The sequence below is a fragment of the Pseudorasbora parva genome, chromosome 22 (genome assembly GCF_024679245.1).
Source record: "Pseudorasbora parva isolate DD20220531a chromosome 22, ASM2467924v1, whole genome shotgun sequence".
NCBI classification, from domain to species: Eukaryota; Metazoa; Chordata; class Actinopteri; order Cypriniformes; family Gobionidae; genus Pseudorasbora; species Pseudorasbora parva.
The window spans coordinates 31,310,373-31,454,551 of NC_090193.1; the positions used below are offsets into that span (position 1 = coordinate 31,310,373).

At 39.4% G+C, this 144,179-nt stretch overlaps 1 long non-coding RNA gene and 1 pseudogene across 1 annotated transcript; both read right to left on the minus strand.

Annotated features, from left to right (window-relative positions):
- Window positions 1-34,509: 34,509 nt before the first annotated feature.
- LOC137058873 (uncharacterized) lies at window positions 34,510-109,201 on the minus strand. Its single transcript, XR_010900873.1, has 3 exons — window positions 109,112-109,201; window positions 108,352-108,563; window positions 34,510-35,207 (listed from the first exon to the last, which is right to left on the minus strand). It is a non-coding gene; the product is annotated as an uncharacterized lncRNA (long non-coding RNA).
- A 1,588-nt stretch (window positions 109,202-110,789) lies between these two features.
- Window positions 110,790-110,906, minus strand: LOC137058936 (5S ribosomal RNA; annotated as a pseudogene).
- Window positions 110,907-144,179: the final 33,273 nt, after the last annotated feature.

Genomic DNA, 144,179 nt, shown 5'->3' on the forward strand with positions numbered 1-144,179 from the left:
CGGATAAAATCACTACTGTTTGCAGGAATACGGTTGAAATCGGCCCTTTCTTCAATATCAGAGCGAATCCTGCTATATTGCCCCAGGCTAGAAAACTCTCCGTGGTGAAATGGGCCGAGCAAACGAACAACTTTGAATTACTTTGTTGCGGTATCTGATTGTTAATAAACATCAACCATGACTGTGGACATTTTATATCTGTGGGAAGGGTACAAAAAGTCCTCACATCCCCTACACAGCCTTGAACATGACATCTGCGATGATCTGCCGTTTTCGCTAACGTCAAGTGACGCTTGTTTATCTGCTGAACTCCCGACGGCTGCGCACTGCGTAGTTCTGCCTGACAATGAACATGGGCTGACATGCAAATGTTGGGGTCGTACATATTAAGGATTGCAGCGATTGCGTCACAGTTGTCGTTATGTTGAAAATAGCCTGTTTTTCCGTGCTGTTTTTCACAAACAAGATTTACATATGAAGGAGGAGGCAATGGTGTTTGAGACTTAGGCAAAAGTTCATTACATTTTTTATTCTAGGGAACCTTTAATAGAGGTATATGGTACTGATAGCAGCAATATCCTACTGGTCTTTATGATATCGACATTGAACTGAAAAGAAAACAAGAGGAAAATATTGTTTTATTTATATGAATATACAACTTTGGTGGGAATGTATTAGTTTATGCAGTGACCTAAATTGTCACAGGCACCGACATTTTACTCTCGCTCGCCATGACACAATATTAATCAAAACAGCAGAAGACGAGACCTTTTCTTTGTTAAAATAAGTTATAACATAATTAGAAAAAGCCAGTTGGGGGCAGGTTGGAGAGAGATTACAGATGATTTTATGGAAACACACAAATACACACCGAGAAATAGAGAGACCTTTAAATACCCTCTTTATCCTCCATCAGTAATTTGGAGGGGAGCTCTCCGTTCCTAATTGAATTGTTCTGTTTCACAGAAAAAAATGGCCACGCCTGGGCAAGCTTACACAGTGCTTCAGATTGTGTTTGTATATGCACGCCTGTGGGACTCAATAGTGGAGCTGACCATCTGGAAAAAGAAAAGCTCTTTCAGTGGCGATATGGCTGGAGTTTATGGACTGGCAGGCTGCAAATGAACATTATCTGTGAGCACGTCCCCGTCCAGAGGAGGACTTCTAATAGACAATGTGTTTACCAACATTGTTCACTTCGAGCACTCATCTGAAACAAGGACACACACACTCACACACTCCCACTGACCTTTTTTGCACCGTTACTCTATGGAGGTTGCTGGGATTTACAGCCGTTCACGCACATTAAGCTGTTGCGCTAAACAAATTAAGATTGAAATTTAAGGTAATATTCAGTCACATGTAAAACACACACTCGCACACTTGCCGACCTTCCCGCGCTTGTGTTTTAATGAGGTGATGTGATTAATGGATCCTGGTATAGACTCTGTAACACGCGCATACACAGCGGGCATCGAAGCATGGCTACCTCTGCATTCTTCCATGAGCTGAATCCCAATCTTCCTTCAAGTCCATTCTGAATAGACCTCTCGTTATTTATTCAAAATAATTATGACTGTGCATTTCAAGAAGCCGTAACCTGGCAACCGTTACTTCAAGAGGAAAAAACACCAGCACTGAGAACAAGAGAGAGAAAAGATGAAGATTATTAGTAAGCATCGCTAACACTTCTGCTCACACTGTAGTTAAGGTTTGGGATTTTAATAAATCTGAGTAATAAACTCATGACTCCACACTGTTTGTATAGCAGACTTGATTAACACTTCAAATTGTGTGACTTGTCGAGGAGAAATGTGCTATTATTTTCAGTGATACTTGTAATTTTCACCTCATAGACACTAAAACGGATGGAAAAGGAAGGGACCACAGATGTACAACGTTCAAAAATATAGTAAAACAGAAATATTTGAATATATTATGATTATTGTGTATAATATTTAAATACATTTTAAAATGTAATTTAATCCTGTGACTGCAAAGTCATTACTTCAGATTTAAGTGTTGCGTGATTGTTCAGTAATAATATGCTGATTTACTGCTCAATAAACATTTACTGTTATCAGTTTTTTATTATTATTAATGTTGAAAACAGTTAAGTAGCTTAATATTTTTGTGGAAGCCATTTTTTGCTTTGATTAATATAAAGGTAAAGAAAAACATTTATTTGAGATAGAAATATTTTATTAACATGAATGTCTTTACTGTTACTTTTGATCAGTTTATGAATGAATAAATTCATGTATAATTTCCTTAAAAAAATAAATAACCACATCATTTTAAATGCTTGTGTATGATATGTAGGAAGCATACTATCATTGAGACTCGGGCCAGTAAGTAGCCACTTACCAACCACCCAGAACACCCTAGCAACCAGGTAAAAACACTCGGAACACCTTAACAATATCATAGGAAAGCCCTGGCATGACCCACAACATCCTAGCATTTCAGAAGGACTACTCATGTTCCTCTCAAAAAAAAAAAAAAAAAAAAAAAAAAAATTAATTTAAATTTAAAAAAAGATAATTTTATCTGAAATTCTCTGTGTGGTTATTTGGACTGTTGTTGTGGTTCAGTAGTTCAGAGGGCAATTAAAGGAGCAGGCAAAGGGACGCGTCAGTCACTGACCTCCCAACAGACGCTTTCGTCCACTCTGACTGGATGGACAGACTAAACCAGGACGACAGAGGCCTCGGGCCTTCTCACTATTTTTCCCTGTCTGTTCCACGACTGTCCTTATAGTCACTGTTTCTCGTCAAACTGTCTGTCTGTACAAGTCTCCAAATATACTCTTTGTCCTTCTTTTGTTGCAATCTCTCTCTCTCTCTCTCTCTCTCTCTCTCTCTCTCTCTCTCTCTCTCTCTCTCTCTCTATATATATATATATATATATATATAGTATTAAAGGCATAATATAATGACCACCTTCCTAATATCGTGTTGGTGTGCTGTGGTATCTGGCACCAAGATGTTAGCAGCAAATTATTTAAGTCCTGTAAGTTGTGAGGTGGGCCTCCATGGATCAGATATGTTTGTTCAGCACATCCCACAGATACTCGATTGGATTGAGATCTGGGGAATTTGGAGGCCAAGTCAAGTTGTGCTTCTCAAAACATGTGGAAGGGCGCATTATTCTGCCGAAAGAGGCCACAGCCACCAGGGAATACCATTTCCATGAAAGGGTGTACATGGTCTGCAACAATGCTTAGGTAAAGTGGTATGTTTCAAATAACACCCAAAAGATGGCAAGACCCAAGGTTTCCTAGCAGAACATTGTGCAAAGCCTCACACTGCCTCCACTGGCATGCTTTCTTCCTATAGTGCATCCTGGTGCCATGTGTCCTCCAGGTAAGCAGCACACATGCACCATCACAATGTACAAGAAAAAGTCTGATTCATTAGACCAGGCCACCTTCTTCCATTGCTCTGTGGTCCAGTTCTGGTGCTCACGTGCCCACTGTTGGCACTTGCGGCGGTAGACAGGGGTCAGCATGGGCACCCTGACTGGTCTGCAGCTCTTTAGCCCCATACGCAACAAACTGCGATGCACTTTGTATTCTTATACCTTTATACCAGAACCAGTATTAACTTTTATACTGAGACCCTGTCACTTGTTTACAACTGATCCTTCATCGGAGCACTTTTGATAGATACTGACCACTGCAGACCAGGAAAACCCCACAAGAGCTGCAGTTTTGGAGATGCTCTGACCCATTCGTCTAGCGTCAAAATTTGGCCCTTGTCAAACTCACTCAAATCTTTACACTTGGCCATTTTTCCTGCTCCTAACACATCAACTTTGAGGAGAAAATGTTCACTTGCTGCCTAATATATCCCACCCGTCATAATGTGTGTCTGATCAGTGTATGGCAATTTCACACGAGTAGCAGTGCGATATGGTTCTACATTGTAGGTAATCACAGCGTGCTGATATACAGCCATATCGCATGGCTACTACGAGTGTGATATTGCATAGTGCATACAACAGTTCACCGGCACAAGTGTGTAAATAAATAAGAAAAAACAACAGTGTCTTTAAAAACCCTCTTTTGTGAGGAACTTCTTCCTTCTGTCACGGATACAAATCTGAAGTTGACAGTTTAACAGTTGAGCCCAAGCCTCCGTTACTAAATCTAAAACGTCACTTTATGAAGGAACATTGAGACGCTTTATAAAAGCTTATTGTAATATGTAAAAGAGTATTATGGTATTATGAAAGAGAGATTGACTTAACGTGTGTATTACCTTCATCTGATACAGCATTCATTCTTTCAGTTCGATGTCCAAATTTTACGCATTTTAAAAATCAGTTTGAATATCCACTGAATATTATGTCTACCAGGGACAAACTATACAAATGTTAGAGCTAAGCTGGGTATTAACATGATGTCAACATTAACGGCACAGACGATGATAACCGAATGGTTTTTTCACAGCATTTTGATATTTGCCCATCACAATTATGGCCATTTAGTGCAAAGGGCCCCAGCATCTGGCTGTATTGTGAAAAGGGCAATGAGCTATTCCTCTACACTCGCTGCTGCATTATTACACATTAAAAACTCATGAAGCCAGGCCAATATGGCCAAGCACATAAACATATATTGCACAGATGAATTGCAAGAATTTATACATGGACACACACACAGCTTTCAATCGCCACCTGACGTAAACGGCTCCAGCCTCAACTGGAAAGCGATGAGAGCGTTTAAAAGAGATTCAAGGGCCCACTTGGGCAGTAATGCCAGTGACATTTCCGAGAAGTCATTTTAAGAGTCCAGCAAGACCACAGGAACACAGTAAAATATGAGCATTAAGCCTACTGGGATCATCTAGAAGTGAAGTACACACATTTCACACATACATATTTTTAAAATGTGTATGTGTGTGTGTGCTTGTGTGTGTATGTGTGAATTGTGCTGGTATAACACAGAGTAATTTGTTGCCAAGTGCTAGCTGTACTCAAGGGAGTGACAAAAGATACATGTACAAGGATAAATTGTAGTAAAAATGTTGATTAAAGCCTTTGGGAAAAAGAGCATTTCACATGCACACACACACACACGCGCACACATGTCGTGTTTTCATGTTTAATGGGGACTTTCCATAGGCGCAATGGATTTCATTCTGGACAAACTGTACATCCTATCCCCCTACACTGCCCCTGCCCCTAAACCTACCCATCACAGGAAACATTCTGCATTTTTACTTTCTCAAAAAAACTCCTTCTGTGTGATTTATAAGATGTTTTCCTCATGGGGACCTAAAAATGTCCCCACAAGGACAAGGATTTCGGATATTACCATCTTTGTGGGGACATTTTGTCCCCATAACGTAGGGATTACCAGGTCGCACACACACACACACACACACACACACACACACACACACACACACACACACACACACACACACACACACACACACACACACACACACACACACGTACGCACACACAGTAATGATAAATACACTATAGACATTCCATTTTCTAAACCTCACCTTCCCACAAACCAATGTTCATTTTTATATTTTCGTTAAGACATAATATAGTTTGTTTATTAACCTGTTTGGGACATTTGGCCCTCACTATATAGGCTTAACCTGCTCACTCTTGCAACAATCAGTGTGAACTTTAATGAAAACATTATTTCTTTGTACACATTCAAATATATTTAACCATTAACATTTTACTCATGACATTTCATAAGAATTAATGTGCTTGACAGTGAGTCATTCACTTAAATTTCTCTCTCTTTATATTTGTGGATGGCCAAATGTGTTTGGGTGAACTTTCAGACGGCCCATTTACAAAGCATGACTCCAATTCAGGGACCTCTTTCCATTTTCACATTATGTTTGTTCATTTTGCATAATCTGTTGTAATCTCAAATATTTAACCTCCTCTTTCCACTCCATCATTCATTTGACAAACAAGACTTTAGGTCACGCTGACTGGTTTGTTCAATGTGTCATAATTATCATGAATTTATTCAAGATTATTTTGAATGCCCTTTCCTAAATTGAACCCATTAGGCTTCAAGGAAACCATAACACAGCAGCACCTTTGACATTAATGATTAATTCATGTTCTATCTATTTATCCATCCATCCATCCATCCATCCATCCATCCATCCATCCATCCATCCATCCATCCATCCATCCATCCATCCATCCACCGAACTGTACTATACCTATACATCAATGATTCATCCACCCGTCCACCCGTCCGTCCATCCATCCGTCCGTCCATCCATCCATCCATCCATCCATCCATCCATCCATCCATCCATCCATCCATCCATCCATCCATCCATCCATCCATCCATCCATCCATCCATCCATCCATCCATCCATCCATCCATCCATCCATCCATCCATCCATCCACCGAACTGTACTATACCTATACATCAATCATCCACTTAGTATGCACTTGTAGTTGTTTTTAAAACACCATGAAATGGCTAATTTTGTAATTTCTCTCATTAAAAATGTAATATGTGTACCATGGACATTGCGATGCATAGTGCATAATAGCAGTACTGTTTTCACTGACCATACCAACATAACAGCTGACAGGAAGGCTGAAACTAAAGTGATAATCAGTGAAGACTACAGCGCTTTGCCCAGGCATCAGCGATAAACTTTACATAAGCTGCTTTCTCTTTTGACTTGGAAGTGATTATAGCGTCGTCGTGCAACTCATGTGGTGTAAACAAAGGCAGGCGATTACAGCGCTAATGCTTTTATGAAGGAGCCAGGCTGGTGTTCTATTGTATGATTTCCCACTCCACTCGGTTTAAATCTATGAAACCTGAAGAGATTAGGGAAGTAAAGACATATTAATACTTTGATCTTCTAAAAGATTTAATCAAAATCATTGCAATGATGGACAGAAATTAGAAATTTTTTGAGGTCTGGATTGCTGAAGACCACAGATGTACAAGTTTAGGTTATGACTTCATTTCTGCTTTCTTAAAGGAACAGTTCACAGCAAAATTAAAAATGTAAAGCATGTTATCCAAATCTTTCATCAACTGTTCCCTTGCCATATTTTAATAACCTTTCAGCATTTGCCTTGGTTTTTACATCCGGCAGTCCCTTTTAGTATGAACGCACTAATAAATATCAATGTTTACATGTGATTGAATGTGTGATCAGGTGTACAGGCATGTTTCTGAGTGTACAAATGCTCTGATATCGAGTGTCTGAATGTGTGCACAGCTGGCTTTAAGCCTGGGTAGGCACTCCTGTTCCGTTTGTCATTTCTCCCTCAGATAAGATACTATTCAGCCCAAAACTCTTCTCCCAATCTGCCAATTGTTGTTATTTATTGACTGCACTCCAAACTTTGTAAATAATTCTTAATAACTTGTCTTAATATCTTCAAATTTAACCAAAACCTACTTCTATCCCTAGACCCCCCCCCCCACCAGCACACACACACACACACACACACACACACACACACACACACACACACACCCACACACACACACACATGTTGTGTTTCCATGTTTTATGGGGACTTTCCATAGGCGTAATGGATTTCATACTGAACAAACTGTATTTTCTATCCCCTTACACTGCCCCTGCCCCTAAACCTACCCATCACAGGAAACATTCTGCATTTTTACTTTCTCCAAAAAACTCCTTTTGTGTGATTTATAAGATGTTTTCCTCATGGGGACCTAAAAATGTCCCCACAAGGACAAGGATTTCGGATATTGCCATCTTTGTGGGGACATTTTGTCCCCATAACGTAGGGATTACCAGGCCACACACCCACACACACACACACACACACACACACACACACACACACACAATCTGCACTGATCCTCCTTATTGCTCACTGATGGTGCCAAAATATTAGAAAGTTGCATTTAAATCCTAAAACGGTTTAAATCCTGAAGCGATTTTCCAAAGATAATCCTGTCAGTTGTTTGAAACAGTTTGAAGCAAGGTTATATTTCATTAGGAATGCTACACCTGTCCAAAACGGCACGAGCACAATCTGCCAGATGGAAAAAAGAAAATCTAAAAAAACAAGTGCGATAAAGTACTAAAAATGCTTGCATTTGTTAATAATTAAATACGCATTTTTTTCAATTACAAATGATATAATCAGCATAACAATTTAAGTGGAAATCTGAATAATATGAACAAGATCTATACAGAGCCCCTAAATGGTGAAGGGGAAAAAAATTAAATGGGAGAAAAAATTATATGCCAATGCCTTTATATTTTTTTGCAAATGTTTTGCGTTCCCCTAAAATACTTTGCGTTTGCGCACAAATGTTTGGTTCCTGTATTTATGTATGTATTTATTTTTTGAATTAGTGAGCTAAAATAGAGCAGAATCTTACATATTTCTAAATTAAGTCATTTAAAATTATTCAAAATAAATACAAAGTTCTGTCATGAAACAGACTGATAGAAGACTCGCGAGATCAAACATGACTTGAGAAGAAAAACTAATGGAGGACGATCTGCGTCGTCAGCTGGTTCTCCTGCCGCGAGTTTTGTTAAACAAAGAAGAAAAAGAGAATATGGGTGATCTTCTTTCTCAACACTTTCATGACATGATGAACCATGCAACATCCAGTTAGTGAAGCTTGCTCTCATTGGCTATCACGGGTATCATGTCAGAGGCAGCCCGATCAAGAGTCGTAAATGTCAACCACGTTGGATATTTATGATTTGGGATCGTGTGGGCTGTGACCCAGCAGTAACCTACCCCAGCTTCTCTTGAAGCCAATATGGAGGTGACTTAAACTGCATTTCGTCAACAGGCCGCTAAAGGCAGGCTCCAAAAGGAAGCAGTCTCATTAAGCTCCATGTTAAAATGTTAAAATTTACAGCAAAAAAAAAAAAAAAAAAAAAAAACATGTTTACAGCATGGTGTAAATTGTAGTTTTGGCCTATAAGGCTAATTTTGCCCTTCATGACAACTGTGAGGAGGGTGAATTTTTTTATAACTCATTCGTTTGAATTATATTGGAGCCTTCAAATTCTGCATAACTAAGGGTATGGCCACTTTGAGTGACAGGTGGATAGCTGTTTGTCTGCTGTCTGTTAGCCATCACGTCGCCTCAGATCCGCCCACATCCCACCTCTTTGCCTATTTCCAGTTGCGCAGTGACGCGCTACCAAGATGGCGATGGCCGACTGTAGGCTTACATGCTCTTCAGAAACCTATGGGTTTCCTAAGTCCATATTTTCTTTTAAAGTCTATAAAGTAAAGTCTATGGCTCTATCGCCCGGGAGCAGTTACATTTTTTTTTAATGACCCCACACAATTGAGGACTATTTGGAAAAAAAAGTAATTTTCAATAAGCCACGAATTGGACCACACCCTCCGATCGCTTCACTCTCAGAAAAAAAAGTACAGTGCTGTCACTGGGCGATATCCTAAGGTATCCTACCTTTTCAAAAGTGAAAAAGTACATCTTTGTACCTTACTAAATGGTACATATTAGTTCCTTAAAAGGTACATATAAGTACTTTAAACGTGTGAATTAGTACTTTAAAGGTACATATTAGTAACTTTTTGGTTTTGTACCTTAGGGTACTGCCCCCAATGATAGCAATGTACCTTTTTTCTGACAGTGTTGGGGATCCAAATTAGGCTCAAAATCAGGATAAAGTCTTTAAGTGTGTGGGCAGCATTAGCAGTACCCTCCACCTTCCACAGCTCCACCTGCTATGGTAATTCGTGTATGCTATATTGTACAGCATCAGCATGCCTTACATGTATTGGCAATAGCAAGTCCCTTACTTGTTCTGCAACAGCAGATCCATTCCACCAAGACCGATCATATCAACATTGTCATTCTCGTTCCAATGCAAGACATGAAAGAGTTGTCATGACAAAAGTAAAGCCATTCCAAGTTATAAATCGGACTTTACATCCTAGAATTAAATATATTGGCATTTCATTTCTTGATGCACACTTGTAGTTATCGATTGAAACTACAATAACACACACTAGAGCATAATAAGATAAGTGTGCACATTTCAAAAGGATTTGAGCTCTGTGTTATGCCTAAAATGTCTAAAAGGCACAGAAAAGAAAGGCTTTGAAATTTTACATGAACCTTGAGATTAGCCTTGAACTTTCTCTTCCACAGTAGCAAACATTTTGATTTTCCAAAAGCACACACACACACGTAAGTCTGTGTTTATGGCTTCGGTTTCTTGAATTCGCTCTCAACGGATCTTCATTAAGAGTCAAACGACTGTGCATGGGGGTCAGCGGATAATCATTTGTACTCATCTGTGAAAACCGTCATCTAAAGGGAAAAAAAAAGAAAGAAAAAAACACCTAACGAGAGGTATTTCTTTTTTTGAAGAGGAAAACGATTTAAATGTGATATAATTTAAGGCACGAGACAAATCCGGCTCTGGAGCACATGCTTCATTTTTCAGGAAACACAAATGGCTTTGTTTCATAGCTCATTTGAAAAAGCAGTGAATGAGGCTCGATTGAAACATATTGCCTCAGGAGCTAATTAAAAGAGACGGGCGATGCTGTGTCTTGGTTATTGATGCCTGTTGACAGATGTGGTGTTTTTCCGTATTGCTCATTGCTCTTTCCATCTCTCTCTCTTACATTCCCAGTGTTATAAAGCACATACAAATAGCACCTAAGGCAGCAGTTTTCACTTTGCTTACCAAACGAATCTCATTTACAATAGGTGGAGTGTTGCCTAACATATCTGGAAGTGCCAGCGAGCTGAAGATGTTATATTAGCATAACAAATAGCCAACATCCCTCCAGATACGACGGCAGCCGATGAGAGCCGAGCGATGTGAACAAGAGCGACGGTTTCGTTCATTAAACACGTTCATTTGGCACCAAGCAATCCCTGAACGCGGGCAAAAGACTGGCGTGTCTGTTTTTAGATCCCTGACCTGCTTCTGAGGAAATAGAGCTGTAATCTGTCAGACAGGAGCTCGGTCTACCCGCAGATTAATTGAATTCTCTTAAATACATGGTAACCCAGTCAGGTCAATTAAATCATTCAGTGTAATCACAAAACTGTTGTTCACTAATAGGAAAAAGTGGGTGTACGCGTGTGCAAGGAAGATATGCTGAGAGCGAGAACGAGAGAGAGAACATCCTTACATGGTTTTTGCTTTCACAAGTTGATCATTTCGGATCTGTGGTCACTATGGCATCCAAAATGAGGCTGAGTCGCTAAGTGCATTTACTTAATGAAGAGGATCTGGAAAGGGACAGATCGGTCCATTAGCATCAGCATATGAATCAGTCCTTCACTAGGCCCTGATGGAGTTTACCTGTAGAAGAAGCATGCAGAGGACGCAAGACACGTGACATTTAATGTCATGGTCCTCCAACATAGGGCAACGGGTTCAGACTACAGAATATTAGCCTGATTTTGGCACAATCGGATCAAACAGTGCCAAATTTCGGTACCTGAGAAAGCATATGGAGATACAGACAAGTGTCTGCGAATATAAATCCGCAAAATAACTATTTAAATACGAATCGATGTCCTGCATGTCCTACATGGCGCAGACGCACGGTTCCATTTACTGCTAACACACACACTTAAGTGCAGGTGATGGAATGGTGTTTCCATCTACCTCCCGTCTCATATGAGGACATATGTGGAAACTTCTCCAGAGCCGCTCTGAGAGTCACCTCATGAGCATTTTACCGTTTCATTTGAGAAAAACCGTCATGTCATAAACACACAGAAACTCAAATGTCTTCACGACAACCTGTTAAAATCAAAGTTTGGTTTAACTTGACATTACTCTTGTATAGTAGAATTTCTCAATGTAATACTAATACTAACACTAATGTAATAATAAATTATCAAAACGTAATTTTTTAAGTAAAAAGCACACATTTTCATTCATGTTTTAATTTGAACACAGTTTAAAGCTCAGTTGTACAGCATGTTGTTTGACAAAAAAGTTAGTTTAATTGAACTGAAAGATCAGTTAAATTAACATTTTGTCTTCATTTTAATATCCTGAAAATACACAACTCATGTAGCCTGACAAGTCATACCCACATCAAGATGTTTGGTCTGGAAACTCACCATTGACTGGGCTCAATCTGAGGGGCGGGATAAACGGTTGTCTTTCAAACTCCCTCTGCACGCGATAGGATAGCGCTACAACCAACCAGAGCAACGAAGGTGAAACAGAGCTTGTTGATAGATTAAACATTCACCGTATCCGGTCGGCGAAACTCCGAACACATCTTCCCTTTTTAAGAATGACTTCGTTCTTTGTTCTTTTCTCAGAGAAATGCTTAACTATAAGTCTTCCAGAATCGCAGTCAAAGCTGATTCGAAAGACCGCCGTTCGCCAGTTTCTGTGTTTACTAGAAGCACGCAAACGCAACTCGGCCGTCGTCATTATGGCCCCGCCCACCGACTCTATACACGATGTGATTGGCCCGTTCAGAGTGAGGGGAATACAGCTCAGAAGGGTATTGAGAGTTCCTAGACGACACTTGCAGGCAGATTAAATTTGCTGCCGCTAGGGTGTGTCTAGATTTCTAGGCTACAACTCATATATTTGAAAATAATCAAAGATATTAGAAAATGAACAAAGACTTTACTGTTTCAACCCCCATCTTTAATACCTCAATGGCCATTTGGAATTCCTCAAGACAGAGTGTTCACAGTCTTCAAGGTCTGTTGGCACAGTTTGGGAAGTTGAACTTAACTGACTGGTGAGTTTGAATGTCTCGCATTTGAGTTTTAGTCACACGGTCAAGGAAGGGATAAAAGAATAATGCCACTGTTGCTCTGTCTTTGTTATGCTCTTTCTTTTCTTGGGGCCTGCTCTTTGGCTCTTCTTTTTTATTCCCTGGCTCTTCTCTCCACTGGGGCTTCTTTTCTGTGGCTCTTTTTCTCTTTTCTTTTCTAAAGTCTCTCTCTCTCTCTCTCTCTCTCTCTCTCTCTCTCTCTCTCTCTCTCTCTCTCTCTCTCTCTCTCTCTCTCTCTCTCTCTCTCTCTCTCTCGTATATGCTGGGTATGATTAATGGTTAAATATTAGAGTATACAAACATCACAGACAATGGAAGACAGCAACCAAAGCAGCTCTGGCATAATGCCAAAAAAACTTCTATAAATGACTTAAAGTTTCTTTACATTCCTAAAATACTGAAAAAAAGGTACCGGTACCGGTTAAAATGTGAACGGTACCCAATCCTGGTGGTGGTTTTTCGTAAATGACAATGGGTGTCGGGATGCAAAAATAGATTGTTTCATCTTGCTAGTGTGCCAGATTTAACCACAAAAGATGCTGTATCTGTTGTGCTTATTAGCATACATATTACTAGGATATTGGCTGTTTATTAGTACTTATAAAGCACATATTAATGCCTTATTCTGCATGACCTTATTTTACATCCCTTAAAGGGATCATATAATGGTACAAGCACTTTTACAAGCTGATTGTGTGTTGACAGTGTCTGTACACAACCATCCTATAATGATAAAAATCCATCCAGTGGTTTTTTTTTTTTTTTTTAAATCTCCTTATACGTTTTCCCCCGTCTTAAATCGAGCCATTCGACCGTGTGACGTCACACGGTCAGACGCCCCTCCCAGGACTGTTGATTGACAGCAGCGTTTCATCCCAGACCCGCCCTGAGCGAGCTCAAGCTGTCGTCGTCATATTTCGCCACGATGGAGCAGAATGGAGTCTAAGCGATTGTGGTTTCTGTTCTTGGGTGTTATAATGAACACAGGAGTCATTCTGATGTTCCTAAATCTGAACTACTGAAGACGCAGTGGTTGAGCTTTGTTTTCGTCAATGCCTTTATGTTTGCGCGAACCGCAAAGTATTTCTCACCAGACTGCTTTATATCCGAGGGTCAGTATATAGATGGTTTTGCTAAGAAGCTGCTCCTGAATAAAAGATTCAGATCTGTTCAGATCGGATCAGATCTGTTTCTTAACATTCCTTAAATGTCGAATTTCTTTGGAGCTGTCATCTTGTCCCGGGCCCGCTCCTGGTTAAAATGAATAAAGTTGCACAGATGTGTCCTCAGAAACTCTTCTCTCCCCTCTACTGTTGTCAAGGGTGAGTAAAGCTCATTATCATTTAAAGTCGTATTCACTGAAATGGCTTGGTGAAAACAGAGCTTTTTTTGACCAGGCAAAATTAGTGTTTTCGTACAATACTAATGAGAATTTTTAATTAAAGTATATTACAAAGTTTTCATTTAGACACTAAAGAATCATATTAACTTGTACAAAAATGGCATTATATGATCCCTTTAATCCTACCCAATACCTAAACTTAAATGCTACAAAAACGACCTTACTTACTATTAATAAGCAGTAAATTAAGTGTTTATTGAGGCAAAAGTCATGGATAATAGTGAATATGTGTTCCCCATACTAAAGTGTTACCGAATGTTGAAATGTCACGACATCTGTGAAGTTGACCAACTGTCACATGCCTGTCCTGTCTTGTGTGCACTTGTGGGTTTTGTTATGTTGAGCATGTGCTCGTGTCCCTGTCAGTTCCCTCCCCCTTGTTATCTGATTATTGGTTAATTTGCCCCACCTGTTCTCCCTCATTATCTGCCTTGTTTGTTCCCTTTATAATCTCCTTGTGTTTGTCAGTCTGTGTTGGATCCTTGTGTATATGTCTCGTCATCGTCTCCCGGTTCCCTGTGTGGTATGTCTTCAGTTCATGGTTTTTGATTATGTATTTTGCCCCCTCGTGGGTTTTGTTTTCTGTTTATGTTTATTTTTGTCATAAATAAATATATCATTTTCTGCACTTGAGTCCTCGCACCCTTTTCCTTTGTCTGTGACGTGACACCAACAGGGGGGGCACAGAAGCCCTTTCCATACACCACTTTCAAACATGGCAAAACAAAAGAGAGATTGAAGGAAATGTTTGTGGAACTATAATACTCCAGGCATTATGATGTTTCCTATAAGGACTACCGAAACAGAGTGAAAAAAGACAGTGGCCGTGCTTCAGAACACAGGTGAGCATTAGCATGGAGCTAACGTGTCTCCTCGGTAGCCTTTTGTTTATGTTCTTGTTTCTGGAAGTCAGACGCTAGTCCCACCTTCCTCTGTGACATCCAAGGGGGTAATCTAGCACTCGGAAAGCGTACCACCCATAGGGGTGGCCTTTGCTAACCAAGCTATCACCTGCTATTAGCATCCCATTTACTCCCATTCATTTTTGAGTCACTTTGACAGTGAATTACTTTACATCTGAGGCGTTTAAAGACTCCATTTGTCCATTGTTTATTTCTAAAGAAACACGACAATGCATAAAAGGCTTCATTGCCTTGTATCACACTATCGCCCCGTAGAAGCTGTTTTTGTAAAAATAGGCTAACAATTGCGTCATAACCAACGCGACTCTGAGAGAAATTACCATATAGACAGGAGGAGACGCTCGCAGGCAATCTTTTACTGTCTATCAGACCAGTCGGGGGGACGTGGAGACAAAGAATGGGGAGAAGCCGATAGTGAGCCAAAAGCAACGGGACAAAACATTTAAACAATGTGATTCTGATTTCACTTTCCACAACTAGTAGAAGACTTACAACTGTCCGACAGGTCGCTCACGTCACATCTACGTCGTCAAGCTCAGTCTGAGCCTGCGCAGTATAGAAGTGAGTGCTTCTAATTGACTTCACAATTCGCCATTGAAGTCTATGGGATCAATGTGTCCATTTATTTTACTGTCTATGGTGACATCACACACTTTGTTAAAGACGCAAACCAATTTGTCGCGAAGCACCGTGTAGTCGAACATGTTTCTTGTCAATGCCCGAAATGACAAGAATTTAGGAGTCAAAATCGCATAAACGGACCCTGTGACTATCAAAACAGATAGTGTAGTCTGAACCTGGCATAAAGGTGATTATTTGATTACAAAACAACGGTGGAGGAGAGGATTGTCCTATTTAGAGCTTGACAGCTGTGGTCAGTATGAACAGATGTTGTACATGATGATCCCTTTGTGTTTGACAGGGGAAAAAATAGCAGCATATGGGTTTTTTAACTGTTGTTTTTGTTAACTAAATCAATTAAAGTTAATTGAAATAAAGCTAAAAAAAATAATAACTTCAACTTAAAATGTTGACTTGGTAACTAACAGACATAAAGTACTAAAATTAGTCAAACTAACACTGTTCAAATAAATTAAAGCTTAATAGAAATGTTAGAAGAAAAAAACCTATAAGACAAAAGCAACACTAAATATATAAACAAAGGCTAATTCAAAATAGCATAATTGAATTATAATACTATATAAATAATACTAAAATAATCTCTTTCTTTCTTTCTCTTTCTTTCTTTCTTTCTTTCTTTCTTTCTTTCTTTCTTTCTTTCTTTCTTTCTTTCTTTCTTTCTTTCTTTCTTTCTTTCTTTCTTTCTTTCTTTCTTTCTTTCTTTCTTTCTTTCTTTCAGAGGGTTGACCAAAAAACGTCCATAATTGAAATGCCGATGTTAAACTGCTTGAATAATGAAATATGTAAAATAAATATTTTACATTTATTAAAAATGATAAAAACAGGACCCTACAATATTAACAGTTTTTTTTAAACTGCTGTGAAAATGAATTTATGCTTTTTAAATGATGATGAATAACGGAAAAACATAACTTTCTGAACTTTCTGACTTTAGGCAATCATTATTCTCCTAATTTCTATATGCTTTCCCTGGTACAAATAAATTAAACTCAGAACAAAACATTATTAATTATACAAAAATAGCCTTTTAATATCCCAAAAGCAATGAATAAGTGATACTGCTTTAAAAGTGCAATATAACATGAAAAGTTTGAAAAACCTGTTATTTTGTTGTAAACATGAGACACAAGGATGAGAAGAAGAAAAAAAATGTTTTTGAGGTTTCGATATGATCTCAAACATTTCTCATAATACTTCCAAAAGTATTCCAACAGTTCATGCAATGTTATTTTATAGCTTGACTACAGACATTTTAAAGGTTAAACAAAGTTTCTTTATTTATGGTTTCATGAAGAACGTTTGACAAGGAACCTCTTTAGGGCACACAATGTTCTTTAAAGTGGAAAAGGGTTCTTCAAATTATTAAAATGTTCTCAACACTAAGAAAATGGTTATTTTCAGAACTGTTCACTGAAATTTTCTTTGGGGAACCCAGAACTTCTTCTGTGGCACCAGTGTGAAAGCCGGCTATTTTTAGAGTGTAAGATGCTTTAAGAGAAACATCTGTGCCAAAATTGATACAGTACATGAAACATATCTAAGAACCTATTCTCCTCAAAACCTCCTGAGATTTGAAAGAAGAGCTAAAATCTTCCTCTGGGAACATCTAACAGTTGTATAAAAGTTGCAGTGAAAAGAACAAACCTGTTTTTTGTTTATGAGACTAGGCTTATATAGTATTCCAGGCATGGGTTGTCCTTTCCCTGTTCATAAATCTCCCTCAAAACTTCTCTTGTTCTCCACCCCCAATTTCCCCCTCTCCCCGTCTCTCCTGTCTGTTGTCCATTCCTGCAACGTTTTAATCCCTATTGCTCGGGCCTGTCGCGCAGACAGTGCAGCATCTTGATATTGAGTGTCCTTCACTGTCACCTATCGTCTCCATACAAGAGGGACTTCTTATATCACCTGGACCCTTCGGCTGCCAGATTTATTGCCTTGGAGTGGGTTTAGGTGCTTGCGCCTTTCACTGATGATGTATTCACACTGATACACTGACAATCCGGGCACCTGAGAGCAGAGATGAGCTCCGGCCATCAATAAAGCCCATGAGGATTGGCAGACGGGGGGGTTTGGAAGCGCTTTTTTGTTGTGAGGAGGAGCCTGGGGGGTAAATTATTATGGTAGGCCAAGCTGGGAAAAATGAGTGTTATTTAAGAGTGACCTTGAGCTTTTTTGGAGACGCTAGGCCATGGAAAGCAAACTAAGGATGTGTGCTATAAATTATGGGGTGCGGCAGGAGGTGGCTGGCAGAATTGCAGTGGGTTTACCGTAACATACAGCCCACACAGGCATGCAAATGAACATATTGTGATGTAAAACCAATAGCGTACAAAATAAATAATGATGATAGGCCTGAATATTTATTGACAAATCGGAGTCAAACAGCAGGCCTTTGAGAGTGAAAGAGTGTGTGAGCATACATGCATGTCAATGGGTATATAAGATGTGGTGTGTGTGTGTGTGTGTGTAATTATGAGCCAGCTGGTTGAGGGTATGGGGTCTGAATGATGACTCTGACTGTCTATGACAGAACCTCCTTGAGGGACTGGGGCAATATATGGGCACTTCCTGCTGAAGTTATTTTACTCATTGTGAGCATAAATATACACAGCTCTATATTAGCTGTACTGTGATCTTCAAGATATTTCCCCAGTTTTACAGACCAGACTTAAAGGGCTAGTTCACCCCCAAAAAGAAATTCTGTCATTAATTACTCACCATCATGTCGTTCGACACCCGAAAGACCTCCGTTCTAGCCTGACGTGGTCATACTCAATTCTAGTCAGAATATGAGTCTGAAACTGCTCCGTTGGGCTGTGATTATGGGCCATGTTTCAACCGAACCAGGAAAGATCTCAATTGGATAGACCTACAACCAATCGGATCAACAAGAGCAACGGAGCGACGCATAACGTAAGATGTCAAATGTCAACAGAACTCAACTGCAAAGTCTGCCGGGTTTTTTTTTCTTCCGCTGGTTGTTTTCCATGTCCGTAGGTTGAAGCGACCTCAATTATGTAATATATAGACCCAGGAATGTGAATTTTAGCAGGTAACCTTGCCAAAATAACAAATTTTACACACCAAACGTCCTTTTTTTTCTAGAGAAATCTGACAATTTCATCAGTCCGAACAGTTTCTGTTCAGGGCATAATTACTCCTCTGTGGATCAAGTCCAGACGGGCGGGGCTGAGTTCGGCTGGCCGTTCACCTTCAGAACACAAATGAAGATATTTTTGTTGAAATCCAATGGCTGAGAAAGGCTTTCATTGACATCAAGGTAATTTCCTCTCTCAAGACCCATTAAAAGGTACTAAAGACGTTAAAAAGTCTATCTCACTACAGTGGTTCTACAATAAAGTTATGAAGCGACGAGAATAGATTTTGTGCGGGGAAAAAAAAAAGCATAACATTTTTTTGTTGCTTAAATGACTAGTTGGCAAATGAATAAAAGTCCTCTAAAACTACCAAAGTAAACTATCCTGATTAGTTTTGTGGACAACAAACCACCTTAGAGGATGTGAGGACTACTCACCACTTATTATTGGCTAGCTCCTGTGTCAGCATCACACGTGTCATGTCGCTCAATACTGATCCGGCAATCTGACACAGAACCTGGAAGCACTGCTCTGTGTTTACAGCATGAACAGCATAGGAGAATGACCTGGAAGATATTGTTGATATTTAGCTTTTTTGCTCACAAAAAGTATTCTTGCTGCTTCATAAAATGAAGGTTCAATAACTGGAGTCACATGGGCTATTTTAACAATGTCTTTACTACCTTTCCGATGAATTGGATTTCATTAAGAATATTTTAATTTGTGTTCTGAAGCTGAATGAAGGACTTATGGGTATGGAATGACAGGAGGGTGAGGAATTAATGACAATTTTCATTTTTGGGCGAACTAATCCTTTCAGGTTTTTTTTTACAACAAGGTAATTTAAGTGACACGGTTGGCGACTTAAACGCATCCCTACTACACAACACAATTAGAGCCACTGACAATCTTAATCTTCCTGTTTATGAAATTACTGCCTCACAGGTTTGATGTGTATATTTTAAGGAGAAGAGAAAACTAGAATCTTCATGGCTGCCAAAACATCGGTTACGCCCAGCCAGCAAGTCAAGCTGGCCAAGCTTGAAGGTAGACCAGATGGTTAACCATCTAAACCAGCTAAAAACCAGCTCAGTCCATTTAGTCCAGGAGACTTCACTTCATTTATCTAAAATATCTTAAAATAAAGTAAATTTACTTGTGGAGTATATTAATAAAAACATATATTGATTTTTTTTGTTGTTGTTTTTTTCAGATTGTTTTTTCTATCAGGCTATTCTCACAAAAATGCGTATAAATAGTAAGAGTGTTCAATGTCGTGGAATGTATATGCCAAAACTCATTTTGGCGTGTCTATGGCACGCTGTTTTTCGCGTGCATATGACACGCATTTTATGGCGTATTATACATACGAACCCCCCACCGTACCACCCTAAACCTACCCAAGAGCGTGTCATATATACGCCCCACCACCCTAAACCTACCCAAGAGCGTGTCATATATACGCCCCACCACCCTAAACCTACCCAAGAGTGTGTCATATATACGCCCCACTACCCTAAACCTACCCAAGAGCGTGTCATATATACGCCCCACTACCCTAAACCTACCCAAGCGCGTGTCATATATACGCCCCACCACCCTAAACCTACCCAAGAGTGTGTCATATATACGCCATAAAGTGCGTATCATAGGCACGCGAAAAACAGCGTATCATATGCACGCCAAAATGAGTTTTGGCGTATACATTCCACAACATTGCACACTCGTACTATTTATATGGATTTATGTGTGATCGGGTTGTTTCTATATACGTGTATTTTAAATGCCGTTGGAAGGCACTTAAAGACGACACAAATATACAACCAAAAAGTATTAATAGCTTATGCAGTCTTGCTTAAGAAGTTGTATCATATTTTTTTTAACAGGAACACAATGTTGTTTTTGCAGTCTAGCTCATTCAGGCTGGTAATTTGTGGTCATTACCATTCAGTTACTGGTCCTAACTGGATTAGCTCGTTAATAGACCAAGTTTTCTTCTATAACTTGGTTAAACTGGTTTTGCCTAACTACCATGGTGCAAAAAATCAGCTTGTCCGCATTATAGCGAGGGAAACCCTGCAGGGCTGCATAAATCATCCGTTATCTATCAAACAAGCTTATTTGTCTGTGTTATGGACGTATAGTTTTGAATTAGGGAAAGGATTGCATATCTTGTGTACATTGCCATATTCTTAGGGTGATGTGCTGTTTACTGCTGAAGACCCTGAGAGACAAACAGCAGTGTATCAGGCTTTGCCAGGCTCTGCGCCTTTGCGATAACATCCCTTTGTCGTTGTGTTTGAGATGTTTGTCTTGGCACGGTTCATCCGTGTGCCCACATACTGTCTTGGTATGCTAAACGCGTGTACATACACATAACGTTGTGTCTAATAAAGATTACGTCTGATAAATACCAAGCATGTCAAAACCGATGAAACGTGATGCATGATAGAGGATGATTTAACAAGTCAGGGAAGTGCTTCATATGTCTACATCTCTGCTCTTCCTTATCTTGCCAAATACAGAAAACAAAAGCGGTTCGGTTTTAAGAATAAGGGGGATTCAAGAATAAATTACAGTTGCTGATAGCGCTTTTATTTGCATGCACTGTCTGTATTGTTTAGCACACAATCCACTCAAGAAATTATGCAAATCGTGTAACGACACAAATGCTTTTCACCATCATTTGATGAATATCAGCTGCCATGATGAATAGAAAATGTACATCGGTGCACACCATCAGTTGTTGTTGTTTTAAAGTCGGCATGAAATGAAAATGCACCCTATTTTCTAAAATATCTTCTTGTGAATGACTCACAAGACTTTTTTTTACCATGTAATGTTTAATCAAAATGTCATAACTCAATCTTCCAGTCAAATCTGCCACCAGTTCCCACCCTACATTTTTATTTATTTAAATCTAATCTGCCGCGGGTATCGTCTATCAACTCTCAATACACGTCTGAGCAGTAAAAACCAAACTCTGGTCAGGCCAATCACATCGTGTATATCAGGGGTCGCCAAGTATATTTGGCCATGGGCCCCAAAAAAAAATGTGCCACTATATGGCAGGCCAGAATATAGTCAAGGGATAATTTAATAAATAAATTAATTAATAAAAATAACTCAAAACATAAAAGAGGATTTGAATAAGCCCATTATTGGCATGTTTGATTGCTTTTAATGAACTATGTTTTATTATTTCCACTTTCCATATTGTGAATTATAAATGTATTTTAATTTGCTTGTTACACATGGAACCTATTGTAATACTTATTTGACGTCATGTAGCATACTTTTACGCTCAGATTTATTCCTTGGCATACTCACATAGTAAACTGCATTGTTTTTTGCAATCATTTGCGTTTTGGAGGTACGCTAAACGATTATTAGTGATGTTAAGATAGAACTATTAAAGAGTCTAAAGAGGAAAGTTAACAGCGAAAACAGAGCATACATGGGAAGACATCTGTGCATGCATCCTACCTGGTTCTGTGAATGCAAAGCTGGTGTGTCTAATCTGCAACGAAGTTGTCACAAAGAATCAGACGGCACCACGAGACGAAGCATGGCAGCTTTTTGCTGGTTCTTGTCAATATTTTTTGATAAAAAGGAAGCTGAATTTTAGTTGTTATTGTTCATATGTTGGTGCTGACGCCCCGCGATATAATCAAATGTTTCAATATTTCACAGTTCGTTTTGTCATCATACCAGACATTTCATGACGGCTCTTTTAGAGGTGTGTCTAGCGATCTATTTCACAGACTCTTGAATGTCTTTCAGAACTTTTCAAATTGAAAGCTCCCAAAATAAGCCCCATTTATCCCAAAATAAAACATTGCTGCTAAAACGTTGCTGTATTTTTTTGAAGGCAAAATCACTAAAGACAAAATTGATTGAACGTTGATATAAATTGGCACTGCCCACTCTGAGCGGGGCTCGAACTCTGTTCTTTTCTGCACGGGAGTCTGACGCTCTAACAATGAGGCTAAATGCTGCGTAATTTTCAACTGGCCACTAGACGAACTGAGCGTCTCTTGAAATAACGGGAGTTTACCTGCACAGTTCTCATTAGCTCGCCCCCGTTACACTGAGAGATATATTTCAGAACCAGCCACTATCAAAACAATCTGCCAGATTCGGCAGATGCGGGCGTGCCGCGGGCCAGATATTATCGCTGGCGGGCCGCCAGTTGCCGACCCCTGGGTTATAGAGTCGGTGGGCGGGGCCTAACATAATGACAACCGAGTTGCGCTTGCGTGCTACTTGTAAACACAGACGCTGGAGAACGGCGGTCTTTCGTATCAGCTTTGACCGTGACTCTGGAAGACTTGGAGTTAAGCTTTTCTCTGAGAAAAGAACAAAGAACGGCACTGAAGTCATTCTTAAAAAGGGAAGATGTGTTCGGAGTTTTGCTGAACACATCTATGGTGAAAGTTTAATCTATCAGCTCCACTTCACCTTCGTTGCTCTGGTTGGTTGTAGCGCTATCCTATTGCAAGCAGAGGGAGTTTGAAAGACAACCGTTTATCCCGCCCCTCAGATTGAGCCCTGTCAACGGTGAGTTTCCAGACCAAACATCTTGATGTGGGTCTGGCTTGTCAGGCTAGAGAGAAACCCCAGTCCAAGTAATCATGGTGCTAGAGAGAACACTCCCAAAGCAGATCTCTACCAATCCGACTGGAGGACCTGAACTAATGTAAAAAGGCTAACTCACACTGCACACTGAGGCCGACCAATGCAGGAGTAACACACTGATCCGACAAAACTCGACAAACTGTCTGTTGCTGTTGGCTGAAATAACACTGAAATAACTGAAGCATGACTGAAATAATGGTTTTAAATACTGTACAATCTCAAATATGTCTGCAATGCCTCTGAGTTTATTTTGACTGAATTTCCCTTAAAAGCAGAAAGCAACACTGAGCAGAATGGGCACAAATTGATCGATCAATGCTGAGAAGAAGGAAACAATAATTGGCCATGACACTTATTATTACAGTGTCTTTGTTGTTTTCCAAACCTCATTTCTCCCCTTTGTCATCTCCGTCTCTGTTTCGGGCTCTACCTACTTCCTCCCTCCTATGTTGTCTTTTCTTGTCCATGTCCTTCCCTTCTCTTGCTCTGGCTGTTGTGATCAATAGAGGTCATTGTGAGCAAGTGTGCAAGTGTGATTGAAATGCCTGCTCATATCAATGTGTGGGTGGAACAGAAGTGTTGACCCACAACCTGCCCTCGCTGCCGTTTTCATAAAACTTTTTGTCAAAATGAGCCAATTTGTTCACAGAGAGTTGTAATGAAAAAGGAATTGGTGCTGCCCCAGGGCCAACCTCTGAATGCCAAACAAAGGCCGCACATTTCAGTCATAAACCATCTGAAGCTTGTGATCATCGCTTCTGGATTATTCATTTAGTTGCCCTCGCTTTTGATTGTAGAAGGACAGAGTTTTTTATTCAGCCTTATTCACCATATGTAATAAAGTAACACAAAACATGTCTAAGTCGTGGAGTGTGTTGGTGGAAGTGTGTGGCAATATCAATATTATCTGTACTGCCCCTTTTATTTTACTTTCACTTTGACACCTCCTTCCCAAACCATACTCTCCACAGGATTGGAGGAGAGGAAAATTAATGAATTGAGTACATGTATATAAGGGCCGGGTTAAACAAGTTGAGAGAAATGTCCGACTGACGAGTAACCTTGTTCTCATTGGAGGCAGTCATTGCGGGTGGAACGTGTGCATTTCCGGGAATCGTGAGGAGGAGGTGGGGCTACCAGGTTAGCCTCACGACAGTTGTCTCTTGGCCTGTGTGTGAAATACTCTGTCAAGTTTTGAATGGGACGGTGGTCTGTACCGTACTCCTAATTCGGTGGCTTGTCGGAGAAGGAATGAAAGTCAAGAGCAAGACGGACTGACGCTGACGATGTCCCAGGGTCACTCTTAACCACCCGTGCTGCCAACCTGGGTCAGTGTTATATTCCCAAGAGACGCATTCAATCATTACATATCCCTGACACACACACACACACACACACTCACACATCACATCCAGCACTCCATACCACAGATTTAACAAGTGTTGATTTGTCTGACTATATTTTTTTTCTTCTTTTCTTTAATTATATTATTAACGTGATTTAAAGAGTACGGATACTTGTTTATTTTGTTAGTGTTTTTTTTTCTCTCTTCTTTTTTTTTATTTATAGAAAATTGTGGTTATCAAAAATACTTTCTTATCTTATTAAAGAAAGTTGTATCCATTATTTATGTGAGTGTAGTTTTTCGGTTTTTGTATGTATGGTTTGTTTTGCTGTCCGCGATGGTAAATCTTTGACAAGTATATACTTGTCTGGCGCCCGAACATTATTGCTTGCTAATATATACATTTTTTTTTGTTGAGGTTTTGGGACTGCGAGTCGACTTAACCCAGTTGTCAGCCGAAAATCATCATCGTTTCAGTGGTCTGGCGGTTAGCGCTCTTACCACCCACGCTGGCGACCCGGGTTCGATTCTCGCCTCTGAAGATTTTTTTTTGTTTTGTTAAAATTGTTATAGTGTTGGGCGACCACCGTTACAGAAGTGGCGCCCGAACAGGGACATGAACTTTATGTGAACTATACACTAAATATGAACACTTGAAATTTGTGACTGTGAAAAACTTTTTTGAAAATGTATGGACTGTGAAACTGCTTGATGTAAATTGATGAATAACTGACCCCTTGGGAAAAAAGACATCCATGTGGTAGCTCTTTTTTTTTCTTTTTCTCTTTATTTTGAGTGAACATTTAAATGCTGTGTTTTTGGAAATTGTGAAGTGTATTTGAGTGATCTTAGTATTTTGGGTCATCTGCTGTTGAATATGTATCTGTTGTTTTTTTTTCTTCTCAGAGATGTTTGGGGAAATTTTCTAAACTGACTTGAGCATGTTGATTTTGTCATTGTACTAAACCTTGTCTCAAATACATTATCTTTATTTATTTATTTTTTCCTTCCCCCACTATTTGCACTACACTCAAACATTACTTAACATGGCCAATACCCCTCCCCCCCATTCCACTTATGTGGACATTGATGCACCAGATGCACCCAACATTGCCACTCCAATCTGGCCACCTCTTGTACAATCTCAGATCCTTCCTGGGCTTCCTCTGCGTGAGCCGACCCTGTATAACATTTCCACTCCACCCAGCTTCACTTATCCTGGAACCCAGGTGCGGATGTTCACCCCTGCTCTAGGAGGTAGCACCCCAGTGCAACCCCTCACTTGGGCCCCAGAATCTGACCACATGCAACTTTGTACATCCCCTGATGTTACCGCTCCTTCCTCAATGGATCAGCATGATCTGCCCGGCATCCTGCCAACCCCTGGTAGGGGAATTCACCATTTCACTGCTCAGGTACAAGGTAACTGGAATGATCTGAGGACGTTCATGGAAAAACAGGAGAAAACTGTAAATGATCTTACCCAGGCACTGAAGGCCTCTTCTTCACACCGCGAGAGCCAGATCAATGATCTTTCAGCCAAGGTGGAGACCAACAAGCAAGAGGTTCTTACTCTACTGACTGCATCTAAACAACAAGAGGCAGCTGAGGCCGACCAATTGGTTAAAGCAATGAAACTGATGTTCTCAGAGGAAATTCAGAAAATGGAATCAACTATCACCTCTGCAGTTCAAGATCAGGTCAAACAGCTACGGTTGGAGGTCAAACGAGACGTCCAAGCCATTCAACACACACTTTTGAGTAGCATGGATCAGGTAACCACAAATGTTCAACAATGTGAAACACAAATTGACAAATGTCTTACCTGTGTAGATGAGCTGCGACAGGATTTCCAAATGTACAATAAGAAAAGTGGTGACTCACCAATGAAAAAAACAATAGCTCCACCCCCTAGTACCACACTTCCAGCAACTCCTCTGGTAAAAAGTGACCATATTAAGTTAACTTTTCCAATGTTTGGTCGGACTATAGATGATACTGATCCCTTGTTGTATCTGACTAAGTGTCATGATTTTCTGGCTCTACATCCTTTAGCAGATGCAGATATCCTGGCTACCTTCCGCACAGTGTTGCATGGCACTGCACGGGACTGGTGGGAAGTAAGTCGTGCCACTATAAACACATGGAAGGAATTTGAGATGGCATTCCTCTCTGCTTTTTTGTCCGAGGACTATGAGGACGAGCTGGCGGAACGCGTTCGTATTAGGGTTCAAGGAGACAGAGAATCGGTGAGAGACTTTGCATTCACTTATAGAGCACTGTGCAAAAGATGGAAATCTTCTCTTACAGAAAATGAGATTGTCAAAATGATCCTAAAAAACATCAAGCCCTACCTTGCAAGCCAGCTGCGGAGTCGGGTAAACACTGTTGAAGATTTGGTCAAACTCGGACACCAACTGGAAAAAGACCATGAAGAACAGCTTCGTTATGAAAGTCGTGGAGGTGTTAAACAACAAGCCAATTCACCAAAAAACGTACCCAATCGATCGGCTGAGAAACCACAGGTTCAGTGTTGGAAATGTAATGGATCACATCACCCAGGAAATTGTCCACAATATGTACACCCACCTTCTCATCAGTCTTCTGGTCAACATTTCAGCCAAGGGAAGTATTCTCATCCCTCTGGAAAATCAGGGGGCCGACCTTCTACTAACACTGTCTCAGCCTCTGCAACATCCCAGTCACCAGCAGAATCCCAGGTTTTAAACACTCCAAGAGCCAACACATTCAAGACTGTACCACAGCAATTAGTAGTCCCAATCAGCATTGGATCCTGGATGGGAAAAGCCATCGTGGACACTGGAGCAAGCTACACGTTAATACATGAGAGTCTTATGAAGCAGCTTGTAACTCCGGACCAGCTCCATCCATGGTCCTGTGGCCCTCTCTATTTGGCTAATGGCAAAGCTGAGAGTCTCTTAGGATGGGTAAACATCCCCATTCATCTGCATTGTAAAACCATTACCTTACCTATTGTTGTCCTCCCTTCTCAAGCCCTTGCCTATGCTATCGTCCTGGGTTTGGACTTTATCTTCTTCAGTGGCCTGCAGATTAATGTCAGTGAACAAAAATATTCCTTCAAGTCTGACCTTGCTGAAGAATACCCATTTCAACCTGGTAATGCTAGTGAACCCCTTGTTAACTCCCCAACCATAAAGGAAGAGAAAAGAACCGGCAAACTAAACTTGACCCTATTGAGTGCTGTTCCTCCTCCCCAATCCTTCTTGACTGTGCTACACACAGACAGCGTGGATGATGCAACACTAATCAGGGATGCTGTAAGTAAAGCTCATCTACCTCTGGATGGTAAGCAGAAGTTACTTCAGATCCTAGAAAGCAACCCACAAGTATGTACTCACCGAACTGGGCGAACAGATGTACTGCAGCATCGTATTTACACCACCTGTCAGGCACCTATCAAGCAACGACCCTATCGGTTGTCCCCTGTAAAACAACAGGCAATGGAGGAGCAGTTGGAGGTAATGTTGAGAGAAGGAATTGTGGAGCCATCACATTCTGGTTGGGCATCACCAGTGGTGCTGGTTCCAAAGAAAAATGGAGAACTTAGGTTCTGTGTAGACTACCGTAAAGTTAATGCAACTACAGAAAATGACGCTTACCCTCTCCCAAACATCACAGAGATACTAGAATCACTCTCCGGGGCATCCATTTTCTCTACCATAGACCTCAACAGCGGGTATTGGCAAGTGGCAATGGACCTTGATAGTAAGGCAAAGACTGCTTTTATCACACCTGCAGGTTTATATCACTTCAATGTTATGCCTTTTGGTTTAAAAAATGCACCGGCTACCTTCCAAAGGCTGATGGAGACAGTGCTGGGGGAGTTGAGAAGGAAGGTATGCTTTGTCTACATCGATGACATCATTATTTATTCCCCCTCAGTGACCCAGCATTTCTGTGACCTTCAAATTGTGCTCCACAAGCTGGAAACCGCTGGTTTGACCATAAACTTGAAAAAGTGCAAGTTTTGTCTTTCAGAAATCTCTTTTCTGGGTCATGTGGTAAGCACCAAAGGCATTACGGCTGATGCAAGTAAAGTTGAGGCCATTCGCGCTTTTCCTGTTCCCAACAACTTAAAGGAAGTTCAGCGGTTTTTGGGATTAGCCGGCTGGTACCACCGTTTTGTGCCAAACTTTTCCAAGATTGCCGAACCCCTAAATTCTCTGAAAAAAAAGGGACAGGTGTTTAAATGGACGATGCTGTGTCAACAAGCGTTTGACCAGTTAAAAGCATGCCTCATCTCGCCACCCATTCTCGGCCACCCCGATCTTCGAGTCCCTTTCATCATATATACAGATGCCAGTGACACTGGACTGGGGGCCATTCTCACGCAGCGGAAGGACCTAGGCAGAGAGGAGGTCATTGCTTATGCGAGCAGAACATTAACTGGAGCAGAAAGCAACTACACAGCAACAGAGAAAGAATGTCTGGCAGTTGTATGGGCTTTAGAAAAGTGGCAACATTATCTTGAACACAAACTCTTTACAGTTGTCACGGATCATTCCGCTCTGCAATGGGTCATGGGATCCACAAAAACCAACAGTCGTCTCATCCGATGGGTCTTGAGACTGCAAAAATTCAACTTTGTCATTGAATACCGTAAAGGGAAATTAAACGTAGCCCCTGATGCTTTGTCCAGGTCGCCCATTACAGAAAGTTTTTCCATCACACCAAGTTGTACACTATACACAAAGCAAAAGATGGACCAACACGCAGAGCTTCCTGTATCAGATGTTATCCTATGGGAGGAACAGCATAAAGATAGTGAAATAACAAAGTTGTTACAGGCAGTAGCGGAAAAGAAACACCCTCAAATGGACCAATACAAAGTGGTAGAGGACAAGCTGTATCACACAACTCAGCTGAAAAATGATCAGATACACTATAGAGTGTATGTTCCCAGCAGTCTCAGACCAACACTCCTTCAGCATTACCATTCACATCCTCTAAGTGGCCATAGGGGAATTTTTAAGACCTATAAGCGGCTCCAGGAAGTAGCATTTTGGCCAGGAATGTGGACTGAGGTAAAACATCATGTCAGGAGTTGTGTGAAATGCCAAACCCTCCGGCATGATAATCAGAAACCTGCAGGAAAACTGCAATCAATTACCACCAACCGTCCAAATGAAATGCTGGGAGTTGATATTATGGGTCCACTACCCCGGAGTACACAGCAAAATGAGTATTTGCTGGTTTTTGTTGATTATTACACCCGATGGGTTGAGTTTTTTCCCATGCGTCATGCTACGGCTCAGAATGTTGCAACAATTTTCAGAAAAGAGATCTTAACCCGTTGGGGAGTCCCAGACTTCATTCTTTCTGACAGAGGCACCCAGTTCGTTTCCTCTGTGTTCAGAGAAGTATGTGAAAATTGGAGTGTTTCCCACAAGTTAACCACTGCGTATCACCCTCAGACCAATATGACGGAACGTGTGAACAGAACTCTTAAAAACATGATTGCGGCATATGTGGATGACAACCACACAAAATGGGATCAGGTTTTACCAGAGTTAAGATTTGCCATGAATTCTGCAATCCAGGAAACCATTGGGGTGACCCCTGCAGAATTACAGCTCGGTAGGAAACTGCAAGGGCCAATGGATAAAATACTTCACGGTCCAAATCTCACTCCTGACGCTTCCTCCTATGATGTGGTTTGTCATGTACAACAACTGCAGTCTCAAGCTAGAGAGAGCAGCAGAAAAGCCCAACATCGACAACTCCGGAACTATAATAAAAAAAGACAAGACATCATTTTCAAAATCAAAGACAGGGTATGGCTTCGAAACTTTCCTCAGTCCAGTGCACAACACAAGTTTAGTGCAAAATTGGCACCTAAATGGAAAGGGCCTTACAGGATTCTGAAACAATTGGGACCTTTGAATTACCGCATAGCGTTGGAGGAAACTGGAGAAGATGTGCGAACTGCACATGTGTGCAATCTCAGGAGGTGTTTTCCAACAGCGGAGGAGTTGGAGGACCAGGCGAAGAGGAGACTTCAGGACCTCTTTCAAGAATCCTCAGATGAGGAGGAGTTCTTGGGTTTTTGATTCTCTTAACAACCATGGGTTGTTTCAGCCAGCGGGGGAGAGTGTGGCAATATCAATATTATCTGTACTGCCCCTTTTATTTTACTTTCACTTTGACACCTCCTTCCCAAACCATACTCTCCACAGGATTGGAGGAGAGGAAAATTAATGAATTGAGTACATGTATATAAGGGCCGGGTTAAACAAGTTGAGAGAAATGTCCGACTGACGAGTAACCTTGTTCTCATTGGAGGCAGTCATTGCGGGTGGAACGTGTGCATTTCCGGGAATCGTGAGGAGGAGGTGGGGCTACCAGGTTAGCCTCACGACAGTTGTCTCTTGGCCTGTGTGTGAAATACTCTGTCAAGTTTTGAATGGGACGGTGGTCTGTACCGTACTCCTAATTCGGTGGCTTGTCGGAGAAGGAATGAAAGTCAAGAGCAAGACGGACTGACGCTGACGATGTCCCAGGGTCACTCTTAACCACCCGTGCTGCCAACCTGGGTCAGTGTTATATTCCCAAGAGACGCATTCAATCATTACATATCCCTGACACACACACACACACACACACTCACACATCACATCCAGCACTCCATACCACAGATTTAACAAGTGTTGATTTGTCTGACTATATTTTTTTTCTTCTTTTCTTTAATTATATTATTAACGTGATTTAAAGAGTACGGATACTTGTTTATTTTGTTAGTGTTTTTTTTTCTCTCTTCTTTTTTTTTATTTATAGAAAATTGTGGTTATCAAAAATACTTTCTTATCTTATTAAAGAAAGTTGTATCCATTATTTATGTGAGTGTAGTTTTTCGGTTTTTGTATGTATGGTTTGTTTTGCTGTCCGCGATGGTAAATCTTTGACAAGTATATACTTGTCTGGCGCCCGAACATTATTGCTTGCTAATATATACATTTTTTTTTGTTGAGGTTTTGGGACTGCGAGTCGACTTAACCCAGTTGTCAGCCGAAAATCATCATCGTTTCAGTGGTCTGGCGGTTAGCGCTCTTACCACCCACGCTGGCGACCCGGGTTCGATTCTCGCCTCTGAAGATTTTTTTTTGTTTTGTTAAAATTGTTATAGTGTTGGGCGACCACCGTTACAAGTGTGACAAGGATTCTGGGGGAACTTTCATTGCTCAGAGGTTGCTCTTTCATAGCTCGAGGGACTTAATGGAGTGCTCAGTCATTGGTAAACTTAGTCGCAGTTGGTTCTCTTTAAATACTTTAGGAGAAATTACACAAAATTACTCAATAGTTGTCTTCAATTAATACACAAAATTACACTGATAAAAAAAGTTCAGCTTGATTTACTTGCAAAATATGATTTATTATGCAGACCAAATAAGACTAGTCTTTGTACAAATGTTACTGTCTGTTGAAAGAAAATTTGCACAAAGTAAACTTAATTTTAGCGTTTCTCTAGTCATTGTGTGGTCCTGGTCAAGGCAATCTCCTTAAAGCGCTGGGTACTGCAGCGCTGGGAAGATGAATCTGTATTTAAACTGGGTCATTAATGTAAGAGAAATGTGAAATTAATTTTGACTTTGGTGCCCTCTAGACTGAGAAAAGATAGAAAATGTAGTTTTGTCTCAAGGGGATGAAAGACAACTATTCCCAGAATGTTTCGCTACCTGTGAGGCCACTCCCAAAGCCACCGCTACTGAATTACTGTGACTGAGTTGGAGATACGACACTACAATTAAAAACTGAACGTGTCTGTTCAATATAATGAGTGAGTCGCCACGCTTGTCACAGCACTAACACTGCAGGAGTCAGATTACATTTTACTGTCATGAATGAGCTCTCGTGATGAGGACTGAGGTAATCGCGACCACGCTCGCAGCATATACATTCACAACATGTGTTCAGTCTGGCGGGTTTTTAGTTCATGCCTTCTGGAAAGCGTAACTTTCATAAAAAAAAATATTTGAGAAGTTAAAACACTTACATTCCTCAGCATAGCTCTCTTTATATGAATGCCTGCAGCTGCGAGCTGAGCTGTGAGAAAGCAAGTTGATTTAAGCAATTTTTAGCGTGGCATGGCTGTTGGTGCCAGACGGGCCGGTCTGAGTACTTCACTTCTGCTCAGTTACTGGGATTTTCATGCACAACCATGTCTAGGGTTTACAAAGAACGGTGTGAAAAGGGAAACACATCCAGTATGCTGCAGTCCTGTGGGCGAAAATGCCTTGTTAATGCTAGAGGTCAGAGGAGAATGGGCCAACTGATTCAAGCTGATAGAAGAGCAACTTTGACTGAAATAACCACTTTACAACTGAGGTATGCAGCAAAGCATTTGTGAAGCCACAACACACACAACGATGAGACGGATGGGCTACAACAGCAACAACACACACAACGATGAGACGTATGGGCTACAACAGCAGAAGACCCCACCGTGGTACCACTCATCTCCACTAAAAATAGGAAAAAGAGGCTACAATTTGCACAAGCTCAGCAAAACTGGACAGTTGAAGACTGGAAAAATTATTCTTAGTCTGATGAGTCTAGATTTCTGTTGAGACATTCAGATGGTAGACTCAGAATTTGGCGTAAACAGAATGAGAACATGGATCCAACATGCCTTGTTACCACTGTGCAGGCTGGTGGTGGTGGTATAATGGTGTGGGGGATGTTTTCTTGGCATGCTGAGTACCACAGCGCCTGAACACAGAGACCTCAATATTTGGCACACAATACACAGTGACAGACAGTAACATTTGATTGATCGGTTTTTAAATACAGCTGGAAAACAGTGACAAATCAACATATTCATGCCCCAGTGCATGATGGGAACACCAGTAAAAAGCTGAGTAGATTTTACTTAATTTTATAATGCTGATATTTAATTTCTATAAACTTGAGTTGAGTACCAATATAGAATGGACTTTGTTTCTGTTTTTTTAATTCTTGCCTGAACTTTTTTCAGGAAGAAATTACATTTGTTTCTTTATATCACATTTTATCAGTGTAGTCAGCTGTTTTATAAAATTATTACCCTAAAGCTTGGCTCGGATCATTTGGTCTTAAAAGAATATATGAGAAAAGTTTGAGTTCATATTGAAAATTCTGACCTTTGGTTCCAGACGCTCTTGCCTTAGCAAGTAACTTAAATCAGGTAATAAATAAAAAAAGTCAAGCTGGAAAGTAATACTTACAAAAAGAAAAATGACAAAAACATAAACTTTATAAAATATTTATAAAATATTATAAAATATATATAATGATTTAAATTGAAAGTCAATTTAAAATATTAATAAATACTATAATAGTATATAAACTGTTTAATTAAATAATACAATAATGATTTGCTCTTAGATTAACAATTGCTGCTTCGCTCATGAATGTGTCTAGGGGAGCTAATGCAGAAGTCAATATTTTCAGTCAATAGCAATTTAATTTTGAACTGTTCCTTAAAAATATATGTATCTAATTTTTCTTCAAAACACTTAGAATAGCCTAAAATGCAAAAGTAATAGATACCACTTTTATTCTAATTATATGGTATTTCTTTATCACTTAAAGCCTTAGTCACTTTCATTACACTGAAATGATGAAGGGCAGGACATTATATTATTTAAAAAAAAAAAAACTTTGTGTTCTACAGAAGAGATAAAGTTAGAAACAACATGAGGGTGAGTAAAAGACTACAATGTAAGTTTAGGGGGTGAACTATCTGTTTAAGCCAAAGGAACAGTTCTCCAAGAATAGAACTCCATTATCTCCCCATTTGATTTTCATTGCAATCAACTAAAATATTAGAGAGACCTTATTGTGATTTGTCTTTCCTGTGGGATATAGTGTCCTCTGTAGATGAACATTTGACTAAAGTCATTTTCACGCTCGCTGTTGATGCAGCTATGTTGTGCCACTCTCCATAATAATTATGACATGATAAGCTTTAAGCAGATTAGCATAAACTCCTTAATGTAATTATCTTTAGTAATGCTATTTACTGAGTTAACACACAGTTTAACGGTGTATTCTAGAAAGGAGCGTATTTTGAGCATATCAAGGCTTCTGTCCACCGTTTGGCCATCTCATATGAGTTCTTGTTTCTCCTCATGAATACTCACAATCGGATTGATGGCCGTTCTGTAGCTCCATTTTGAACAGTCTGTGATATTTGATGGAGTGGATGTGACAGGTGGTAGAGAGCTCTGGATGACAGCTGCCGCTCTGAAGGGAGTCTCTTACACAGATCAGAGAGTGCGTGAGCATGTCCGAGTCGGCGGGACACAATCAAAGGGCCTGGTCACAATCCATGTGTTGTTTAACACACACACTTACACACCTGCTGATCTGCCAAATAAATATAAAATGTTAGTGGTAGTTGCTCAATTGCACTTATGCATACCCACTTTAATCGGTCATTCTGCCACATGGGTTTTCAAAGAACCCAATATGTGTAAGTATGTATTTTAACATAAAATCAAAATATTTATTTATTTATTTATATTTATTTATTTATGATCCCATAATCTTTTTTTTATTATTGTTGTTTAAACATATTCATCAAATGTGCTTTTTCCACCTCTGAAAACCTTTTTAGCTGACATTTACATACGTTAAAGTTAAATAGATAAATAGCCAAACAGCTATTCATGCACTGCGTTAGGCTGCTGTTGTAGGCAATGCCAGGCTTGTGAAATCTTGCAAGTAATTATCACATCAATTTGAATGCTGGCTAATGTTCCTGTAATAAAAATTAAAGCAAAAAGCATTATGCATTAAGGATTTGTTGAGACACTTTCAAGGGTGACCGTTTTCATAAATCATTGGTCACCCTTTTTGTCTGTGGGTTTTGAAAATAGTTAACCAGTCAAAAGTATTAAAAAGAGCTTGTGACTAAACTTTGTATCACAAAGTTTGGACCGTCTCTGCTTGTTTGCAATGCAAGGGTAAGTAAAAATTAGTACAACATTAAGTCTGTAAGTTGTGAGGTTGGGCCTCCTTGGTTTGTACTTGTTTGTTCAGCACGTCCCACTAGGGGTTGCACCGACTAGTTGACTTTAATGCTCTGCCATGATGCTTTAAGCCTGACACCGACTAGTCGCTGGCCTATAGAGGGCGCAACAGGATAAAAAATGTCCATGCAGGGTCTGTTTCCATCAGTTCAAAATGACAAATAAACACGTACTTTAAGATCTCTCCACAAGACATGTTTGATTTTACCATCTGAATGCTCAAAATTGATCGGGAGAATGCCCGCTTATTGTACACATAAGTTAAAGCTACACTGTGTAACTTTTTTAGTTTATTCTTAGCTAAAAACACTTAAAAATATGTGCTCATTAATGCATATTTACTTCTTTCAAGTAATAAAGTATTCTCGTAAGTTTATAATATGCCATTGAAAATACATACGGGTGAGGAGTTTGAATGCGGGTCGTCATGTTACCCCTCCATCTTGAAAGTACATTAGCCAAAGAGGGACATACCTGTTAAATCAAGCTTCGCCCTTCGTGTTTTAACACTCGATGGCACATGGTTGAATGTGAAGAGGGGGGTTGCCATGTTAATCTTGGACTAAATCGGCCACTGTAGGAGTTAAAACGAAATCAGAATTGAGAGGAACAGAAAATATTATTCACCGGATGGTCATATACCTTTTCACCACTAGATGGGGGAAAATATCACACAGTATAGCTTTAATCACCGTTCTAAACTAATGCACCGCTGCATTGTAACGCACACACACACAACGCACACAAAAGCAGTCAGTAGCGCAGAAATGCATGGTCAACACTGTTCTGTGATTTATCAATTAAAAAGCTTAGTTAAACTCACATAACTAAACTCACAGCTTCACTGTTATTAGAGAGACGCTAGCAGATATAATTAATTCACACGCAATCGCTCTATCGCTAATGCATTCATATACATCTAATCTTTATTGTGCTACGTTATCTGTATCTGATACAGAATGAACAGAAATCTGTGAGAAATATAACAACCCAAAAACAAAAGAACTGATACAAAAGTTGTAGGAGCAATGTCCTTATGGGCAGCGCCGTGTCAAATGCCAACGCTGTCCTGTGCACCAAGAAAACCTGTGTTCGCGTCTCAGCTCAAGGTCCAAGAATATTTGTTTATTATTGACATCATCAGCGACTAGTCGACGTCGACTCGACTTTCATCACAAAAATGTTGCCTTTAAAAAAATCGGAAGTCGTTCAAGCCCTACATCACACAGGTGCTCTATTGGATTAAGATCTGGGGAATTTGAAAGCCAAGTCAACACCTCAAACTCATTGTTGGACTCCTTAAACCATTCCTGAAACATTTTAGATTTGTGGCAGGGCGTGTTATCCTGCTGAAAGAGGCCACAGCCAGGAAATACAGTTTCCATGAAAGGGTGTACATGGTCTGCAACAATGCTTAGGTAGGTGGTATGTGACAAAGTAGCATTCACATGGATGGCAGGACCCAAGATTTCCCAACAGAACAATGCCCAAAGCATCACACTGTCTCCATCAGTTTGCCTTCTTCCTATAGTGCATCCTGGTGCCATGTGTTCCCCAGGTAAGTGACGCACGCGGCCATCCGCATGACGTAAAAGAAAATGTGATTCATCAGACCAGCCCACCTTCTTCCATTGCTCCACCGTCCAGTTCTGATGCTCACATGCTCACGTTGGTGCTTATGCCGGTAGACAGGGGTCAGCATGACTGGTCGATGGCTATGTAGCTCCATCTGCAACAAACTGCGATGCACAGTGAATTCTGACACCTTTCTACCAGAACCAGCATTAACATTTTGAGCAATTTGAGGAGGTATCTGATATGTTTGATTGGACCACATGAGCCAGCATTTACTCCCCACGTGCACCAATGAGCCATCACAATTTGGCCCTGGTCAGAATCACTCGAATCCTAATGCTAGCCCACAAAATGTTCACTTGCTGAACAATATTTACCTTTCAGCTGCCATGATAGACTGGGGTGGCAGTGGCTCAGTGGTTCATGTAGGTTGTCTACAAACCAGAAGGTTGGTGGTTCAATCCCCGTTTCCACCTGACCAAGTGTCGAGGTGTCCATGAGCAAGACACCTAACCCCCAGCTGCTCCCGACGAGCTGGATGGCGCCCTACATGGCTGACATCGCCGTCGGTGTATGAATGGGTGAATGTGAGGCAAAATGTAAAGCGCTTTGGATGGCCATAGGGTCTGTTAAAAGCGCTATATAAATGCAGTCCATTTACCATAGAGATCATCAGGGTTATTCACTTCACCTGTCATAATGTTATGCCTGATCACTGTACATAGAAACAGTCCAAACTGTGTGATACAAGATTTAGTCACAAGCTTTTTTTTACACCAATAGAGTAATGTTTTTTATGTATTCGAGTAACAGAGAAGAGGTTTTGTCACTGAGTCAACATATTCTCCGATATTCTCAAAGATTCTGTTAAAAAACAACAACAACAACAAAAAAAAAACACATGAGCTTGATGTTGGTGAAATGTTAACAATATAATGACACATGTAAGTGCCGCAAATATTAACTTTAAAACCATGGTGTTTTTTACATTTCTTGAAAAGTACTATTTGTGGAGATACAAGGATTTTGCCCGACAGTAACCTTTAACTTCAGATTTATAAAACCCAATAAAACCCTGGTGTGACTTTGCATATTTATTTTCTTTTCATTCACTCTGACTCTTTCATTGATTCACTGACACATTCTGAGAGCTTGGCTAAAGTTGTTTGCCTACCAGACTCTCCTCTCCTCCAATCGGCTCTTAGATCCTGCGGTTCTAATTGAAAATAAATTGATCTCCAGGGAGCGACGTGCAAATTTGATGGGCTGGAAAGTCCAGCTACCAACATCACGGATGTTTAATCTTGTCAAGTCCTGGATCGGCAACAAGATTAATTAACCTAATTATAGTTGAATAAAAGCATACGGGAGCACCCACTGCTCATCGCTCTGTCCTGAATATCAAACATGATTGTTCCCACTGATTTTAGATATAATGGTTTGGGAGATTGTTCCAGGATTTTTTCCACCCACTCTTTGTTGCCATGCCCATGAAAACTCTGACAAGTGTTGGACTAGTGTAAATAGCACAAGTTAAGGTGTTAGATGTAGTTGTGGAGCACATGCCCATATCATTGATTAATAAAACAACATATGGGATAGATACACTATATTGCCAAAAGTTTTGGGACGCTTGCACCAAAACCTGGCTAAATTCAAAATCCAAGCTGACTAAACGTTGTACTTTTTAAACTGAAACAAAAGATTACAAAGGCAATATTTATTTGGAATAACAGCAGGAGGTCAAAAATACCAAGAAAAAACAAGAAGAACCACCTCAGGAAGTATGTGATTTAAAATCTACCATTTTTCCTCATGGGCAGCCAGATCTTTTTAAGCCAATCAACCAAGATGTAATTTTGATTTCATGAAAAACATCTTTTGTCAAAGCATTTCTATTTACTCTTGTTTTTGGAGGAAGACTTCAGTTCAAGTGCTTGTTTGCCAGAAGATGTGTCTGTAATTGAGGTGAGGATCCTTTCATTTGCACCTGTTGATTAGATCTACACTGTTCGCAGAATAAAGAACAAATGAATGAGGAATTACACAGACAAAGAACAAGAAATAGAAAGATCATCCTATGCCTTAGCCTGCAAGCTCAGTGCCCTGCGCTGTAACATAACTTTAATTTTCTGCAGTCAAAGCTTCCAGAGATTTTCTAACAGTGAGTAATCTGCGGCCAAAACATCTTTTATCCTCTCACTGCCACATTACAATGGTAAATTATTCAACAGCTTGTTTAGCTCCCACATAATGTATGACCCCTCTCTGTCTTTTTCCCTTTCCAAAAAGACACCTATATCCATTCACTCAAAACAATGCTGGGTTAAAAACAACCCAAGTTGTGTTGGAAATCAACAACACAATTTCTGGGTTTGTCCATTTTCAACCCAAATTGAGTTGTTTTTAACCCAGCATTTTTTTAAAGTGTAGATGTTGACTCTCTTTATGTCTCCCAGTTCTGATGTTTCTTCATAGCACTAGTGATAGAATAATGTTATCATTGTCAATCAGCATTAGAATACACAAGAGCTCCATCTGCTTAACCTACACTACACAGGCCTTTCTGCTTCAATGACAGTCCATTAAATGAGTTTTGCATTATGAGAGTGGATTCCACAGCGATATTGCACATATAGCTATTAAACAGCTAAATGGTGCAGAGTACAAAAGAGCATCAAGGTTGTCTGACAGCGCACACCACTTATGTTTTGCAGTGATCAGAATTTATACGTACAAGAAGATACTATGAAGCATCAATTTTAGTATTTCTCAGAGATTTGACATGACAGTTTGGTCCTGGGTGACAGAGACCCATATACAACAATCCTGGGCCCTGTAAAATTTAGTTCACTTCCAAATGATAACTTCCAATTTCCTGATAATTTACTCACCCATCTCATCCAAGATGTTCATGTCTTTCTTTCTTCAGTCGAAAATGAATTTAAAAAAGATTGTTCCAAGTTTTTTCTTTATAAAATGGACTTCAAAGGCAACCAACCATATATATATATAGTTTTTTAAGGGCACCTATTATGCCAAGATGTCACAAGATGTCTATTTTTACAAGATGTAATACAAGTCTCAGGTGTCCCAGAGTGTGTCTGTGAAGTTTCACATCACAGTGAGTTTCAAATCAAAATTCCAAACAGATAATTCAACATATTATTTTGAAAATGCCAATTTATTTAGAGAAAGATGAGCTGTTTTGTGTGTCTCCTTTAAATGCAAATGAGCAGCTGCTCCCCACCCCGGAGGGCGGAGCCTTCACAACTCATGAACACTGAAACATGATACATCTGTTTGGGTTTGATTAGCATCGTTATGGCGGACACGCTCCCGTGACATTGCAGTTCTTCATCATCATGAAATATTATCATCTGAATGCGTTTGAAAGCCATATCATGCTGAACCTTACAGTCTCTGCTCTCAACTTGAGCACACACAATCGACGCATGCACACAGAGAGCTGGATGTGGGTGCATCTGTGTGTAGGCTATTACACTAGACTAGTTATCTTTCATGCGCTATTGCGATTAAACTGTCAAATACACAGAAGGTTATGTCAGAAACACAAAGAGACATACAAACAATTGGTTATGTCTGTGCACTTTTGCAGCAAGAGCAGAAATCCCATGTGTAAATTAGATCTGTGTAGCATTACTAAAGTGAGAGCAGTGTAATATACAGTACTGGTATATCTGCTGTTAATATGAATCAAACAACAAAAGATGAACAGAAAATCACTCACTGCTCTAGACTGAATTAACTTTTGTAGCTTTATTAAAGCTACACTGTGTAACTTTTTTAGTTTATTCTTAGCTAAAAACACTTAGTTATTTCAAAAAATATATGTGCTCATTAATGTATATTTACTTCTTTCAAGTAATAAAGTATTCTCGTAAGTTTATAATATGCCATTGAAAATACATATGGGTGAGGGGTTCGAATGCCGGTCGCCATGTTGCCCCTCCATCTTGAAAGTACATTAGCCAAAGAGGGACGTACCCATAAATTCAAGCTTCACCTTTCGCGTTTTAACACTCGATGGCACCGTGTCAAATGTGAAGAGGGGGGTTGCCATGTTAATCTTGGACTAAATCGGCCACCGTAGGAGTTAAAACGAAATGAGAATTGAGAGGAATAGAAACTATTATTCACTGGATGGTCATATACCTTTTCACCACTAGATGGGGGAAAATATCACACAGTGTAGCTTTAAGAAGAGATTTTTTACTTAAATGCTCTGGCAAGGAGATAAACACGGCGGAATGTGTACAGCTCTCTGAGGGCGGGGTCTATGCTAATACATCAGTGTCCATCAACACTTGTGGGCGGGGCCTGTGAAATGTGATGTCATTTTAGGAATCCGCAAACGCTTGTTCTGGGACACTGCTTATGATGTATGGGGATAAAAAGAAAATGAGTGGTTGAATTTTTACCATTTATATGGTGGTTTTGTACATACAGTCCTAACACACATTTATGTCCTAACACATATTAAAGTGAATTTTGTATAATATGTCCTTTAACCTCAAATGCTCGTCTTTTCACAACGTATGACGTCATCACGGCGGAAAGGTCACGTCCGTGACGAAGGTGGAAGTACCGACCCAAAGCTGAAAAATCTCATCTTCTCCTCCAGCTTTAAAATAGTCAGACATAGTTGTTTTACCTTTATTTAAAGTGAGGTGCGCAAAAGAGAGGTGCAAAACCCAGAGCCAAACTGGTTATCATCACTTACTTCATCTTCTCGTACTCCTACATGATCGCCATTGTGGATCCAATAGCCGTACCACAGTCACATGAATGTGCTTTGACAAGGGCGGGCGGGTTTTTTTTGTTGAAAATGACAGATCGTTTAAGCCTCTGTTTCGCACAGAGCCTCTGAAGCCATTCAAAGCCCTTTGAACCTGCATTGATTTGGACCTTGAACCCATTGCAATTGAAGTCCATTATGTGGAGCAAATTCCTGGAATGTTTTCCTCAAAAAAAAACATTATTTCTTTTCATTTGGAAGTGAACTAATCCTTTAAGTAAAATGGACTAGACTTGGAGTTGGATTTTTATTATTATTAGTATTTTGACAACTGCAAAGATAAGTACTGAAAACCAGCCAAAACACTCTTAGAATCAAGTTTTTCACATAATCAAATGTCACTCAAATTTTCTTCAAGTATTGTTGGACAGGCTGTTTTTCTTAGAGCTCATTTTCTCAATCTGCACTGCCATTCAATATGGTGATTTTTACCATATGGTTGCCAGCCGTCAACACACAAAACCTCCAATTACAGTCAGTACATCTTGTCCTGCTAGTCTTTAAGTCATTAGTGAGTCCCAGTTTCATGACAATGCAGTTCAGTTACAGTTATCCTCGTGTAGTTTGAGAAAGTCAGATGAAAGCCTTTTATCTGAGCATGCACACAATGAGGTGATTGTTCTCTCGATGTGAGCATTTACCTATGCTTTGTGTAGAGGTTTTTGTTGTTATTGAAAGGTTTTTTTTTTTTTCTTCTTCTTCTTCCAAAACTCGGTTTCATCTGAAATTATGAATATAATGGATGAGGCCACTGTTGCATCATTGCGGACATCACACATAAACTGACTGGAATGAATAATTCAGTATTTGTCTTGAGGTTCATCACACTTTTCCAATTCAAGATGAATAAATGTATGTTTGTGGTGTTAAGTTACAAAACCAATTATGCACACATATGTAAATAAATACACATTCTATGCTTTAACGCAGCTCATATGTTGCAGTATACTGAAATAATTACAACATACAGTGCCGCTTGAACGTTTGTGAACCCCTTGCAGAATCGGAGAAAATGGAAATAATTTTAACAAAAAAATAGGGATTTCCTATTCCCCCCCCCCCCCGCTGAACTTATAAAAATGTACCCTGTTCAAAAGTTTATGAACCATTGACTTGTAATACTGTGTCTTTCCCTGCTGTTTTTTGTTGTTGTTTTTGTTTGTATGTTTGTTTAGTGATGGTTGTTCTTGCATCAATATCTCTTGTTAATTCCTTCTGGAGCTTAATTGAATGTTTGAACCTTTTTTAATAGTTGTGTTTGAATCCCTCAGTTGTCCTCAGCATGAAAAGATGGCTCTCAAAATCATACAGTCACTGCTGGAAAGGGTTCAACTATGCAAAAGATGCTGGAAAACTGAAAACTTTTCAGTACCTGGAGAATTTTTCTGAAGAACGTTGGGCAGTTTAACTGCTCAGGACAAACGAAGTACACAAGAACAACCATCTCTGTCTGTCTGTCTGTCTGTCTGTCTGACTGTCTATCTGTCTATCTGTCTATATATATATATATATATATATATATATATATATATATATATATATATATATATATATATATATACACATATATACATACATACATACATACATATACACTCACCTAAAGGATTATTAGGAACACCATACTAATACTGTGTTTGACCCCCTTTCGCCTTCAGAACTGCCTTAATTCTATGTGGCATTGATTCAACAAGGTGTTGAAAGCATTCTTTAGTAATGCTTTCTTTAGAAGTTGGCCCATATTGATAGGATAGCATCTTGCAGTTGATGGAGATTTGTGGGATGCTTCCACTTCCAGGGCACGAAGCTCCCATTTCACCACATCCCAAAGATGCTCTATTGCGTTGAGTTTTGGTGACTGTGGGGGCCATTTTAGTACAGTGAACTCATTGTCATGTTCAAGAAACCAATTTAAAATGATTCAAGCTTTGTGATATGGTGCATTATCCTGCTGGAAAAGCCATCAGAGGATGGGTACATGGTGGTCATAAAGGGATGGACATGGTCAGAAACAATGCTCAGGTAGACTGTGGCATTTAAACGATGCCCAATTGGCACTAAGGGGCCTAAAGTGTGCCAAGAAAACATCCCCCACACCATTACACCACCACCAGCAGCAGCCTGTACAGTGGTAACAAGGCATGATGGATCAATGTTCTCATTCTGTTTATGCCAAATTCTACCATCTACCATCTGACTGTCTCAACAGAAATCGAGACTCTTCAGACCAGGCAACATTTTTCCAGTCTTCAACTGTCCAATTTTGGTGAACTTGTGCCAATTGTAGCCTTTTTTCCTATTTCTAGTGGAGATGAGTGGTACCCGGTAGGATCTTCTGCTGTTGGTCTGGGGTCTTCACAAATGCTTTGCTGCATACCTCAGTTGTAACGAGTGGTTATTTCAGTCAAAGTTGCTCTTCTATCAGCTTGAATCAGTTGGCCCATTCTCCTCTGACCTCTATTATCAACGAGGCATTTTTGCACACAGGACTGCCGCATACTGGATGTTTTTCCCTTTTCACACCATTCTTTGTAAACCCTAGAAATGGTTGTGCATGAAAATCCCAGTAACTGAGCAGATTGTGAAGTACTCAGACCAGCCAGTCTGGCACCAACAACCATGCCACGCTCAAAATTGCTTAAATCACCTTTCTTTCCCATTCTGACATTCAGTTTGGAGTTCAGGAGATTGTCTTGACCAGGACCACACCCCTAAATGCATTGAAGCAACTGCCATGTGATTGGTTGATTAGATAATCGCATTAATGAGAAATTGAACAGGTGTTCCTAATAATCCTGTAGGTAATATATCAGCCGTTGAACATCCAGGTAATGACAGTATTAAATGGGATAATTTTTTATAAATTCTGCAATTTTCTTTTGTCTTGTGGACTATATGTAAACATATTTTAAGTAAAACTCCTTATTCAGGACAGTAGCCTTTTAAATAAATAAAAAAAGTAATTTTTTTGTTAAAATGATTCACATTTTCACATATTTTGCGAGAGGTTCACAAACTTTCAAGCAGCAATGTGTAAAGATTGCGAAGGTCTTAAAGTGAGGTGCGCAAAACACTATATATCACCTGACTAAAACCCAGAGCCAAACTGGTTATCATCACTTACTTCATCTTCTCGTACTCCTACATGATCGCCATTGTGGCTCCAATAGCCGTACCACAGTCACATGAATGTGCTTTGACAAACTGAGCAACTGGGGTGTAGATAGGTTAAATGACTTGCCATGGGGGTTGAGGAGGAAACCATCACTTCACTGCGGTAATGAAGGTAAAAGATGGTTTGTCCTGCCACCTTAAGGGCCAAGACATTAGTTCCCACTCGCTCCAGATTTACAGACACACACTAAGTAATTGATAGCCCCGAGAACCTTGGCCGCATTACCATAAAGGTTTCATAAAAAGGCAGAATATTAGTGTTTGGTTATGAAATTCAAATGAGCCAATGCAATATAGATGGCAGATATTGATAATATGAGATAATTGACCAGCGCTGGATATCAGAGGAATAAGATGAGATTCATATTGAAGTTCAGTAAATTATGCATCCGTGCTCAAAATGAGAGGACATGACGGATGAGTCTGGAGAAGAAGGCCTGTGCTGGAGTTCAGCTAAAGGTGCACTGCATAATTTTTCCCTTGTTATACATAAACTAAAAGTTTTATACATAAATTAATAAACAGTACTTTTGTAAAATATGTTTGAAAATAGTGTACACTCACATGAGATGAAGTCTCCAGTCTATATGCAGACGGGAAAAAAAAGTTTTATTTTAGTCCATGAGGAGGATTATATCCCTCTTACTGGATACTTATTCGCAGTTAACCTGTGATTCATATATTTTATGAGCATATTACACTTTTAAAATATGCTAAAAACAGCATATGTTTGTTAGGTAAACAAACTCGATTCCAAAAAAGATGGGACACTGTAAAAAATGTGAATAAAAACAGAGTGCAATGATGTGGAAGTTCCATGCAATGATATGGAAACATGAGTTAATTTTATTTTTAAAAAGATAGGACAAGGCCATGTTTACCACTGTGTGGCATCCCCTCTTCTTTTTATAACAGTCTGCAAATATCTGGAAACTGAGGAGACACGTTGCTCAAGTTTAGGAATAGTTTGTTGTTGTTGTTGTTGTTGTTGTTGTTGTTGTTGTTGTTGTTGTTGTTTCTCCAAAGGGTATTAGAGGAACACTGTCATATCCTATCTTTAATCATTGATTTCAAGACTGCTATTATTTAGAATTTTTTTCAAACCGAAATGAAAGCCTTCAACTTTAAACATTACAGACATATTCCTTAAAAAAAAAAGCATTTGAAAGTTCAGTTAGCTTGCTTATCATCTTAGACTAATTTGATAGATTTTATGGAAATAACTATGAGTTGAGGCATAGTTCAAAAATGGATTTTGAAAACTAACTTGCATCTCCATGTTGTTGTTGTTTTTTCCACACAGTTGGAATCATAAGAAAACAATACAGACATGTAACAAATAATGCATAGCCCTATATAATGCAAAGTATTGTAATCAGTATTGTAACTGATTATGTTAAAGCCTTTTACTGGCTATTTTACAGTTTTTTTTACCATATAAAACAGCATTGTTTGTACACTGTTCCTCATCTCTTCATCACAACAGTCCAGGTACCTAAGTCAGCTCTTTTAAATGCCAAAACTTCACTCTGCCATCTCTTTTAAACAAAACAATCTATTTACCACCTGATTTCTGTAGGAGGTAATAGACCTACTTAAATTGTGAATCTACAATGAGCATAATTTACATAAAACGTCTGCAAAAAAACATTACATTGCCTCAATCCAATCACAGTTCTGTGCATTTAGTGCCAGTTTAAACTGGATTGTTGGAGATTAGCATTAGAATAAGACGCAGGTTTTTGCACTGAAATTAAAAGTGTTTTGTAAATTTGCCTCTCAAGGTTCATAAATCAATTGTGTTTCATTCTGAATGTTCTATGCAACCTTGTGCTATAATCGCCAAAGCTAATAATGAATTGATCCAGAAAGGGAGACTTAGCATAATGGCTAAATTAATAATTCATATGCACAGACTGTTGGAATTAGAGATCAGGGCCTGCTGAGAGAGTTTGTCCAGATTCAAAGCTTTAGCAAAACTCCACTCAAATAGATTTTAGCAGGCTCATTGATTTAATATCAGTTCTGCCACCAGGGAATTTACATTCGTCCAGCAAAAAATATAGGTTCCATATTTAAGTCTTGGTGTGAATAAAAACAAATTAAATTCACTGCTGGAGTCTGGAAGTTATGCACTGTAGTGCCAAGCCAGTTTGGTGTTATCTCTTTGCTGATTGGCTAACGGGTGTTGAGCAAACATTTCATTATAGGAGCTGCTTTCATTCACACATCTGATAACACAAAGGAAGAAAAGAAAAAAAAAAATCACAAATTAGACAAATCGTTCCACCTAGATAGCAATGAGATCAAATAGAAAGTAAATTGAGACTTTTCCTCAAGTCTCCAATTATTTCTCCTGACAGAAAATAATATATGTGAATCACATTTAGAGATTCAGAAGAGATCAAGAAGTTTGAGATTCCAAAATTAATTCCAGCGTTAATCATTAAAATCATAAAAAACACCAACTGATCTGAGCTGCTATATACATGATGTATACATTTATATTCAATGTATATCTGTTTGACAACAATATATCTATTTTTATCATAAGAAATTTGGGGAGAAACATTTGAGACAAAGTTGTTTCGTCATTGAAACTTAACTGAGAACTTCTATTTTCTAAAATTCCCTATTTGTCTATTCAATGAAAGTCAATAGGTCCCAATGTTTTAAACATCTCAAAATATCTACTAGCCTTATTCCATAGATACAAGTCAAACAGGTTTAGATGATATTAGGGTCCGAACTTAAATTTTTGGATGGACTATCAATGTAAGTGCCATTAAGATCCCTGAGCTCTGAAAGAGAAATATGTGATCCTCTGGTAATGATGTCTGGTGGCTGTTAGTCTTCACAGACTCTATCACTCCCCAGTTGTGTGAATCCTGGGTGTCAAACTTTAAATGCATTTCTCTTTTTCTGAACTCAAAAAGCTCACACAATCCTACATGGCCTTCGGGGCAAGCTGAACGAGGGGAGAAGAAGAAGACCGTAAGAGGAAAGAACATAAATGAGAAAGAGAGAGATGAATAGAAGTCCATACAATGGGCCGCCCTGCAGTGTTCCTCTCTCACATCCATCCAGAAGGGGCATTTTAATATAAAACAGGTCGATATTATACGGTGGCCCAGTAGTGCACAACACAACGCAATTTAAAAAGCAAACATAAGTTCACAACACAACAAAATTAACCCACAACGCAACAAAAAAACAAAAACACAACGGAATCAAGCTACAACACAAGATAAATGCTCCTGATCAGGAGACGGTCAGAACGCGGATTCACCAGTCTTACAAAGATATCAATACTACGATCAGTTTTAATGTATGTAACCATATATTGACATGAAATTTGAATTAAAAATCACCTGCTATATAGCTGCATATTTACACTCGGGAATGCTTTGACCAGCTTCCACAGTACATAATGCCTAAGGGAACGTCTGCCAATTCCTCCATGTGACTGAAATGTATAATTTGTATTAATTAAAATGACTTTTTACATTTAAAAATTTTAAAAAGTTGTGTTGTGCACTAGCGAGTCAGTCAAAACAATCAAGCTTTGTAATTTGAACATGTCTGTATTTAAATGTAAAAAATTAGTTAAACAATATTTTAATTAATAAAAATTATAAAGTATAACTTTACCGCGCTCCGAGAGCCACCTAGAGGTCGGGAGCATTTCCATTGTGTTGTAGCTTTTTTGTTGTGTTGTGGCTTTTCCGCTGTGTTTTGACTTGATTTCCTTGTGTTGTGGTTTGTCTGTTGCATTGTGTCAAGGTAAGGCAAGGCAAGTTATTTATATAGCACATTTTATACACAAAGACAATTCAAAGTGCTTTTGTGGCTTGATTTCCTTGTGTTGTGGGTTAACTTTGTTGTGTGGTCTTGTGGTTAGATTTCCATGTGTTGTGGCTTTTCTGTTGTGTTGAGACTTGATTTGGTTGTGTTTTGGCTTGATTTGGTTGCGGTGTGGCTTAATTTCATTGTGTTGTGGCTTTGCAGTTGTGTTGCAGCTTTTTTGTTTTGCTGTGGCTTGATTTCATTGTGTTGTGGCTTGATTTTGTTGTGTTGTGGCTTTTCTGTTTTGTTGTGGCTTAATTTCATTGTATTGTGGCTTGATTTCTTTGTGTTGTGACTTTAATTACATTATGTTGTGGCTTGATATTATTGTGTTTTGGCTTCATTTCGTTGTGATGTGGCTTGTCTGTTGTGTTGTGGCTTTTCTGTTGTGTTGTGGTTGATTTTGTTGTCTATTGGCTTCATTTCGTTGTGATGTGGATTTTCTGTTGTGTTGTGGCTTTTTTGTGTCGTGGATTGATGTAATTATTTTATGGCTTTGCAGTTGTGTTGTGGCTTGATTTAGTTGTGATGTGGCTTTTCTGTTGTGTTGTGGCCCGATTTCGTTGTGTTGTGGCTTTGCAATTGTGTTGCAGCTTTTTTGTTTTGCTGTGGCTTGATTTTATTGTGTTGTAAAATTATGTTTGCTTTTTAAATTCCGTTGTGTTGTTCACTGTACTGGGCCAATATACTATTAAGATAAATAACGGAATCCAATCATTTACACAGGAAAACTGTCTGAAAGCCATTCAAACATGGAGAGCCGTCCCATGAAAATCTTCAGTCGTCTTCAGTGACAATTTTCTAAGCAGCAGATATTGAAGGTGACTCACTCAATTGATTCTTAAGTAAGATCTTTTGTGGTAATAAACACAAAGAAGTATTAGGTGTCCTTTCTCATTTGAACATTTTCCCTCGCCATCTTTGTCAAAGAGAGCGTCTGCTGCTTTCTTAATGGGCAGTGATTTTGTTCTTTTATAACTTTAATAACAAGCCAGAATGCCAATTAACTGGTTTGCAGTTTCAGTACTAAAGGGCTTATATTAAACTTCAATACGGACAGTGTAGGAGAATCAGGCAGCCTTGAGGCTGGGCCTTGAATTTAATTGCTCATGTATGTGTGATCAGGTTACCTTCGGGGAAGATACAGATGCGGATCTACCTGGAAGATTCTGCAGTGCAGGAAAAGCTGCCCATGAACACTGACACAGAGATATTCTACAGCAAAATCTCTTTATCCCTTTTGATCAAAGGAGACGCACAGATTCAGCTTTGAAGGATTTCTGTAGGTATGTGGAAAAAATACTTATGCAAATTTACTTTAAAACTTAACTTTTGTTTGCTGTCGTTCACCTATATATGTGATTTAGAATTAATTATGTATGATTTATTTTTCCCTTGATATTTTCACCTTATGACACAAATATGAAGCATTCTTCAAACTATTTGAAACTAAATATACTGTTAAAGGGATAGTTGTGCTGAACACAAGTAAACAAGTGATGGGCCCCATTGAATTCCATAGTATGGCGAGAAGTGGGTGGGATATATTATGCAGCAAATAAACATTTTGTCTTAAATCCTTATGCTTGAGTAGCTCTTGCATGATATTAACATTAATGTAATAAAGATTATGAAATTAGCAAATATTGTTTTGAAAAAGAAAAAGAGTAGGCCTACATCATAACTACACGTTAAAACCTAACAGTTATTATATATAAATATATATATATATATATATATATATATATATATATATATATATATATATATATATATATATATATATATATATATATATATATATATATATATATACTCAATAAAAAACTACTATGGACACAATGCCTGAAATTCAAACTGAGTGAGTTATAAAAAAATATATTCCCACACTGTAAAAAATTATTGTTGTTTTTTGTTGGTTTAACTTAAAAAAGTAAGTAACCTGGTTGCCTTAAAATTTTGAGTTTATTGAAACAAAAAATGTGAGTTGATACAATGAAGGAAATTTGTTTAATAAATAGAAACTCAAAATATTTTTGTATCTGAACCACATAAAAAATTTGATAAATCATGAAAATAGCACTATTTGCATGTTTCACTGCGTCATCAGAAATAAAACACACAATTATCCAATATGCTTACAAAATCTTTTAATAATATTTTAATAAAGGTTGTCGAATCTCAAAAAATATTCATTGTATTAACTCAAAATTTTAATTTCAATGAACTCAAAATTTTAAGGCAACCAGGTAACTTTTTTTCTAAATAATTTTTTACAGTGCAGCATTATAACTGGAAAAAAATGTATTGATAAATTATTAAATATGTGAGAATTGAGCATTAGTGATGAACACCTGATGATAATGAGCAGAATAACAAGAACTAGGGGAGACCAGGTATGGCTGTAACACTTTTTTCTTCAGCATCTAAAACTACCTTTTTTTCTTTTCTTTTCTTTTCTTTTTTAGCTACATATCTGCAACATTTAGGCAAAGTACACACTTTTGTCTACTATAAACAGAAAAAAAAGCCTCAAGAAAGGGGGCCAGTGTTTCAGGAGTAGTCCCCCACTGCAATCTTAAATTTAGGTTTGGCTTCATTCCATTTTTCATGATCCAATCAAAGCCCTATCCTATATTTTATCTTGTTGAACATCCTGTTGCACTCATAAATATATGTTAAGAAAGTAAAATGTGTTGTGGACACCATTTTAGGATGATTTAAATCAAAAGCTCTCGTGTCACGCCAAAATCCACAGCTGTAGCATCATCATTTCAATTAAATTAGATACTCCCCTAGTTGATTCTCATCATTTTACCCCCAGATGATAGTAGATGCATATTTTGCACAGCTTGATGGCTCCTACTAGACCATCCAATACATATAACACTCCTTAATAGTATTATAGCTTTTTACAGCTTAATTAAGGTTGCAATAAAATATTAATTTTCTTTTTTCTGTATTTTAATAGCGTCATAATTGCCAAGCCACTTTTTCACTTTAAAGAGATGCTACAACAGTACATACACTCCACAAGACAGAGGGATTTTTTTCTCTTTTATGCCAGATAATATATCTGAATGTGTTGTGTGCTGTGTGTGTGTGTGAGTGTGTGTGTGTGTGTGTGTGTGTGTGTGAGAGAGAGAGAGAGAGAGAGAGAGAGAGAGAGAGAGAGAGAGAGAGAGAGGTTTGCTATAGGTGTGCAGTTTGTAGTCATGTCAGTACATAATGATGACCTGTGTAAAAGAGAAAATATACTATGTACCGGTCAAAAAGAGCCCACTGGAAATGGTATAATCACGGGTATCACGAGGTGACTAGATGTCCCATGTTTTTCTAGTGACATAACCGCACTGTATTTGACACCCTTTTCAAATGCCCTGACTTCCCCTTTTTCTAGTGCTTTAGAACATTACAAAATATCCAGAAAAGTCTGAAAATCTTTTGATTTTAAACTAAACATGAGGGAAAACCAAGGTTTTGGCATATATTACATTACTGTAACATTAAAAGCATTCATTAAGCAAATCACTGACATAAAAGAAAGGGATAAAGCTATGCCATAAAATTAAATATTCAACATAGCAAAGATGTACAGCTATAGCACACTTTATTTTACTATTGCATGATCACACACAAATCTCTCTCTCTCTCTCTCTCTCTCTCTCTCTCTCTCTCTCTCTCTCTCTCTCTCTCTCTCTCTCTCTCTCTCTCTCTCTCTCTCTCTCTCTCTCTCTCTCTCTCTCTCTCTCTCTCTCTCTCTCTCTCTCTCTCTCTCTCTCTCATATGTACATAGTGTCACAAATTCAAATATATCCCTGCATATTTGCTTACACGTGAAATAGCACATCAGATAATCGCTTAATCAAATTTATTCATTAAAAGGGAAATTTATCATTTTCTACCTCATTTTTTTCCAGTGATCTATTGGAACAAACCCAGAGTAATTATGTGATGGTGCAGTTGGGTCTTTTGTGAAGATGCATTACAGATGCATAGAATATCAACTGCGCCATTGAAACTCACTAAACATTGATTATAGCTTTAATTCGCATGCCTCTCCAATGATTCATGAAATTGTCATGCCCAAAGTGGAATTGATTACCAACAGTGCACTGCAGCTAGGAAAAATACCCTTGACCATAGCTGACCGACAACAGGCTCTCATTGAAAATGATGTACCTGTAATGTATCTCAATGAGCATGTGAATCATTGAATCAGAAAGGTAAATTATTACCCAGGCATCAGATAATGGCCCAAACACAGTTGGCCCCAGGGGCCTCATGCCGGTCCAATTCAGTATTCAGTGCATTATATCATATTAATACATGCTTCGTTGTTCAGTGCTTAGGCCTCCCAGGTGAGAAGCGCTCGTAGTAAACAAATGAACAGGATTTTGTGAAAAAGCAATAGCATTTGAATTAAAGTAATAATGTTTATGGGCATGGGCTGGATGTCTGTAAAAAGGTTTTACCATGGAACGTTTATTCGTTTAAGTTCAAGTGGACCACAGAGTTTCTAAAAAAACAAAACAAAACAACCTACACACACTTTATAAAATCTCTCCAGCGTCAAACAAATGAATCTATGACATCAGCTCAGAATATCATATTGACTGGCGATTAAGTGGCACACTTTGAGATGAAGTACAGCAGTCAATCTAGTCTGTGCAGCAGTCAATCCATAATGTTTTATCTTGTGTGGTACATCTTCACTGATTGAATTAGTTGGGGATTCTGTGACCTTGAGTCTTCGAGAAAAGCTTAATGTTGAGAATGTGTCCTTACAAAAATATAATGTTCCAGAAAACGCCAGTGGAAAACTTCTGGTGAACATTTCTCCTAATTGTTACAAATGAAACATGTGGAAGGAAGTGTAAAAGAAGACGCAGAAGGAAGGGGTGACGGTAGGAAATTCAGAAGTGTAGAAGGGAGGAAGGGCAAAAAAAGAGAAGGAAATCTATGAGTAATTATGAAAGGCAGAAGGCATTGCAGAAGTAAAAGCAGAATGATTTAGGAAGTGCAGGACTGATGGAAGGAAATGCAGAAGGAAGGACTGATGGAAGGAAGAAAGAGCAGGAGGAAGGGAAAAAGGAAGAGTAGACAGACAAAAAAGACAAGGAAGTTTAGTAAGAAGTGTGAAATTGTGGAAGGAAGAAAGAGCAGGAGGCAATATGAAATGATGTATGGATGAAAAAAGAAAATGCGTAACGAAGTATGTTTTTTTTTTTTTTTTTAAATGTATGATGGAAAAAGAGCAGAAAGAAATTGGACAACAGAAGGCAGACCAGAAGGAAATGGGGATGGAAGAGCAGAAGGAGCGAAAGGTGGAAGGAAATGTAAAAGGAGACGCAGAAGAAAGGGATGATGGAAGAAAATTCAGAAATGTAGAAGGAGGGGAGAAAGTGAATGTAATAGGAAGAATGGATGGCGGAAGACAGTGCAGAAATAAGTGCATAAGGAATTGTGAAAGAATGTAAGGGCAAAAAAGTGCAGAAAGAAATTTTAAAAGAAGTATGGATGTAACGGAATGCAGAGCAGAAGTAAGTGTCAATGGAAGAGCAAAAGGAGGGTAAGGTGGAAGGAAGTGTAGAAGGAAGAAAATAGGAAAATGAAGTATGGGTGACGTAAGGGGGAATGCAGAAAGAAGGAAGTGCTTAAAGAGGTGTGAAAGGAAGGAAGGACAGAAAAAGAGCAGAAGTTATGAATGACAGAAGGCACTGCAGAAAGAAGGAAGTGAAAAAGGAAGTGCATAAGGAAGTGTGAAAGAAAGGAATGACAAAAAATGCAGAAAGAAATGTGAAATGAAGTATGGACAAATGAATGCAGAGCAGAAGGAAGTGTCAATGGAAGAGCAGAAGAAGGGTACGGTGGAAGGAAGTGTAGAAAAAAGAAAATAGGAAAAGGAAGTATGAAAGATGTAAGGCAGTGCAAAAAGTAGGAAGTGCATAAGGAAAGGTGAAAGGAAGGAACAGAAAAAGAGCAGAAGGAAATGCCAAAGTATTGATGACGGAAGGCACTGCAGAACGTACAAAGTGTATGAGGAAGTGTGAAAGAAATAGCATGAGGGGAAAACAGAGAGAAATGAGGAAGGAATGTTTGAAGGAAATGGAAAGGAATTGCAGAAAGAGGGAAGGCAGATTGAAGTGTAGAATGAAGAAATGATGACAGGAAATACAGAAGTATTGAGGAAGTAAAGAAGGAAGGGCAAAAGAAAGAGCAGAAGGATGTAAATGATGAGAGAAAGTGTAGAAGGGAGTAAATACATAAGAATGTGTGAGAAGAAAGAAGATAAGAAGGAAGTATAGAAGACAGATGAATCCAGCTGGTGGTGTTAGCTCACCAAACAAACATCTTCAAATTCTCCAAGGATGTATGGAGCAGTGTGCGGTGACCTAAAAACTATAACCTGTCATGAGTAAATATGCACTTTGCAAATGCTAAAGGTGGTGGTTCAGTCCCAGGAGACACTGAGCCAACAACACTAGAGGTACATAAAGGAATTATGATGTACTATCCAGTGTCAATAATCTGTTTGTACTGCAAAAAACTGTGTTGATGTGCCAACAACTGAATGAGCTGACTTGCAGAGATCTGAGCACTGGAGGTTCTAGAAAAGAAGGAACAACAACAACTGTGTGATGACCTTAAAATAACCCAAATAAACGATACGAGTAAACGATATGAGTATTAAATCACATAAGGCCAGATTGAATATTCTTATGCCATGGAAATACAATTATACATACTAAATTACTAAATGAATGCTACAGATTCAATGTATACAGCTGACTGGAATACCCACTACTGTTAAAATGTTTGAGGACAGTAAGATTCCTATAAATATTTATTTTATATATATATATATATATATATATATATATATATATATATATATATATTTAACAAGGATGCATTAAATTGATCAAATGTGGCCGTAAAGATATTCATCATATTATAAAATATTTCTATTTGAAATAAATGCTGTTCTTTTGAACTTTCTATTCAAAGAAAGATATAAAGAAATAGAAATATATCACAGATTCCACAAAAATATTAAGCAGCACAACTTTCGTTAATACTGATAACAATAAGAGTTTTACGAGCAGTATGTATCAAATTGATGTGAAAGGATAAGGAAGGAAGGAAGGAAGTGCTGAAGGAAGGAAGGAAGTGCTGAAGTAAGGAAGGAAGGAAGTGCTGAAGGAAGGAAGTGCTGAAGGAAGGAAGTGCTGAAGGAAGGAAGGAAGTGCTGAAGGAAGTGCTGAAGGAAGGAAGTGCTGAAGGAAGGAAGGAAGGAAGGAAGGAAGGAAGGAAGGAAGGAAGGAAGGAAGGAAGGAAGGAAATGCTGAAGGAAGGAAGGAAGTGCTGAAGGAAGTGCTGAAGGAAGTGCTGAAGGAAGGAAGTGCTGAAGGAAGTGCTGAAGGAAGTGCTGAAGGAAGTGCTGAAGGAAGTGCTGAAGGAAGTGCTGAAGGAAGGAAGTGCTGAAGGAAGTGCTGAAGTGCTGAAGGAAGTGCTGAAGGAAGTGCTGAAGGAAGGAAGGAAGGAAGGAAGGAAGGAAGGAAGGAAGGAAGGAAGGAAGGAAGGAAGGAAGGAAGAGGAAGTGCTGAAGGAAGGAAGAGGAAGTGCTGAAGGAATGAAGAGGAAGTGCTGAAAGAAGGAAGAGGAAGTGCTGAAGTAAGAGTGAAAGGAATAAAAGACAATAAAAGAGAAGGAAGTATGGGAGTAAGAATGAACGGCAGTACAGAAGCTAAATTTTCAAAGCAAAATTTGATCAAATAATTGCAGCCTTGTTGAGAAGAGACTTTATTAATTATAAAAGCAACCTTAAAATGCAACAATTCTGCTCTTAAATGTGAAGCGTGGAGGTTAAAATATGGTCTCCGATTCCAGTTTAATATTTGATACTCACATTCTGACTTTTCTTCCGATTTAAAGGTGCTGTATGTAAGTTTTTGACTGTACTAAATAGGGGTGTAACGGTACACAAAACTGACTGTTCAGTATGTACCTCGGTTTTGAAGTGAAGCAGGGGAGAGAAAACTAAATATAAAATTAATAAATTAAAATATCAAATACAATTTCAAACGGTTGTGAATCAGCGTACTGATTCATGATTTGGATCGCGTGTCAAACTGCTGAAATCACATGACATTGGTGATCCAAATCATGAATCAATACGCTGATTAATGACTGTAATAATCTTTATTTGAGGTTTGAAAACAAATGCGGAAGAGAAGACAATGCTGAATAAAGTCGTAGTTTTTTTCATTTTTGGACCAAAATGTATTTCCGATGATGTCACATATGATGTCACGTATGGACTACTCTGATGATGTTTTTATTCCCTTTCTGGACATGGACAGTATAGTGTGCATTCACTTAGATATTCTGTCAGACTAAATATAAAATATCTTAAACTGTGTCTGAAGATGAATGGAGGTCTTACGGGTGTGGAACGACATTAGGGTGAGTCATTAATGACATCATTTTCATTTTTGGGTGAACTAACCATTTAAGGCAGTTTTGTATTAGTATGGTGTTTCTTATAATCCTTTAGGTGAGTGTATATATATACACTGGTGTCACGGTTCGGTATGTTTTAGATATACAGCAAAAAGAAAAAAATTGGCAGATAAATTACCTTTTTATTATTTTTTTTATTAAAACTAACAAAGTATGATTTTTTTTTTTTTACATTGAACAATGATGGAGCTATACTTTACCCATCTTCTATGTAGTTACAGGAATAAGACATTAGCTCTTTACATTAGCGTGTGCGGTGTGTGTTGCGTTGCGTGTGCGTTGCAGGAGCCCCACACCCTGTAGTGTTTTCACATATGCTGCGTTTGCAGTCCGCAACTGATCCGCTGTTGCACACCACAAACACAGCATTGATTCATTATTTTTTATTTAAAATCTAAAAGTTTTTACTGAACATGCCTCGTCAGAATTGCAATCCTCTTTGTTTACTCTTTAATAGAAGTCAGGTTACGTATATAGCCTTCTTTTCACCTCCAAGAAAGTACGAGTGCGCATTATGGCACATTTTTTTTAACCTTAATGCCAGGTAATGTGTCGTTTTGTTGCTTTACTTGAGAAAAAAAGCCATGTGTTGACTTTGAAACAAGAGTATATTTTAAATGATATGCATCTGTGGTGAAATGACTAGATTTTCGCGTCAGTACATGTTTATTTTAATGCGAAAAATCTTCTGTCGCTTTAATGCAGCAACGCAGCGCAGCAAAAAAATAGACTCGTACGAAAACGATCCGTGCACTGCTGCAGACGCAACGCTCCTGGAACGAACAGACGGACAGCATCCGCGTGCAGTGTGAAAGCTGTCATCCGTTAACATGGGTACGGAAAAAAATACGCACCGCACACGCACTGCAGACGGAGTATGTGTGAAACGGGCGTTAGGTCTCATATCCGCGGCTATAAATGGACCACTCGCTGCAGTGATGTCTTTTGCCATTTGAATAAGTTGGAAATGTCTGTCTAAATGCTGCGGGGATAGTTTGTGGCTGTTTCTCCTTTTTATCGTCTTGTTGTCGGCGTAAATGAGTTGATTGACATGACATGAAATATTCCCGCAGCTGTACCATCAGCAAATGCGACATACCATTGTTTTTTAATCCATCACTCTTGCCAACACCATCATAGCTTACAAAGAATCCAAAGTTCACCCAAACACCAGACCCGTTGGTTATTGGAGGATCTTCTGTTTCTGGTTTGTTAAACGCAATAGCCATTTTGCCACGAGCATTCAGCGCGTAGCCTACTGAGTAAGCGAGCACCTGACTGAGCAGCCTAAAACATAGTGTTTTTTTTTTTTCTTTCACTTCGGCGGAGTCAGGGGCATTGGCTGTTGTGTCGTTTTGGTTATTGGGCTACCTTGTTGAACGCATATTATTATATTTCAGACACTTTTTTATTTTCCAAATCTAATTAATTAGTCCAAGAACCGTTCGGTACATAATGCGTACCGCGTACCGAACCGAAAGCCTCGTACCGAACGGTTCAATACGAATACGCGTATCGTTACACCCCTAATATATATAATAATGTCTGTTTTGATTGACAGGTGGATATTCGATTGTCTGCTGTCTGTTATTCTTCACATCACCTCAGGTCCGCCCACATCCCGCCTCTTTGCTCTTTGTCCATTTTCTATTATCCGGGAGTAACTCGCTACCAAGATGGTAACGGCCAACTCGGCCCTCCTTTACGCTTTAAAACTGCTTTCAGAAATCTTCTATGGGTGACGTTACGGACACTACATTCATATTTTGGGTTAGAACAATTATTGAAGTTAAAATAACTGATTGTAAAACAATTTCTATGCATTTTAAAAGCTACACTTTGGTTTAGTAATGATTTAGTTTGCCATTGCATCAGATAAAGTGCATACCTTCAGCTGTGAGACTTATTTGATTCAGTTGCTTATCGATATAGCTCATCTTGTCATTCAGACATACTGTCAAATTTATGACAGATCCAGTTAGCATTAAGCTGAGATAACATTAAATCAAATTTTCTTAGGCCCATAGGTTTATGTAGGGTGTTCCTCATAGTGAGGGTGTCATTGTGATTGACACCTTACTCTTCAAATTATAAACTTTCTACTGATAAAGATAATCACATAACGTTCCACCAGCTAATGTGCTGAAAGCGGTTTTCTTCCCATCACTTCAAAAAGATGTGTACCCATCTTTTTACAGATTTCAGGCTGTTTGCTCACATTATTCATAATTTGTTATGGAAGCCACATTTTAATTATCCTCAGTATGTTGTTTGAAATCCCGCACACTGTAAACAATTGCTCTCATGAGTCCACAATATTAAATTCAGGCAATGGCAAAGTTTTATATATATATATCTGTGTGTGTGTGTGTGTGTGTGTGTGTGTGTGTGTGTGTGTGTGTGTGTGTGTGTGTGTGTGTGTGTGTGTGTGTGTGTGTGTGTGTGTGTGTGTGTGTGTGTGTGTGTGTGTGTGTGTGTGTGTGTGTGTGTGTTTATAGTGTTGGTAAGCTTGTAGTCGATAAGATTTCCACCATGGCTAAATTTCTGTGATAAAAATAGAAAACAATATTACTGTTTTTTTTTTACTGTAGTTTTAATATATTTTAAAATATCAAAATGTATATTATTTCAGTCTCCAGGGTGTCACACGAGGCAACGGAAATAATTATAATATGCTAATTTGCTGATCAAAAACATTTCGCATTATTATCAATATTGATAACATCTTTTATGTTTAATGTATTTGTGGAAATTGTAATACTTTTAAGTTCATAACCATATAAACAGTTTTACTTTTTGATCAATTCAATGCATCTTTGCTGTATTAATAATTACCATATTGTACTTTAAAATTTACAAATAATTACTTAGCTTTCATTTGTGTTACTTAATGTGGGAACGTTTATTGTCTTAAAGCTACACTGTGATATTTTCCCCCATCTAGCAGTGAAAAGGTATATGACCATCCAATGAATATTAGTTTCTGATTTCGTTTTAACTCGGTGGCAGATTTAGTCCAAGATTAACATGGCAATCCTCCACACATTCGAGATGGTGCCATCGAGTGTTAAAACACGAAGGGCAAAGCTTGATTTGACAGGTATGTCCCTCTTTGGCTAATGTACTTTCAAGATGGAGGGGCAACATGGTGACCGGCATTCGAACCCCTCACCCGTATGTATTTTCAATGGCATATTATAAACTTACGAGAATACTTTATTACTTGAGTAAATATACATTAATGAGCACATATATTTTTGAAAGAACTAAGTGTTTTTCGATAGGAAGAAACTAAAAAAGTTACACATTGTAGCTTTAATGAATAATATAAATTACTTTTTAGGCACTTATATTTTAGTGAGTTAATTAACATCTTATCAGATATTCACAATATACATACATACATACATACATACATATATATATATATATATATATATATATATATATATATATATATATATATATATATATATATATATATATATATATATATATATATATATATATATATATATATATATATACAGTCTTGTTCAAAATAATAGCAGTACAATGTGACTAACCAGAATAATCAAGGTTTTTAGTATATTTTTTATTGCTACGTGGCAAACAAGTTACCAGTAGGTTCAGTAGATTGTCAGAAAACAAATGAGACCCAGCATTCATGATATGCACGCTCTTAAGGCTGTGCAATTGGGCAATTAGTTGAAAGGGGTGTGTTCAAAAAAATAGCAGTCTACCTTTGACTGTACAAACTCAAAACTATTTTGTACAAACATTTTTTTTTTCTGGGATTTAGCAATCCTGTGAATCACTAAACTAATATTTAGTTGCATGACCACAGTTTTTTAAAACTGCTTGACATCTGTGTGGCATGGAGTCAACCAACTTGTGGCACCTCTCAGCTGTTATTCCACTCCATGATTCTTTAACGACATTCCACAATTCATTCACATTTCTTGGTTTTGCTTCAGAAACAGCATTTTTGATATCACCCCACAAGTTCTCAATTGGATTAAGGTCTGGAGATTGGGCTGGCCACTCCATAACATTAATTTTGTTGGTTTGGAACCAAGACTTTGCCCGTTTACTAGTGTGTTTTGGGTCATTGTCTTGTTGAAACAACCGTTTCAAGGGCATGTCCTCTTCAGCATAGGGCAACATTACCTCTTCAAGTATTTTAACATATGCAAACTGATCCATGATCCCTGGTATGCGATAAATAGGCCCAACACCATAGTAGGAGAAACATGCCCATATCATGATGCTTGCACCTCCATGCTTCACTGTCTTCACTGTGTACTGTGGCTTGAATTCAGAGTTTGGGGGTCGTCTCACAAACTGCCTGTGGCCCTTGGACCCAAAAAGAACAATTTTACTCTCATCAGTCCACAAAATGTTCCTCCATTTCTCTTTAGGCCAGTTGATGTGTTCTTTGGCAAATTGTAACCTCTTCTGCACATGCCTTTTTTTTAACAGAGGGACTTTGCGGGGGATTCTTGAAAATAGATTAGCTTCACACAGACGTCTTCTAACTGTCACAGTACTTACAGGTAACTCCAGACTGTCTTTGATCATCCTGGAGGTGATCATTGGCTGAGCCTTTGCCATTCTGGTTATTCTTCTATCCATTTTGATGGTTGTCTTCCGTTTTCTTCCACGTCTCTCTGGTTTTGCTCTCCATTTTAAGGCATTGGAGATCATTTTAGCTGAACAGCCTATCATTTTTTGCACCTCTTTATAGGTTTTCCCCTCTCTAATCAACTTTTTAATTAAAGTACGCTGTTCTTCTGAACAATGTCTTGAACGACCCATTTTCCTCAGCTTTCAAATGCATGTTCAACAAGTGTTGGCTTCATCCTTAAATAGGGGTCACCTGATTCACACCTGTTTCTTCACAAAATTGATGACCTCAGTGATTGAATGCCACACTGCTATTGTTTTGAACACACCCCTTTCAACTAATTCAACTAATTGCCCAATTGCACAGCCTTAAGAGCGTGCATATCATGAATGCTGGGTCTCATTTATTTTCTGACAATCTACTGAACCTACTGGTAACTTGTTTGCCACGTAGCAATAAAAAAATATACGAAAAACCTTGATTATTCTGGTTAGTCACATTGTACTGCTATTATTTTGAACAAGACTGTATATATATATATATATATATATATATATATATATATATATATATATATATATATATATATATATAGATATATAAGGGTTAGTTCACCCAAAAATAAAAATTCTGTCATCATTTACTCTCCCTCAAGTTGTTCCAAACCTGCAAGAATTTCTTTCTTCTTTCTTCTGCTGAACACAAAGGAAGATATTTGGAATAATGTTTGTATATAAGGAGATTTTGAGCCCCATTGACCATTCCCCCATTCCCCCATAGCAGGAAAAAAATAATACTATGGTAGTCAACGGGGCTCAAAATCGGCTTATATACAAACATTATTCCACATATCTTCCTTTGTGTTCAGCAGAAGAAAGAAATTCTTGCAGGTTTGGAAGAACTTGAGGGAGAGTAAATGATGACAGAATTTTCATTTTTGGGTGAACTACACCATTAAAGTACCATGCCGTTATTTTCTGATTCCATCGCTGTATTGCTACTGGGAGAATAAAGAAAACAAGATTCTAATAGAAGAAAGAGAAATGGAATGAGAGAGAGAGAGAGAGAGAGAGAGAGAGAGAGAGAGAGAGAGAGAGAGAGAGAGAGAGAGAGAGAGAGAGAGAGAGAGAGAGAGAGAGAGAGAGAGAGAGAGAGAGAGAGAGAGAGAGAGAGAGAGAGCAATGGACACAATGTAGTCTGTAATATCATTAGGGTTCAATATTTTCTCCCACTTTTGCTTGTCCACAAAGCAACCCAAGAGAAGGACAGAAATGAAAGTCAATAATGAACAGAGGAAACACAGGAGTGAAGGCTGGAGAGGTATCAGGACAGCTGTGGCACGAAATCAGGCAGGGGTTCGCCGCCGCTGAACAACGGACAAAAGCATTGTGCTTTGAAGTCGGGCCAGTCACGCTTTGAAGTTGTCTGAGCACCACTGATTCATCATAGAAAAAAAACAAACGTAAATACTGAGGGAATAACACAGCAGATCCAGAATCTTCTAAAGGACAAAACAAAACCAAACAATGCACTAAACCTTTTGTTTTTACACTCTTCGTAATAATATTTCTTCCATTTAAAGCATTTCAATACTCTAATACATGTTCTTGAAATTTACTTGTGGGGATGTAACTACGCACAAGGCAAAGACCTTGAATTAGAGAATGTAAGACCTTCTCTCTCTTCCTTTCCTTTTGCTTTCTATTCCTCTCTCTCTTACACACACACACACACACACACACACACACACACACACACACACACACACACACACACACACACACACACACACACACATTCAAACAGATGGATGGGCAGTGATCAATCTGCCGTGCACAGCAGTCAGCTGTCCACCTGCATTGTGCAGACAGTGGAGAGCAGACCGGCTTTAGATTTGCAAATGGCACAGGAACAATAATGGATCAGCTGGAAGCGAATCCGAAGGAGAAAAGAACACCTTTACTCTTTATTAAATTGTGCACTGGAAATATGTACTGTGTATTTGTGGCGCTAGTAACAACCACAAACAGCATTTGTTCTCCAGTCGTTTATGAAAAATAAATCAAACTTCAAGAACTATGTACATATAACAAGACAAGCTTTAAAATAAATATGATTGCACCGGTTCTAATAAAACATACCACTACTAATAGTAGAGGAAAATATATTTTGGATTCAGGCGTGCAAAAGCATGAAAACCCAGCAAGCTGCATTGCTGCCTACATTGCTTTTAGTTTTCATGCAAATTTTTAGTAATTTCTAAAAATTTAGAAACAAATTTTAGTAATGTGTTTTGTAATGTATTACTTAATTTCAATTATTCTCATTTTAATTTTTTTCCCCAGTTAATAATTTTAAACTAATTGCCAAGATTTTTGTTTATATTAATATTAATATTTTATTTTATTTTATTTCAGACAAACCATGGGTCTCAGGCGTGGAAGGTAGGTGCACTAACAAGGACGCTAAAAAACACAGCTGCTAAACTGTAAAAAAATTATTTAGAAAAAAAGTTACCTGGTTGCCTTAAAATTTTTAGTTCATTGAAATTAAAATTGAGTTAATACAATGAACATTTGTTGAGATTTGACAACCTTTATTAAAATATTATCAAAATATTATGTAAGCATATTGAGTAATTGTGCACTGTAAAAAAAAGGTTGTTTTTTGTTGGTTTAACTTAAAAAAGTAAGTAACCTGGTTGCCTTAAAATTTTAAGTTTATTGAAATTAAAAGTTGATACAATGAAGGAAATTTGTTTAATACATAGAAACTCAAACTATTTTTGTATCTGAACCACATAAAAAATTTGATAAATCATGAAAATAGCACTATTTGGCATTTTTCACTGCATCATCAGAAATAAAACACACACAATTACCCAATATGCTTAAAAATCTTTTAATAATATTTTAATAAAGGTTGTCGAATCTCAAAAAAAATGTTCATTGTATTAACTCAAAATTTCAATTTCAATTAACTCAAAATTAAGGCAACCAGGTAACTTTTTTTCTAAATAATTTTTTACAGTGTGTGTGTTTTATTTCTGATGACGCAGTTAAACATGCCAAATAGTGCTATTTCATGATTTATCAATTTTTTTAAGTGGTTCAGATTACAATAATATTTTGAGTTTCTATTTATTAAACAAATGCCCTTCATTGTATCAACTCAAATTTCAAATTTCAATGAACTCAAAATTTTAAGGCAAACATTTTACTTATTTTTTAAGTTAAATCAACAAAAAACAACATATTTTTTTATTTATTTTATTTTATTTTTTTATACAGTGTAGCGTTCCCCTTGAGGTTTACACACCTTTTATTGGCCTAAGTCCATTACACTCAACCTCACCTAAATCTCACTCATTTCTGGGTAATGGTATGTAACCGGTCCTACACGACACACTCTGAGCGGGATTTGAACCTGGGTCTCAGGTGTGTGAGGTGTGCATAACCGCAGCCTCTAGGATAAGTCACTAGCGTGCCTCTTGAGGCCAGGTGAGTAAGATTTAAATGCACAACTCTTTCTAGCCTATGTCCATTACACTCACTCCCCCTAAACCTCACTCCATCCGGATCACGGCACCAAATGTAACCAATGCTTGTTACACTCAGAGCGGGTTTCGAACTGGGATCTCCAGCATGGGAGGCACGTAGACTAACAAGGACAGTAAAGATTGAAGCCACCTGCATTGGTCTCTGGACCGCCTCTTGCAGCCATAAAAGTGAGGTTTAGATACATAGCCTTACTCCCATCCAAGTCACGCCAACAAATGTAACCGGTCTTATGAGTGGTACTTATTTCAGTTTTGATTGTTGAAAGTTGTGAATAGTACAAAAATACCAAACCATAGCATTTTAGAATGTTATTTGTTTGATCATCAGTTGCACATGCTACCAAAAAATGACAACACAAGAGGTGCCATAATTGAAGAGAATGGTCTAGCTGCGGTTTGGGCGTCCCCGTCATGAAACAAGAACGCCTATTGCGCGATGAGTTTCTCAAGGCACACTGGGTATGATGTAATTTCCCCTTCCATAGGCGTGATTTTTTTTTTTTTTCTCACACCAGTTCAGCGGAAATGCCCTGCAACTGATTCTAAACATTTCATTGGCCATGTCAATCACAATAACGATTGCCTACACCCAACCCTGATCCTTAAACCTACCCTACACAAGTAATTTTGTACTTTTATAAATCCATTTACATTGTGGACACACACACACACATATAATGGTTTATTTTTTGCCGTAGACATACACGCGGAATTACATGCAGAGATGAAGGTTAGTCTACGCGGAGATTCACGCAGGATCACACGCCGTAGACATACACACGGATAGCTCAAAATTCATACAGATAACACACCACTTGGCCATAGAAAGTGGCGTGTATGTTTACGCAAACTCATGATGTCATGTTGCAAGATGCTGGATCTTTGAAGTTTCTGTTTGAGAAAAGCTAACTAGTGAATTTTGAACATATTAATCCGGATATTGACAGCTAGCAGTTCAGAAGAAGAGGAGAAGAAAAAGAAGAGAGCGTTCCAGTCTGCAAAAAAAGTAACCCCCCACCAGCACGATAAAGCCCATTTGTGGAGGCAGTTGGATGATATTGTAATTGAAACACAATACAGTTTTTGTCTTGTGACAAACAACCACATGCCAAGAAGCAAGAAAAAGATCTGCTGTATGTTGTCCATTGTTTTTTACTGTCGCTTTGTACGAGAATGATGTTGATCGCTACTTTCTAGCATATACCAAGCCTATCATAAAAGGGTACTTTGTCCGGATCAGGGTCTACCATCCCGAATGGACAATGTACTATACCACTTGATGGAAAAGAGCCATTACTGGACCATCTGAAACTAGGATTCGAAGTGTGGGAAGCGGGCGCATTAATAAGACTGCTAATAAGACCGCAGCCTCTATTGTCAGTCGACAGCACACCACTTGGGACCAGGGCAGCAACACACCACTGGCCTACATCCATTACACTCAAACCCCTCAACTTCATTCCCATCCGGGTCACGGCACCAAATGGAACAGGTCTTACTCTAGCCTCTCTGAGCAGGATTCAAACCAGCGTCTCCAGTGTGGGAGGCATGCACGCTAACAAGGATGCTAAAGACAGCAGTCTCTAGAATCAGTTGTTAGCACACCTGTTTACACCCACAGCTCTTACTGGCCTATGTCCGATACACATGTATTGTTGAATTTAGCCAAAATGAAATGATGCATTGTTATAAGTTCCCTACTTTCCATCTTGAACAGAGACTATCTTTGATGCCTGTAAATACAGCCTCCTTCAGGCATCTCACTAAGTTTTGGAACAGAGCAATTATGAACTTATTATGCCTCTAACAATGTTATTTCCTTATTGGAACGCTCTCTTTGTACAAAACATTTACCTGGAGATTGCATTCTGCTGTAACCGGTCGCATGAACACAGCCAGTGGGAGATGGGATTTAATTAATAGCATTTATTCCACTGATTTATATGCAGATAAGAACAAAATAACAGTACATTAACGTTGTGAGCACAGTAGTTATGTTATGTTACACTTCTAATCTATCTTGCATGGCCTGTACCACAGCTTTTACTATCAAGTAAACTAATATACCTGAAAGAAAGATATAGAGTTGCATTGGTGGGAAACCCCAGTCTGTCCCAGCAGTGAGCATGATGATTTACTCATCTAAGGCTTGTTTACCGCTGCAGCTGATGGAAGCTAAAATAAAACAAATAAATTACAGGCCTACACTCCACACATGGGATAGAGAAACAGAAAGAGAGAAAGATCATGCAAGAGAGTCGCTGGGAATTCATTCTGTTTACCTGCTCAAGCCATTTTAAATCAAACCCCTCAAAATCACTGTCAAGCCATCTCTACGGAAACACTGCTGCAAAAAATGACCTAAAACCAAATATTAAATTGAAAACTAGGATATGATTTCAAAAGAAATACAACGCGCATCATATATGCATGGATGTTTCTTAGTAGCCCACTGACAAAATCCAGTTCTTACGGACTGGTGATTTATTTTATCGGTTTCAACCCAGGAATGCAATTTTGGCCCAGGGACAGTAAAGTAATAACTGTTCAAATGATGCTGTTGAATGTCTATGTTGCAGACAGCGAATTACATCAGTGGCTTTAAGTGATAGCCAGAAGTAAGCAGGCGTGCAATAAGATGAAAGATAATTCAAAAGTGAGTCAACATGTTTATTTTTTGATAGACAGGATGGGTAATTTACTTGGTTGGATTTTGAAACGCTACAAACACAAACAATGATTACATGTAAAAAATGTCAATTTGAAAACTGACATGATGTTATAGGCTACTGGGTGGAATGAATGATACAGAAGGTGTAGCCCATTCAACTGATAAAAACAACTATTAGTGGTATTTATACATTCATGACTGACTTCAAGATGGACTGAACACTGATGCAGAAAAACAGAAAAGGGAAATTTAGAGGTTTAAATGTTCACCACCATGAACTCAAAATTGTCAATTCTGAGTTTTTATGGAATATTGCAGTTATTATAAATTATTTATCTGTGCATCACCAACTTTTAAAAAAGGTATACAAATGCAAGTTTTTGAAAACAATATTTACCCTCTCCATGTAAAATATAAAAATGTGAATTTGTGAATACTGTCATCATGCGCATGCGTATTATGTGTTCGTGTAGTGTTTCTTTACAAAGTGACATCGCCATCTACTGGCCCGGCATGCATAATACAGCAATTTTGGTCATTTTTGCAGATCTGTGTGGATGGGGAACTTTTTGACAATGTTGTCATCAGTATGCATTTATATTTTATAAATGCAAAGGTAAAACATTTCTATGCGTTTATCTAACGTTTCAGAAGGAAAGCGGAACTTCAATTTCATGCTGATATTAATTAAATTGTGAATTATTGTATACAATTAATATTCTCAAAATAAAATATATACCACTTTTATAAAAAAAAAAAAATGATATAAAAAAATAGGAAATGTCCAATACTATCTCACGACCAATTTGTACATATCTGTGGCTAATTCGTATGACCTCACTCATATGAATTCGTACGACATCATACCAATTAAGCTACTCGTCAAATGTGTACAATTTAGCAAAAATCGCACCAATCCTTATGAGTAAGCTCATACAAATTTGTTTGAATTAGCCACCTCATAAAATACATATACGAATTGCCGTGAAGCCAGATTCGAAATTGCAGAGACCAAATGAGCAAATGTATTTGTTGACCAATAAACAATACTCAATTAATGTCTTATGAAAAAGCAACGCATTTACTTCAGTAATGAGATGTATAATGTATTAATATTAATTAATGTACCATGAAGTACCATGAGGTGAAACAGCATTTGTTTTATACATTTTGTGTGTGGTTTTGTATCTCTTAATTTATTGTGAAAAATATATATAATTAATATAATATAATATATATATATATTTTTGCTATGTTAGTTTAGAAGTTTCTGTTATGTTGTTTTTTCATGCAGTTGTATTATTATTATTATTTTTTTTTTAAATGGGGGGGGGGGGCACTGGAGCACAAGCTTAGTTTGAGAACAGATATATGTTAAATGTATTATAGTGCTGTCCTCATTCATTCAGCGAGTGCTGTGCTAATGATGATATCAAAGCATTGTGCTACCAATTAGCAAGGTGGCATTTATTGAATTAGCTACTTAAAGCTAGCCAAGTTTCCGCTACTAAAAATGTTGATCATTTTAATTTAAATGTTTGAATTAGCTTAAATATTTCATGTTAAGAGTAGTTCAAATGAGTACAAAATAAAAAATCTGGAAGTTCTGCTTACTTAAACTTAAACTTAAAATGTTATGTTATGTTATGTTATGTTATGTTATGTTATGTTATGTTATGTTATGTTATGTTATGTTATGTTATGTTATGTTATGTTATGTTATGTTATGTTATGTTATGTTATGTTATGTTGTTATGTTATATTAGTTTGAATTACTATATACACAATATTACCAGTAACATTAAACAAAATTTCATGTTTTCAACTAAAAAAAACCTTTAAAAACCATTTATTCCTCACTTTGCTCCTCTTTATGGGTCGAATCAATTCATTGATTTCTTAGCATCACGTTCATTAAAGTCCTGAAGAATTCAGAAACATTCATGATTCAATGCATTTCCAAAAGCAGCTAAGAAGCCATGGGAAATTGTTTCAGAGCGATAAGCATTTCGAGATGCATTTTGGGATATGCAAAAGGGTAAATATCGATAGTGTGATGGCAACAAAGCACAGATGACTTGACATTTAGACATGTATACAGTATCGATTCAGAGTTCAATATTACAGCTCAGGACCACTCTCCAATGCAACAGCCCACCTGTCAGATCGATACTTATTTCAGAGGAAGAATCAACTGTGAACAAAAAGAGATTTATCACACTTTCGAGACGGAACGCACAAACAGTAAATTTTTAATATCCCGAAATATGCTGAAAGCAAACTAGTGGTGTGAGCTGCAGTAAATTGCTCTCAAACACTGTCTTAAGAATCGCTAGTGAAATACTAAAATGGTAAATAAAGACAGGCTGTCACGGTGTCTGTAATTCTAGCAAAGTACAAACGTCAATATTTTATATCAATGGATACCTTTTTGTATAGGAATTGACTAAGGCAGTCAGGCAGAATGAAATGTGAAGAATCAAATAAACAACTCTGTAATGGGGAAAGTGTCAAAAAATAAACTGCCACAACCACCAGTGGACCCACATTACGCACATTTAAAATATTAACAGCTTGTTTCTTATTAAAGGGGTGGTTCTGTGTTTTTTTTTCTTGGCTTGGTTGTGTTTATGGGGCGCAGTATAACATACATATATATATATATATATATATATATATATATATATATATATATATATATATATATATATATATATATAGTGGTGTTTTTGTTGTTCTTTGATCCTGATTTGTTAAATACAAAAAAATAAATAAAAAATAAATAAAAGCAGCACCAGTAATCATAATAAATGTTTCTTGAACATCAGCATATTACAATGATTTCTGAAGTATCATGTGACCCTTAAGATTGGAGTAATTATGGTAAAAAATTAAGCTGTCATCAAAAAGAAAAAAGACATAAAAAAAAGAAAAGAATATATATATATATATATATATATATATATATATATATATATATATATATATATATATATATATATATATATATATATATATATATATATATATATATATATATATATATATATATATATATATATATATATAATCATTTTAAGGGGGAAAAAAAGTTGATTTTAAACTTCATGGCATCAACAAATCTCACAAAAGTTGAGACAAGGCCATGTTTACCACTGTGTGGCATCCCCTCTTCTTTTTATAACAGTCTGCAAACGTCTGGGGACTGAGGAGATAAATTGCTCATGTTTAGGAATAGGAATGTTTTCCCATTCTTGTCTAATACAGGCTTCTAGTTGCTTAACTGTCTTAGGTGTTCTTTGTCACATCTTCTTCTTTATGATGCGCCAAATGTTTTCTATGGGTGAAAGCTCTGGACTGCAGGCTGGCCATTTCAGTACCCGGATCCTTCTTCTACGCAGCCATGATGTTGTAATCAGGGTATTCTCACAAAAATGCGAATAAATAGTACAAGTGTGCAATGTCGTGGAATGTATACGCCAAAACTCATTTTGGCGTGTCTATGGCACGCTGTTTTTCGCATGCATATGAGACGCATTTTATGGCGTATTATACATACGAACCCCCCACCCCACCACCCTAAACCTACCCAAGCGCGTGTCATATATACGCCCCACTACCCTAAACCTACCCAAGAGCGTGTCATATATACGCCCCACTACCCTAAACCTACCCAAGCGCGTGTCATATATACGCCCCACTACCCTAAACCTACCCAAGAGCGTGTCATATATACGCCCCACTACCCTAAACCTACCCAAGAGCGTGTCATATATACGCCCCACTACCCTAAACCTACCCAAGCGCGTGTCATATATACGCCCCACCACCCTAAACCTACCCAAGCGCGTGTCATATATATGCCATAAAGTGCGTATCATATGCACGCGAAAAACAGCGTATCATATGCACGCCAAAATGAGTTTTGGCGTATACATTCCACGACATTGCACACTCGTACTATTTATACGCATTTATGTGTGATCGGGTTGGTTGTAATTGATGCAGTATGTGATCTCTTTCCAGATGTGTAAGCTGCCCATGCCACACACACTCATGCAACCCCATACCATCAGAGATGCAGGCTCAGAATTCTGAATTGAATGCTGATAACAACTTGGGTTGTGCTTGTCCTCTTTAGTCCAGATGACATTGCATACCAGTTTTCTAAAAAAAACTTCAAATTTTGATTCGTCTGACCACAGAACAGTTTTCCACTTGCCACAGTCCATTTTAAATTAGCCTTGGCCCAGAGAATAAACGCTTCTGCATGTTTAGATATGGCTTCTTCATGCTTTCATTGTATTAAACACTCTTCAAAATATATTTTTATGCCCCACTGAAAAAACGAACTCATGCAGGTTTGGAACAACAGTGTGCAAATTATGACAATATGTTCATTTTTGAGTGAACTCTCTATTTAACCACTATAGCTGCCATTAACACATTTGGTATTTGTTTGGTTCTACATATTTTTTTACACATTATGGTGCTGACTGGCAGGTTGTTTGCATGCTGTTTGGATGATCAGTCTTTGTTTTATTAAAAATGAGCGTTCCTCACCCACACCATCCATTGCCCGCTCCCCAACCCTATTGGAGTTAGATGCTTATGTTGTCATTAAGCGTGGGCTGTGTGAGAGTCATTTCCGGAGATGCTCTCCACCATGTGTTGATAGCTTGGCTGGTAATTCTCACATGTTAATATGTGTTTTCACGTACTGCACAATGCCAGCTTATCAAGACATTGTGTTTGAAGAAGGAGTGAAATTTCTCACAGGCTCTTTGCCAGGTACACTTCCTGCTAAGCGTTTGAATAAAACCACTTTAGGCACCAAACCAGCTGGAGAGTATTCTTATCAGAGAGAGGAAGACTGAAAATCTCCAGCAGATGAAGTTTCACAATCTAATTCATATTCCATGGCCTGCAGTCATAATAAAACGCCTCAGATGTGAAGCTGGAAAGTGGCGATGAGAACTTAGAGGAACTTTGTGTGTGATCGATCAAGGCTAATCTTGTTGTACAAAAACTGCAATATATTTCTTATTATTCCATGTGCTGAACAGATTGAACGTTATTAGAAAAACACTTTAGTTTTGATTCAGTAAAGCCGTTTTAAAGTAGGCGTGTGAATTTAGATGGAGCTCTGCTTCAGATGTTCAGAAATCTGTAGCTACTATCAAGAAAATGGAGCAACTGATGGCCGAGTCATTATGCTACGAAAGGAGAACATTTTTAAAAAAGTATCAGTTTTGTTCATGCAGTTACAATCAATGGTGACTGAAGCTCTCAAACCTCCAAAAGGAACACTTTTAAAGCATCGTGCAAGAAGTCCAGTCGTCTTATACAATATATTTCAAGGTTTTAAGTCAAGGTTTTGACATCAACCACTTCTCTCAATGAACGCTCAAAAATACAACAAAAAAATGGTAATATTGTGAAATTTTATTTCAATTTAAAATAACTATTCAATGTCAATGCGCTTTAAAATGTAATGTATTCCTGTGACGGCCAAGCTGAATTTTCAGCATTATTACTCTTCAGTATATGATCCTTCAAAAATCATTCTAATACGAAGCTCATATGGTGATTTTTCCCCCTCAAGATTCTTTGACAAGTAGCAAGTTCAGAAGAACTGTATTTATTTGAAACACATATTTGCAGCAATGTAAAAGTAAACTCACTTTTAAAGTCACTTTTAATCAATTCAATGCAAATCCATGTTTAAATGGTAAATGGTGACTTGTATGATACTTTGTGATGCATTTTCTTATTGTTGAAGCCTTAAATCTCCTCTTGTCATTCATTGTAATAGCATGGGGGACAAAAGCATTAATACATAATATAAAACTTTCTCATTTTGTGCTCCACAGAAGAAAGTATATCAGATGTAAAGTGTATATTCCCTTTCATGCGGTGTGTAATAGAGCTGTTTGTGAATGTAAACACATACTGCAAAGGTCTAAAGTTTAAAATTCATGATAAATACAGTTATAGTCTCCCAAAAGGAAGAATCGGCTCTATGAGATATTTGTGTTTCGAATCTCACTCCGTGAGACGGTTCTACGGCACTAGAAAAGACATTTGCATAATGTCCGCCAATGTTGTACATCATCCGCCTATGAACAACTTGGCCAGCCACAAACGTTTTACGCTGGATTCGCAAGGCGCTTGCTCTTAAATGATGGGTCAGTACCCAATTTTTTGGGACCGGCTTGCTCCTCAGAATCATTACCTGTAAGTATGAATAATTAACTTAAATGATCCTTACTAAAATACTACTGCAAATCAGCTGTGTGCCACTATTACCTAAAACTGTGTATTATGACTCTTGCATGTTCTTAATACTCTAAATAAAGATAAAGGGTGGCGTGAGATTTGTTTTGCAAACTTTAATGTTACATCAGTCATTCACGTTAGTGCTTGGATAGCATAATGTGCCGTTACTGATACAGTTTCTGCATATGCATCACAATAAATGAAAAAATATACATGATGGACATACACTTGTTAATGCTGATGGTGAGGAATTACAGTTGCATAAACTCATAATTTACCTTAGAATAAGTTGTGTATCACTGAGAAACATCCTGCTCAAGGAGGATGGAGGTTTGGGTTGAATAACTACAAACCCGAATCCAAAAAAGTTGGGACAATGTACAAATTGTAAATAAAACAGGAATGCAATAATTTACAAATCTCATAAGCTTATATTTTATTCACAATAGAATATAGACAATATCAATTATTAAAAGTGAGACATTTTGAATTGTCGTGCCAAATATTGGCTCATTTTGGATTTCATGAGAGCTACACATTCCAAAAAAGTTGAGACAGGTAGCAATAAGAGGCCGGAAATGTTAAATGCACATATAAGGAACAGCTGGAGGACCAATTTGCAATTTATTAGGTCAATTAGCAATATAATTGGGTATAAAAAGAGCCTCTCAGAGTGGCAGTGTCTCTCAGAAGTCATGATGGATCACCAATTCCCCCGATGATGCGGCAAAAATAGTGGAGCAATATCAGAAAGGAGTTTCTCAGAGAAAAATTGCAAAGCGTTTGAAGTTATCATCATCTACAGTGCATCATATCATCCAAAGATTCAGAGAATCTGGAACAATCTCTGCGTAAGGGCACTGGCATTGTCATGCACAACATACTGCATCAATTATTAACATACCACATACTGCATACTGCATCAATTACAACATCATGGCTACGTAGAAGAAGGATCTAAGAAGATCTAAGACAGTTGAGCAACTAGAAGGCTGTATTAGACAAGAATGGGACAACATTCCTATTCCTAAACTTGTCTCCTCAGTCCCCAGACGTTTGCAGACTGTTATAAAAAGAAGAGGGGATGCCACACAGTGGTAAACATGGCCTTGTCCCAACATTTTTGATATTTGTTGATGCCATGAGATTTAAAATCAATTTATTTTCCCCCTTAAAATGATACATTTTCTCAGTTTAAACATTTGATATGTAATCTATGTTGTATTCTGAATTAAATATTGAAATTTGAAACTTCCACATCATTGCATTTTGTTTTTATTCACAATTTGTACAGTGTCCCAACTTTGATTCATCATCGGGACCCATGCACGGATTGATATGGTAAAATCAACATCATCTGTACTGTCGTTACGGTGTGTACAATTGCTGAGCTTTAGGAAGCCTCCAGACGGAGCTGGTCAGTTATTGTTATGGCCGTTTAGCTTTCGAAGCGCTATACGTGGTAGACCAATCACAGCAAACTGGGCCATCTAGCCAATCAGACCAATCAGTAGACTCACCAAAAAGGGAGATTTAAAGAGACAGATCCATCCTGCATGTAAACCTGTAGTAGGAGACCTCCAAAACAAGGAGGAGCTTTTAAAATAGCATAACAGTGGCACTTTTTGGCAACTTGTGGAGGCAAAGTAGCCGGGCAAAGTTGCCAGGAGATGTTGCTTGGTCACTTTTCCCATTGAGAATGGGCAACACATTTTTATCTGGATACTTTAGATCAGTCATGGGCACTGCGTCTCATCTGGTTGCCCATTGACGGCAACATTGCCTAGCTAAATTGCTCAAAAAGTTGCCCCATGAGTAAATGAGAATTTAAAAATATTTGGAACAAACTTTTCCTCTACGTTAAACAACTGCAAGGCAAACCATTTCAAAACTCAAGTCTCATCCACTTCAGTTCACATGGACTAAGACTTTTAACCGAGAGGCTCTATGCATTGCAAATTGTGATGGCTTACTGTATAATGTATTTGCTAAAACTATTGAGGAGAGGGTTGTTAATACCTCTTGATGTCGTTCTCGGGCCGACCTGTTCAAAACCTCCTTCTGCGGGCCCACATCTCCCTCATTTTTTACGTTTCAGAGAGTGTATTTATTTTAGCTGAGATTCCTCATAAGCTGAGGTTTGCTCAGGGAACAGGGACGGGGAGAGAGGTAGAGTGAGCTCATAACTCATTTTAATGGCTGTCTTCACAAGCCTCCAGCATCTTCCAAAGAACTGATAAAACCAGAAGTGGGAGGAGGAGGAGAGGGAAAGAGAAAGAGGTTTTAAGTGCGAGAGAATGAAAGAGATAAAAGGAGCGAGACACTTCCTGTCAGGTACGACAAAAAGTTAGCAGCAGGCAGCGTAGAATATGCCAACAGTGGTTGAGAAAACAGTAATACATGCAGCGAAGCCTCTTCAGATGTTGTGAAGGTGAGGTCTCTGTATGCCAATCGCAGTAGCTCGGGGTTGTGCACAGGTGAGTGTTTAGCGCCAAGGACAGCAGCCAAAAGCAAACACTTCGTTCGGAGGCGGAGACCAGGAACTAAACACTTACGGCTGCAAATCACATGACATGACTGCAAACGCTTAGAGCTCTTCAGGCAGGGCAATCCCTTGTTCAGAATAGAAAATTCTCTCATAACTTACTACTGTGCAGGGATGTATAAACTATGTGCAGTTATACACATTTAAAAAATGTAAATATCTTCTAACACACAATGCAGTATCGTCAAATAAAAGCATCTGCTAAATGCATAAATGTAATTACATTTTTAAAATTTCTGGAATATAATTAGCCTGACAAGCCAGACCCACATCAAGATGTTTGGTCTGGAAACTCACCATTGAAGGCTCAATCTGATGAGGATAAACGGTTGTCTTTCAAACTCCCTCTGCATGCGATAGGATAGCGCTACCACCAACCAGAGCAACGAAGGTGAAACAGAGTTTGCTGATAGATTAAACATTCACCGTATCCGGTCGGCTAAACTCCGAACACATCTTCCCTTTTTAAGAATGACTTCAGTGCCGTTCTTTGAGTTTTTCTCAGAGAAAAGCTTAACTCCAAGTCTTCCAAGATCGCGGTCAAAGCTGATTCGAAAGACCGCCGCCGTTCGCCAGTTTCTGTGTTTACTAGAAGCACGCAAACGCAACTCGGCCGTCGTCATTATGGCCCCGCCCACTAACTCTATACACGATGTGATTGGCCCGTCCAGATTCTGAGGAATACAGCTCAGACGTGTATTGAGAGTTCCTAGACGACACTTGCGGGTAAATTAAATTTGCTGCCGCTAGGGTGCGTCTAGATTTCTAGGCTAGCATATAATGGCTTTTGGTTTCCAATTTTGACCAGCATCAGCATTCCAAAATGCACACGATGTAATAATACCACACATTTAGCAAAATTATAGTTTGGTTGAAAGAGCCCGATCTCACGAAAATGCGTATAAATAGTGTGAGTGTGCAGTCTCGTGGAATGTATACACCAAAATGAGTTTTCATGCAGTTTTTGGCGTGCATATGATACGGACTTTATGGCGTATTATTCGCACAAACCACACACCCCACCACCCCAATCCTACCCTAGTGTGAATCATATGCACTCCAAAAACTTTGTAAAAACTCATTTTGGCGTATACAATCCATGAGATTGCACACTCGTACTATTGATACGCATTCACATGTGATCGTGTTGGGTGGCGGTAAAAGTTTGTTCTTTTCCTTCTCATATTATATATATATATATATATATATATATATATATATATATATATATATATATATATATATATATATATATATATATATATATATATATATATATATGTTATTACATATATAACAATTATTTTATTATATCAATTTTTATTTTATATATATATATATATATATATATATATATATATATATATATATATATATATATATATATATATATATATATATATATATATCAAGTTTTGGTGTGCACATGCTACAAAGTTTTTATATATATACTTTTCATTTTCTTGTTAAAATTTTGTAATTTTACATAGTAAACTTTTTTAAAATATTTTTTGATAAATATATTTTTTATATGTCTACATAGTGTTTTCCCCCCATTCAGACCCAGATTTAAAGTATGGGAAAAGGCTAAAATATTATAATTTATAAAAAAATATAATAAACAAAAAAATCTTGAGATAGACGATAGATAGATGGACGGACGGACGGACGGACGGACGGAACTAACTGATTCTGATTCTATCATTACACAAAAATGTATAATTTAATATTATTTATTTTGTTGTGATGAGCAATATTTTTTGTTGAAGCCATAACATCCATAATAATATAAACAAATAAATAAATGCCTGAACTAAATACCCACAATAAAACCCAATGATAAAACACCTACAAACTACTATATGCTGCAGAAATAGTACTACTACCAAAGTTAGTTTATTTTTAAAAGCAACAATTCACTGAGGATGCATGGAAAGGTGAGTTGGCACTACTCTGAAACACAGACATTATTTCCTGTTCTGACCCTAACCGCTCACATGAAATACACTACTCCACCCACTGCACACCTCCCACAATGCACCACACTAGCAGACTACAGTGCAAGCTATTGACGGCACCCACACGCTCTTCTATTTTGCCCTGATCTTTTGTCTAACCCTTAGGTTTTTTTTTTTTTTTTTTTTTTTTCAATTCAATATATCCCTTTTAGGAGAACTGAGCTTCCTGTGCTAGCCTCTATTCTGTTGTGGAAAAGGCAAATGAAAAAAGAAAAGAAAACAATTCCTTTGTAAAACAGTACCTTTGGATTTTTTTTAATGCCTACTACATCTACCCAGTGTTCTTTTTGAATTATGTGTATATTATTTTAGTTTTTATACTATTAATTTTTTCCCCTCTTTTCTTTAAAGGTCCCGTTCTTCGCGTGTTTTCGAAGCTTTGATTATGTTTACAGTGTGCAATATAACATGAGCTCATGTTTCGCGTGTAAAAAAACACGGTATGTTTCACACAATTTACTTATCTGTACAGCGCTGTTTCCTCTGTCCTTAAAAACGGCCTGATGATTTCCTTGTTCTATGAAGTCCCTCCTTCAGAAATACATAACGAGTTCTGATTGGGCCAGCGCTTCTCGTGTTGAGATTGGACAGCAGCTTAGCGCACTTTGCCCGGAAAGGTCCCGCCTCTTACCATAACGGGGAGAGGCAAGCGCTGAATGCGCGCTCTTCTCCACGTGGGAGAGCAACAAGACCACGCCCCCCTATTTTGCGTGTTCTTGTGGGCGGAGGGTTAGTCAACAAACGGTTCTAGTGACGTCATTACATCCCTGCACTTCCTGCTGTAGTCCAAACCGGCCGTTCGCTGTAGGCTTTGAAAGGGAACTTCTGTTAAATAAAATATCTCGCTTGGCATTGAACTTTGAGCTTTATAATTTTACAGGTATTATTTATGCTCTAACAGCAACATTACACAATAACTAAAGTTTGAAAGATGGAATCGCGAAGAACGGGACCTTTAAAAAAAAAAAAGTTTAATTTGTAGTCATTTTGTTATATGCTTTTTATTATTAATTTTTAATTATTTTTAATTAGCAATATTTAGGTTTCATTTATTTGATTTATATATATATATATATATATATATATATATATATATATATATATATATATATATATATATATACACACACACACATTGGTCATTCATAAAGAGTACTTTCATAGCCTGATGTTTTTATGTTTTTGTCAGTTGATCTTACATATTTTTTGTGTCCTTCTAAATACATGGTAATTAAATGAGGATGAAGCCCTTGAATGAGGAATGATAGAAAGAAAGAGGAAGAAAAACTCTTTACCAAAAGCATCTGCTTTAAACAATGTTTGAAAAGATCCGTTTAGTAAAATGAACACCAAAACGGCTCTTTCCAGGATGATTGCCTACTTCCCTTTCATCTTGCCTTTTATGTGTTGTTTTTCTCTCTCACCTTGACAGCCAGTGTTTTCTCTCCACTAAACCTCCTGACACTTTAAAGAATTTGACTGTGTAAACCGGGATGAAAACCGTGTTACCAATTGTGCTTGTGAACGTAACATTTCGCATTATCCTCCTGCTCTCATTTCCCATCGTTAGCATTCGGCTTGAGCATAAGTCATGATCATTATGCAGATGTGTGAAGAACATCAAAGTTAACCAAGTAAACAAAAGTGCTGGCCACGTTTCCCATTAACATCTGTTTAAAATGGATATGTGGCGTTGGCGCCGAGGAAAGGGCGAAGACTCCTCAAGTATTCTGCATATGCTGGAAGGCAAATTACCATACAGAGCTTCAGAAACCGCCATGATGGATTGAAGCGTACAAGCCGTAGAATCGCTCCCACTCAAAGTCTCTGAGAGCTGGCTACTGAGACTCACAAGCAGAAAATGCAAGAATGAAAACATCTCATTTGTCTCCTGCCAAACATGTACAGTTGTGGTGTGTTTGTTCTCCATAAATGCCCACTGAGCTCCAAAAATCTGACACAAATCTGCAGGGCCTCCTGCAAACCATAACACAGGCTCCGCCCATGAGCAGTGACGTCACGCATGCTCATCATGAAGCTAGATTAGCATATCGAACCAGAACTGCCTCGGAAATTTATTTGATCCAAAATACAGTTAAAACAATATTATTGTGAAATATTATTACAATTTAAAGGTTTATATTATATATTTTTAAAATGGCAATAATTATTAGTGAATTATTTGTATTATCAATGTTGAAAACAGTTGTGAAGATTATTATATTTGTGGATACATTATTTATTAATTTATTTTAATATATTGCCTGAATAATTTGTAACATTATACATGTCTTTAAAGTCACTTAAGATCAATTTAATGCATTTTTTTTAATATGTTAATATAATATATATGTGAAAAGCTGTATTTTCATTAGCCATTACTCCAGTCTTAAAAAATAATCTTAAACATCTTATTTATTTTTTTATTTTTTGAATAACAATACCTGCCTCTTAGAAGCTAGAAATGGCATTAAAGAAAAAAAGAAAAAAACACATTAAATTGTAATTAGTTATTATCTAATGATATATATATATATATATATATATATATATATATATATATATATATATATATATATATATATATATATATATATATATATATATATATATATATATATATATATATTGTACAACTATGTGACATTTTTATAAAATAAAAATATACGCAGTGAGACAATCCGTTGCAGGATATTTCCCACATGCCCTCTTGCGAACATTCTGTTATATCGATGAGCAACCTGCTCGCTCACAAGTCACACGTGGAGGAGGATTCAGAAAGCCACGGGCGCAATGCATTTTTCCTCATGGAAATACAGACAACATTTTACTTACAAATTCATCAAAGGTCGCAACATATCAGTACAATGCGAGATGTGTTTGCCAGCAACCAAACTTCAAAACATTCAACCTCTAACCTGAAGAAGCATCTTGAGGTAAGCCTCTCTCCATATCTGAAGGGATAGTTCACCCAAAAATCAAAACCCTGTCATCGTTCACTCACCCTCATGTTGTTCCAATCCAAACTCATCCGGCTTTTTCTTCCAAACGATAATTTTGTGCGAAGAACACCAAAATAGAAGTCATTATTAAAAGGCACTTGGTAGCAAGTGAACCACATAGTCCACGTTCTTCTATATCTGTAAAATAATCGATACTTGTTACTTTTGGACAGTTTTCTTTTTTTTCTTTTTACAACTGATAAAGGACAACATTTGTTTTTTCTACAACTATACCAACCATTTCAGCTAAAAGTGATCCACAAACCAAACCACACTTGGTGTCTTGATATGTCATTCAAATCTTTCTTTTCTATGGCAGTCATTCATGGCAAGAATAAGATTGTACAACAGACTTTGTGCCCCATGTCAAAAGTCAGGCTACAAGCTCCAAAAACAGTGCAAAAAGTTGAATTCCTCCCTTGAAATTCCCCCCGTCAACCCATCATCCATCCCTCTTCAAATCTCACCTGAATTATCAGATTCCTACAGCTAATTCTGCTAATCACAAAGCTTTGGCAACGAGATGAAAAACCTGTTAGACATAAAATGGCTAGATTCCTTTATGTGCGAGTGTGATTTTGGGCCAGATTTTGCACTAGGCCTTACTTTCGCTGCTGGAGATAGGAAGGCAAGCAGCTCGTATCCAAGAGCGGCTCCTGCCAAGCTGCCGTCAGAGAGGCCAGAACAGCCCGAGGAGAAAGTCCGCCATGCATGATCAAATGCGTCACTAATACCTCTGACCGGGTCCAGGGCTTCTCTCTCTCTGATGCGCGCCCATGTTTTCTCAGGCCATTCTGACTTGTACAAACACTAGATGAAGCGAACTAAAGACGAAAAATGTAAATGACAGCAGGGAAAAATATTTTATGACAATAATAGCTAAAAAAAACAAACAATGCAAGCCATCTATAAGAATGTGCATATATAATAAATATAATAATATGACATTTAAGGCTTTCCTGTAGCTCAACCAGTAGAGCATGGCGCTAGCAACCCCAAGGTCATGGGTTCGATACCCAGGGAAAGCAAGAATTGACAATAATGTAAAACGTGTACCTTGAATGCAATGTAAGTCGCTTTGGATAAAAGCGTCTGTCAAATGCATAAATGTAAATGTCAGACAACATATTCAATTCACAATTTTTAAAAAGAAAGAAGTAATAGTTAGAAATGTTCGAAATTGTGGGTGAATCTGGTCTTTGGGTATACTGATTTTATTATGAAGTTATTAACTTTTGTGTCCTCAATATAATTTTCAATCCTAAAACTAAATTACTGTATTTTACTACAGTGGGGATAAAAAGTATTTAATCAGCCACCAATTGTGCAAGTTCTCCCACTTAAAAGATGAGAGAGGCCTGTAATTTTCATCATAGGTACACTTCAGCTATGAGAGACAGAATGAGAAACAAAATCCAGAAAAATCACATCTGTTTGATTTTTAAAGATTTCTTTTTAGAGATCTATTTATTTATTATATTTTTGTGCAAATTAATGTGGAAAATAAGTATTTGGAAAATAACAAAAATTCATCTCAATGCTATCCTTTGTTGGCAATGACAGAGGTCAAATGTTTTCTGTAAGTCGCCACAAGGTTATTAGACACGGTCGCTGGTAGTTTGGCCTATTCCTCCATGCAGATCTCCTCTAAAGCAGTGATGTTTTGGGGCTGTCGCTGGGCAACATGGATTTTCAAGGATTTTCTATGGGCTTGAGATATGGAGACTGGCTAGGCCACTCCAGGACCTTAAAATGCTTCTTACGAAGCCACTCCTTCATCGCCCAGACGGTGTGTTTGGGATCATTTTCATGCTGAAAGACCCAGCCACATTTCATCTTCAATGCCCTTGCTAATGGAAGGAGGTTTTTACTCAGAATCTCATGATACATGGCCCCATTCATTCTTTCCTTTTCACGGATCAGTCGTCCTGGTCCCTTTGTAGAAAAACAGCCCCAAAGCATGTTTCCACCCCCATGCTTCACAGCAGGAATGGTGGTCTTTCGATGCAACTCAGCATTTTTTCTCCTCCAAATACGACAAGTTGACTTTTTACCAAACATTTCTATTTTGGTTTCATCTTTCCATATGACATTGTACCAATCCTCCTCTGGATCACCCAAATGCTCTCTAGCACACTTCAGATGAGCACAGACATGTACTGGCTTAAGCAGGGGGACACTTCTGGCACTGCAGGATTTGCTAAGTGTATTACTGATGGTAGCCTTTGTTACTTTGGTCCCAGCTCTCTGCAGGTCATGTCCTCCTGCGTTGTTCTGGGATTTATGCTCTCTGTTCTTGTGATCATTTATATCATTTGGGTGAGATGTTGCGTGGAGCCCCAGATTGAGGGAGATTATCAGTGCCCTTGTATGTCTTCCCTTTTCTAATAATTGCTCCTACAGTTGATTTCTTCACACCAAACTTCTTACCAGTCTTCCCAGCCTGGTGCAGGTCTACAATTTTGTTTCTGGTGTCCTTTGACAGCTCTTTGGTCTTGGCCATAGTGGAGTTTGGAGTCTGACTGTTTGAAGTTGTTGACAGGTACCTTTTATAATGATAACGAGTTCAAGCAGGTGCCATTAATACAGATAATGAGAGGAGGACAGAGGAGCTTCTTAAAGTTGCAAGTCTGTGCCAGACATTGTGCTTTTTTGTAGGTGACCAAATAGTTATTTTCCACCATCATTTGAAAAGTTAATTCTTTAAAAATCAGACAATGTGATTTTCTGGATTTCTTTCATAGTTGAAGTGTAACCTATGATTAAAATTACAGGCCCCTCTCATCTTTTTAAGTGGGAGAACTTGCACAATTGGTGGCTAACTAAATACTTTTTTTGTCCCACTGTATATAAACTGAGGGGTTTTGATGACAAAGAGCCTCCTTTTATAAAACTATACAAAAGTTTGAGGTCTGTATAGTAAGAACTGTATTAATGTTATGTTTTGATAGAAGTCTCTTATGCACATTGAGGCTGTATTTATTTGATTAAAGATACAGTCATTTTGTAATAAATATTATTACAACTTAAGTTTTCTTTTGTTCTTGAAAATATTTTTTATAAATACATAAAAATCACATTTTTTTGGTCATTACCGGGCAGAATAAAACATTAAAATGGTACAAAATATATGAAAATCTAAAGTTTTAAGTAAAGCTGGCATTCTCTGAATCCCGTTCTGAAAATATATTGGTTATGTTCTAAGAGGTTCCCTTTAAGTCGTATGTCAAACATGACCGAATGAAAGGGAACCACTTTTTTATCCAACAAAAGCCAGGTCTATATTAGTCACAGCCTCAGCCTCAGGCGTCACACCCACAGACTGTTGGCTGAACATCTGATGTACATGGCACACAAAATTGGACACTTTGGGAGTTTTGAGGTCGTCATCTGAGGACATCTGTTTGAATTCTCCTGGATTTCTGGTGAGAATTGCTTTCTTTAATGGTCCAACTGGAAACAAAGCTGTTGTGATGCCAAACCAGCCACTGTGTTTACAACTGTGACAATGAGTGTTAATTTGGAGCAACTTAAACTTTGGATTTTTAGTTCATAACACCATTTTTGCAGTAAACTTGGACAACATTCTTGAACAAATAATGGTCTGTTATTGTGAGGACATTGACATTTTAACTCCTCTTAGGTACTTTGCCAGTAAAAGCTGCTATATCCAGACCTTCTGCATTTCATGTCTGACCATAGATATATAAAACGTATATATTCCTCATTTCTTTATTGGCGAAAATACGCAAGCCATCCACCATAATGGAATGGTCAAATCTCCCTGAAAAATTAAAGGTTGCCTAATCCTAACTCCACTCCTAACACATACAACAATGTAACACATTGTACCAATTATTCTAGTTAATGCATATAAAAACACAAACCAACACATTTTCGCATTCTAAGAGGTATCCCTTTTCTTCAGGAATTTAAATCTCGGTAGTTTCATGACCAGAAGCTGTGCAATATTGTGGCATCATTGATTCTTAAAAATTATTTCTTTTTTTTTGGAGCACTGGACATCATCCTCCATCTTCATATATAATGAGGAATTAACAGCACATATTATCTTATATTAATTCTGTGATGTTTAGAGTCACCTGATTTGTCTCACAGTAAAACATTCCATGCTGTTTCCACTACAGAAATCAATGAAAATTTAAAAGATGATTAAATAGTTGACACCCTTGTGTAAGCTATTGGTTAATGGCTAACTTTAGCCTTTTGTTTTCCTTCCTGTTCTTTTTTCCCCCCTGTTATGTCCTGTAAGTAATCAAGTCAGTAATCAATACACTGCCTCAGACTGACCGCAGCATATTTCTCACAGCCTGTCATACACTTTTATAGAAATATTTCTCTTTACAACAGCACAAGCATGTAAAGTACCACATAACAAAAACAAGCCACATTATATCTTATTTTAAAAGCAGATATTGAAAGACCTTGCAGCCAAAATGCACAGTTTTGGCTGATTTGCTGTCTTAAAAGATACATGTCTCCTTCTTTAGGCAGCTGACATGAACTTAAGAGGATGAGAGATAAGAGGAGACATCAAAGAAACAGAAGGAGGCGGTAAATGGCGCATTTCCTCAAGACCGTTGCTCTCTCTCTCTGCACAGGTCATTGTTTCGGCTTCTGCAGTAATTATGTTGACATTTACATCAAGGCCCAGACAGACCCGGCCAAGCGCTCATGGTAGCGGATACACTTCACAAAAATGCCTATTCAAACTGTGCTGTTCTTGTCTATGGAAGTTTTGCTTTATGGACTGAGTCATTATTTACCCCCATCTAACGCTTGCCTGCTTGCTCTCACACACAACCACTATAACTAAAACACAAACTCATCATTATAGGGATAGTTCATCCACAATTAAAATGATGTCTTTATTTACCCTCACTCACATCACCCCAAACCTATTCATTGTGTTTTCCGAGAAGCAACGGATCAATCATAGCAGCAAAAATCAAACCACCATAAAGGTTGTGCACTGTATTTCAAAAGACATACAATAGCTTTGTGTGAGGAACAGCCTAAAATGTAGTAGTTAAGAGTACTTTTTGATAATATTTCTTCACATTTCACTCTGTTCCATCTACAATGCTATCACATGGCTTTAGAAGAACTGGGATATGGTGCACAGACATACACCAATCAGGCACAATATTATGACCACTGACAGGTGAAGTAAATAACACTGATTATCTGTACACGACAACTGTTAGTAGGTGGGATATGTTAGGCAGCGAGTGAACATTTCGTCCTCAAAGTTGATGGGTTAGAAACAGGGAAAAAGGGCAAAAATGTGATTTGAGTGAGTTTGACAAAGGCTAAATTGTGATGGCTTGAAAACTGGGTCAGAGCATCTCCAAAACTGCAGTTCTTGTGGGGTGTTCCCGTTCTGCAGTGGTCAGTATCTATCAAAAGTGCTCCAATAATAGAACAGTGGTGAACCGGCGGCAGGGTCATGGGTGGCCAAGGCTCAATGATGCACGTGGGGAGCAAAGGCTGGCCCGTGTGGTCCGATCAAATAGACAACACAGTGTAGCTCAGTATGTTCAAGAAGTTATTGCTGGTTCTGATAGAAATGTGTCAGAATAAACATGTTCTGCAACAAACCCATTAGCAACAAATTGCATTGCGGTTTGTTGCTAATGGGGCTGCATAGCTGCAGACCAGTCAGGGAGCCAATGCTGACCCCAGTTCACTGTCAAAAGCTCCAACAGTGGCATGTGAGCATCAGACCTGGACCACAAAGCAACGTAAGAAGGTGGCCTAGTCGGATGAATCACATTTTATTTTACATCACGTGGATGGCTGGGTGTGTGTGCAATGCTTACCTTGGGAACACATGGCACCAGGATGCACTATGGGAAAAAGGCAAGCTGGTGGAGGCAGTGTGATACTTTGGCCAATGTTCTGCTTGTTCTGCTAATGTTCTGGGTCCTGTCATCCATGTGGATGTTACTTTGACGTTGACCACCTAAGCATTGTTGCAGACAATGTTAACATGGAGGCTCCACCTTGCAACTTGCAGAATTAAAGGATATGATGCTAACTGTAACAAAGTCCACTGTCAGGGGAAGAAGGAGGTGGAACTTGTGAACATTCAACAACTTTAAGAAATAAAAAAAATAAAAAACACAAACTGAAAGCTTTTTTTGGCAGCAAAATGGGGACCAACACAATATTGGGATGTTATGTCTGATCTGTGTTTTTTTTTATTACTTTTGTTGTATGGTATGGGGGGAAAGTGTTAATAATGACTGAAATGTTCATTTAAATATGACATGAACACATGAGCAATCATAAAAGCTAGAAGAGAAGAACAATGACAACAATGGAAGTTAATGATCCCAACCTGCATGCGTGTGAGGTTCTGAAACCAATTTTCAGATAAAGTGTTCTTGAGCTAAAGTGAGAGTCTAAAGACTCAGTCAGTGTCACACTAGCCTTGAGTGAGCTGAAAGAGACAGGACTTAATAAATTCTGACGTGGATTAACCACACTCGCACTGCCGTTATTTCCCGGCTCCTCCTAAATAATGGAGACGAACAAGCGTAGGAAAGGAAATATAAACAGACAAATTGACTTTTAAATTATATTTCTGCCCCACTGCCTTGAGAAACTCTCTGCTTTGGTGTTACCAGTTTTCACTGCTTGAGAACAAATTTCATAACCATGACTAACGCCGTACAGCAGTCGTCTCGTTCGCCCGCCCGATCGGAGTCTCTGTGTGAGGTGCCATGAAGGATTTATGAAACGATTAAGAAAAGATTGTGTTTCTGAGGAAAACTGCTTAACAATTCTGGTGAATATGTTTTAGAGAGGCAGGTATACTGGGAAAAGCAGACAGCAGAATTATTTATGCATGTAATGGCTCTGTTGCATGCGGTGCATGCAAACAGAATTACCCTTACGTATCGCTTCATCTTTCCCGAACATGTGACATGAAATTTAGCAGCTGTGAAACTAATACTTCTTAAAACGCAATGATGACTGCAATGACAAAGGAGAATATGCAAATTAGTACATATTGATTTTTTTATATATATTTTTTTTTAAACATATGGGGTGTTTCTTAATCTACTGTCACTTTTTATACTTGAGTCACATTATTACGATTTTGAAAACTATTTTTGACTATTTTTAATTTGAAACTTTTCCCAGAAATATAAAAATATTTTCAATATTATATTCAAACAAATAGTGAAATACATACAGGTGCTTGTCATATAATTAGGATATCATCAAAAAGTTGATTTATTTCACTAATTCCATTCAAAAAGTGAAACTTGTATATTATAGTCATTCATTATACACAGACTGATATATTTCAAATGTTTATTTCTTTTCATTTCGATGACTATAACTGACAACTAAGGAAAATCCCAAAATCAGTATCTCAGAATATTAGAATATTGTGAAAAGGTTCAAGACACCTGGTGCCACACTCAAATCAGCTAATTAACTCAAAACACCTACAAAGGCCTGTAAAGGGTCTCTCAGTCTAGTTCTGTAGGCTACACAATCATGGGGAAGACTGCTGACTTGACAGTTGTCCAAAAGACCACCATTGACACCTTGCACAATGAGGGCAAGACACAAAACGTCATTGCAAAAGAAACTGGATGTTCACAGAGCTCTGTGTCCAAGCACATTAATAGAGAGGCGAAGGGAAGGAAAAGACGTGGTAGAAAAAAGTGTACAAGCAATAGGGATAACTGCATCATGGAGAGGATAGTGAAACAAAATCCATTCAAAAATGTGGGGGAGATTTACAAAGAGTGGACTGCAGCTGGAGTCAGTGCTTCAATAACCACTATGCACAGACGCATGCAAGACACAGGTTTTAGCTGTCGCATTCCTTGTGTCAAGCCACTCTTTAACAACAGACAGCATCAAAAGCATCTCGCCTGGGCTAAAGACAAAAAGGACTGCTGAGTGGTCCAAAGTTATGGTCTCTGAATGTAAATTTTGCATTTCCTTTGTAAATTAGGGTCCCAGAGTCTGGAGGAAGAGAGGAGGTCCAAGGTGTTTTCTGAGGTCCAAGGTCAACGCAGCCGTGTACCAGGAAGTTTCAGAGCACTTCATGCGTCCTGCTGCTGACCAACTTAATGGAGATGCAGATTTTATTTTCTAACAGAACTTGGTGCCAAAGCAACCAGTACCTGGTTTAAGGACCATGGTATCCCTGTTCTTAATTAGCCAGCAAACTCGCCTGACCTTAACCCCATAGAAAATCTATGGGGTTTGTGAAAAAATCCTCTCTTTGCATAGGTCTTAAGTAATATTCTAATTTTCTAAGATACTGAATTTGGGATTTTCCTTAGTTGTCAGTTATAATCATCAAAATTAAAATAAATAACATTGGCAATATATCAGTCTGTGTGTAATGAATGAGTTTAATTACAATTAAAATTTCCCCCCTAAAAGTTTACGATATTTAGTATTATAATAGTAGTAAAGAGCTCGTTTGACATGAAAAATGAAACATGACAATTCAAATAAATAATTTAATATTTTACTATTAGATTTAAGCCATTCATTTTGTTCATATTGGTATGTTACTATCATAGCAAGATAAATACATAAAGACATTTATTCCAAAAAATATGACGCATCACGTAATTTCTGAAATGTGATAATAAACTGACATGAGAGTGAGAATAATGAAAGAATGTTCCTTTTTTTAAGTGAACATCCCTTGGAATGTCCCTTTAAGTCTACCGGTCCATAGTTGTAGAAATGTTCGATAGGAGCAAAAATAATGAAATAAAAGTTATTTAAACTTTGAGGCACTGTGTGTATGCTTATGATTACCTCATCATTCTTTTGTTGTTGTTCTTTCCATTTTCACATTCTTCTTTTGTCACATTTAATGTTTAGCTCAGCGCTCAGGCTAACATTCATTAGCTGCAGTGTTAAAAATGACTTTTAAAGCGAGTAATGTGCAGTCTATATTAGTTAATGCCACGGGGACAGATGCTTCATAGCAATAATTCAGGCATTCTTTCAAACAGTCCCATTGGTATTGTGTTGCTTAATATGAACTGAAAGGTGCAGAATGAAGATTAATGACGTCCTTCTCCCGCAGGTCTCACCGAACTACTGCGCTACACGAACAAGAGCTAAAGGCAACTGACCGCGATGTCATGCTTTGCGTGTTTGCTATGAGGTGGAAGTTGTAGATGTCAGAATAACGTGACCTCCCTGACCTCGGCGAGTCCGGCTTCGGCATGTGAGCCGAGCCGCCCAGATGTGTCTTTGATCCAGGACTACAGGGACTGATTACCGAAATGGTGTAGTTCTTGCTTCAGAAGTGTTTTGTCTAAGCCCTCTCATTTCTTTGTTTAAGGAAACATAAGAAATTCATAAAAAGGGAAAAACCATGAGAGTCTAACGAAGGGCATGCCTCCATGCAGTCATCTCCGTGTGTGAGAGCCGAGCTAGAATGTATGCTTGACTTTGCAGCAGTTAAGTAAAAAACACAACAGTCAAGCACTGGCACGCACATCTCTCCAAACTAGCTTTAGGGTTTGATGGAGTAAAGCCACTCAAACGTCGCCCCGCAGGGAAAGGCCGACGAGGTTCGGGGAAAAATTAAGAAATGTCACTTCAAATCTGTGCTTGGTGTAAAAAGATTCTCTGTATAATAATTGAGTCCTTTACTAATGCAGGCACCTAATATATGCAGGGTAGTCAATCACAGTGCTAAGGTGCTAACGGCTCTATTAGCCCTATAAGAGGCGATCGGTTTCGCATAAGCGAACTAAGCAAGAGACTATGTGAGACAGCTGCTAATTCCATTACCCATCAAAGTGACGTTAATAGTCTGTTTTTCACAATGCACTGCTTTGTGGATAATTCTGGCACAAGACACTAAGTGATCACATCGTAAAAGTGTGAACAAACAATCTGCTCACTTTGCCACCATCTCAATGTTAACATATCGACAGGCTAACATTTTAGGAAAAAGTCATTCTACGGTATCTCTGTTGGAGGGGAGCACATTTTTAAAGTGCCCCTTTTTTGCTATTTTAAAGGTTCCTAAATTTGTTTTGGAGGTCTACAGTAGGTTCACATGCAGATTGGTCAGACAAACATTGGTCTGTTTTGATTGATCTACTCCTTACAGCATGTGTTGGAAAATGAAATACCGATTACCATCTGAATTTCAGCTCCTGAGGTTGATACACAGCGATATCTGTTTGAGTGTGCCTGTGAGTCTACGCACTGATATGCACTAAAGTTAAGGGGTGTTTAGCCGCGCTTTAAAGCCTTGTCGGTAAAAAAAATTAATTTGCGTTTTACATGCACTGAGCACGCATGCCTGTCAAACACACTTGATTACTGGACTACGTCTTACTACGCTAATACTGTCAAATACACACAAGGTTAACATATATAAACACAGTCGGTTATGTCTAAAGTGACAGTAAAATTGCGTGTGTCTTTATATGAGATGCAAACAGGTCTTAGCAGCGCAGCCTAGTGATTGTGAACACTTGTCCTTAAAGGGACAGTTCACGTCTAAAATTATGTTAATAAAATCAATCACAGCTCTTGAATAAAGTAATAATACAGTAGCTTTTAAACAATGTATATTGTATATTGAATACTATGTTATTTTAATTTTAGCCTACATTTATTCATTCAATTGCATACTTACTGGACATCTCTGACCATCATCTCTGATATATATATATAAAGTAAAGTTAATATATAGTGTATATAATTGCATCAATTAAATCAATTCACAGAAATTAAATTTGGCCAACTGAAAAATTTAGATCAGTCACTAGAAAACTTTACAATTGGGGACTCATCCTAATTCTCTGGACAAACTAAGACGTAAATTAAACATTTCTATATTTGAAATGGAATATGTAGATGGTACTGAATGTCAGCTTGCTTATTTTGCTCAAGATAAGGTTTTATTAAGTCCACATGACATGCCACCAAGAAACTATGGTTCCAACCAAAGGTCGAGAGCTATCGTTCCAACCATAAAACTTAGCAATGCTGTTTGTGAATGCTCATTGGAACTATGGTTTCAAGAAACTTTTTCAACTATGCTTATAACGACAGAACTTGCGACCATAGTTGGTTAATGATGCTTTCGGGGAAAAGAATTTCATTATTACACATTTTAGTTGTTGCTTTCCCAAGTTATGATGTAACAGCAGAGCCAGACTAACACAGAAGGTGACATAGGCAAAGCCCAGGGTGCCAAATGAGGCAGGACTGGCACTGCGTGATTGCTATAAAAAGCATAAAAGCTAGCCTTATATGTTGTGTGAAGCATATTAATCTACACTGAATTGAGAATGAGGCTTTCAAGCATCAAAAAGGACACAAAAGCACCATGAAAGTAGACCATCTGAATCATGCGTTATATTCCAAGTCTTCTGAAGCCATATGATAGCTTTGTGTGCAGGAACAAATGAAAGTTAAGCATTTATTTACTGATAATTCACCACTTCAGTAGGCTGTTAAACAGCTGTGACTATATATATATATATATATATATATATATATATATATATATATATATACTTTAGTGCACATGATTGAATATTTGCTCATATTAGATGTGAAATAAACTGAGAGAAATATAAATAATCAATGAAATGCCAAACCGAAAAAAAAAATGCAATTCACAAGAGCGTTGAACCGTGAATGCCGTACTGACTGGTTCAATATTATATTGAGAATTTATTATATATATTTATATATTTTATATATAAAATCTCAGGGTCACCTTTAAGATGACCCTGATAAATATATATATTTCCAACATTTATCAGGGTCATCTTAAAGGGTTAGTTCACCCCAAAATGAAATTGATGTCATTAATGACTCACCCTAATGTTGTTCCACACCCGTAAGACCTCCGTTCATCTTCAGAACACAGATTAAGATATTTTTATATTTTAGTCCCAGAGCATAATGCAGTCTATGCACACTATACTGTCCATGTACAGAAAGCTAATAAAAACATCATCAGAGTAGTCCATATGTGACATCAGTTGGTTGATTAGAATCTCTTGAAGCATCGAAAATACATTTTGGTCCAAAAATATGAAAAACTACGACTTTATTCAGCATTGTCTTCTCTTCCGTGTTCCTCAAATAAAGATTCCAGCTTCCAACGGTCATGTATCAATGAATCGATCAATGATTCGGGTCACCAGTGTCACGTGATTTCAGCAGTTTAACAGTTTGACACGCGATCCAATTACACAGGACATCAGTTCTGACGGGATCTCTTCCCTAATCAGCCATCCCTAATATTTTAGTCCCGTTTTTATTCGTTGACCAAAATAACAGTAATTTTTTGTCAGTTTGTCAGTCATTCCAAACTGTTTTTTACCGTCTTATTTTGTTTTCATCAAGGAACATCATCATCAAAATGAACACTGTCTTTAGGTAATTTATTTCCTTGTGGATTATGGCTTTATTAGAGAACCAATGTACTTCATTGAACCATGACTCAACGAAACAGGAATCTCTGGTTATGTAGCATCCTCAGATCTCTGCATCTTGCTCTCTTACCTTTCTATACCTCAATGTCCACCCTTTTTTGTCCTACACTTTCCTTTCCGTTGTTCTGCCATGTCATGGCTGACTCATCTCATTATCCATCTCAGCAAGTCCCCTTCGCCACCTCGAATCAGGTGCTGGCGCATTGGGCACGTCGGTAACCGTGGCAATATGACACCCAGTGAGAGGCTGGGATATATATAGCAGGCCTCTAGTGAGAGTCACATGGGCCTCCCCAGTGTCAGTCCGGCCCACTCCGCCCCCGAGATCTGTTCTATTGATCTACGTAAATGAGGCATCTGTCTAACGCTCAAAATAGCCTTTAGAAATTACACCGTTTCCAACTAGCCTCTCCGTCAATGTCAGGTCACATCGGTGTTTGTCGGCAAACTGTCAAAGAGATATGCTTAGTTTAAGCGAAGTGAGCGCAAGAAGCAAAGATGTCATTTTCTCGAGCCGAGGACATATCAATATCAATATCAAAATCAGATTGACTCTGCACTTTCCTTTCAGCTTAACCGTCAGCTTCCTTCACTATGTGCTCCGGTGTTCATCACGAATCTTCATACGGTACCTTCAAACGTAAAGTCTGTACTCTTGTGTCAGGCCTTATGCTGTTCAGCAGAATATGTAGACACAGATATATGACTGGAATCCATCACAAGCACTTACTGAGTGCAGCAGAGGTCACGTCATATAGAGGTCAGTAAACGGAACAGAGTCAGTTTACGCTGCGTCTGATATTACATTATTATTCTGAAAAGCAGCGTATCCATGTCATAAATATATATCAAAACATGGAAACGACAGCAGCATATAGAAAAGCAGAACACCCGAGAGAGATAGACAGGAAAAAAAATGATGGGCAGACGGATAGATATACATCAAAGCTTGATACAGAGTCAGAGTTTACAGTACAAGATTGTGAAGCGTTGTGTAAGTCCCACCAGTTTCAGAAGGGTCCCGGGGACATCATTAGCCTCAATGATGATCTCACACACACACACACACACACAGAGCTCCTGTAGTGCAGCTATCATCGACCCACACAGGCTGGGGAATAGCGACAGGTCAATGTATTGGTCTTGTTGTTATTATTCTAATGTTTGCATTTATTATTATTATTACTATAGTCCTGAGTGTACTCATTGAATTCTTTGTCTTTCTCTCACTCTGTGACAACTTAATTAGGTTTTAGGTAAATAACACGTGCGCGAGAGAGAGAGAGAGAGAGAGAGAGAGAGAGAGAGAGAGAGAGAGAGAGAGAGAGAGAGAGAGAGAGAGAGAGAGAGAGAGAGAGAGAGAGAGAGAGAGAGAGAGAGAGAGAGAGAGAGAGAGAGAGAGAGAGAGAGAGAGAGAGAGATCTGAAAGCAGCTTGACTGCCTTTCCAAATGGCGGCCTGTAAGAAAGTTCTGACCAGCAGTATGTCCACTATAAATGTGCTCCATGAATGGTTCCGTTTAAGCGTCTGGGCCAAGTGCTCATGTTTGGCAGGCGAACGCTTCAGTGTTGTGGATTGCCAGTGACTGTGGGCCTATAGCAACCAACATTGTAGTGAAATACATGACACCATGTTGAGGTTCATTAATCAAAAATAGACATCCGTTATGGTGTCATTCACAGCAAGTCATCAGCCATATGCGTTATTATTTGCCGGCATGAGTTAGAGCCATGGGATATTCTGTAAAAATAAATGGAAGTACATGAGGGAATTGAGATAAACAAAGCTAACAGACATCACTCATTTACATCCAAACTAGGACCAATGATTTTGTCTATTTAGTGAAATTAATTTATTAATCATGTCCCTAAACTGTATGCAAATACCATAAGGATTTTCCCAATATGTGAGCAATTTTATTCCCACTATAAGCAATGTGAATGTGATGTGAATGTAAAGTACCGGTAAATGTAAACTGAATGTAATGTGAATGTGAAGTGAATGTGAAGGAAAAATGAACTGAATGTGAAGTGAAGTTGAAGTGAAATTAAACAGAATGTGAATTGAACTGAATGTGAATTGAATGAAGTAAATTTAATGTGAATTAAATATAAATTGAACTGTTTGAATTAAATGTGAATTGAATTGAACTGAATTTGAAGTGATTGAAGTGAACTGAATGTGAATTGAATGTGAAATGAATGAAGTGAACAATGTGAATACATGTGAATTGAACTGAATGTGATTGAAGAAGTAATTGATGTGATGTATAACTATAGTACAAAATTATGTCATATCATGAAATTAACTTGATAAAAATGTCAAATAAATTGCCAGCCCTATTCCATACACACACATAGAAAATTATAAAATATAATATAATAATTATTTGGAATATGATGTAATTAACTTGATTGAAATTAAATGTGCAGTCCTAATCCAAACACACTGAAAGCAAACATGACTGACACCAAGCCATTTATAACAAACACCGTGTTAGAAATGATAACAGCCTGAACTGAATAGGAAGCAGTTTGCTCTAGTCAGTCCAGAGTTCAGCCTAACAGCATATAGCACAAGAAGGGGAGAAGGACAGTAGCTGTCATTTAACACAACTTGCCCTCCAAGCCTGTAGTCAAACACTTCATAACACAAGCTCTCTCTCTCTCTCCCTCTCCCTATCGTCAGCTTAAGTGACAAGTGACCTAAAATCTCACCTTGCATGAACCCACCCCAGTTCTTCCTGTTGAGACGACTGTCAAGTGGGGTGCCCTACAACCATGCACCAAAGCGAATACAAAACAATGTTGACAAACAACAGAGAGAAAAACAACCCCCCCCCCCCCCCCCCCCCCCCCACACACACACACATCTATATGGAAAATAAAGTTTTTCATGACAGACCTACAGGACAGAGGTCCAGAGATGGAGATTTACAAGAGAAGGTCTGGAGAACTGCTCTTGTTAACAGAATTTCCATGCCAGTTGGAGGGACAAGGTGACAAGGTTACCTATTAAAGGCCCTTCTGTAAATCACATGCTCATCAGCACTTCATTTGATATGCTGATATTAAACAATCAGCAACAACTTTCTCTCTTACCTGAATATAGAGGTCAAACCAGCAGCTATTCACATTCTGGCATAGCAAAGTCTTCATTATAGCTCTTTATCATCAATCAATTAAGCTGCACTATCTGAATCCAAAATTAACTTTTTAACAACACCTGCCAAAATTGGCATTACTTCAGTAAAATAATGAGTTAAAACTTATTAACTCCAAATACACATGCGCGCACGCACGCACGCACGCACGCACGCACGCACGCACGCACGCACGCACGCACACACACACACAGGATATACACTACATTGCAAAAAGTATTGGGACACCCCTCCATATAATTGAATTCAGGCGTTTCAATCACTTCCATGTCCAAAGGTGTATAAAATCAAGCACTGGGCATGCAGACTCTTCTACAAACATTTGTGAAAGAATGGATCGCTCTCAGGAGCTCAGTGAATTGAAGCGTGGTACCGTGATAGGTTGGCACCTGTGCAATAAGCCCATTCGTGAAAATTCCTCATTACTAAATATTCAACGGTCAACTGTTAGTGGTATTATAACAAAGTGGAAGAAGCAATTGGGATTAACAGAAACTCAGCCACGAATTGGTAGGGCACATAAAATCAGTCAGCGCATGCTGAGGCGCATTGTGCGCAGAAGTCGCAGCTTTCTGCAGAGCAAATAGCTACAAACCTCCAAACTGTGTGGCCTTCAGATTAGCTCAAGAACAGTGCAGAGAGCTTCATAGAATGGGTTTCCATGGCTGAGCAGCCTCATCCAAGCCTTAAATCACAAACTGCAATGCAAAGCATCGGATGCAGTGGTGTAGAGCATGCCGCTACTCCACTCTAGATCAGTGGATATGTGTTCTCTGGAGTGGCAGTTGCCTGGATAATGGCACTTCCCTAACTGAATTGTGTCACATGTTAAGTTTGGTGGAGGGGGGATTATGGTGTTGGGTTGTTTTTCTTGGGTTGGTCTTGGCCCCTTGGTTCCAGTGAAGGGAACTCTTAATGCTTCAGCATACTTAGACATTTTGGACTATTTCATGCTCCCAACTGTCTGGGAACAGTTTGGGGATGACCCCATTCTGTTCCAACATGACCATAAAAACATGTATGAGCGAGTTTGGTTTGGAGAAACTTGACTGACCTGCACAGAGTCCTGACCTGAACCTGATAGAACACCTTTGGGATGAATAAAGGCAGAGACTGCAAGCCAGGCCTTTTTATCCAGCACCAGTCCCTGACCTCACAAATGTGCTTTTAGAAGAATGGTCAAAAATTCCCATAAACACACACTATTGTGGAAAGCCTTCCCAGAAGAGCTGAAGCTGTTATAGTGGCAAAGGGTGGGCCAACTCCATATTAAACCCTACCGATTAAGAATGGGATGTCATTAAAGTTCATGTGCATGTAAATGCAGTCGTCCCAAAACTTTTGGCAATATAGTGTATATTCACAGTCGCTTATTCAGTTGATTTTAATCAAGCAAGAAAAACTAAAACTAAGGGTTATGGTCAGGTTTGGTCACAGCATCTGGGTCCAAAAAGCCTTAATCTCCATCGACAGCCATTAAAAAGTATTTTGCAGCTAACATATAAAAACCACAAATCATTAAAAACAAATGCCAGCCAAACAACTGCCATTAAGATGAATGGGAAGGAATGCTACAATTTTAAACTCTCCGGGTATTAAGACCCCCTTGATTTAGACCATGAACTACGCTGCAGCTCCAGCCACATTTTATTTACTCTCCTTTTTTACCTGCAGCTGGCTCTCTGCAAGTGTTATTTTTGGACCCTGTGACCCTAAAAGCTTTGAAGTTTTTATTACAATAAGAAGTCACCCAAACTACCCATGCGTGAGTGTATCTGGCGCTGGAACTAAAGGCGAGTTTTTCTTTCCTGTTCAAACTTTAAGGAGGCTGAATGGAAGAGCAGATATCATCGTATATGATAAGGACGTCGTCTTTATTTTTTATGTGCGTGACATTGAAAGAGACACAGGCCTGGCGCCACATAAATCAAGTTGACAGTGCAATGGATTTGTAATGGATTAAAAAAAGACAAAAAAGCTTGGGAATAGTACTCTCTTCTCCTCCTCCCAGCAAATATCCCAAGAGGCTCAGCTCCATTTAAGACGTATGTAATTACTTAATTTCATCCATCAATGATGGGCGCGGTGAACGCAATTTGTCAATCATCTACGGCTATATTGAAGTGACATTCAGTAATGAACATGCGTGAATATTTGTGCATGTGGAGTCATTCGTTTGGAAAATGGCAAACGTTGTCTAAACATTCAACACTTGCCATCTTCACTGATGATGAATTAATCTTTAATGCGTCACTTTAATGCAGGATTTCTCAAATCTGGCCCTTTTTAATGCTATTTGAGCATAATAAACAACATTTAGTGTAGACTTTTGTTGCTGATTTAAAATATGTTCAGCAAATAATGTTTGAGATTTCAATGGGGATGGGGAGTCCCCCATTTAGTCTTGGATGCCCGGAAATGCTGCCTGGAGGTGTTGCAAATATGGCCGCCAAGTGAACAGACTTTTCATGAAAGGGACTTTTGGCTAATTATGAGTATCTTAGCTAGGCTACTAGCTGAGCAACTCACAAAAAAATGAAGTACACTACATGCCACAATGTGGCAAACTCAATTTTTGATTCAGCACTTTGCAGTTTTCACTGCATTTCTCTTGGATTTTCACTAAGAATGAATCCTGAATACTGATAACATTGTTCATTTGCACATGCAGCATTTTTCAATACGAGCAATAGCTCAAATATACGAAAAACCAGCGCAGATTCTGTAGTTTTTGGTTAAACTGGACTTTTGGTGGCTAATGACCTTACATAATGAACCGTTGTTCCCTTTCGGGGAACTCGAGCTGCGTCGAAACGCTGTGAGAACGCCTCTGTTTAAATGCGTCGTGAAGCGCCTGTAGAACCATTCCATCGGAAAAAAGATCGATCGTCGGCGTGATGACGTCATCGACCGGAAGCTATAAAACGTCCGTGAAAACAAACAGGAACTAGCTTCTGAGCCTTCAGCAAGCGATCTGTGTGAACCTGTCTGTCTATTTGGTGTTTTTGTCTGTCTATTATACAAGAAAGCAGAGATTTTCCACCCTTTTTGTTAAATATTCCATATATTAACAGAAAAAAAGAGAAAATAAAATAGATAGAATGGCGAGTGAAAGCAGCAATTTCAGAAAGTGTGTTCCTCCCTGCCCACGCTACATCACGGGCGGGGACACACATCTTCTCTGTGTTGCATGCTTGGGAGCGCAGCATGCCCAGGCAGCCCTCGAGGGGGCTGCTTGCGAGCACTGTGAGCGTATGCCACTGAGAACGCTGCGCTCCCGCCGGGCACTCTTCGAGGAGGGTGCCTCGGCTCGTGTTCCCCGCGGCTCTGGTCCCGCTGCCGCCGAGGCGGAGCGGAGGCTGCAGTCGTGGGGATCACAATTGGATGTTGCAGAGGGGTTAGAGACGGGCGCTGCCTTATCTCTGCCCTCACCTGCTCCATCCAGCGGTTCTTCTCGGGGCATGGAAGCACGCATGGCGGTTTCTTCCCCCCCGAGAGAGCCGCCGGTACTTCATCTGTCCAGCTCTGAGGAGTTGGACGTTGAAAGTATCGATACTGAAGATTCGCCACTTCAGTCCCCTGCTAGTGAGGAGCTAGTTGAGGTTTTGACGCGAGCAGTGGCCAGATTAAACATCGACTGGCCCACTGAAAGATCTGAGGCAGGAAGAAAACGTCATAGTAAGCTAGACGAACGCTTCCTGCCGTCTCGCGCTTCAGAACCTCAGCGACGGGGCCTGCCGTTCTTCCACGATTTGCACACCGAGGTGGCAAGATCGTGGAAGAGACCGGCTTCATATCGTGTCTTCAGCCCGCAGACTTCGGTCTACAGCAACATTTGCGGGCTGAGACAGTATGGTTATGGGGCGATGCCAAAGGTTGAAGAGACGCTTGCGAGCCATCTCTCGCCTTCCTCGGCATCGTCCCTGAAGGCCCCGACTTTACCCACCAGACCTCTAAAAACAACGTCGGCGATGGTGGGTAAAGCGTACTCGGCGGCGGGTCAAGCGGCTGCATGCCTGCACACGATGGCTATCGTGCAGGCATACCAGGCTGACCTGCTGAGGGATTTGGACGGTAGTGATGCTGTGGGGGGTGATATTATCGCTGAATTAAGATCATCAGCCGATCTAGCTCTCCGGGCCACCAAGGAGACGGCCAGATGTGTTGGCCGCTCCATGGCAGCATTGGTGGCTACGGAGAGGCATTTATGGTTAAACCCCACAGACATCAAGGAGAGGGAGAAAGCCTTTCTGCTCGATGCGCCGCTTTCTCCTGGAGGCCTCTTCGGTGACGCAGTTCACACTGTCACCGAGAGGTTCCAGGAGTCGAAAAAGCAAGCTGCGGCGCTCAAGCAGTTCCTCCCTCTCCGGGTCCAGGTCCCTGGGGCTGCTGCTGATACCACCAAGCAGCCCAGGCCGAGTACGAGCTCCTCCTACAGGGCTCAGCAGAAACAGAGCGTCGCTGCCCGAGCTCCCCCTCAGCGTGGGGACGAGGGGCGGCGCTCTCAGACGAGGCCTTCGAGGGGCAGGGCTGATCTGCGGACAGTCCTGATCGCCAAGAAGGCCTCGTCGAAGCGTTCCTGACGCCAGAAGCGTCAGGACGCTGAGGGTGGTTCCCCCCGTAGGGAAACGGTGCTTACCCCTGCCTACGGTACCCGTTTCCCTACGGCACCCTCGGGGGGCCGCGCTGCCAACCCTGCCGCAATGCCGGGGCGCAGTCGGTCTCCGCGGGCCACCCGAGGGTGGTCCGCACCCCCTTCGGGGGGTCCCCGAGCAGTCAAGTCAGTTGTTCCCTGCCGGTCCGCCGCTTCAGGGCACTGTGCTTGTTGCTCAAAATACACCAGAGGCCAGCCTCGAGAGGCTGGTTCCCTTAGTAGATTTTCTAGACGAGTGGAAACGTCTACCAAATATATCTCGTTGGGTCCTGCAGATAATAGAAAGGGGGTACGCCATTCAATTCGGAAGTCGGCCACCTCCTTTCTGCGGTGTCCTGCCTACAGAGGTGGGCCCGGAGCAGGCTCTGGTAATGGCACAGGAAGTAGAGACACTCCTGCAAAAAGGGGCTATAGAGAGGGTTCCCCCTCCCAGCAGGGAGTCTGGCTTTTACAGCCGTTACTTCATCGTGCCGAAGAAGGATGGGGGCTTACGCCCGATATTAGATCTGCGGCTATTGAATCGCTCGGTGGCCAAGCTCAAATTCAAGATGCTTACACTCAGACAGATTGTAGCGCAGGTCAAATCGGAGGATTGGTTTGTCACCATAGACCTCAAAGATGCGTATTTTCATGTCTCCATCCTTCCACATCACAGGAAGTTCCTGAGGTTTGCCTTCGGGGGAGAGGCATACCAATATCGTGTACTTCCCTTCGGTCTAGCACTGTCACCCCGCACGTTCACCAAGTGTGTGGATGCAGCTCTGGCGCCGCTGCGTCTACAGGGCATCCGCATATTGAACTATATCGACGACTGGCTGATTCTAGCGAATACAGAGCAGATGGCGGTTCAGCATCGAGATGCTGTTCTCGCCCATATGTCGAAGCTGGGGTTGAGGCTGAACGCCAAGAAGAGTGTGCTTTCTCCGGCTCAGAGAACCACTTTTCTGGGTGTGAACTGGGACTCGGTAATTATGCGGGCGCAATTATCGCCAACACGCATAGCATCGATCCTGGCAGCCGCCAAAGAACAGAAGCTAGGCCGAGCCGTCACTGTGAAACAGTTCCAGAAACTGTTAGGTCTCATGGCAGCAGCGTCCAACGTGATACCTTTTGGCCTACTGTACATGAGGCCACTGCAGTGGTGGCTCAAGACAAAAGGGTTCTCCCCGAGGGGAAATCCGCTCCGCACGATCAAAGTCACGCGGCGATGCCTACGTGCTCTGGTCATGTGGAAAAACCCGGGGTTTTTATCTCAGGGTCCCGTGTTGGGGGCTCTTGTTCGTCGCGTAACGCTAACGACAGACGCCTCTCTCACGGGCTGGGGGGCGACCATGAGTGGTCGCTCGTCCCAGGGTCTATGGCAGGAGCATCAGCGGCACTGGCACATAAATCGGCTAGAGATGCTCGCAGTGTTTCTTGCATTGAAACAGTTCCTGCCCGACCTCAGGGGCCACCATGTACTAGTCAGAACAGACAACACGTCCGTGGTGGCCTACATAAACCACCAGGGGGGTCTGAAGTCTCGTCCGTTGGACAAATTGGCACATCGGATCCTCCTGTGGGCCCAAGGGAAGTTGCTGTCAGTCAGGGCAGTATATATCCCGGGGGCCCTGAATCAGGAAGCAGACAGCCTGTCGAGACAGGGGCCGAGGCCCGGGGAATGGAGACTCCATCCAGAGGTGGTGGAGCTCCTTTGGAAGGTTTATGGGAAGGCAGAGATAGACCTGTTCGCTTCGGCGGAGAATTCTCACTGCCCGCAGTGGTTTTCTCTGACCCATCCGGCCCCGCTGGGGCTGGATGCCATGGTACAGGAGTGGCCGAGGCTGCCTCTGTACGCCTTCCCCCCGATTGTCCTGCTTCCAGGAGTTCTGGAGAGGGTACGCCGGGACGGGGCCCAGGTACTTCTAGTGGCTCCGAACTGGCCGACCCGAGTATGGTTTGCGGACCTGATATCTCTCCTGGAAGGCTCTCCGATGGAGATTCCGACCAGGAGGGATCTACTCTCTCAGGCGGGCGGGAGATTCCTGCACCCACGCCCAGAGATGTGGAAACTGTGGGCCTGGCCTCTGAGGGGGCTAGGCTCATAGAGGAGGGTCTCTCGGCCGAGGTCGTAGAGACCATCCTACACTCCAGAGCTCCGTCCACAAGGAAGCTGTACGCTTTGAAATGGAGACTTTTCTCAGCATGGTGCAGAGAACGCCAGTGGGATCCAGTTAACTGCCCGGTTGGTACAGTGCTGGAGTTCCTGCAGGAGAGGTTCTCTGCAGGGTTGACCCCCTCCACACTTAAGGTGTACGTGGCGGCCTTGGGTGCTGTCCACGTCCCTTGCAGTGGAGTGTCTTTGGGAAGACACCCTCTAATTACACGCTTCCTTCGTGGCACATTAAGGTTGAGGCCAGTTATGCACTCGAGGGTCCCGGCATGGGACTTGGCCATTGTTTTGAGGGGCTTGTCCGGACCTCCGTTCGAACCTCTGGAGGAGGTTTCGGATAAGTTCCTCACTCTAAAAACCATCTTCCTTTTGGCCATATCATCTCTTAAAAGGATAGGAGATATTCAGTCTCTGTCGGTAGAGCCCTCATGTCTAGAGTTTGCGCCAGGGATGGTGAAAGCATTTCTGCATCCCAGGCCGGGTTATGTCCCCAAGGTTCCTACGAGCCCACGGGGCCCCATCACTCTACAAGCCTTCTGTCCTCCTCCATTTATGACGTCAGACCAGGAAAGATTAAATCTGCTGTGTCCTGTGAGGGCACTGGATACTTATGTCCACAGAGCTGCCCTGTGGAGAAAAACTGAACAATTGTTTGTTTGCTTTGGACCCCCTAAGAAGGGGGCCCCAGTATCCAAGCAGAGGATGAGCAAGTGGGTGGTCGAGGCCATCTCACTTGCTTATGAAGCTACCGGGCAGCCGTCTCCACTGGCTGTCCGGGCGCACTCAACCAGGGGTATGGCTGCTTCTAAAGCACTTTTGTCGGGGGCTTCCCTCCATGATATCTGTAACGCGGCCGGTTGGTCGTCTCCTTCTACCTTTGTCAGGTTCTACGAACTAGACCTGGCATCTACTGTAGGGGCACAGGTACTCTCGTAACCGTGTGCGCTTCGGCTTCACACATACGAGACACTTGGTCCTATGGCGATGTGGGTATAAGCGTTCTCACAGCGTTTCGACGCAGCTCGAGTTCCCCGAAAGGGAACGTCTCGGTTACGTATGTAACCCTAGTTCCCTGAGGGAACGAGACGCTGCGTCGCTTTGCCATACTCCCGGCGTGTCCGTGATCACTTACTTCAGGCTTTATCAGAAGTTAGTTCCTGTTTGTTTTCACGGACGTTTTATAGCTTCCGGTCGATGACGTCATCACGCCGACGATCGATCTTTTTTCCGATGGAATGGTTCTACAGGCGCTTCACGACGCATTTAAACAGAGGCGTTCTCACAGCGTTTCGACGCAGCGTCTCGTTCCCTCAGGGAACTAGGGTTACATACGTAACCGAGACGTTTTAATTACCTTAGGATGAGCCCATTTTTTTATCTACATACACCACGGGTGAAGTCACCATTATGTACCGTCATGTTTCTACAGTAGCCCTAAATGGACAAACTGCTCTAATTTTCAGCTGCAATCAGACAGTTGATGGCACACATTGGCCCTGTCTCAAATGGCACACTTCATGTGCACTTTCGGTCTTGTGGACTTACAATGGCCACTGTGTGCGTGTTTCCATTAAGTCCATGGGACCGCAGGGTGTCCCATTTGTCATTTTAGGTGATGCGCCCTCAATGGGCACTTCTGCCAAGCCCGCACTAGTGTGGGTTACGCAGCAGACTTCTTCCCGGCAGTCAAAGCAGCATTATGTTGTGAAAATGCGGACTCAGAAGAAGATCGTGAGGGTTTAGAGTGCCATTTGGGATAGGACCGTTGACTTCCATAGTAGGAAAAAAAATACAATGGAAGTCAACGGCTACGGTGTGCTACGGTGTGATTATCAATATTCTTTAAAATATCTTTGTTTATGTTCAACAGAAAAAAAGAAACTCCTACAGGTTAGAAACAACTTCATTTTTCTGATGAAGTATTTTTTCTCAGAGTAAAAAAAAAAAAAAAAAACTCAGCGGCTATTTGCAATAAGTGTAAACAGAATCTAGATGCTATTTACATTAAGTGCAAATAGCAATAGATGCTAATAGCAACTAGATTATATTTACACTAAGTGCAAATAGCTGTAGATTCTATTTACTAATATATTCTTTTAACACCATATAAAGTTGCAGTTATTTGTAATATAAATGGTAATTACATGTAATTTATACTTTATTTTGACAGATACATACTATTTGCACCTCAGTTGTACATTAACAGGATGGAATAATAACAGAGTGTATGGATGCAGCCTTTAAAGGGAAGTTCACACAAAACTACACAACCCCCCCCCAGGAGATTTCAAAACAAAGATTCGAACGGTTATGAATCAATTGATTCAGGATTTGCCAGAATTTTCATTTTATTTCATTTTTCGGTGAAATAACCCTTTAAAGGAACACTAAAAGCCCTCCCTACACCTCTCCCTAACCCTACCCAATAGATGCTTTTATTATAATTAAACATTTTTCTAGGCACTTTATTTTCACATTTCACATTAGTTTTTATTTAAAAAAAAAAAAAAATGCCTTTCCGATGTGATTTGTGATGAGGAAAGAAAGAAGAGCAAGCTTTGCAAAAAGCGGATTCGAACCCGTGTTGATCATGACAAAATGGATCGTAATAATCCATTAGCCATACGCTTTACTGATTGCACCACTGAGGATGTTAAATTATGGGTGTTTTTTTTAATTTTTTTTATCTTGTTTGGCACAGCCAGGCATTGTCAGGCCAAGCTAGTGTGAATAGCACTTGCCAACAAGGCACGCTATTTGCACTTAGTGTGAAAAGATACTCTGAAAAAAACCAAAAAAAAAAACCTGTGAAAGCGATTGTAAACAGACACTATGGCCTGTTTTTGCAGACAGGGCTTATATTAAGCCAGGATTAGGCATTAGCTTAATTGGGACATTTAAGTAGCTTTTATAAACATATTAAAGCTTTTATAGAAAAAAAAAAAAAAAAACCTAACCCTAACACATTACTGATGTGCATCCAAGACAAAACTTAAAGATATGCCAGTGCAAGTTACTTTCAGTTAAAACAGCTAAAACATGCAGACTAGTGAACTAGTCTTAAGCCTTGTATGTGACACTGTGGGAATATGAGCCAAGTGAGTAAGAAATGCAGAAAGAGCGGGAGAGATAGATAGAGATAATATTACTCAAGTTCAGGCTTTACATTTCCTCACTGTGAATGGGACACATTAATTTTAATTTCTTTCGGATTTTACAGCCCTCTAGAAAAGCAAGGAAGGGAGTGAAAGACAGGAGTTCAACCTGTACCTGGAAAGAAAAGGATCACTATGGCTTAAGACACAGTAAATGTCTGTTGTGCTCAGAGGCAAGCAGTAAATCGCTTCTTTTAAGGCCGTGGAGGCCAATGGGAACGTACCAGTCGTTATGATGTCATGTCTGGCCAATGCAAATATGAGCTCTGTCCCCCAGATGCCTCCATAAGTCCAGCGGTCCTCCTCTGAGTCCCCATTTTGGTGATGTAATGTCGCATAGACAGTCGGGCAGCCATCTGCTGTGTCCAAATCAGTACATGCTCATCAAAAGGCCACATCCAAAGTACATATCAGACATAAGAGGCACTTATGAAACCTAAAATGATAAACAGGACACCTTGTGGCCTACTGGACTTCAAAGACACATGCAAACATCATATAACAAAACCACAAAAATGCTCAAATGCACAAATTTGGGAGGTAGGAAGAAACACATTCAAAAGGAAAACATGTTGAATAAATATGAAATGTATAAACTGTAGTTTTCTCTGAATTATCAGGTGGACATAAATAACCCCAAAATGTTCAATTCTCACAATAATGTTATGATTAAAATAATTCTTATATCATGTACAATAGACATGACAGGTTCCTAACAAGTTGCTAAATAAAGATCCTTGAGGTATGACTATGTAAATTATAATGTACAACCAAATCCATATTGACCTCAAAGATTATTTATCACTACATACTACACCAATCTTTTTTTTGTTTGTTTTAAATGAAAATGAAAATTCCCAAGGAAACCCATGGATGGTGAATTAACTTTCAAGGTATGACTACAAATTGACATCCTGACTGAACAACAAATAGCAAAATCATATATTTACTAACAAGTGCACAGAAATCAATCGGAAAACTCACCTCACTGGCTGCTACCAAAATGAAATGAAACAACTGATTTATTTTATATGGAGTAAAATAGAATGCTATTTAGTACTTTATTGAGAAAAAAGAAAAGAAAAACACTACTTCTTCTTCTGGTATTTAATGCTGATGGCAAACCTACTTTTTGCCACCTGCTGGACTGGAGTGTGAAACACAGATGGATTCTCAGAGGATTGTTTCCTAACACAAATTCAAAAAAACTCACACACGCACTTTCTTTGAAAACACTTCACTTCATGGATACACTATGCACAGTAAAACTACATTAAACAAATTATTGAGGAAAATATTTAAACAAACATAAATCGAAAGTGACTGATATTTTGTTCTTCTGTTATAATTTACTCTCCATATGGTCCCAAACTCATATAAAAATTTTTATTGAATGCTTTTTATTACTTTAAGCATAAATATTCACTAACTTGTTGTCAGCTGAAACTATTTAACCTAAAATATTTACTCAGTGAGATTTGCATGATTTAATGTGCTAGTTTATATTTCAGTTATTCACCAACATATTCATGTTCACAGTTCTCTGATGCCTTTTAATTGTCACATTACATGAAATTAAACAAATATAATATTTAATCTTTTTCGCACAAAAACTATAGCTGTGTCTCATTTCGTTAAATTTCGAAGGCTGCGTCCTACGGAGGACACGTCCTGTGTAGGATGCAGTATACGAAGTGTCCTCAATCAGAATTAAACCAGACGTCCTTTGTAGGACGGGCAGGAAGTATCACGTTGCTATGCCAACAAGTTCAGCCTCGTTGCGCTCTCATGCCAGTTTATATGAATGAAAATTATTTATAACTTGAAAATTACTATGAAATGTTTCTTGTCTTGACAGCAATGTACTGTTCTAAACGTTTAAAAAGCACTAAAGCGTTGTAATCCTGTTAACCACAACTATCTGTTTGAGGTAAAAGAGCTTAAAAAAGAGAGTAAAAAAAACAAAACAAGCTTGAACTTACATTTTAAACACCACACCTACGCTCGCATGTATATCTGGCAGTGGTGCCGTTTTTTCATATAATATAAAAAATATATATATGACGGTTGTTAATGGCGATGCAAAGAGTTATGGGTTATCTCCAGCCGTGAAGGCTACACCTCATGCAGACTCCGAAATCCTGTGAAAGAAGGACGCATTCGAAGGTCGCATTCGAAGTGTCCTACTCACTTTTTTGAAATGAGACGGCCTTATGATGATGCGTTCGATTTATATAGCGCTTTTCTAGGCACTCAAAGCGCTTTACATAGAAGGGGGGAATCTCCTCAACCACCACCAATGTGCAGCACCCACCTGGATGATGCGACGGCAGCCATATTGCGCCAGAACGCTCACCACACACCAGCTGATTGGTGGAGAGGAGACCGAGTGATGAAGCCAATCAGGATAGGGGGATTATTAGGAGGCCATGGACAGGTGCCAATGGGCAAATTTGACCAGGATGCCGGGGTTACACCCCTACTCTTTTTCCGAAAGACATCGTGGGATTTTTAATGACCACAGAGAGTCAGGACCTCGGTTTAACGTATCATCTGAAAGACGGTGCTCTTTGTCAGTATAGTGCCCCCATCACTATACTGGGGTGTTAGGACCCACACAGACCCCAGGGTGAGCACCCCCTGCTGGCCTCACTAACACCTCTACCAGCAGCTACCTGGTTTTCCCAGTTGGTCTCCCATCCAGGTACTGGCCAGGCTCAGCCCTGCTTAGCTTCAGTGGGAAACCAGTCTTGGGCTACAGGGTGATATGGCTGCTGGCTTATGACGTATGCACCCTTCAAATGCGACCTCCGGAGGACGCAGCCTTCTGAAAGGAGACACATCTTATTCTTGTTGCTTCATAAAATGATTGTAGAACTGCTGTAGTGAGATGGGCTTTGTATAGACTTATTTATGGGTCTTGAAAGAAGAAATGGCATTGCTGCCAATGGAGGCCTTTCTGAGTCAACGGATTTCAACAAAAATATCTTTATTTGTGTTCCAAAGATGAACAGAGGTCTTACGGGTGTCAAACGATATGACTGGGAGTAATTAAGGACAGAATTTTCATTTGGGGGTGAATTAACCCTTTAAATATCTAGAGACAAACCAATATTTATTCAGACACCTTCAACATTGTCTCACATTATCACGGTAATTAAATATGACAAGAACTCAGAGTTAAACGGTGTCAGAACAAATTCAGCTTGAGATAACTTTGATAGAAAGGTATGTAATGGATTACAATCAACCAATCAGTTGTCAGCTGTTAAATTTAAGTACACAATTAGATAATACTAGCCTGACGTGGTTACTCAATTCTAGTCAGAATATGAGTCTGAAACCGCTTCATTGGGCTGCGATGATGAGGCGTGTTTCAACCGAACCAGGAAACACGCCTCATCATCGCAGCCCAATGGAGCAAACCAAACAGAGCAACGAAGCGACGCATTGTCAAATGTCAACAGACAGAGCTCAACTACACTGTGTTGCCAAGTCCACGTTTTTTCCGGGTTTGTTTTCCATGTCCAAGGGTTGAAGCGACTATTATGTGATATATAGACCCATACGTGCGAATTTTAGCAGGCAACCTTGCCAAAATAACACACATTTTACCCTCCAAACACCATTTTTTCCCCCGAGAAGCTATTGTTTAGGGCTAGTAGTTGGCGGATTTTGTTGTAAAAACTTGGCAACCCTGTCTGCACACGCGCTGGAATAAACGATCTTTGCCGGTGTTGTAAAAAAATAAAATAATTTATTGATACACAGAGTACTTACCCAACATGATCATCATCTTTGAGAGAAATTATGAAGGTGAATGCATATACAAACAAGCTCTCCATTTAGGATTCGAGTAAATATAATCCAAGCCCCTTTGATGACGTGCCTGATTACGTTACTGTTGATCCTCTGTCCGTCATCTGCTAAAGCCAGCCCTGATGATTTCATTGGTCCAAACAGTTTCTGTTCGGAGATATTTACTCCTCTATGGAGCAATGCCAGACCGACTTGCCCGACCTAAAAATGTTGTGGGCGGGGCTAAATTCGGCTGGCATCCAGGCTAAGATAATACCAGTTTAGGTCAACAAATTACCAATCGATGCTTAATTTTGTTCAGTCTGGGGTGTAAAAGGACACATGAGCAATTAAAGAAAAACACTTAAGCCAAACATGGACAGGTTAAAGTTTCTGAATAATTTCGGTCCCAAAATTGTATCACTGTATGTATAAATAATGTTTGGGGTTTACTTTATTTTACTATAGTGTTCTGCACCCACTTGTAAAACATTATGTCTGGTGTCTGAATACTGTTTTTTAATTAATTTATTTTTATTATTAGCTTTTCATCTACTCACAAACCCCCTGCAGTTCCATCATGATCCTCTGTACAATTGTTTAGGCTTTCATCAAAATCAATTATATTGGACATCACATAAACTCTGTTTAATGTATTAGACATGCTGTCCAACTGTGTGTTATTGGATATCAGTCACGGTTGCCTCCAAAAGGTTGATTTTCTTTAGAAAATGCACTCACGCTGTACATCTCACCCAAAATGGATGTGTTTTCATTCATGTCTTGTTGATAAATAGGTTCAGAAGTCAGAAAAAGATGATTGTATTTTGTCCGGATGTGGATAATTTGGAGCACTTTCATACAAGCTTTTACCACAAACAAGGGGAGTCAGTGAACGGCATATTTCACAGTCCCCAGCACCACCTCTGCTCAGACACTATGATCGATCGGCCATTTTACGGGCTCTTTCCTCTGATCCGCTATTCTAAACTGTATTTTCTGTCCACTTTAACTTGAAACATCCCTTTTTACCTGACATACTTATTTATCAGAAAAGGAGGGATGAGCTGTTTTCCCGTGTCTTCCAGCGCTGAGAGGGACACGACTCAAAGGCCCCGTCTCACTTGCTTTTTTCATTCCCTCCCTCCATCTTTTCTCCCTCGAGGAGGCAGGTTGATTGTTTGACTTTTCAGGTCTGCCATGGTGAAAACACAACAGATACATCTTCCTGGTTCAATTAGGGTAGTTGGGGCCACATCAACTCCCGCTCATAAAGCAGTCCATCTTGCCGACAGTCCGGTGGAGTGGAGGGGGGCAGAGGGTGGACACTAATGAGGGAGCCAGAGGGGATTGTGGGATTGGCAGAATTTTCCAGGGTCACAACACAGTTCAGTAAGGACGCTAAAAATGGGAGTGAGCATTCTTGGGGCACTTTATTTGTGGAGGAGTAGGAGAAGGTTTATCTTTGTCTGGGTGAAAATTACACGCGGCCATTTTCATTTCTATGATTACCTGTCGTTCAACATCCTATGCTCAAGCAAACACTAAAAATTTATATAAACTGGTGTGCATACCACAGCAGATTTAGTATTCAGAAAGAGGATGCGTCTCAACTGGAGGGTTTAAATTTGAATGGTACATTACATTATTCTTCATTTTGCAGACATGTTCTTATCTAAAGTGACTTACAGTACTTTTTTAATGCAATCCCCCATAAGAGAAACCTTGAATTAAAGTCAATGTGAATCAAAATGGACCATATTTACTTTCGTAATGCTCATTCCTGGATTTGTTATGCATTATTCATTGGTGCACGTTGTTTCAAAGAAGAAGAAAAAAAAATCTTTCATTAAAATGTAATAACTTGCTCCACCTCTAAAATGACTTTGCCAATTTTTTTTAAAAACAAAAGCTAATTAAAAGCAACAAGAAATGCAGCCTTTCTAAAAAATCGTCCCAATAATTAATGCTTAATTTTAATAATCTGTGCGCACAGGAGTATCTGTGGTGGAAACTACTGTGCAACAAAAGTAGCCCAAAAATAACCCAATGCGAAGCTTTCCATCGGGTGGGCAAATTTTCCACTGAAATACTTTGTCTGGTTTGTGTGTGTGTGTGTGTGTGTGTGTGTGGGGGTGGGGGGGGCTCTTATATTGTATAATAGCAAACAATATATTTGTAAAAGATCATTGGAATACATTGAGACGCTCTTAAAGTGTCAGTTCACCCAAAAAAAATCCCATAATTGACTCACCCTAAAAATTTTAATTTATTTAAAAAATATTCTTCCGCCATAAACTAAACTTGTGTACAGCCATTACTGTGAGCCAATGATTATAGTTTATGAAGTTATAAATATGTATATTCTTATGAAAAGCCATCGCTTCACTTCAGAAGGCTTTTATTAACCCCTGGAGCCATATGGATTACTTTTATGAAGGATGGATGCACTTTCAGAAGCTTCAAAAACTTCATAAATCATATATGCCTAGGGTGGCTTGAGGCTGAGTAAATTACAGGATCATTTTCATTTTTGCGAGAACTAACCCTCTAATGGTGAACTTGACCTTTAACCTCCATACACTTATCAAAAAGTCAACCACAATTCACTGAAAACTCACATTCAGGTCCGTTCTGATATAAAACACCCACTTAGTAGTCACACCCCACACATTTTCCCATTACATGTCCTGTTTTATGTGGAATTGTGTGTAAATGTTATTTAATGCCACAATTTTAAGTGTCTCGCTAATTAATTATTTCCTCTAGGGTTCAAACTTTCAACATTGGTGTTACCAGCTTAGATCTTTAGCTATGCCACCCCTCTAGACACTTTTACAGTCTTGTTTCACACATCAGATGCTCTTATATACATTTGTAGTTTTTGCTTCGCTATATAAAGTCAGCACTAGTGCAAAGGTTGAGTACTTTCTCATCTCCTCCTGTGATTAGAGCCTTCATCCATCACAGACTTTCATGAACAAACAAACAAAACAGAGAAAAAAAAACAACAAAGAGAAGCAAGTTTGCTGTGAGCTATTCTTAGTAATGACTTGGATAGACTAATGCTAATTTAGTGACGACCTTTAAATGAATCACTGCCACATAAAACTCATTTGATGAACACCAGGGCGTGCTCGCTCAAGCTAGCTGACATTAATTACCGTGGAAACGGGGGTGAGACAGAAAAAAAAAATGACACAAAAGATCTATTTCTGCAATGATCATTACTGCGAGTATATCTGAAACAAGACGTTTATGAACTATCTGACACATTTGATTATGATCAAAGTGAGAAGAAGGTAAAGGTGAGGAATGCATTGTGTGTGAGGAGGGGAAAAATGTTGGCGAAATGATCTTTATGATGATGCCATTACAAACAGGCATTAACGAGTCACATAATTAACAACCGCTAGTTGGTTTCCACTGTTATCATGCACTGCATGAACTGTAATTGAGCAAAACACACACACACACACACACAAACCGTCTCTGTCTCCCTCAAACTTGCCTATTGCAGAGTCGACTGGTGTCTGGCCCAGGAGCAAGGTCATATCACAGTCACCCAGTGTGACACATTGGTCACAGGGCTTCACACATCTGCTCTTGTCCTTTCCTCTGGTTGCCTGTTCTGGCTTCTGGGCCAACTTGCCCCGTGGACCCAATTGTGACATCAGCAGCTGGGGCTGAATTGCCCCCTGCAGACCCCAGTGAAGACCTTCTGGGAGCTCCATGGTTTAAACAGAGGTCATAGTCATGATCCCCCAAGGCAAAGATTTGCAACACAAAACACACACCAAAAAAAAAAAAAAAAAAGCACAAGCACAGTGTACTATCAATGACCATGTATATAAAATTAAATATTAAAAAAACCACACATATTATATATGTTGAACTTACATATAATAAACTACTGCAATGACTGCATATACCTGCTACACTACAGGGATGACATATCCATTCATAATCAAGCACATCTACAGTGTAGAGATGTTTTAGCATGTGCAGAATAAGGCCTGGCATTGTCTTGCTTCCCAGGAAAGATGTCATCTTGATGGCAGTATATGTCTCTGTATGGCCGCAATATACGCATCCATGTCAATGGTGCCTTAACATATACGCAAGTTAACCATGCCGATTGCACTGAAGCTCCCTATACCATGACAGATGTTTGCTTTTGCACCTGTTGCTGAGGAAAGTCTGGATGGTTCTTTTCGTCTCTGGGACTAAGAACTCACTGTCGGAGTTTCCTAAAAACACGCTGAAATGCGGACTCATCTGAGTCATTGTTTTGGATCATCTCAGATGAGCTCGGGCCCCGAGAATCTCGCCGGCATCTCTGCACTGAACAGATAGCTTTCTCCTAGCATAACAAAGATTCAAGTTGCATTTCTTGATACAGTGTTAAGTGACAACGGTTTCCCAAGGTACTCCTGAGCACATATAGCTGTATTTAATAGAGTAGTGTGATGGTTCCTCATGACATGTCATCGGAAGGCTCAAAGGTCATGCACATTCAACAAAGGATTCCTGCATTTTCACAGTGGTAGTACTTTGCAATCTTGTGTAACCCCTCCTGTTCGAACCGCCCGCTCCAAGCAGGACTTGAACCTTGGTCTGCCGGCATGAGAGTCAGACACTCTAACAAGGAGGCTAAAGGCTGCAACCTCTAGCATCGGTCACTAGAGCGTCTCTTGATGTCAAAAGAGTGAGGTTTACTCTCACAGTGACTACTAGCTTCTGTTACACATGCATTAATACATGTGATTTTTGAACTGGTTGACAATTCTCACATAAAATTCGGCACAAAGTGGTGGTCATGACCCATCTTTGTGTGCACATAAAACATGAAACGTGTGTGAGTGAGAGATGGGGGGGGAGGGGGAAATAAGTTATGGACTTATTTTGTTTTATTTGTTTTTATGTTAAGACCAAATGCTGCCAATAAATAAATCAAAACTTCTAAATAAATATTCCCCAGTATGCTAACCCAAATGTTGTTAATTAATTGCCAAATATGTTTCTGAAATAACTGCCCATTCTTTCTCAGCGCTTTTTTTAAAAATAATAAAGCTTTTTTGTTTGTGCTAAATATGCAAAGGACAGCATGAGTTCATAGTTGGTACAGCTAACTGTGAAGTCTATTACTTTTAAGAAGACATTATGTAATGTCCTTATTTCCATGAATTATTATTATTATTATTATTACTTTATTTATTTATATATATTTTTCTATTTTTTAACCAAATGTGAATTTCTTTTCATGTAAAAATCTACAATTACAGAGTATTCATAGAATCTCCCTTATGGGGTGACGGCCATTGTGGGGCCACACACGGACGTCTGAAAGAGCTCTAAGCCTCTTTCACCAGACAGCTCTCAGAGCGGAGACCATCCCTGGAGGTGCCCAGAAAGTAATATAGCAGATAAGTATGCTGGAGAGATCTCCCGCAGGCTTCACGCTACCTGGATCATTCCGCGACTGCAGCAAAGGTCACTTTACCTGTCAGACAAACAGAGGAGCAGCCTTGGCCAGGTGAGTGACATATTCAATTTTCAATTCGGTCCAATTTTTTTTTTTTTTTTCGTGTGCAGTGTGGTCTGAAGAGCCCTTCACAAATGCCTTTAACAGAATTTGTCAGTTCGAACCTTTTAAAAAGCATGAATAGTGACAACAGACGGAACAAACGCACTATGGCAACAATGAGGACGAGCCGTGGCACTGTCCACAAAAACGATCTCCGTGTCCCTTCAGCCGTTGATTCGGAATGACTGGATAGGTCAAAGCAATATGGCTTGATATCCGACAGGCATCTGATAGAAAGCAAGGGGTTTGTCTTTTAAGGACAGGAACGCTTGTTATTGGATTAATATGTTGCAACAATAGGGTTTTTTTTCACACAAAGGAAGTTCAAGGGACAGTTTGGGGGAATCAAAATTTCTTCTACACTCTTAAAAACAAAGCTACCAAATGTGGATATTTGCAATGATGCCAAAAGAACCATTTTTGGTTTCCAACAGAAACTTTCAATGAACAGTTCTTAAATGATGTTCTGTTAACAAGGTTTGGAAGAATGCACGTTCAGATAATCGACACAAGTGGAGAGCACTCAGCTAATAAAAAAATAAGAGGTATACATATATATACTCACATAAAGATTATTAGGAACACCTGTTCAATTTCACATTAATGCAATTATCTAATTAAGCAATCACATGGCAGTTGCTTCAATGCATTTAGGGGTGTAGTCCTGGTCAAGACAATCTCCTGAACTCCAAACTGAATATCAGAATGGGAAAGAAATGCGATTTAAGCTATTTTGAGTGTGGCATGGTTGTTGGTGCCAGACAGGCAGCAAAGCATTTGTGAAGACACAACATGCACAACCTTGAGGCAGATGGGCTACAACAGCAGAAGACCCAACCGGGAACCACTCATCTCCACTAAAATTGGAAAAAAAGGCTACAATTTGCACAAGCTCACCAAAATTGGACAGTTGAAGACTGGAAAAATGTTGCCTGGTCTGATGAGTCTTGATTTCTGCTGAGACAGTCAGATGGTCAGAGTCAGAATTTGGCATAAACAGAATGAGAACATGGATCCATCATGCCTTGTTACAACTGTGCAGGCTGGTGGTGGTGGTGTAATGGTGTGGGGGATGTTTTCTTGGCACACTTTAGGCCCCTTAGTGCCAATTGGGCATCGTTTAAATGCCACGGTCTACCTGAGCATTCTTTCTGATCATGTCCATCCCTTTATGACCAGCATGTACCCTTCCTCTGATGGCTACTTACAGCAGAAAAATGCACCATGTCACAAAGCTTAAATCATTTCAAATTGGTTTCTTGAACATGACAATGAGTTTACTGTACTAAAATGGCCCCCACAGTCACCAGATCTCAACCCAATAGAGCATCTTTGGATGTGGTGGAACGGGAGCTTCTTGCCCTGGAAGTGCATCCCACAAATCTCTGAATGTGAATCCCACAAATCTCTGAATGTGAATCCCACAAATCTCTGGATGTGCATCCCACAAATCTCTCACAGCTGAATCTCATCATCACAAATCAACTGCAAGATGCTATCCTATCAATGTGGGCCAACATTTCTTCACCCACCCCCAAGGGGGAGTCCCTCAACCACCCTTTTCCTCACTTTTAGTTCTAACCACTCAAATACACGGTGGGTACTATGGGTTCGGTCCATATTCCGAGCTCAAAGCCCTCCCCCTGAACGACACGCCAAATGATATGTAAGTGCAAACTTGTGAAAGGAACCTTTTGTGTGGGTGAAGAACATACAAAGAACCCCTTTTCCACGTTTAAGAACCTGTTGTGCAATGTAAAGGTTTCAAGGATGTTGAAATACTTGTGGAACCATCAATGCCAATAAAGAACCTACATTTTTAAAAGTGTAATGCATTCTAGTAAAAAAACCCTTTTCGACTCCCTTTATATTTTAGGATTGTAATAAGACCTATTCATCCCAAAAATGCAACTTTATAGAGATACAATAAATCCAATGAAAGAAATGCTCTCTAGGTATACAGTGCTTTCAGTCTAAATCCAGCTGGAACCGGTTATGGTTTGGGTAAATCATAATGGGCCAGTGAAGTATTTATGCAACGCAGTGCAGGTCAGTCAAAATCTCGCTCAACTGACCCGACGTCATCACGGTTCAGGCTATATCTCAGTCATGGCGGCTCGGCCTTATGCATAGAGATTTGATTATGTCCATCTCATTTTACACTCATAAATCATCAGAGTCTGGGAATGAGGATTTGATTTAATTTCACTTCATGGGAACATCAGTGTGCAGAGGATTGAAACGGACAGTCGAGTGGACAGCACTTAATGCCTATGAAAGACTTAATGAAAAGAGAACCTAAAGGCCGCAGCAGAACATGTGTCTCTGTGGTACGGGGCTATAATGATGGATGGTGTGTGTGGGTGAACCATTTCAGCTGAACCCGCCTGTACTGAAGTACATTTCCTCAATGTTTTTACTCCAAACATCCATTTTGAGAAGCTGACACCGTTATTTATCACACAGCGGCTGGGCGGAGGGAATGCTTTGTATTTCTGAGGATTTCAGCGAGGTCATTATTTTGCAGTCCTGGTTTCTACCTCACACCAGTTTGGAGAAAATATTGTTTGCTTCCCCCCCTTTCATCCACTGACTAGAATTCATACCTCTCAGTGTGATAAAGCACAAAAACATTAAATAAAAAAAGAAGAAAAAAACAAACATACCAACCACCAGGTTTACCCTCAAGCAATCACCATTGGAACGCCACATGTCTGACAATCCCTAAAGAAAATGAAAGTTGGATTTGAAAAGGCTGATGAACTTTATTAGCAGCATTTATCTAATGTCTGTCATGTATGTATGAAACGACCACAATTTTATGTTCTCAAAGAAAATGTTTCTATATAGAGTGCAACAGTGCCTCAGCTGCCTTCAGCTGCACTGGTTCCAGAAGTATTTTTTTTTCAATTCATTTTACCCATAGGGATTTATAAAAAAGCATTTTTAAACACTAGAACTGCCAGGGGTCACTGTATACCTAAAACCGCCTATGGGTAAAATTTACCCATGCAGATGATTACTGTTTTAATATGGCTAAAAACGTAATGTGTCATTGTATTAAATGCAAAATCAGTCTGCAATGACAAAGAAAATTAGAAGTAAACAAATACATATTTGGGTGATAATATTATAATAAAATGTACTTGATCACATGTAACCCATGTTATTTAATTTGCTAAAATACCCTAAATATACAATAAAGAGCAATAATAATCCACCGCATAGGATGAAAGAAGGATTACATACGATGGATGACGTGCAACAACAAATGCAAGCACATTAATTAATTAAGTAACCCCTAATTAATTTATGGAATAATGGAATAAATAAATAAATAATTACATCCAAAAATTGGAAATATTATTTTTGCAGGAAATATGCAGACTTGAATAAATAGCAGCACAGTAGCACACAATACACAATAAAAATTGCAAAACAAAAACTTATAAGTAATCCAAAGTTTGAACATTTAGGATTAAACATCTTCATTTGATCATTCGAAAATAAAGGAATGATATAGGGCTAAATATGACCTGCTGGCAGTTTTAGGTATAAATGCCCCATTATTTTTTTTATTTTTTTTTAAATTCTGGTTTTATGTACAATGTTTTACAACATAGGATTGTAAATAACACAATTTTAGTAAAAGTCAATGACTGGGAGCCTTGGATATTTTGTTTAAAATCTGTCATGCACATTTGAAAAACAGCCATGGGTAAATTTTACCCTGTGGCGATTCAAGTGTTAAAGGCCATGAACCAAGCCATGAACCAAGCCAATCATGTAGGAGCAAAAAGCATAATTTAATTACATGATGGAGAAATATATAACCACTCATTTATTGACTTGGTGCTTCATGAGAGTGGGAGGATCTAAAAAGCAATTTTCTCTCTGATTGGTGTAATTTTTTGTACATCATCATACAGTTTTTCACCAAGAATTCCGCTGTCAAACACACACACACACACACACACACACACACACACACACACACACACACACACACACACACACACACACACACACACACATATATATATATATATATATATATATATATTTATTTATTATTATTATTATTATTATTATTTTATTTTTTTAAATAAGCAAATTCTTTAAATAACAACATTGTAGCTCACACACTCAAAATAAATAACTCATTGGACAAACTCAATTTAATTCAGGGCAGGTTTTCCATCTAATACATTTGTGTAGTCCCAACTCATAAAAAGCTAATTCATGCAATGAAATTTATTTGAGTTGGACAAACTCAATTTCATTAAATACAGTTGAAATTATATTTCTATACTTATAACATGACTTTTTATACTTGTCAAACTTAAATTAAAATATTTAATTGGAAAATCAATTATAAGTAGTTTCATTCATCATCACACACAATATATATATAAGATAAGACTGGTGTCACTTCAGCATAGATAACTGAATGTCAATAGCCCATAATCACAGGTGCCACTTGTCAGCCTAATGGTAACCACACAATTTGAAAACATTACAGAAACTCAAAACACTAACATTAACTAACAACAACTCTCCTTTACAGAAAAACACATAAAATAACAATTCTATCCCTACATTTTCTATTCTAATACAGTCCCTTGCAGAGCAAGCTGGGAACAACAGATCCACTCCCCAGTTAGTTATGCCAACAAAAAATATTAATGTAGTTTTAACATACGTTAATTAAGTAAACTTCAGTTTTAAATATATTATTTAGCTTGAACACAATTAAAGGTCTTGTGGTGAGGTTGTGAATTGCACCGCCCACTGCTCACCCCTCCCTTTTGAAGCACCTAGAGAAGCTACAGTGGCCAAAACAGGACAAAGATGTTATTGTCTGAGACAGAGGGGAGTATAGCACTCTGTAGAGAAGTTTGTCTGTTTAGGCCTATTGTTCTTTTATTATTATTATTGTTTTTTAAAATTATTTTTATTTATTTTTTTGCCATGGGAATGGTACACATGTCGTGCAGTATGTTTGTCTTTAAAGGTTTATAAGTTGTCGTTCAAAATCAATTTCACTATGGAGAAAATTAGTTTTTTTCTTCCAGATTCCAAAATGTACTTTCATTTTATTTTATTTCACTTTTAGATTTCGGAAATTTAGTACTTAAACTTATTTTAACTTTTATTTAACTTAAGTGTTATTTTATTTGTATTCATTTTTTTTAGGTTAGGGTGAATTCAGGCACATTTCACCATAGAGATTACTGTACCAATATGTCCTCTAATATTTTTATTTTATTTTAAGATTTTAATTACTGAAAACTATTTTTAATAGTTTAGTTTTAGTTAACAATAACAACACTGAAGGTCATAATATGTGCATAATAACTATGTTATGGGGCAATCTTTTATAGATTTTCCAATAGATATGAATTTTTTTATGACTAAATGCCTTAACTGGAGAAGATATCAGTTTCTAAAAGACAATAGCTTTATCTACCCTGGAGGTCCGCCCTTCATGATCTCCAGCTCTTGGTCTCAGTGGAGGGTTTATGAATGCCAGAATACTTTTGCGTTACTCCAGCAGGCCTCTTCTGAATAACCGGAGTGATATCAATGACGAAGTTTCCTTGGTAGCTGTGCTGATATGAATAAGGACATTAGGTGGTGGAATAATTTGCCGATAGCTCGCTTGAGGGAAAGAAAGGAATGGTGTCACTCAACGGGAACAAAAGAAAATTAATTAAATTTGTCACAGCAACAATTCGGTGACTTTGATTAGGCGACTCCTTGGCAACAAAACAGAGGCTCATTTGAATTCTTTGAGTGTAAACCTTGAACAAAGATAAAGCTTGTCAACACTTGGAGCAAATATTATTGGTGCGTTTAGCGTGGAAGGATAAGGAGAGGACATTTGAAAAACTCTCATAAGCGCGCACACACACACGCACACGCACACACACACACACACACACACACACACACACACACACACACACACACACACACACACACACACACACACACACACACACACACACACACACACACAGCTGAATAAGTGCTCCTCACGTCATCCTTTGGTCAACTTTCAGACGACCTTCATTCACATGCTGTATATATTTTGACTACAGCTGCCAATTTTTTGCATTTGGGTACAATAATGCTTAAATAATACACATACTAATATTATCCCCTACTTGACTGCAAAATGAGTCACTGTGGACTGCAGACCATTGAAATGCTTATATTAAAACAAATATAACGTATATACTGTAATGTGTATGTGTGACACTGACACAATAATGTATTGTATTTTATTGTATTTATTGGGACTTGTAATAATTGATAATATAAATTGGTAATAACAATTAGAATAATTGATGATGGGCTGTCGAAATATTCGAAAATGCTCACCCAATGAGTTAATGCGTCTGCTATCTGATCAACGATACAATTATGTTTGCACAAGCAACGCAACACAGCACTTCAGTTGTGTTTATTCAGCACTTTATATAACATATTGCTTTAAAAGAGAGATTTACAGTATTAAACATGAAAAAAAACGGTTTACAGTAAGCGTTGCTTTCAATAACAATTACAACTTTAATTTCTTCTATAAAAGCGGCTCTCCGGTGGGTTCATGTTTCTACTTGCATCTGACCTCAGTGGACTGAACAGAAGAAATTAAGATTTTTACATTTAAGAAGGCATAGCTTCAGGCCCTGTTTATACCTGGTATTAAGAAGCATTTCCATCAATCCGATCACAATTGGAAGACGCAATAAACGGGGTCTAAAATGTTTTGAACTCGTCCACTTTTGACCACTTCCAGAGGGAAAACACCTTTGAACAAATTGTTTTCATTGTGTGGAGACACTCATGCGTTTAAATGTGTCAGAACAGTCACAAAAAACCGCCTACTCTCCGCCTACTGACCAAATGTGTAAACGTTATGGGAAGCACGCTAGACAGACAGGATTTAAACTTTGTCAGGCTAAGACCTATGCATGATTTAAAGACACAATGTATGACACAATGTCCTCTGTTTTCTAACCATTTCTTAGGAACTTTATTTCCAGTTTTAGAACATGTCCTTAATTTTTATTGGAAGTAAATGTCTTTCCTATGTGATATGCAATGGGGAAAGGGGGAAGAGAGAGCTCTGCAAAAAGTGGATCGCACTTAGTGTAAATAGACATAAACATCTATCGAGATGGTATTCTCTATAGAAACAGAGTAGAGGACTTGGACCCGAAAACTATTATCAGAAGGTCAATATGTCAAAGCAGTCGTGGCAAATTAGGAAAAAATACAGCCTAGTTAGGATGCAGTGTAGTATTTAAACGTTACACTAGTACACTTGCTCTATGTATGTTGTACTGAAGGATGTTTTGGTATTTTTTGCACTGCTGTGGTTTAGTTCAAGAAACTGTCAATAGTTGGACTGTGATATTACTCTCCCCAGTTCCCAATGCTCGTCCTGCAAGCCCTTCTAAAACAATGACTCACAATCATTTAAAGTAATATCTCCTCTGAGATCAGCTGGATATGATGATGCAGTGCTTTCTAAAAGAAGCAGAGATAAAATAAAAGCACATATAGTAAAGTGCAAAAACAAAAACGGGTCCCTGGACGCGGGCAGATCCGCCATGCATCACGGTATGGTGCCTGGCTGAAAGCGCTGACGTCGGCTCTCGCCGACTCATTCGTACCCTCTGATGGTACTTCATAAAATACACAGCGCTGTAAATCTGTGGGACGTAGCCATAAACAACAGCCAAGTGGGGAATGTTTAGAGAGTCCTACATTGGCCAATAATAGCTTAGTTAGACCTGCTTTTGATGAATCTCTTTGCTTTGTCACAGCATGGGGAATACACACTTGCACACACAGATATCGTACACTGCCAATATTAGATTTCACACTGGATGAGTGGTGATGACATCCCTAGTGTGTCATAACAGACAATAACAAATTCTTACAGCTTCTTGTTTGGTGCTATTTTTGATTGTACCATGGCTAGCAGGTATTTTCTCTGAAGAGGGAACAGATGAAGTGACACCTCAAAAAGTTTGGATTAGAAAATAACTGACAGTACAACAATAAAATGAACTGAATGAACGCTAATGTTTAAATCTTAATTTTTTTGTCTACTTCATCATTACAACTTTGCCAACTTCTGCCTTTACATGCACATGAATTTGAATAACATCCCATTCTTAATTCACAAAGTTTAGGAGTGTGTTTATGGCAATGTTTGACAATTCTTATAGAAGCGCATTTGTGAGGTCAGGCACTGATGTTGGACGAGAGCGTCTGGCTCACAGTATCTGCTCAAATTAAGACCAAAGGTGTTGTATAAGTTGAGGTCAGGACTCTGTGCAGGTCAGTGAAGTTGTTCTACACCAAACTCACTCATCCATGTCCTTATGGACCTTTATATTTGCATATGTGCATTGGTGCAAAGTAATGTTGGAACAGGAAGGTGCCATACCAAAACTGTTCCCACAAAGTTGGGAGCATGAAATTGTCCAAAATGTCTTGGTATGCTGAAGTATTAAGAGGTCATTTCACTGTAACTAAGGGGCCAAGCCCATCACCTAAAAAACAACACCACAACATAATCCCCCCACCACCAAATTTTACACATGGAACAATGCAGACAGACAAGTACCGTTCACCTACCACGTTTGAATTCACTAAGCTCCAGGAAGTGACCCATTTTTTCACAAATGTTGGTAAAAGCGTCTGCATGCCTAGATGCTTTTTTTTTTTTTTTTTTTTACACCTGTGGTGTATAAAAAACATAAACCTATGGTGGTAGCTCATTCTAAGGGGCTTTTTAAGTAACTCATGATTTGATACCTGTCCATAAGGACAATTTTTTAAGACAGAACAGATCAATTCTGCTTTAGAGTCTGATGGCCAAAGCCTGCTTCCCAACCAAAGCTAAGCAGGTTATAGCCAGGATGTGACATGAATGGCCGAACATTTTTTTGAAAAACTTGATTGTTTTGATAGGATGCTTTAGGGAGGCCTGTGGTGGGTGTTTACTCCCAGGCCTGTATGGCTCCTGAAAAGTCAGAGTGCATCAATGAGGGAACTAGACTCTAATAAGAACCATCCTTTAAACAAGATCCTTACTTGTTGCAGTCAATAATTGCCACAGCAGTGCAGTTAGACTAGCAGAAATTATGAGAGAGAGTTGCTATAGTGTAATGCAATACAGCTGGTAGCTCATTCTAAGGAACATTTTGAGCCCCTCAGGATTGGCTGCCTCTCCATAAGAACCATTTTATCAAGGCAGAAAAGACCTGTACTACTGTAACATCCCATGTCCAAAGCCTGGCTCCATACTGAAGCTAAGTGGGTTCTAGTAAGAATGTCGTCTGAATGGGAGACCTTTTTTTTTTTTTTTTAAACTTGATTGTTATTAGAGGATACTATAGGGAGAACAGTAGCCAGTAAATCTCCAGGGGCACTAGACTCTAATTAAAACCATCCTTTCAACCAAGATCCTGACTTTTAGCAGTCATCAATTGCCACAGCAGTGCAGTTAGAATAGCAGAAATTATGGGAGAGAGTTGCTTAGTGTAATGCAATACAGGTGGTAGCTCATTCTGAGGGGCATTTTGAGCCCCTCAGGATTTGCTGCCTCTCCATAAGGACCATTTTATCAAGAAATATTTGATCTATTCTACTGTAGCATCCGATGTTCAAAGCCTGGCTCCATACTGAAGCTAAGCGGGTTCTAGTAAAGACGTGGCCTGGATGGGAGACCTTTTTTTTTTTTTTTAACTTGATTGTTATTAGAGGATGCTACAGGGAGACCAGTAGTGGGTGTTTACTCCCAGGCCTGTAAATCTCCAGGGGCACTAGACTCTAATTAAAACCATACTTTCAACCAAGATCCTGACTTTCAGCAGTAATCAATAGCCACAGCAGTGCAGTTAGAATAACAGAAATTATGGGAGAGAGTTGCTATAGTGTAATGCAATACAGGTGGTAGCTCATTCTGAGGGGCATTTTGAGCCCCTCAGGATTTGCTGCCTCTCCATAAGAACCATTTTATCAAGAAACATTCGATCTATTCTACTGTAGCATCCGATGTTCAAAGCCTGGCTCCATACTGAAGCTAAGCGGGTTCTAGCAATGATGTGGCCTGAATGGGAGACCAATTATTCTTATTATTTTTTTAAACTTGATTGTTATTAGAGAATGCTATAGGGAGACCAGTAGTGGGTGTTTACTCCCAGGCCTGTAAATCTCCAGGGGCACTAGACTCTAATTAAAACCATCATTTCAACCAAGATCCTGACTTGTTGCAGTCATCAATTGCCACAGCAGTGCAGTTAGAATAGCAGAGATTATGGGAGAGAGTTGCTATAGTGTAATGCAATACAGGTGGTAGCTCATTCTGAGGGGCATTTTGAGCCCCTCAGGATTTGCTGCCTCTCCATAAGAACCATTTTATCAAGAAACATTTGATATGTTCTACTGTAGCATCCGATGTTCAAAGCCTGGCTCCATACTGAAGCTAAGCGGGTTCTAGCAATGATGTGGCCTGGATGGGAGAACTTTTTCTTTTTTTTAAAACTTGATTGTTATTAGAGGATGCTATAGGGAGACCAGTAGTGGGTGTTTACTCCCAGGACTGTAAATCTCCAGGGGCACTAGACTCTAATTAAAACCATCCTTTCAACCAAGATCCTGACATTCAGCAGTCATCAATTGCCACAGCAGTGCAGTTAGAATAGCAGAAATTATGGGAGAGAGTTCCTATAGTGTAATGCAATACTGATGGAAGCTCATTCTGAGGGGCATTTTGAGCCCCTCAGGATTTGCTGCCTCTCCATAAGAACCATTTTATCAAGACATATTTAATCTATTCTACTGTAGCATCCCATGTCCAAAGCCTGGCTCCATACTGAAGCTAAGCGGGTTCTAGTAAGGACGTGGCCTGGATGGGAGACCATTTTTTTTTAAAACTTGATTGTTATTAGAGGATGCTTTAGGGAGACCAGTAGTGGGTGTTTACTCCCAGGCCTGTAAATCTCCAGGGGCACTAGACTCTAATTAAAACCATAATTTCAACCAAGATCCTGACTTGTTGCAGTCATCAATTGCCACAGCAGTGCAGTTAGAATAGCAGAGATTATGGGAGAGAGTTGCTATAGTGTAATGCAATACAGGTGGTAGCTCATTCTGAGGGGCATTTTGAGCCCCTCAGGATTTGCTGCCTCTCCATAAGAACCATTTTATCAAGACATATTCGATCTATTCTACTGTAGCATCCCATGTCCAAAGCCTGGCTCCATACTGAAGCTAAGCGGGTTCTAGTAAGGACTTGGCCTGGATGGGAGACCATTTTTTTTTTTTAAACTTGATTGTTATTAGAGGATGCTATAGGGAGACCAGTAGTGGGTGTTTACTCCCAGGCCTGTACATCTCCAGGGGCACTAGACTCTAATTAAAACCATCATTTCAACCAAGATCCTGACTTGTTGCAGTCATCAAATGCCACAGCAGTGCAGTTAGAATAGCAGAGATTATGGGAGAGAGTTGCTATAGTGTAATGCAATACAGGTGGTAGCTCCTTCTGAGGGGCATTTTGAGCCCCTCAGGATTTGCTGCCTCTCCATAAGAACCATTTTATCAAGAAATATTTGATCTATTCTACTGTAGCATCCCATGTCCAAAGCCTGGCTCCATACTGAAGCTAAGCGGGTTCTAGTAAGGATGTGGCCTGGATGGGAGACCATTTTTTTTTTTAAAACTTGATTGTTATTAGAGGATGCTATTGGGAGACCAGTAGTGGGTGTTTACTCCCAGGCCTGTAAATCTCCAGGGGCACTAGACTCTAATTAAAACCATCATTTCAACCAAGATCCTGACTTGTTGCAGTCATCAATTGCCACAGCAGTGCAGTTAGAATAGCAGAGATTATGGGAGAGAGTTGCTATAGTGTAATGCAATACAGGTGGTAGCTCATTCTGAGGGGCATTATGAGCCCCTCAGGATTTGCTGCCTCTCCATAAGAACCATTTTATCAAGACATATTTGATCTATTCTACTGTAGCATCCCATGTCCAAAGCCTGGCTCCATACTGAAGTTAAGCGGGTTCTAGTAAGGATGTGGCCTGGATGGGAGACCTTTTTTTTTTTTTAAACTTGATTGTTATTAGAGGATGCTATAGGGAGACCAATAGTGGGTGTTTACTCCCAGGCCTGTAAATCTCCAGGGGCACTAGACTCTAATTAAAACCATCCTTTCAACCAAGATCCTGACTTTTAGCAGTCATCAATTGCCACAGCAGTGCAGTTAGAATAGCGGAAATTATGGGAGAGAGTTGCTATAGTGTAATGCAATACAGATGGTAGCTCATTCTGAGGGGCATTTTGAGCCCCTCAGGATTTGCTGCCTCTCCATAAGAACCATTTTATCAAGACATATTCGATCTATTCTACTGTAGCATCCCATGTCCAAACCCTGGCTCCATACTGAAGCTAAGCGGGTTCTAGTAAGGATGTGGCCTGGATGGGAGACCTTTTTTTTTTTTTTTTTAAACTTAATTGTTATTAGAGGATGCTACAGGGAGACCAGTAGTGGGTGTTTACTCCCAGGCCTGTAAATCTCCAGGGGCACTAGACTCTAATTAAAACCATACTTTCAACCAAGATCCTGACTTTTAGCAGTCATCAATTGCCACAGCAGTGCAGTTAGAATAGCAGAAATTATGGGAGAGAGTTGCTATAGTGTAATGCAATACAGATGGTAGCTCATTCTGAGGGGCATTTTGAGCCCCTCGGGATTTGCTGCCTCTCCATAAGAACCATTTTATCAAGACATATTTGATCTATTCTACTCTAGCATCCCATGTCCAAACCCTGGCTCCATACTGAAGCTAAGTGGGTTCTAGTAAGGATGTGGCCTGGATGGGAGACCTTTTTTTTTTTTTTTAAACTTGATTGTTATTAGAGGATGGTACAGGGAGACCAGTAGTGGGTGTTTACTCCCAGGCCTGTAAATCTCCAGGGGCACTAGACTCTAATTAAAACCATACTTTCAACCAAGATCCTGACTTTTAGCAGTCATCAATTGCCACAGCAGTGCAGTTAGAATAGCAGAAATTATGGGAGAGAGTTGCTATAGTGTAATGCAATACAGGTGGTAGCTCATTCTGAGGGGCATTTTGAGCCCCTCAGGATTTGCTGCCTCTCCATAAAAACCATTTTATCGAGAAATATTTGATCTATTCTACTGTAGCATCCGATGTTCAAAGCCTGGCTCCATACTGAAGCTAAGCGGGTTCTAGTAAAGACGTGGCCTGGATGGGAGACCTTTTTTTATTTTTTTAACTTGATTGTTATTAGAGGATGCTACAGGGAGACCAGTAGTGGGTGTTTACTCCCAGGCCTGTAAATCTCCAGGGGCACTAGACTCTAATTAAAACCATTCTTTCGACCAAGATCCTGACTTTCAGCAGTCATCAACAGCCACAGCAGTGCAGTTAGAATAGCAGAAATTATGGGAGAGAGTTTCTATAGTGTAATGCAATACAGGTGGTAGCTCATTCTGAGGGGCATTTTGAGCCCCTCAGGATTTGCTGCCTCTCCATAAGAACCATTTTATCAAGAATTATTCGATCTATTCTACTGTAGCATCCGATGTTCAAAGCCTGGCTCCATACTGAAGCTAAGCGGGTTCTAGCAATGATGTGGCCTGGATGGGAGACCAATTATTATTATTATTTTTTTAAACTTGATTGTTATTAGAGAATGCTATAGGGAGACCAGTAGTGGGTGTTTACTCCCAGGCCTGTAAATCTCCAGGGGCACTAGACTCTAATTAAAACCATCATTTCAACCAAGATCCTGACTTGTTGCAGTCATCAATTGCCACAGCAGTGCAGTTAGAATAGCAGAGATTATGGGAGAGAGTTGCTATAGTGTAATGCAATACAGGTGGTAGCTCATTCTGAGGGGCATTTTGAGCCCCTCAGGATTTGCTGCCTCTCCATAAGAACCATTTTATCAAGAAACATTTGATCTGTTCTACTGTAGCATCCGATGTTCAAAGCCTGGCTCCATACTGAAGCTAAGCGGGTTCTAGCACTGATGTGGCCTGGATGGGAGAACTTTTTCTTTTTTTTAAACTTGATTGTTATTAGAGGATGCTATAGGGAGACCAGTAGTGGGTGTTTACTCCCAGGACTGTAAATCTCCAGGGGTACTAGACTCTAATTAAAACCATCCTTTTAACCAAGATCTTGACTTTTAGCAGTCATCAATTGCCACATCAGTGCAGTTAGAATAGCAGAATTTATGGGAGAGAGTTGCTATAGTGTAATGCAATACAGGTGGTAGCTCATTCTGAGGGGCATTTTGAGCCCCTCAGGATTTGCTGCCTCTCCATAAGAACCATTTTATCAAGACATATTTGATCTATTCTACTGTAGCATCCCATGTCCAAAGCCTGGCTCCATACTGAAACTAAGCGGGTTCTAGTAAAGACGTGGCCTGGAAGGGAGACCTTTTTTTTATTTTTTTAACTTGATTGTTATTAGAGGATGCTACAGGGAGACCAGTAGTGGGTGTTTACTCCCAGGCCTGTAAATCTCCAGGGGCACTAGACTCTAATTAAAACCATTCTTTCAACCAAGATCCTGACTTTCAGCAGTCATCAATAGCCACAGCAGTGCAGTTAGAATAGCAGAAATTATGGGAGAGAGTTGCTATAGTGTAATGCAATACAGGTGGTAGCTCATTCTGAGGGGCATTTTGAGCCATTCAGGATTTGCTGCCTCTCCATAAGAACCATTTTATCAAGAAACATTCGATCTATTCTACTGTAGCATCCGATGTTCAAAGCCTGGCTCCATACTGAAGCTAAGTGGGTTCTAGCAAAAATGTGGCCTTGATGGGAGACCAATTATTATTATTTTTTTTTTTAAACTTGATTGTTATTAGAGAATGCTATAGGGAGACCAGTAGTGGGTGTTTACTCCCAGGCCTGTAAATCTCCAGGGGCACTAGACTCTAATTAAAACCATCATTTCAACCAAGATCCTGACTTGTTGCAGTCATCAATTGCCACAGCTGTGCAGTTAGAATAGCAGAGATTATGGGAGAGAGTTGCTATAGTGTAATGCAATACAGGTGGTAGCTCATTCTGAGGGGCATTTTGAGCCCCTTAGGATTTGCTGCCTCTCCATAAGAACCATTTTATCAAGAAACATTTGATCTGTTCTACTGTAGAATCCGATGTTCAAAGCCTGGCTCCATACTGAAGCTAAGCGGGTTCTAGCAATGATGTGGCCTGGATGGGAGAACTTTTTCTTTTTTTTAAACTTGATTGTTATTAGAGGATGCTATAGGGAGACCAGTAGTGGGTGTTTACTCCCAGGACTGTAAATCTCCAGGGGTACTAGACTCTAATTAAAACCATCCTTTTAACCAAGATCTTGACTTTTAGCAGTCATCAATTGCCACATCAGTGCAGTTAGAATAGCAGAATTTATGGGAGAGAGTTGCTATAGTGTAATGCAATACAGGTGGTAGCTCATTCTGAGGGGCATTTTGAGCCCCACAGGATTTGCTGCCTCTCCATAAGAACCCTTTTTTTAAGATATATTTGATCTATTCTACTGTAGCATCCCATGTCCAAAGCCTGGCTCCATACTGAAGCTAAGCGGGATCTAGTAAGGACGTGGCCTGGATGGGAGACCTTTTTTTTATTTTTTTAAAAACTTGATTGTTATTAGAGGAGGCTATAGGGAGACCAGTAGTGGGTGTTTACTCCCAGGCCTGTAAATCTCCAGGGGCACTAGACTCTAATTAAAACCATCATTTCAACCAAGATCCTGACTTGTTGCAGTCATCAATTGCCACAGCAGTGCAGTTAGAATAGCAGAGATTATGGGAGAGAGTTGCTATAGTGTAATGCAATACAGGTGGTAGCTCATTCTGAGGGGCATTTTGAGCCCCTCAGGATTTGCTGCCTCTCCATAAGAACCATTTTATCAAGACATATTTGACCTATTCTACTGTAGCATCCCATGTCCAAAGCCTGGCTCCATACTGAAGCTAAGCGGGTTCTAGTAAGGACGTGGCCTGGATGGGAGACCATTTTTTTTTTTTTAAACTTGATTGTTATTAGAGGATGCTATAGGGAGACCAGTAGTGGGTGTTTACTCCTAGGCCTGTAAATCTCCAGGGGCACTAGACTCTAATTAAAACCATCATTTCAACCAAGATCCTGACTTGTTGCAGTCATCAATTGCCACAGCAGTGCAGTTAGAATAGCAGAGATTATGGGAGAGAGTTGCTATAGTGTAATGCAATACAGGTGGTAGCTCATTCTGAGGGGCATTTTGAGCCCCTCAGGATTTGCTGCCTCTCCATAAGAACCATTTTATCAAGACATATTTGATCTATTCTACTGTAGCATCCCATGTCCAAAGCATGGCTCCATACTGAAGCTAAGCGGGTTCTAGTAAGGACGTGGCCTGGATGGGAGACCATTTTTTTTTTTAAACTTGATTGTTATTAGAGGATGCTATAAGGAGACCAATAGTGGGTGTTTACTCCCAGGCCTGTAAATCTCCAGGGGTACTAGACTCTAATTAAAACCATCTTTTCAACCAAGATCCTGACTTGTTGCAGTCATCAATTGCCACATCAGTGCAGTTAGAATAGCAGAGATTATGGGAGAGAGTTGCTATAGTGTAATGCAATACAGATGGTAGCTCATTCTGAGGGGCATTTTGAGCCCCTCAGGATTTGCTGCCTCTCCATAAGAACCATTTTATCAAGACATATTCGATCTATTGTACTGTAGCATCCCATGTCCAAACCCTGGCTCCATACTGAAGCTAAGTGGGTTCTAGTAAGGATGTGGCCTGGATGGGAGACCATTTTTTTTTTTAACTTGATTGTTATTAGAGGATGCTATAGGGAGACCAGTAGTGGGTGTTTACTCCCAGGACTGTAAATCTCCAGGGGTACTAGACTCTAATTAAAACCATCCTTTTAACCAAGATCTTGACTTTTAGCAGTCATCAATTGCCACATCAGTGCAGTTAGAATAGCAGAATTTATGGGAGAGAGTTGCTATAGTGTAATGCAATACAGGTGGTAGCTCATTCTGAGGGGCATTTTGAGCCCCTCAGGATTTGCTGCCTCTCCATAAGAACCATTTTATCAAGACATATTTGATCTATTCTACTGTAGCATCCCATGTCCAAAGCCTGGCTCCATACTGAAGCTAAGCGGGATCTAGTAAGGACGTGCCCTGGATGGGAGACCTTTTTTTTTATTTTTTAAAAAACTTGATTGTTATTAGAGGATGCTATAGGGAGACCAGTAGTGGGTGTTTACTCCCAGGCCTGTAAATCTCCAGGGGCACTAGACTCTAATTAAAACCATCATTTCAACCAAGATCCTGACTTGTTGCAGTCATCAATTGCCACAACAGTGCAGTTAGAATAGCAGAGATTATGGAAGAGAGTTGCTATAGTGTAATGCAATACAGGTGGTAGCTCATTCTGAGGGGCATTTTGAGCCCCTCAGGATTTGCTGCCTCTCCATAAGAACCCTTTTATCAAGACATATTTGATCTATTCTACTGTAGCATCCCATGTCCAAACGCTGGCTCCATACTGAAGCTAAGTGGGTTCTAGTAAGGATGTGGCCTGGATGGGAGACCATTTTTTTTTTTAAACTTGATTGTTATTAGAGGATGCTATAGGGAGACCAGTAGTGGGTGTTTACTCCCAGGCCTGTAAATCTCCAGGGGCACTAGACTCTAATTAAAACCATACTTTCAACCAAGATCCTGACTTTTAGCAGTCATCAATTGCCACAGCAGTGCAGTTAGAATAGCAGAAATTAAGGGAGAGAGTTGCTATAGTGTAATGCAATACAGGTGGTAGCTCATTCTGAGTGGCATTTTGAGCCCCTCAGGATTTGCTGCCTCTCCATAAGAACCATTTTATAAAGACATATTAGATCTATTCTACTGTAGCATCCCATGTCCAAAGCCTGGCTCCATACTGAAGCTAAGCGGGTTCTAGTAAGGATGTGGCCTGGATGGGAGACCTTTTTTTTTTTTTTTTTTTAACTTGATTGTTATTAGAGGATAATACAGTGAGACCAGTAGTGGGTGTTTACTCCCAGGCCTGTAAATCTCCAGGGGCACTAGACTCTAATTAAAACCATCCTTTCAACCAAGATCCAGACATTCAGCAGTCATCAATTGCCACAGCAGTGCAGTTAGAATAGCAGAAATTATGGGAGAGAGTTGCTATAGTGTAATGCAATACTGATGGAAGCTCATTCTGAGGGGCATTTTGAGCCCCTCAGGATTTGCTGCCTCTCCATAAGAACCATTTTATCAAGATATATTTGATCTATTCTACTGTAGCATCCCATGTCCAAAGCCTGGCTCCATACTGAAGCTAAGCATGTTCTAGTAAGGACGTGGCCTGGATGGGAGACCATTTTTTTTTTTTTAAACTTGATTGTTATTAGAGGATGCTATAGGGAGACCAGTAGTGGGTTTTTACTCCCAGGCCTGTAAATCTTCAGGGGCACTAGACTCTAATTAAAACCATCATTTCAACCAAGATCCTGACTTGTTGCAGTCATCAATTGCCACAACAGTGCAGTTAGAATAGCAGAGATTATGGAAGAGAGTTGCTATAGTGTAATGCAATACAGGTGGTAGCTCATTCTGAGGGGCATTTTGAGCCCCTCAGGATTTGCTGCCTCTCCATAAGAACAATTTTATCAAGACATATTTAATTTATTCTACTGTAGCATCCCATGTCCAAACGCTGGCTCCATACTGAAGCTAAGTGGGTTCTAGTAAGGATGTGGCCTGGATGGGAGACCATTTTTGTTTTTTTAAACTTGATTGTTATTAGAGGATGCTATAGGGAGACCAGTAGTGGGTGTTTACTCCCAGGCTAGTAAATCTCCAGGGTCACTAGACTCTAATTAAAACCATCCTTTCAACCAAGATCCTGACTTTTAGCAGTCATCAATTGCCACAGCAGTGCAGTTAGAATAGCAGAAATTAAGGGAGAGAGTTGCTATAGTGTAATGCAATACTGATGGAAGCTCATTCTGAGGGGCATTTTGAGCCCCTCAGGATTTGCTGCCTCTCCATAAGAACCATTTTATCAAGACATATTTGATCTATTCTACTGTAGCATCCCATGTCCAAAGCCTGGCTCCATACGGAAGCTAAGCGGGTTCTAGTAAGGACGTGGCCTGGATGGGAGACCATTTTTTTTTTTTTTAACTTGATTGTTATTAGAGGATGCTATAGGGCGACCAGTAGTGGGTGTTTACTCCCAGGCCTGTAAATCTCCAGGGGCACTAGACTCTAATTAAAACCATCATTTCAACCAAGATCCTGACTTGTTGCAGTCATCAATTGCCACAGCAGTGCAGTTAGAATAGCAGAGATTATGGGAGAGAGTTGCTATAGTGTAATGCAATACAGGTGGTAGCTCATTCTGAGGGGCATTTTGAGCCCCTCAGGATTTGCTGCCTCTCCATAAGAACCATTTTATCAAGACATATTTGATCTATTCTACTGTAGCATCCCATGTCCAAAGCCTGGCTCCATACTGAAGCTAAGCGGGTTCTAGTAAGGACGTTGCCTGGATGGGAGACCTTTTTTATTTTTAAAACTTGATTGTTATTAGAGGATGCTATAGGGAGACCAGTAGTGGGTGTATACTCCCAGGCCTGTAAATCTCCAGGGGCACTAGACTCTAATTAAAACCATCATTTCAACCAAGATCCTGACTTGTTGCAGTCATTGATTGCCACAGCAGTGCAGTTAGAATAGCAGAGATTATGGGAGAGAGTTGCTATAGTGTAATGCAATATAGGTGGTAGCTCATTCTGAGGGGCATTTTGAGCCCCTCAGGATTTGCTGCCTCTCCATAAGAACCATTTTATCAAGAAATATTTGATCTATTCTACTGTAGCATCCGATGTTCAAAGCCTGGCACTATACTGAAGCTAAGCGGGTTCTAGTAAGGATGTGGCCTGGATGGGAGACCTTTTTTTTTTTTTTTTTTTTTTTAACTTGATTGTTATTAGAGGATTCTATAGGGAGACCAGTAGTGGGTATTTACTCCCAGGCTAGTAAATCTCCAGGGGCACTAGACTCTAATTAAAACCATCCTTTCAACCAAGATCCTGACTTTTAGCAGTCCTCAATTGCCACAGCAGTGCAGTTAGAATAGCAGAAATTATGGGAGAGAGTTGCTATAGTGTAATGCAATACAGATGGTAGCTCATTCTGAGGGGCATTTTGAGCCCCTCAGGATTTGCTGCCTCTCCATAAGAACCATTAAATCAAGACATATTTTATCTATTCTACTGTAGCATCCCATGTCCAAAGCCTGGCTCCATACTGAAGCTAAGTGGGTTCTAGTAAGGACGTGGCCTGGATGGGAGACCTTTTTTTTTTTTTTTAAACTTGATTGTTATTAGAGGATGCTACAGGGAGACCAGTGGTGGGTGTTTACTCCCAGGCCTGTAAATCTCCAGGGGCACTAGACTCTAATTAAAACCATACTTTCAACCAAGATCCTGACTTTTAACAGTCATCAATTGCCACAGCAGTGCAGTTAGAATAGCAGAAATTATGGGAGAGAGCTGCTATAGTGTAATGCAATACAGGTGTAAGCTCATTCTGAGGGGCATTTTGAGCCCCTCAGGATTTGCTGCCTCTCCATAAGAACCATTTTATCAAGACATATTCGATCTATTCTACTGTAGCATCCCATGTCCAAAGCCTGGCTCCATACTGAAGCTAAGCGGGTTCTAGTAAGGATGTGGCCTGGATGGGAGACCTTTTTTTTTTTTTTTTTTAAACTTGATTGTTATTAGAGGATGCTATAGGGAGACCAATAGTGGGTGTTTACTCCCAGGCCTGTAAATCTCCAGGGGCACTAGACTCTAATTAAAACCATACTTTCAACCAAGATCCTGACTTTTAGCAGTTATCAATTGCCACAGCAGTGCAGTTAGAATAGCAGAAATTATGGGAGAGAGTTGCTATAGTGTAATGCAATACAGGTGGTAGCTCATTCTGAGGGGCATTTTGAGCCCCTCAGGATTTGCTGCCTCTCCATAAGAACCATTTTAGCAAGAAATATTTGATCTATTCTACTGTAGCATCCGATGTTCAAAGCCTGGCACCATACTGAAGCTAAGCAGGTTCTAGTAAGGATGTGGCCTGGATGGGAGACCATTTATTTATTTATTTTTTAAACTTAATAGTTATTAGAGGATGCTATAGGGAGACCAGTAGTGGGTGTTTACTCCCAGGCCTGTAAATCTCCAGGGGCACTAGACTCTAATTAAAACCATCCTTTCAACCAAGATCCTGACATTCAGCAGTCATCAAATGCCACAGCAGTGCAGTTAGAATAGCAGAAATTATGGGAGAGAGTTGCTATAGTGTAATGCAATACAGGTGGTAGCTCATTCTGAGGGGCATTTTAAGCCCCTCAGGATTTGCTGCCTCTCCATAAGAACCATTTTACAAAGAAATATTTGATCTATTCTACTGTAGCATCCCATGTCCAAAGCCTGGCTCCATACTGAAGCTAAGCGGGTTCTAGTAAGGACGTGGCCTGGATGGGAGACCATTTATTTATTTTTTTTTTTAACTTGATTGTTATTAGAGGATGCTATAGGGAGACCAGTAGTGGGTGTTTACTCCCAGGACTGTAAATCTCCAGGGGTACTAGACTCTAATTAAAACCATCCTTTTAACCAAGATCTTGACTTTTAGCAGTCATCAATTGCCACATCAGTGCAGTTAGAATAGCAGAATTTATGGGAGAGAGTTGCTATAGTGTAATGCAATACAGGTGGTAGCTCATTCTGAGGGGCATTTTGAGCCCCTCAGGATTTGCTGCCTCTCCATAAGAACCATTTTATCAAGACATATTTGATCTATTCTACTGTAGCATCCCATGTCCAAAGCCTGGCTCCATACTGAAGCTAAGCGGGATCTAGTAAGGACGTGCCCTGGATGGGAGACCTTTTTTTTTATTTTTTAAAAAACTTGATTGTTATTAGAGGATGCTATAGGGAGACCAGTAGTGGGTGTTTACTCCCAGGCCTGTAAATCTCCAGGGGCACTAGACTCTAATTAAAACCATCATTTCAACCAAGATCCTGACTTGTTGCAGTCATCAATTGCCACAACAGTGCAGTTAGAATAGCAGAGATTATGGAAGAGAGTTGCTATAGTGTAATGCAATACAGGTGGTAGCTCATTCTGAGGGGCATTTTGAGCCCCTCAGGATTTGCTGCCTCTCCATAAGAACCCTTTTATCAAGACATATTTGATCTATTCTACTGTAGCATCCCATGTCCAAACGCTGGCTCCATACTGAAGCTAAGTGGGTTCTAGTAAGGATGTGGCCTGGATGGGAGACCATTTTTTTTTTTAAACTTGATTGTTATTAGAGGATGCTATAGGGAGACCAGTAGTGGGTGTTTACTCCCAGGCCTGTAAATCTCCAGGGGCACTAGACTCTAATTAAAACCATACTTTCAACCAAGATCCTGACTTTTAGCAGTCATCAATTGCCACAGCAGTGCAGTTAGAATAGCAGAAATTAAGGGAGAGAGTTGCTATAGTGTAATGCAATACAGGTGGTAGCTCATTCTGAGTGGCATTTTGAGCCCCTCAGGATTTGCTGCCTCTCCATAAGAACCATTTTATAAAGACATATTAGATCTATTCTACTGTAGCATCCCATGTCCAAAGCCTGGCTCCATACTGAAGCTAAGCGGGTTCTAGTAAGGATGTGGCCTGGATGGGAGACCTTTTTTTTTTTTTTTTTTTTAACTTGATTGTTATTAGAGGATAATACAGTGAGACCAGTAGTGGGTGTTTACTCCCAGGCCTGTAAATCTCCAGGGGCACTAGACTCTAATTAAAACCATCCTTTCAACCAAGATCCAGACATTCAGCAGTCATCAATTGCCACAGCAGTGCAGTTAGAATAGCAGAAATTATGGGAGAGAGTTGCTATAGTGTAATGCAATACTGATGGAAGCTCATTCTGAGGGGCATTTTGAGCCCCTCAGGATTTGCTGCCTCTCCATAAGAACCATTTTATCAAGATATATTTGATCTATTCTACTGTAGCATCCCATGTCCAAAGCCTGGCTCCATACTGAAGCTAAGCATGTTCTAGTAAGGACGTGGCCTGGATGGGAGACCATTTTTTTTTTTTTAAACTTGATTGTTATTAGAGGATGCTATAGGGAGACCAGTAGTGGGTTTTTACTCCCAGGCCTGTAAATCTTCAGGGGCACTAGACTCTAATTAAAACCATCATTTCAACCAAGATCCTGACTTGTTGCAGTCATCAATTGCCACAACAGTGCAGTTAGAATAGCAGAGATTATGGAAGAGAGTTGCTATAGTGTAATGCAATACAGGTGGTAGCTCATTCTGAGGGGCATTTTGAGCCCCTCAGGATTTGCTGCCTCTCCATAAGAACAATTTTATCAAGACATATTTAATTTATTCTACTGTAGCATCCCATGTCCAAACGCTGGCTCCATACTGAAGCTAAGTGGGTTCTAGTAAGGATGTGGCCTGGATGGGAGACCATTTTTGTTTTTTTAAACTTGATTGTTATTAGAGGATGCTATAGGGAGACCAGTAGTGGGTGTTTACTCCCAGGCTAGTAAATCTCCAGGGTCACTAGACTCTAATTAAAACCATCCTTTCAACCAAGATCCTGACTTTTAGCAGTCATCAATTGCCACAGCAGTGCAGTTAGAATAGCAGAAATTAAGGGAGAGAGTTGCTATAGTGTAATGCAATACTGATGGAAGCTCATTCTGAGGGGCATTTTGAGCCCCTCAGGATTTGCTGCCTCTCCATAAGAACCATTTTATCAAGACATATTTGATCTATTCTACTGTAGCATCCCATGTCCAAAGCCTGGCTCCATACGGAAGCTAAGCGGGTTCTAGTAAGGACGTGGCCTGGATGGGAGACCATTTTTTTTTTTTTTAACTTGATTGTTATTAGAGGATGCTATAGGGCGACCAGTAGTGGGTTTTTACTCCCAGGCCTGTAAATCTCCAGGGGCACTAGACTCTAATTAAAACCATCATTTCAACCAAGATCCTGACTTGTTGCAGTCATCAATTGCCACAGCAGTGCAGTTAGAATAGCAGAGATTATGGGAGAGAGTTGCTATAGTGTAATGCAATACAGGTGGTAGCTCATTCTGAGGGGCATTTTGAGCCCCTCAGGATTTGCTGCCTCTCCATAAGAACCATTTTATCAAGACATATTTGATCTATTCTACTGTAGCATCCCATGTCCAAAGCCTGGCTCCATACTGAAGCTAAGCGGGTTCTAGTAAGGACGTTGCCTGGATGGGAGACCTTTTTTATTTTTAAAACTTGATTGTTATTAGAGGATGCTATAGGGAGACCAGTAGTGGGTGTATACTCCCAGGCCTGTAAATCTCCAGGGGCACTAGACTCTAATTAAAACCATCATTTCAACCAAGATCCTGACTTGTTGCAGTCATTGATTGCCACAGCAGTGCAGTTAGAATAGCAGAGATTATGGGAGAGAGTTGCTATAGTGTAATGCAATATAGGTGGTAGCTCATTCTGAGGGGCATTTTGAGCCCCTCAGGATTTGCTGCCTCTCCATAAGAACCATTTTATCAAGAAATATTTGATCTATTCTACTGTAGCATCCGATGTTCAAAGCCTGGCACTATACTGAAGCTAAGCGGGTTCTAGTAAGGATGTGGCCTGGATGGGAGACCTTTTTTTTTTTTTTTTTTTTTTTAACTTGATTGTTATTAGAGGATTCTATAGGGAGACCAGTAGTGGGTATTTACTCACAGGCTAGTAAATCTCCAGGGGCACTAGACTCTAATTAAAACCATCCTTTCAACCAAGATCCTGACTTTTAGCAGTCCTCAATTGCCACAGCAGTGCAGTTAGAATAGCAGAAATTATGGGAGAGAGTTGCTATAGTGTAATGCAATACAGATGGTAGCTCATTCTGAGGGGCATTTTGAGCCCCTCAGGATTTGCTGCCTCTCCATAAGAACCATTAAATCAAGACATATTTTATCTATTCTACTGTAGCATCCCATGTCCAAAGCCTGGCTCCATACTGAAGCTAAGTGGGTTCTAGTAAGGACGTGGCCTGGATGGGAGACCTTTTTTTTTTTTTTTTAAACTTGATTGTTATTAGAGGATGCTACAGGGAGACCAGTGGTGGGTGTTTACTCCCAGGCCTGTAAATCTCCAGGGGCACTAGACTCTAATTAAAACCATACTTTCAACCAAGATCCTGACTTTTAACAGTCATCAATTGCCACAGCAGTGCAGTTAGAATAGCAGAAATTATGGGAGAGAGCTGCTATAGTGTAATGCAATACAGGTGTAAGCTCATTCTGAGGGGCATTTTGAGCCCCTCAGGATTTGCTGCCTCTCCATAAGAACCATTTTATCAAGACATATTCGATCTATTCTACTGTAGCATCCCATGTCCAAAGCCTGGCTCCATACTGAAGCTAAGCGGGTTCTAGTAAGGATGTGGCCTGGATGGGAGACCTTTTTTTTTTTTTTTTTTAAACTTGATTGTTATTAGAGGATGCTATAGGGAGACCAGTAGTGGGTGTTTACTCCCAGGCCTGTAAATCTCCAGGGGCACTAGACTCTAATTAAAACCATACTTTCAACCAAGATCCTGACTTTTAGCAGTTATCAATTGCCACAGCAGTGCAGTTAGAATAGCAGAAATTATGGGAGAGAGTTGCTATAGTGTAATGCAATACAGGTGGTAGCTCATTCTGAGGGGCATTTTGAGCCCCTCAGGATTTGCTGCCTCTCCATAAGAACCATTTTAGCAAGAAATATTTGATCTATTCTACTGTAGCATCCGATGTTCAAAGCCTGGCACCATACTGAAGCTAAGCAGGTTCTAGTAAGGATGTGGCCTGGATGGGAGACCATTTATTTATTTATTTTTTAAACTTAATAGTTATTAGAGGATGCTATAGGGAGACCAGTAGTGGGTGTTTACTCCCAGGCCTGTAAATCTCCAGGGGCACTAGACTCTAATTAAAACCATCCTTTCAACCAAGATCCTGACATTCAGCAGTCATCAAATGCCACAGCAGTGCAGTTAGAATAGCAGAAATTATGGGAGAGAGTTGCTATAGTGTAATGCAATACAGGTGGTAGCTCATTCTGAGGGGCATTTTAAGCCCCTCAGGATTTGCTGCCTCTCCATAAGAACCATTTTACAAAGAAATATTTGATCTATTCTACTGTAGCATCCCATGTCCAAAGCCTGGCTCCATACTGAAGCTAAGCGGGTTCTAGTAAGGACGTGGCCTGGATGGGAGACCTTTTCTATTTTTTTAAACTTGATTGTTATTAGAGGATGCTATAGGGAGACCAGTAGTGGGTGTTTACTCCCAGGCCTGTAAATCTCCAGGGGCACTAGACTCTAATTAAAACCATACTTTCAACCAAGATCCTGACTTTTAGCAGTCATCAATTGCCACAGCAGTGCAGTTAGAATAGAAGAAATTATGGGAGATAGTTGCTATAGTGTAATGCAATACAGGTGGTAGCTCATTCTGAGGGGCATTT